General features: G+C 37.9%; 9 protein-coding genes and 4 long non-coding RNA genes across 22 annotated transcripts; 8 read left to right on the top strand and 5 right to left on the bottom strand.

The window, feature by feature from the left end:
- Positions 1-7,129: 7,129 nt before the first annotated feature.
- LOC134818625 (uncharacterized) lies at positions 7,130-11,418 on the top strand. Of its 2 annotated transcripts, none has more exons than XR_010160692.1 (3): positions 7,130-7,195; positions 10,720-10,805; positions 10,974-11,418. It is a non-coding gene; the product is annotated as an uncharacterized LOC134818625 (long non-coding RNA). The 2 variants fall into 2 exon arrangements; XR_010160691.1 differs by lacking the exon at positions 7,130-7,195 and adding an exon at positions 8,701-8,805.
- A 2,572-nt stretch (positions 11,419-13,990) lies between these two features.
- Positions 13,991-18,227, top strand: LOC134818028 (uncharacterized). The gene is made up of 2 exons (XM_063827439.1): positions 13,991-15,759; positions 16,458-18,227. The coding sequence occupies exons 1-2, from the start codon at positions 14,062-14,064 to the stop codon at positions 18,129-18,131; spliced, it is 3,372 nt and encodes a 1,123-aa protein (XP_063683509.1). The 5' UTR covers positions 13,991-14,061; the 3' UTR covers positions 18,132-18,227.
- Positions 18,228-18,802: 575 nt separating this feature from the next.
- On the top strand, positions 18,803-23,716 carry LOC134818456 (mitochondrial import inner membrane translocase subunit Tim22-like). Its single transcript, XM_063828024.1, has 2 exons — positions 18,803-18,962; positions 19,639-23,716. Exons 1-2 carry the CDS (start codon positions 18,822-18,824, stop codon positions 20,038-20,040), a joined length of 543 nt encoding a protein of 180 aa, XP_063684094.1. The 5' UTR covers positions 18,803-18,821; the 3' UTR covers positions 20,041-23,716.
- Positions 21,221-23,713, top strand: LOC134818439 (microtubule-associated protein 10-like). Its single transcript, XM_063828000.1, has one exon. It carries the CDS (start codon positions 21,221-21,223, stop codon positions 23,711-23,713), a length of 2,493 nt encoding a protein of 830 aa, XP_063684070.1.
- Positions 23,717-24,378: 662 nt separating the features above from the next.
- LOC134818960 (denticleless protein homolog) lies at positions 24,379-40,167 on the bottom strand. The gene is made up of 13 exons (XM_063828703.1): positions 39,970-40,167; positions 39,006-39,128; positions 35,837-35,957; positions 35,598-35,720; positions 35,255-35,396; positions 34,900-35,033; positions 33,521-33,674; positions 33,122-33,288; positions 30,984-31,215; positions 26,687-26,832; positions 26,454-26,537; positions 26,009-26,199; positions 24,379-25,885 (listed from the first exon to the last, which is right to left on the bottom strand). The coding sequence occupies exons 1-13, from the start codon at positions 40,081-40,083 to the stop codon at positions 24,698-24,700; spliced, it is 2,919 nt and encodes a 972-aa protein (XP_063684773.1). The 5' UTR covers positions 40,084-40,167; the 3' UTR covers positions 24,379-24,697.
- Positions 40,168-40,310: 143 nt separating this feature from the next.
- LOC134818219 (protein zntD-like) lies at positions 40,311-45,846 on the bottom strand. Its single transcript, XM_063827666.1, has 7 exons — positions 45,688-45,846; positions 43,115-43,286; positions 42,880-43,010; positions 42,646-42,746; positions 42,336-42,448; positions 42,050-42,144; positions 40,311-41,846 (listed from the first exon to the last, which is right to left on the bottom strand). Exons 1-7 carry the CDS (start codon positions 45,836-45,838, stop codon positions 41,713-41,715), a joined length of 897 nt encoding a protein of 298 aa, XP_063683736.1. The 5' UTR covers positions 45,839-45,846; the 3' UTR covers positions 40,311-41,712.
- Positions 45,847-55,012: 9,166 nt separating this feature from the next.
- On the bottom strand, positions 55,013-62,637 carry LOC134818450 (inositol-tetrakisphosphate 1-kinase-like). 2 transcript variants are annotated; one of them, XM_063828016.1, is made up of 8 exons: positions 62,572-62,637; positions 57,688-57,795; positions 57,361-57,491; positions 57,162-57,282; positions 56,748-56,969; positions 56,429-56,589; positions 56,142-56,240; positions 55,013-55,983 (listed from the first exon to the last, which is right to left on the bottom strand). In XM_063828016.1, exons 2-8 carry the CDS (start codon positions 57,785-57,787, stop codon positions 55,834-55,836), a joined length of 984 nt encoding a protein of 327 aa, XP_063684086.1. In that variant the 5' UTR covers positions 57,788-57,795; positions 62,572-62,637; the 3' UTR covers positions 55,013-55,833. The 2 variants fall into 2 exon arrangements, with proteins under 2 accessions (XP_063684086.1, XP_063684087.1); XM_063828017.1 differs by having other exon boundaries at positions 55,014-55,983; positions 56,142-56,231; positions 62,572-62,633.
- LOC134818437 (bromodomain testis-specific protein-like) lies at positions 56,973-137,968 on the top strand. 8 transcript variants are annotated; one of them, XM_063827991.1, is made up of 17 exons: positions 56,973-56,984; positions 117,945-118,020; positions 127,773-128,013; positions 128,154-128,315; positions 128,490-128,636; positions 128,896-128,967; positions 129,121-129,223; positions 129,767-129,864; positions 130,236-130,322; positions 130,584-130,763; positions 131,478-131,606; positions 131,726-132,004; positions 132,115-132,458; positions 132,605-132,776; positions 132,913-133,030; positions 135,745-135,858; positions 136,034-137,968. In XM_063827991.1, exons 3-17 carry the CDS (start codon positions 127,774-127,776, stop codon positions 136,108-136,110), a joined length of 2,322 nt encoding a protein of 773 aa, XP_063684061.1. In that variant the 5' UTR covers positions 56,973-56,984; positions 117,945-118,020; position 127,773; the 3' UTR covers positions 136,111-137,968. The 8 variants fall into 8 exon arrangements, with proteins under 8 accessions (XP_063684061.1, XP_063684060.1, XP_063684057.1 ...); XM_063827990.1 differs by having other exon boundaries at positions 127,773-128,025; XM_063827987.1 differs by having other exon boundaries at positions 129,121-129,307; positions 136,034-137,919.
- On the bottom strand, positions 75,187-77,073 carry LOC134818453 (uncharacterized). The gene is made up of 5 exons (XM_063828021.1): positions 76,698-77,073; positions 76,364-76,494; positions 75,849-76,050; positions 75,516-75,640; positions 75,187-75,302 (listed from the first exon to the last, which is right to left on the bottom strand). The coding sequence occupies exons 1-5, from the start codon at positions 76,885-76,887 to the stop codon at positions 75,258-75,260; spliced, it is 693 nt and encodes a 230-aa protein (XP_063684091.1). The 5' UTR covers positions 76,888-77,073; the 3' UTR covers positions 75,187-75,257.
- Positions 77,189-97,299, bottom strand: LOC134817757 (dynein axonemal assembly factor 10-like). The gene is made up of 10 exons (XM_063827052.1): positions 97,186-97,299; positions 96,983-97,070; positions 90,489-90,608; positions 79,253-79,364; positions 79,030-79,131; positions 78,760-78,875; positions 78,486-78,620; positions 78,095-78,192; positions 77,828-77,960; positions 77,189-77,679 (listed from the first exon to the last, which is right to left on the bottom strand). The coding sequence occupies exons 1-10, from the start codon at positions 97,284-97,286 to the stop codon at positions 77,605-77,607; spliced, it is 1,080 nt and encodes a 359-aa protein (XP_063683122.1). The 5' UTR covers positions 97,287-97,299; the 3' UTR covers positions 77,189-77,604.
- LOC134817739 (uncharacterized) lies at positions 88,998-89,997 on the top strand. The gene is made up of 3 exons (XR_010160561.1): positions 88,998-89,113; positions 89,387-89,567; positions 89,752-89,997. It is a non-coding gene; the product is annotated as an uncharacterized LOC134817739 (long non-coding RNA).
- On the top strand, positions 104,716-106,124 carry LOC134818821 (uncharacterized). The gene is made up of 3 exons (XR_010160696.1): positions 104,716-104,853; positions 105,131-105,248; positions 105,952-106,124. It is a non-coding gene; the product is annotated as an uncharacterized LOC134818821 (long non-coding RNA).
- Positions 137,969-139,021: 1,053 nt separating the features above from the next.
- LOC134818552 (uncharacterized) lies at positions 139,022-140,513 on the top strand. The gene is made up of 4 exons (XR_010160671.1): positions 139,022-139,638; positions 139,803-139,966; positions 140,085-140,169; positions 140,344-140,513. It is a non-coding gene; the product is annotated as an uncharacterized LOC134818552 (long non-coding RNA).
- The last annotated feature ends 3,666 nt before the right edge of the window (positions 140,514-144,179 follow it).

The raw sequence follows: 144,179 nt of genomic DNA, 5'->3' as shown, positions 1-144,179 counted from the left end.
TCATCTTTCCTGTATGTTCTATCTAATAGCTTCATGATGTTTTGTACTCCTTCCCCGTCAAGAACATCGATGTCTTTGTTTTTTACTGCTGAGTTGAGCTTTGATACGATATTATGATCAGTGTGTTGAGATACTAGGTTGAACAAGGCATACCCTTGCTCTGCGGGGTCTACTTTTCTGACTGCACATAATTTGTCCCACATCTCAACTTGTAGTCTCCATTCCTCATAACTCATAGATGCTTTCCATTGCGGTGGGGCTGTAAGGCGGGCTGCTGGCTGTTGGTACTGCACTTGTATTGGCTCTGGTTGCAGTACTGCTCCTTGAACATTTGATGATGTTGCTGTATCAGGTGGTGGATTACTTTCTTTTTCATCTTCACTGTTTACCATGTTTTATTGGTTAGACGGTGCAATGATAGGCAGTAATTGTAGTGTAAAAACAGCCCCACCACTCCTATGGAGATAGATGGTTAGTCATCTTAATAAATAAATAAATGAATATAAATACAAATACAATCCATAATAGAAATAGAAACACTGCAGCGATGTGGCCCTCGCAGCTCAGTGAGAATACTAACAATTCTGAAGTGGGAACCAGACCACTGCGGTATTATAGGAAATTAGCTAAATTAAACTGCGGCCAACAGATCTCAATCCAGGGATTACAGACCAATATTGGTCGAGGCAGCGAAATCAATCATAATTATAAAGTGGGGTACTGGTCAGCGGTCAAGCAACAATCTGACCCGGATCCAGTGCCGATTTATTTTAGGTCCGGTATTCTTAGTACATATATTATGGTTTCATGGCATGAATAAATAAAAAGTTTGAAGTTGAATTTTGGTCTGGCACGTCACACATTTTATTTAAATTGGTACCAAGGAAAAATTGTTGGAGTTTTCACAAATCATGCAGTACTAGTAGTTAAACTTATTTATTAATGACTCCTAAAGTGAGCGTTTTTGAGTATATGATGTGCATGAGTCGGCAATTGCGAACAATTTGCTGTTAGCAACTGACCCATTGACCTTTACTAAAGAAACCGTAATTTTGAAAAATTGCCATTTCGTAAGACCCAAATATGCTGCTGGCCTGGCCCATTAAGAGAGATGCCCAATAAAGTAGATCATTCTCCAATTTTTGTAGGTGTTTCTGGACACAAAGTGAGTCATCTTACATCTTGTGACAAATGCTGTGTTGCTCATGAGTCTTTAAGACCTTTCTAGTTAACATTCCAATAGCCCATTTGTGAATATTGTCATTGTTCGCTCGGCAAAAATCCGTTTTTCAGCCACATTTCCGAAAATAAGCCTTTTAGGGTATATGTTGCTTCATAAGTTGTATATAAATGTGGCCATTATGTACATTTTAGTGTATCAGAATAGTCTCTACGACCTTCCTAGGCGGAAATGCCAAAAATCATGGAAATTATGAACTGCGTCAAGCCAAAAACCGTTTTTTCGGCCATATTTCCGAAACGAAGCATTTTAAGGTATATGTTGCTTCATAAGTTGTATATAAATGTGGCTATTAGGCACATTTTGGTGTATCGAAATAGTCTTTAAGACCTTCCTGGGCTGAAATAGAAAAATTCGAGTGACCGCGAAACCCTGAAAAAGGGTGTGGCCGAAAACGCCCTCATTGCATTTATTTCAAAAATGCAATGAAGTCCAAATGTTTTAAGAATCATCTAGAGAGGTGATAACCGTTGAGAAATCGCTTTTAACACGAAAAGCTAACGAGATTCCGTTTCGTCTCTGACTAGTCGGATCCCAACCGTTCTAAAAGGCTATCTCGTTAGCTTTTCGTGTTAAAAGCGATTTCTCAACGGTTATCACCTCTCTAGATGATTCTTAAAACATTTGGACTTCATTGCATTTTTGAAATAAATGCAATGAGGGCGTTTTCGGCCACACCCTTTTTCAGGGTTTCGCGGTCACTCGAATTTTTCTATTTCAGCCCAGGAAGGTCTTAAAGACTATTTCGATACACCAAAATGTGCCTAATAGCCACATTTATATACAACTTATGAAGCAACATATACCTTAACATATACCTTTTTGCCTGAGGGGCTTTCCATAAATTATTTTTTTAAATAATTGGTCCTTTTATTGATGTTTCATATTTCACGGCAGTTTCCTTTTCAGAGTTTGAGTTTATATTTAGAAACTAACCATACTATCTTTTAGATTTATGTCACTTATGATGGCTCCGGCTGAAAGTACTATGACTCATTTTATCTAGAAGATTGTAGTTTCATTGCTTCTGAAGTAGCTATCAGTTCGCCGGTCAATGTTGGGTATAATACTCTTATACCTTAAAATGCTTCGTTTCGGAAATATGGCCGAAAAACGGTTTTTTGGCTTGACGCAGTTCATAATTTCCATGATTTTTGGCTTTTCCGCCTAGGAAGGTCGTAGAGACTATTCTGATACACTAAAATGTACATAATGGCCACATTTATATACAACTTATGAAGCAACATATACCCTAAAAGGCTTATTTTCGGAAATGTGGCTGAAAAACGGATTTTTGCCGAGCGAACAATGACAATATTCACAAATGGGCTATTGGAATGTTAACTAGAAAGGTCTTAAAGACTCATGAGCAACACAGCATTTGTCACAAGATGTAAGATGACTCACTTTGTGTCCAGAAACACCTACAAAAATTGGAGAATGATCTACTTTATTGGGCATCTCTCTTAATGGGCCAGGCCAGCAGCATATTTGGGTCTTACGAAATGGCAATTTTTCAAAATTACGGTTTCTTTAGTAAAGGTCAATGGGTCAGTTGCTAACAGCAAATTGTTCGCAATTGCCGACTCATGCACATCATATACTCAAAAACGCTCACTTTAGGAGTCATTAATAAATAAGTTTAACTACTAGTACTGCATGATTTGTGAAAACTCCAACAATTTTTCCTTGGTACCAATTTAAATAAAATGTGTGACGTGCCAGACCAAAATTCAACTTCAAACTTTTTATTTATTCATGCCATGAAACCATAATATATGTACCAAGAATACCGGACCTAAAATAAATCGGCACTGGATCCGGGCCAGATTGTCGCTTGACCACTGACCAGTACCCCACTTTATAATCATAATTGACTTCACTGCCACGACCAATATTGGTCTGTAATCCCTGGATTGAGATCTGTTGGCTGCAGTTTAATTTAGCTCATTTACCATAATAGTAATACCGCAGTGGTTTGGTTCGCATAGATTTTCCCATCGTATGATAATGTGTGTCATTCCCTCGTTTTTTAATCAAGTGGTTACTGGCTAGCTCTTTTTTATTACAGCTGCCACGAGATCTTATCTAGGGCACTAATACATTAGTACTAGAACATTAGAACTGTAATTCTAGAACTTCAGATTAAGATTACTTTGCCGAATGGCAGGGTTCGAGATTCGACTCTAAAACGCTCAGTTGCAGTTTAGGAGTGATTAGTTGATAACTACTGCATGATATGCGAAAACTCCAACTAGACAAGGATCATGCTTAATCAAAGTGTTCCTCGACTTGAACTTAAGTCTTGTAACCTACTGGAGTTTGGGCCACTGAATTGAATACGACCTGATATTAATTTTAGGATGTCGGGAAATTCATTAAGATTTTTATTCTTTGGTTTTTTAATTGTGCTACGAATCCGAGTTTGAGTTGATAACACCGAATTTCCTGTTTGACTCTCAAAGAGAGGAACCAAGGCTTACGTTCCTCTTTTTGGCTCTGAGATCCAACTTTAAGATCAGACTTCGGAGATCTTCGCGTCGGAGATCATGTAAGTGTAACATCAGTACATGAGATCAGACTTTTTTGCTTGATATTGAACCTATAAATCTAATTATATATTCGAAACAGCACGGGATGTAACCAAGGTTAATTTAGATAAGATATACCAGCTTTCGGGGTTACAAGACCCCACGAAAGGCTGCCAGAGCATCCTAAATCCTCATGCTATCCTCACGTTGACCATCTAGGTCCAAACTCCAGCCTTTCATTAAAAAACAAGTATTAGGCCCGAGATCCGTCCCTTGTCCCGTAGTGTCCCGTAAGTAAGAGATCGTTCAGATTTTGGTCATTTAGACCCCCTCCCCGCTCTAAAATCCACTTTACCCAAAGCTGGAAAAATTTCACATGTGAAACCTAAATAGCTAAATCAGCATCTCGAGACCTTCTATTATAAAAACCCCGTGATCCTACTATAAGCTTTTTTTTATCTCACACTTATTTTACTTCGGAGTATTCCAACAGCCACATTGTTACACAAGTGTAACTAGCCAATTACAGGAAGCCGAAGGATTTAATTAGGCCAGTGACGGTTAAGGTAGTGTGTACCAAACTTTCTTCGCCCGAGACTTCGCTGCAATGGACAGCTTCTCATTCAACCCTCACACACGATTTCTCGAATATTCGGCTGAGTAGACCGGGGGGCTGCATAGACCACTCAGGATCTTTAGCTGAATGTCGACGACACTCACCCCACGACTAGGCAGGCAGTGGGTTTCGAACTCGCAATCTCACGATTACAAATCCGATGATTAACCAACTACGCTACCTGGCCTTATAACTTGTAAGGCATAAAGGCATTGCATGCCGAAATTAAGATTCACTTCAACTGGTGATGTGAACCTGGTATGTTACCTGAATGCCCTCAGTCAAATCTCGAACCCTGCTAATGCTATTCTGCCAAGTAACCTTAATCTGAAGTTCTAGAATTACAGTTCTAATGTTCTAGTATTTGTGCCCATGCCCCAGATAAGATCTCGAGGCAGCTCACAGCTGTAATAACAGAAGAAATAGCCAGTCACCACTTGATTAAAAACGAGGGAATGACACACATTATCATACGATGGGAAAATCTATGCGACTGAAAAAAATAATATGGGGTCATTCTGAAGTGGGAACCAGACCACTGCGGTATTATAGGAAATTAGCTAAATTAAACTGCGGCCAACAGATCTCAATCCAGGGATTACAGACCAATATTGGTCGAGGCAGCGAAATCAATCATAATTATAAAGTGGGGTACTGGTCAGCGGTCAAGCAACAATCTGACCCGGATCCAGTGCCGATTTATTTTAGGTCCGGTATTCTTAGTACATATATTATGGTTTCATGGCATGAATAAATAAAAAGTTTGAAGTTGAATTTTGGTCTGGCACGTCACACATTTTATTTAAATTGGTACCAAGGAAAAATTGTTGGAGTTTTCACAAATCATGTAGTAGTTATTTACTAATGACTCCTAAAGTGAGCGTTTTTGAGTATATGATGTGCATGAGTCGGCAATTGCGAACAATTTGCTGTTAGCAACTGACCCATTGACCTTTACTAAAGAAACCGTAATTTTGAAAAATTGCCATTTCGTAAGACACAAATATGCTGCTGGCCTGGCCCATTAAGAGAGATGCCCAATAAAGTAGATCATTCTCCAATTTTTGTAGGTGTTTCTGGACACAAAGTGAGTCATCTTACATCTTGTGACAAATGCTGTGTTGCTCATGAGTCTTTAAGACCTTTCTAGTTAACAGTCCAATAGCCCATTTGTGAATATTGTCATTGTTCGCTCGGCAAAAATCCGTTTTTCAGCCACATTTCCGAAAATAAGCCTTTTAGGGTATATGTTGCTTCATAAGTTGTATATAAATGTGGCCATTATGTACATTTTAGTGTATCAGAATAGTCTCTACGACCTTCCTAGGCGGAAATGCCAAAAATCATGGAAATTATGAACTGCGTCAAGCCAAAAACCGTTTTTCGGCCATATTTCCGAAACGAAGCATTTTAAGGTATATGTTGCTTCATAAGTTGTATATAAATGTGGCTATTAGGCACATTTTGGTGTATCGAAATAGTCTTTAAGACCTTCCTGGGCTGAAATAGAAAAATTCGAGTGACCGCGAAACCCTGAAAAAGGGTGTGGCCGAAAACGCCCTCATTGCATTTATTTCAAAAATGCAATGAAGTCCAAATGTTTTAAGAATCATCTAGAGAGGTGATAACCGTTGAGAAATCGCTTTTAACACGAAAAGCTAACGAGATTCCGTTTCGTCTCTGACTACTGATATTTTTCCAGCTTTAAATTTGATATCGTCCACAAGTTTCGGGAAATGATGTTTGTAGACTTGAGACTGTATGCTCACGACCTTTTGTAAATACATATATGAAGAATAGAACATCATATCACCTATTCTTTGATATAAAGTGAAAAAGATATTCAAATCATTGGTAACATATTGATTGTTGTAGATCACAGGTCTATGAATTCTCACATACCATCTCCATGACGAAGTACACAATTTTTCTTACTTGAGGCCGTACAGTGAGTTCTAATGGCTTGTCCCAAATGCATCAATGTGCTTGACTTCTATAACTTAACATTATGAGCCTTTAATCTTATGTCCCAACTCCCATCGTATAGATGATTGATATTTCTTACAAGCACACAAGCAGAATTTCTTCTATAGGCTTCTTTTGAAAATTTCTTTGTTGTCTTTTTAAACCAAGAATATATTGCTCTATGAGATAATGCCATTTTCGAAAGATTTGAAGATGAATGTTTATTAGTGGGCTACAAAATCCTGCCACTCATCATTGCCTATTGTAAAGTAAAATTATTTCTTGGAGCACTTAAATCAACCACTTGCCACAATACAAATTCTCGCATTCCAATAAATGTTATTATATGTTTATTGTTTCTTTTTACCCATATTTTGACCAATTGTAAAAATATATATGCTCAAATGGATATTCTTTTAATTAAGTACCGGGGAAAGAAGGTGGACACCAAACATGAGATCCATCTATCAGAAGTCTCCTACAATCTCATCCCTGCCCCTTTAATGGAGTCTAAATAATGGAGCAGATCATGCGTTTTGAAACTTTTATATATTAGATTGTTAAAGATTTAAAATATTGTGCTCTGCCAATTGCAACACTAAAAATTTGATTGTGCTCTGCCAATCGCATCACTTGATTTAATTGAATGTATATTAAATACATTTTGACACATTTTTCCTTTTATTTACTATCGAAACTTCTATTAGGGAAAACGAAATCTTTGACATACTTATTCTAATCAATTCAATTTAGGTGCCTACAGTTCATGTATAATGATGAATCTACTGGTTAGTGGTGACGACGCAGTCTTAACATTGGAGTGAGCCAATCTAATCCAAGCAAGTGAGGGAAATAATTTTATTTTAAACCTGGCGTGCACCAAGTTGGAAATGCAGTATCCAAGACAACCCACCATTATTAAAGGCTAGTTAGACATTTAAATTGAGTACTCAACAGTTTGGTTAGGAATAAGGTTAAGATTCCTAAAGTCATAATAACTATCTGTAACCCCTACCCTTGCATTATTTTAAATTTGTTTCACTGAAAAGTTTGTTTCACCATTTCTCACTCTTATCCTAAAAGTAGTTTATTATGATCATAGTTCTATAATACATGGGAAGTATCTGTGAAGCCCCACAACCAAGTCTACTCTTGGTTTTAGGGCTGCACAGATACTGCACTGCCCCACTCAATTCCCAATCCAAAACTGGACACCTTTTAGGTTAAATAACTCAATGCACTCAATGATGGTAGCCATACAGCACATCACTCCATTTGTATCCTTTAACACACTATGATTTATTAAAACATTGTTACAGGCATTATTACTCAAATTTCTATTAAAATGAAACTGTGACCTTGCAGTGCAGAGTATGAATCAACCCCGAAATGTTGCTATTTAACAATTAACATAGCAATTAGAAAGATAGATTATTGTGTTTATCCTTAGAATTCTATTAGTTGTATAATGTAAAACCGGTATAGTGTTGGAATTGTTCTCTGAATTTTGTAAAATTGATCCAGAAGATCAGAAAGGGATGCACTTATGCATCAAAATGTTATGTATCCCAAATTTCTTGTTCCCAAGGTATTACATTTTTCACTCAGTGAGTGTTTCTGATTAAAGTATGAGTGTTGGGTGTTTGTCATGTAATGTAGGGCTGATCAGTGGTCAGTTATTTTGATTGATAATTAACTGGGACTGTTGAAAAGCACTGCGCTATTTCTATTCCGTTTGGCTCTGCTAGTTGCGCTTGACCACGCGCTACATGTACGTCATATCATTGATCATGTTTTTATTTGTTTAGATACAAGCTTGTCACGTTTGGCCATCATAATTAAAGTGAAGTAAATAATTCAGTATCTTAATTAGGTGGCTGCATTTTGTTTTGAGTTTAGTAGGTCCTAGTATTTATCCCTATGCAGTCACTCAGATAAGTTTTATACCAGGACACTTCAACAAAACACATATTCTGCCCACAATAAGGGGCCATCATTGTTTCAATTATGCAAATGTATAGGATTATTATTATCATTACCTTGATGCAGTTATCTGTGCACATATGAATAGTCCAAATATACATTTTTTTAAAAATTGTGCATAAAAAGCGGCCACTTTGTTGATTTTATTTGGATTCGATCTAAGTACCACTGATCTGATATTATTTTCATTGTCGGGCTGAAATAAAACTTGTGAAAATTCCAAGAATGCACTGAGCACATTTATGCGCATTGCTAAGCATCTGGCTAATTTAATACTGCAACTGGCTAATGTATAATTGAGATAATTAACATGACCTTTATTCAGATGACGGTAAGATGATTTCGATGATCTCAAAACCGTTGGAGAGATGGATGCCTCATCTACCCCTGGTTGGCTCACAATACATATGATTATTCTGTTTGATATTTTTTCCTCCTCTCCAATCATTGTTGGTCTTCAGCTGTATGAGGTAATTTATTTCAAACAACTAAGCCTGATGCAAATGATGTTAAATATTATTAAGATCTGTCTTTCTTGTGACTTGTATGATCACATAATTCCGTGTTCTTGATGGAAGGCCACATGCACTGTTTTCAAACTTTAAAACAACGACCAAGCACTGTGTTGTTTTTGTTCTTATCATGATCAGTTTATAGTTATCTTCTGATCTATTTAATTTGAGGCAAGCCACGCTTATAATACTTATTGTATCTTTACTAATAAGCTTGATCATATTCTCAGTAAATGAAGGTTTTTAAATGAGCATGTGCTTCGTTACTTTTAGGATAAACTTACTTGTCGCTAGCTGCTGTAATGGCTACATTGTTATTTGTTGTGCTAATGATACCAAAATCGTAGAATAGAGAGAGAGACTGAGAGAGAGAGAGAGATTGTGCTGACTGAAATAGTGGTGACTGGAGAACTCAGAAATACAAATCTGTGCAACATCTTAAAATTCCTAGTTTGATAGCCCTTACAACTCCCTCTGACACACATTGTTTAGTAAGTACTGTAATACTATTTTAAATACGTCCTTAGATAAATAAATATTGGTCATATTTTACCGGGGGAGGAGGGGGGACCCCGGGATCAGGTACTGAGTACTGTTAACTGTACGTGACGTTGGGGTGGTGTGTCATATATTCTTCCAAAACACAGTTAGTACTTTTGTACTAAGTGGTGGATCTGCTGCTCATTTCCCAGAAAAACAGTTTGTACTGTATGCTACTAAATAGTGAGTCTTAGGTCTAATTTGCCCAAAAACAGTTAGTAAATTAAGATATAATTTATTATACAGAGTGCGATTGATCTTTTGTATAATTTTAAAAAGTGGCCTTTGGCTTTGTTGACTTTTCCGTTTGAGAAGGTGCAGTGTTTAATTTATTTTAAAATGTATTTCAACTACTGGTTCTTAAATGATGTGTGATATGTATAGTACACATTACATACATGCCATGTGTGTAATTGTAATCTGTAAACATGTGGGCGTGTGTTAGTGTATGTTTTTAATTAAGCATAGATATCTCAACTGTTAGTTTCATTGTTTACATTCAATATCGGATCCTTTTAAAACTAAAAAGTCATATTTAATGAGCTGTTTAAAGCAATTTCTGGGTGGGTATCTTATTTTATAAACCAAGACATAGTACAGTGATTTCTCAACAGTTAGTACCACAAAAGACGGTAAAAGGGGGTGGGTGTCTTAATTATTATCCTAAAAACAGTTAATACATGATCCCTTACCCCCGGCCCCCCCCCCCCCCCCCCCCCCCCCCCCCCCCCCGATTTTACTGCTGCTAGGTAAAAATACTTTCATAGGTTCAATAGGTAGGTACTGCAATTGTATGGCATGAATATCTATAAAATTGTTTACACGTTTAGCGACAGTGAAAAGAAATCATAACAGCCACTTATTCTTGGAGATGGCAAAAAGATTAAATAAGCTAAAAGAAGCTTGTATTAATCCTCTGGATGTGGTATCTCCTCTATTTCAGAAGTCTTGGCCCAGATTTCTCTGGTCTACTAGACGTGGAGCACAGGTGTAAGTCTACTTCAAATGTTTGTTGAGAGTGTCGGTTGAGTGTTAGCAAATAACTCTTTCCAACGTAGATTGATGGCCATTGCAGAAATATTCTCCTGTACCGTAGCGAGTAGATCATCTTTTGCTTTCTTGGACCAAGACTGAGTGCTGTGTTGTGAGTGTGAGTAGAAATGGTGACCTTTCCTCTTCGGGGGCGGGGGAGGAGTGGTAGTGAAATGTTGATGGGGGAGCGGGAGAAGTAGAGAGGGAGTTGTGGAGTATTTTGTGGAGCGGTTTGAGGAACAAACTAAATAACCTTCGAATAGATTTCGTAATTCCTGCTAGCATTGTACAAAATTTCAGGGATTAAATCCTGAAAAGTAGCGAATAGTATTGCCGATCAGGCCAGGACCATGTAAAAGTGTAACATTCCTTCTCCGAGAACAAATGTAAGTTGAAGCAAAATTACTATTGCCAATTATTTGCCAATGCTGATGAAAAAATGTTATTAAGATTTAGAAAGTTCTGAGATTATTATCTATCATACAATTTTGACACAACTCACGACTTGCTGAGGTTATGTTTCAAATTCGTTTCACATTATTAATCTTTGACAGGGAGTTAATTCTGCCACAAAAGAAAAGAATGAACTGATGAACTCGTTCACACTACCCCTCGCTCTTCAACTGTTGGAGAAAACTTCCTTCTATCGCTGCTCGCAACACAGCAGAACTTGGTTTAATTCTGTGCGCTAAAATTTTGCAAACGAGGCCTAAAATACTGTTATGTAGGATAGACTGTTATGTAGGATAGACGGAATCGTTTCAGTAACTTTCTTGATCATCTTTAGAAACTCTTTCAACAACATTGATAAAGTCCAGTTTGCCTGCTGAAATTTCAGAATCTTGCTCTACTTTACGGAAGGCGCGAATGTAAAATCTATGAATTGTAAAAAAAGCAATAATTGTCAGTTAAGAGTTAAAATTTGAATATGCATGATATGGTCGGTCGAATATAATATAATGAATTGATCCAAAGCCAGCAGGCTTTTCGCACTGGCCAGTAATGCTTTTTGAAGGGAAACGCTACAATGCTCATCAAGGAGCAAATCCTGGTTCGCGTAACCAATATCAAACGCATCATGGAATCCATTTTCTGAGATAGGATTCACATCACTCTTTTTACTGTTTGTTTAACAGAATGATATTAAGTAGTGGTCGTTTTGAATTATTTTCAGACTTTCAATACCGATGGGGTTTGAGAATAATTAGGTCTTGGGAACATAGTTCTAATCCGGAGTTATGGCAAATAACGTGTTAGTAATAATGTCAATGATTATATCGGTGTTCGTGTTTTAATCTAACTACTGACTTTATTTGTTTATTTCAATAAGATATTGTATTTACCTTATATTTATAAATAATATAGATAGAGCAAAAGCATCCGGTCTAACTTTTACTAGTATCTGTTCTTTGGAGTAGTCCTCTGCTCTCATGATCAAGCCATTGTGGTAACTGATCATTTTGATACTATGTGTTATTATATTGTGCTACAATGCACTAATCGATCAAATTAATAATAGTTTCAATTCTTATATTGGTAGAATTGGCGTTAAAAATTGCACGCGAATGTATTAAAATTACACAGAAACATCGTCTTTGATCATCTCTATCTCAAAACGATCACAAAGTAGCATCCTGAAAATTTGCACACATACAGTTGAGATGATGTCTAATATCTTCTAAGTTTTCTTTGTAGCGCGATGCACTACTGGGTAGCGCGCGCATCAAATAATGCTTCTCGGTAGATCGGCGAGATGCACCACTGTGCCTCACCGAGCTGCGAAGGATTGACATCGTGAATCAAAGTTTTCTGGGAGCCTACTATGTAAGCTTCACTTGCAGTGGTCTGTCGAAAATTGGTTACTTTGCGCACATTTAATAGTCGACTTTATGAAAAAAGTTAACTAATCAAATTTATACTGGGATGCAGAACAAAGGATTCTCTTTAAAACTGAAACATGAACTAGTGATATGCTAAGTAAAGATAGGGCTGGTGGTCAATAGGAATCATGATGAAATATTTGCGTGGCAACACTCAGCGCGCGAAAAAATCTGTAGTGCAATGCGCTTCCAGTGGTCCCATCGTGGGAAGATCTTACCTGGGGACCTCAGGCTATCAAGTTCATAATAGAAATTCGGCGGCGCGGAATGACAGGCTGAGCGCGGCCCAGTAAGGAAGATCGAATGTAAAGTAATTTAGCACGCTCTATCTATCAGGACAAATAGGAAATAGTCATTCACTTGATTGACGTGTCAACTTCATCGAGATCGTTGTTCTGCGAAGCAGAGCTCAACGATTGACGATGCGATTGCTCTAACCAGAGCCCTCTCACTTGCAGTAGCGCGCGACCGCCGAAGAAACAAGCGCGTCACGCAGTACGCGTAGGCACATGGCTATGTGAAACGATGCGAAGCAAAAATTCTTTGATGCGAAGCAAGAATGCTTCGATGCGAAGCAAGAATGCTAGTTTGCGCGGCACGGCGAAGTCCTCCAAGTCATTCACCAAATTATTAATTGGGCATTATGTTTTAGTGGCAGTGCATTGTTGCAAATTTACCCATTTTGCTCTCCAAAAAAATTGTAGGCCCTACTAAATTTACTGCCACAGCAAAAGAAATCCATGCAATTCTCTTTGTGAATGAACAGCCTATGATGTAGAGTGTTTATAATATGATATTCTACTACGACGTAGAATTATAATAGCTAGATAAAGCTAAAGTAAAGTAAAGTAAAATTTATGACATCACATCATCACACATGTTTACAAAATATCATCGCACTATGTGAAAAAATATGTAATAAATATTTCCCCACCAACATTAATTATTTATCAAATACAATATATCTATAGATAGATGTGGCCTAAGCTATGTATGCACGTTCGAAGGACCATGATATGAACCTGTGAGTTCTTTTTATTTGTTAGTAGAGCATCTTGTGCTATACTGGTTCTAACAAATTTATCATCGGATGTTTACTTATATTTATTATGATATTATTATTCATTGTAATGGCAATCAAATTTAAATTTTGTTTTCCTAAAAATGTTGTTTTCCTTATTATAAGAGCCGAAATTTCCACTCAATTAATAGCCAGTGCATAATGCTATTAGCTCGTTAGCTTGTGCTCATAACTGCGTCTCGAATTACGTAATTATGTTCTTGTGCAAAGAGTTTCAAAAAGTTACTTATTAGAATTTGTATTCAATGCCTTTGCTACTGTGATAGTGGACAGCATTTTTTATGTGATAGGGCACGATTGTGTTTGAGAAGGATTGGTTTGTGCTACAGGAGAATATGTGATCTGATCTGAGCATACTAGTACAATATTGATATTTAGGTCTTGGTATGGTTTACAATATAATACAAAAATAAAGATATCGTTTTTATGGAATGCAGGCCTTAATTATCCAGTATCCACTCATTGCTGACCAATTTAGGACTCCAAAACCCCTGATTTACAACAAACCATATTTTACCACGGGTCTTCTCTTTCGCCAAAGTCCGCATTAAACCAGGGTTTTACTATACTGTATCAGTTAATTTCATTTTGTTAATCACTTTTTAGATTTGATCGAAATTCTAATTCCAATTCTGATTTAGGGTGGATTTTGTTAAAAGACTGTGTAGAGAGGGTATTGGTATGATGAGCTGTTATCCTAATCTGTGGATTCTTACAACAACTGTACTCCTATCATGTCTTTTTATATCGTCTGTTACTCAAACCATATCATCTGCTGATAACGGAGGAACATGTGATGCAAGTGGTTGTCCAACAGAAAGTGATAATGCAAAATTTTCTGATAATGCTGATGATTGGATTATGCCAAATGCTTTATTTGAATCAAACCTTGTGGAACTTGCAAATACCAATTTGGGAGTGATTTCTGGGAATATCCCATCCTGGCTTGATGGAACACTTTACAGAGTTGGGCCAGGGCTTTACGAACTTGGAAACAGAAGGGTTAATAATATGGTCGATGCATTAAGCAAAGTTTGCAGATGGTCATTTAATAATGGTGAGGCAACTTTTTCTACAAGCTTTCTGAAAAGCAGTATTTACAACAGAACAAAAGAAAATGAAGAGCTTGTTGCCATTCGCCATCTTGGGCAAATGCACCCTCCAGCTACTACTATGGAAAAGATTCAAATCATGTTTTATGACAGCTTGCCTGATAACAACAACATTGCTGCCTGGGAGTTAGGAAAGTCTGGGGTCACCATTACAGCTGAAAGCCATGTGTACATCGATGTGGACTTTAAGTCTTTGGAATTTCAAAAGAAATATAGTGCAAAATCTGATAACACTGGAATGTTTGAGCAAGAGTTTTTGTCAGCCAGTCACTTTTGGAGGCATCCTTCTTCTGGTGATAGTATCAACTATAAGATTGTCATACCTCTAGATAAAGGGTTTATCAGCAAAAATGAAGGTCCTGCTTATCATCTATACAGATACAAAGAAAATGAAGAAGGACAAATTGATGCTAAATTTGTGGGAAGAGTACCGATTGAAAAAGGGGATTTCAGGGTTGTTCACACTCTTGGGGCTACAGAAAACTTCATTGTTTTACCTCGCTTCAGCTTGTATGTCGATTTCAATGACCCTGTAGAACTTGGACAAAATATAAAGTTTAGCTCATCCAAGCCAGTCTTTATGGACGTTGTTTCTCTGAAAGATGGAAGCCGAAAGCAATTTACTTTCAAAGCACATGAGGCTCAACATATTTTCAATTCATATGAACGATACAATGATAAAAATGAACTTGAGATTGTTGTTGACTACCCTACTTTGGATAGCGTTGATAATGTTCCTGACAAGAACATATTCGAACTACTCAACATTGAAACGTTGACTGATCCCAACTTTCAATACAAAGAACACTGGGAAGCCTACACAACATTTAGGATCCGTCGATTTATTCTCAACATGGACACTGGAACTGGTCACATATATGACTACCCCCAAATGTGGTCACCCTTAAATCTGCAAGTGGAGTTTCCATACATCAATGATGCTTACAGGGGACTGCCATATTGCTATGTTTACCTTCAAACATGGAACCAAGATGCACATAATGCAATGGGAATCATGAAGGTCGACATGTGCAAGGAAAAAAGTATTGGCTGGCAGGAAGTAAATAAATTCCCTGTTGAACCTGTTTTTGCTGCTCGTCCTGGTGCAACTGATGAAGATGATGGAATCATCATGTCCCCTGTTCTTGACTCAACCACTAACTCAACTGCACTGTACATTTGGGATGCAAAGAATCTGGAAGTTCTGACGATTTTGAACACTCCAGTTACGGTACCTTTTACTCTACATGGTGTTTGGATCAATGGGGTATGAACTTGAAAATTTCAAATTACAGTATCAAACTTGTTCTTTGATTCAGAAATTTGAACAGGATCTTAACAAAATAGACAAATTACTTCGATATACCATACAGTACCATAATCTGTGTACCAAATAATCATGCACACATCAAACTTATTCGTGCTGTATGGTATAATGTTGTAAATGAATAAATTAGTTGAAATATTTTATCATCTTTTGATGCAGTTTACTGATTTTCTATGAAATGGAATCTATGTAATGGGATTTATTATGATTTTTAAGGATTTAATTTTGTATAATTCGCTAACAGATCCAGAAAATATAATTTCAGACAATTATTCTCATTGTTACTCGTTATTTTGCTCGATTTGCTGTAAATTAATCAACGAAATGGTGTTTCACGAAAGTGTGTTCTTGATACAAAGTTTGACCCGCTTTGATCTTGAATAATATGAAATTTTTCGAAATGTGCATGTTAAAATTTCAAGTACTTAATCATATTTTTCAGTTTTGTTTCTCTTTTTATACTTTTGTTATTTGTTCTTAAATTTAGAATGACTGATTTTTGATTGATGACTATTAAGAGTCAAATCATCACCCTTTCTTGAACATTTTTGTCTTCAATCAAATCATAATTAGCATGAGAACTGGTTTTATCTGGAGCCAGATGTCAACTTTTGATCTTATTGGAATTTTAACATGTGTTACAGTGTAGTATGGTTATGTTTCATCTCCTCCTCGTTTGTCTTGCTTCATTGACAAAAAGTGAGGAGACATGCTCAGCAGATTCGCCAGAAAGCAGCTGCCGCTCTAAATACGCTCAGTTTGACTTCAAAGGCTGGGAGCTTCCTCTGGCTCTATATTCTAACCAGCTTAATGAAGTTACTGATGTGGAGGTGACAGTAAAGTTTGGATCCCTGCCAGAATATCTTCATGGGTCCTTGTACCGGGTGGGACCTGCACTTTACTCTCTTGGTGGTGAAAGAAGGGTTAATAATCTCATTGACGGGCTGGCAAAGCTTCACAGATGGTCGTTTAACAAAGAGACAGGGAAAGTGAGGGTATCTTCTAAATTTGTGAGGAGTGATGTGTATAACAGAACTATTGCTGCCCAGGAACTACCTCCGATCCAATACATGGGTGAGATACATCCACCGCTTACCGAAAAGCTCAAAATTCTGTTCTATGATCCGCCCAATGACAACACCAATGTGGCAGTTTGGGACCTTGGCTCGTTAGGTGTGACAACAACAACAGAACAACCTCGGTACATTGATAATGACTACATTACATTGGACTTCTTGCGGGAATATGTTCCTCCTTCCTGGGACAAGAGTCTATTTGAAATGGAGTTCCTTTCAGCAAGCCATTTTAACAGACATCCAACAACTGATGCTAGTATCAACTACAAGATACACCTTCCTTTTGACATGGGCATTTTTAGTGGTAAAAACTCTCCGGCCTATCATTTCTACGAGTATGAAACTAATTCGGCTGGAGAGATTGTGACTAAATCATTGGGATATATCTCTGTTCCTTCAGATGACCTTAGAATTGTACACTCATTTGGTGTAACAGGGCATTATGTGATATTACCAAGATTTAACATGTTCCTTGACCGTAAAGATCCCATATCCATCGGAGCTAACATTTATTGGGATGCTACTAGACCAACAGTCTTTGACATCTTATCCCTGGAAACGAAGGAAACTTTGTCGTTTAAGTTCACCGCTTACGAAGCTCAGCACATTATAAACTCATTCGAACAGCAGAATAGCAAGGGAGAGCTGGAGATTGTCCTTGACTTTCCAACTAGAGTTTACCCAGTAAGTTTTCATGAGGAAACTGTATACGATATGCTCAATATCGACAAGATAAAAGACCCAAATTGGAAACAAAGTGAGGAAGAGATAAGGATCAACGACAGGGCTCGTATCACACGATTTATACTGAACACTGTGACTGGTGAGGGGAGAGACAAGGATTTCCCCGTCATGTGGAATGCTCCAAAATATTCAGGAATTGAATTTCCCACATTCAACCCTAACTTTAGAGGAGCCCCCTACTGTTTCACTTACTTGCAGGTCTCTAATCGGGATCTAGGAGGTGCTATGGGGATTATAAAACTGGACCTTTGTAAAGAAGAAAGTATTGGATGGGAAGAGAAGAACAAGTTTCCTGTTGAGCCGATTTTTGTTCCCCGACCAGATTCTACTGACGAAGATGACGGAGTTGTCATGTCACCTGTCCTAGATTCCACAGATAACTCCACCTCACTTTACATTTGGAATGCTAAGAATCTAGAGGTGGTTGCGATTGTGGACACTCCTGTTATTGTACCTTTTACGCTTCATGGGCTGTGGTTTGATGGAATATGAACCGTTTGGTTTTCAACCCTTTTCACTCTTGATGGTGTAACTTATTACAGCTTGTGAAGAAGTCAGAGGATAACCCCGATCTCAGACATTTCATCATGTTGAACTGAAGGACCCATGTAACACGCGACCATGTACACTGTACAGCGAAAGTAACCACATTTAGCCGAATATAAGTTAGATGGGAATAATTTTAAACTATTAATAGTGGCATGTTATTGATAGAGAGTTCAGAGTGTTGTGTGTGGATTATGGAGGTTATGATTAACTGTATGAATTTGACTGTATTATATACGATGCATCCCGATTTTTAGTGGTTTCAGACACTTCGAAATGTTATGATTAACTCAATTTTTAAATCAGAATATACATCGTCAAACGTATGAATATTGGTGACATTTTAATGATTAATTATGTTTCTAATTATAATATAATTTATTTCATGTTATCAATGACTTTTACTGTCTCAAATATTAATTTATTTCAAGAAAATAGACATCTACCATGGCCATGTACCGTGGGGAATCCTTTATCAATCTATCTTTGATATTTGAATTCTAAAAAACATTTGAAATCTTCGATATCAAACTCAAAACCATCGAACTTTAACTCTAACCATTTTAAAATAACAACGTCCGTCTTATAACAACACCTCTAATAATTCACCTATTGTAGCTTAGTTCGATATAGTGTATGTCTAAAGAAAAGGATGATGATTGGTCTGAAGTCTCGCCTGTGTACCTGATAGACCGAATGAAGGCTAGAGTTGGGTCACCGGAGAGTCTTAGTAAACCTGGACTACTTAGTAAACCTATCAGTATCAACCCTGCTGAGGTGAGATATATTTAGTAAACCTATCAGTATCAACCCTGCTGAGGTGAGATATATTTAGTAAACCTATCAGTATCAACCCTGCTGAGGTGAGATATACTTAGTAAACCTATCAGTATCAACCCTGCTGAGGTGAGATATACTTAGTTAACCTATCAGTATCAACCCTGCTGAGGTGAGATATACTTAGTAAACCTATCAGTATCAACCCTGCTGAGGTGAGATATATTTAGTAAACCTATCAGTATCAACCCTGCTGAGGTGAGATATATTTAGTAAACCTATCAGTATCAACCCTGCTGAGGTGAGATATATTTAGTAAACCTATCAGTATCAACCCTGCTGAGGTGAGATATATTTAGTAAACCTATCAGTATCAACCCTGCTGAGGTGAGATATATTTAGTAAACCTATCAGTATCAACCCTGCTGAGGTGAGATATATTTAGTAAACCTATCAGTATCAACCCTGCTGAGGTGAGATATATTTTGTATTTATTTTATTAAATATTTAAATTTAAAGGTGAGAATATTTTAGGCAGGCCCGATATTATTATGTATAGTGGCAGTTTTCTAATTGTGCATTTTTATTAATTAAATAACATTTAACGATTACTCTTTCAACCATTAAATTACATTTAATTTTTTGCTCTGAGTGTAACTTGATTTGAATTTTTCAGAAAAAGATAGAACAGATAGCAGAATCATGCGCATTCAAGGGTGGCATGGCAACCGTGATCGGAGGTGCAATGGGGGTATTTTTCGGACTTTTCACGGCAGCTATAGACCCCAATATGACATCTATATCGGACAAGCCTCAAACAGCGAGGGATGTTTACAAAGAAATGTTGTCCCGCAGTAAATCGTACGGCAAAAGTTTTGCATTCCTTGGACTAGCACTGTCTGGTTCCGAGTGTGTGATAGAGTCGTACCGTGCACGGAGTGATCTGAAGAACAGTTTGTATAGTGGCTGTTTGGTGGGCGGGGGGATGGGCCTGAGAGCTGGTGTCGTGCCAGGTTGTTTGGGTTGTGCTGGCTTTGCTGCCTTCTCTGCTGCTATTGACTTTTACATGAAGAGCTAGCAAGGTGCTGTTATAAAGTTTGTACAGTAAAGTTACCACGTGACTCGAAACCCATTTTAACGGCGGAGTAATTGCTATATGTGGGATTACGGATATAGACGGTCTTAAGCATGCGTTAAGAGTTGGACGTGGTCCAATTGATGCTTGCCGGCCATTACTAGTGATCAGTATGCATAGTTTAAATTTAATGCTTGACTATGACTCCTTCCATTCGTTTCATATCGAGCTTAAAATGTTGGCCGGGTTTTTAATTTAATGAGAGGCGAGAGCAATTTACAGATCATACTTCTCGGTTCAGTTTTATAGATATGCTTTATATTTTTCTCGTATTTATTCATTGATATTAATTTATTGAATACTGAATATTATTATTTTAGTTCAAGTCGTATTTTATTAATGGTTGAACATGAATAGTTGCTGTATAAGAAATTAGAAAAGTTTGCTAAACCTAGGTATCAATTTTAGAAATGTGGTATGAACTGTTTTTATCTTATACCGTTCCGTTTTATCCGTTTTATCCGATATCATATTTCTAATATTCAGAAACTTTCATAACCCGTGATAGCGACATCAACGCCAGATTTCATATCTCAACAATTTCAAATTTTTATTGCATTGCTCAAGATACTACTTATGCACAGATGTTCCCTTTTGTTCTCTAATCTTGTTCACATGATGACTGACATTTTTATCTCCCGAGAGTTGCGTAACTTGACACGGCTGACCGACTGGGGCTTCAAATGCGAAAACACGCCAGGCCTTTAAAATGCTAAAGCACGTCAGGCCCTAGAAATGGTGCATAGAAAACCATGAACTCAAGAATATTTCCCTTACAAACTATTTCGTAACCCACATGATGTTACTTTCTTATTGGATGACATTTACAAATCAGCTTTAAGCTCGCGGCAATTGACAGAGGACATGTTGGGCCTCTTTTATCGTCCCTGTGCAGATTTCTAGTCACAAGTCTTAAACACGATTTTTAGTGGTGTCAGCTAACTTCGCAAAATGCAGCCAACGGTTGTGATTCTTTTGGAACACGGGACGCTTATTTTGCTGAGAAAAGATTCTTATTTAATGTCGTTATCACTACCGAAATTCACGCCGGCACATAGCGCGCGCATGTAGATTTTACTAACCCCTCTCACTTTTACAGATTAGCATGCGATATTGATTTTGGATGGACGAACTGTTTTCATTAGAGGTTTTTGTGAGGAAGATCTACAGTATCGATGTAACCTGTCATCTCCCTTCGATTTCATTCCGATTGTTGGACTTTCCTTCGCAGACTATCCACATCACTGATAGCGAACGAATTGCTAAAATTCAAGGCAAAATCAGCGAAAACCCTGAATATGTCAAAGATTTGGGTAAATTGAAGAACTCTAAAGGGGACGTAATCTTTAACAAAGGGAAATCATGCTTGTTCCCACTATCCTTCGAGTCAGCACAATCCCAATTAACAGAGATCCCTTTATACGTTGTCTTAACAGAGAACATAGTAAAATCTCCCAAGTTCCTTGGCTCTATAGGAATTTCATTGGTCAAAATCATGGACAAATTAAAGGAGGAAATCACTCGGGATCCACAGACTATTTGTAACGAGTCACTTCGGGGTAGCTTCCCAATTAAAAACTTGATGGGTACAAGAATAGCTAAACTTGCTGTAGAAGTGAAACTATACTACTATGGCTCTAATCTTGTGAACCATATTCCAGCTTTAAACAATGTAGCTGAAAAGAAGCACGATGCATCTTTAGGTTCTTCAGATCACTTGGCATCAAACGAAGCCATAACCTCAGTAATGGCGGAGCTTACAGACTGTGTGGGGTCAGATCTTATCAATAAAACTTCAGACTTGTTCAGTCCAGAAGAGTCAGATTCTGATAAGGAGAAGGACGAATCTGAAACTAACCTAAATCCTCCACCGCTGTTTTACCAAGCCGTGCCGCCTCAAAAAGTCAACGAAAATGATTTGCAAAGAAAGAAAGTACAAATCAGCAAACCAAAGGATGATTCCCCGAAACGTCTTCGGTCAAAATCCGGCGACAGTGACGTCGGTAGTGCTACCCGTCTTGAAAAACTGATAAAATTCAGTAAAACAGGACAGCTTTCTCCTGACTCAGAGGTAAACGAAATGATTGAAGGAGGGTATGATCCGAAACGGTTTGATCTGATTCGAGCCGTCCTTACTGAGCTAACATACCTAACAGATTTCCTGGATCCGAACCTTGTCAACAATATAGACCCGGCAGAAAATGAGACTCCTAGACAAAACGAAAACAAAACTCCCCAGAAACCGCACCCGCCACGCCACCCGAGACCCTTATCCGTAAAAACACCAAAGTCCAAAGCTAGATACGGTCTCACGAACAGTTACATCCTCAGACTAAGTAAACTTGGTCCTGATAAAGCATTAGATGTCCTATCTAAACACATGGGTAAACAGTCAGCTTCCAACTTTGTTGATAATAGATTTAATGACCGCCCTAGCCCAGTGAGGAAACACCCCATAGACAGACCTGCACTAAAATTACAAACAAAACCCATCTTAATAAACTCAGAGTGTCAAACAGATAAAAACGAAGCACCTCTTCCTGTACCTAAAGTTGCTTGGCAAGATCAATCACCAATTGCAAGTCAACAGAGAATATGCGTTCATACCGGAGAAGCTTTGGCAGACGGATTCTCCCAGACTCTTGCAGGGACAGCCCCCTTCTCCGTGCCCCAAGATGGACTAACATATTCCACTCCATTTCAGAGTACTGGTAGTGCTACCATGGCTCAAGTTCTAGCAGCCATGCAAGCTCTAGGCCAGAACACTATGTCTCAAGAAAGAGAGCCTCACTCAAGAATCTCCAGACACAGTTCACTCCGCAGAGCTAACTCCAACTTGGACTACTCAGATAACTTCGAGGAGCCGTCTTGTATCAGCCTGACTCGGAGTGCTGGATCTCCTCGCAGTAGGCCAATTAGTCGAGCTGCAAATTCCCGTCTGTCATCGCGGTCTCCAGTTAAAACAGTACCGGAAGATGAGTTTTCAGAGGAAGATTCCTCAGAAGGAGAGGTTTTTAGAAGAAAACCAGCTTTTTTCAAAAAGTCTTCTTCTTCCCGGAACATGCGCTATCAAAGAAGAAGCAGCTCAATCAAGACGTCTTCTCTCCTCGAACAAGATGATTCTTCTTCTACTACCTCTACTGCAGCAAGTAACAGTATTCTTTTCCGCAGGTCCAAATCTTCTAAATCAACATCCAAAAAGTCCCAAACCTCCCTTGTTTCTCCTTCCACATCCCAACTCACCAGACGGTCACACAGCTCAAACTCCAACGTGTCAACTAGCAAAGCCTGCCAAACCCCAGCCCCACCACGTAGCCTCAGCACTCAGACAGACGCGGTCAGTGACAGCGAGTGCTCGGTTCAAACCGTGCTGCCATCACCCACACGTGACATGCACAGTGATCACGTGATCTCTTCTCACAGTAGTCTGGAGTCTGGGAGTATTTATATTGGGAGTGACACTGAGATAGAGGAAGAGGAGGACCCTTTAAAGTTGAGTTATCTGCTCAGCACGGAGTCAGTACAGTTCTCTGATGAGGACCAGCCCACTAGTTTGCTGAAACTCTGTAGTCCAAGTGAGGCTCGGGCTGTTAACAGGTTCATGTACACTTTCTAGCCATTTTCACGGATATTTTAAAACGAATATTTTATTCTATTTACCCTGTACCTCAAATGTTAAACTCTAGATTTAAGATGTTGTTGTAAATGAAAGGTTCAGAGTTTGAACAATGTAAATAGACAAATTTTTCAATGCACATAACTTAATTCATTATATAGCATGTTATTTATAAGTTTCTTTCAGATCTGCCTATATCAACATATTTTTCCAGCATTTAAATTAACCATAATATTTTTTGTAAAGTAAAGAAGTAATATTATCAATTATAAAATTTGCGTATAACAGCCTATTTATTTGTTATTGGTATGAAGTTTACTTCAGTGTTTGTATGATCAACTTTTGAAACTCCAATCGTTTTATTTGTTATCGTGTCAATATAACTGCTAGAAATGGCAAAAAGTCTTGTTATTCAGACCCACTAAATCACCTTGAAGGATTTTTATTTTTACATAACGGCATGTGAAATTAGCATTATTCGATGGATTTTGTATACTGATTCCGATATTCGAATATCATATCAATATACGAATTCGATTGTTTAACTTTAGGGCTCGGATTAGGGTTATGGTTAGCTTCGAGGTTATGGTTGGGGTTAGGGTTTCGGTGAGACCGTTTCTTTCGGTAACACTAACAAAACGGTAAAAACACAAATTTCAAGTCACGTGATACTGATACCGCGCTGGCGAGTGAATAATAGTAGAAGCCGAAATAATAAATCGTCAGCAGCTTGTTCAATAGATAATTTCATACGTGTGGAAATATTCATGTGTGTATTTTTTTAACGAATGTGTGGCCGAGTGACAGGCTGAGTGCCGCCCAGTATGATTAAGGACAAGTAATAATCTCCTTTTTAAAACTAAACGCTTCGTTATAAATTAATTTTAAAATAATCATGTCAACCTTTTCAAACTTAAAAACAATAACTATAAGATCCTTTAAAAAGTTAAAATAAATAATTAAAACTGAAATATCCCCAATCTGTCAAGATTTCTTAGTGAAATAAGACCGTATACAATGTAAAGTAGAACACTGACTGTGATCATGATCATAGTGTCCTGAAACTGTTCCGTTTTCTATGCCATCATTTTCACCCTGATCATGAGCTCCTTGTTCTATATCTTCCTCTCCTTCCTCAGTATCAAGTGGTCTAGCGTCCCCTATTTTGCCTCCAAGCCACCGCGTAACCGTGATGGCCTCATCACCCGCCTGTTTTTTCTCCTCACAGTCCGTTTTGCTGTCCAAGTACGGACTACAGCTTCTCATTGTGTGATCGGAGCCCACCTCCGAACCAGACCTGAACAACGACTTCCTTTTCTTAGGTACACTCTCAGCGCTGTACTCGTGGCTGAGCAGTCGTTTCCTGGGTCGGGATGGCATGTCAAGGATGGGCGAGTTTGAGAGCTCGGAAAACTCAGTCGCTGATGAGACACAGAACTTACACCGACAGTTACCGCGGTGGATTGGGGTTCCTGTTTTTGTAAACTTTCTCCTAACTCTTTGTTCGGAGTTCTCCTTATTTTCAGGAGAAGTTTGTTTTAAGACCTGAGCGTGACCCTTAGTGGGCGTGGTTGGTATGTCTGACTGAGCGTGTATTCTCTTGGGACGAGGTATTGAAGAGTTGGAGCAGCTGCGGGGGGTCAGATCTGTGGCAACAGTAGATGGAGTACACACACTGCCCCCCACTCCCACGGTACTTGCGGGTGTGTGAGATTTGGGGGCACAGTAGAGGGGAGGGAAGTTTCTACAGCAGCTCTTGCATAAGCTGGTACATTCCAGTGGAGATAAGGTCTGTGTTCCAACACTGCATCCCACCGTGGAACCGCTCTGAGTTGCCACACTTGTTCCCTTCAGATCAGGTAATAAGTCTTGATCGGTTCGGCTGCTGCAAGGAGAACTTATCTTTACCGGACTTTTTATTTGTTGTTTTGGCCCTGATGTAGACATTAGATCATCCTCAGGTTTACTTTTAGTTGGGGTTGCGATGAGTTCAGTTGAGTTTTTGTTGGTTTTTTCTTTTCTCTTCGGTTTTTTCTTAGGGCTGGGGACGTTTTGTACTTTAGGTGAGCTCGATAGCTCGTCAACATGTTTACTCTCGACCGTCTTCCAAGTCATGAGCTTGTTTGCAGATTCTAGTTCAAGAGTGCTGATTCGTCTTCCACCTCTTGAAACCTGAAGTGAAAATGCATTCACTTTCAGCAAATGTTAGATATTTTTCTAATGCTTTAAGAAATCATCATGACGAAATCAGAACTAATTAATTGTCAAGATACACTGAATCTTCAAGTTTGTTACTTTGGTCTTGTTCAGTCGAGGTGATTGTCTTAGAGGAGACTGATCGGTCTTTCTTTTCTCAGAAGATAGCAGACCGTTTGATCTGAAGTAAGCTGAGATCTTTCCTGGTGTTTTCTGTTGTGCTGTAGAGCTGGAACTAGGAATGAGGTTCCTCGGGGACTGGCGAACAGGGGACCTCACTGGGGTCTTATCTGTAATTAATTATTTATTAATTAGCTATCGAATCAATTAACATATTGATTAATTCAAAAAAATTCGTTTAGGGTTGTACGCCACAAGTGATTGACATGAAGACAAAATTACTTATATCAATGAACAATGTTCTGTCTACTCTAAATCAAATATCGCAAGTAATGTAAATAAGTTTAAATGTTGTGTATAAGTAAGATAACTAATATAACTAAGTTTAAATCTAGCGTTTAAGTGAAATTAGCCCTCTCCTCACCAATTGTCTTAGAACTGCTGCTGAGATCTTGACTTGAAGAGGGTGCTTCTTCATCCTCAACAATTGCTCGGAGACGACTCTTATCTGAACAAATTCCTTGTCAGCATCACCAATAAATCACAATAGCCGCATGAAGTGAAATACATTTTTATTGTTACGTTCTCATTCATGTCATTGTAATTTTCATTTTTAAACTGGAAGTTTTTCTTGAAAGAACTGAGTACATTCCTTACCTTGTCTGTTAGGAGTAGGAGTAAATTTGGAGTTAGGAGTAGCTCGTGAAGGGGTGAGAGTTGTATCGTTACCATGGTTATTATTATCCGGTCTTTTTGGGGTACTTTTATCTGTTCGTGGTGTTAATCTCGTTATTTTGGTCGTCCTGAAATAAATAGGTTAGTTTTATAAGCAGGTTAGTTTTATAAGCAGGTTAGTTTTATAAGCAGGTTAGTTTTATAAGCAGGTTAGTTTTATAAGCAGGTTAGTTTTATAAGCAGGTTAGTTTTATTAACTTGGAATATAACCTGAACAGATCTCAGCCAGGTACCAGACCCCACAAAATGGGAAATAGTATAAAACTCACGGACAGCCAGGAGTCACGTGACCTACTAATAGCAGGGAGACTTCTACATAGTCAGTGTAGAGTTTATCAGTGTAATTAGTTTAAGTATGTGTGGTTTACGTTTCCTTGCTTTGCTAGTCTACTTGTTTACACCAACAGGTAAATCATAAAGAACAGTTACATGTTCAATGGGCACACATGATACAACGGAAGTTTTTGCTCAACGATATTTAAATCCCCAATAATCTGATCCGGACAATGACTATATTCCCATCCATGGTTGAAGTAATAAATAACTATCCCCCCGGTTTTCTAGACTCCTCACAAAACACAATCACTTCATAAAGAGTAAAGAAGTAGAACGTTTCTGTAACAACTAAAATCTGCAGTTGAAGAGAAAGCTTGTCCTACAGACAGTCTCCGTACAGCTGCTAACTTCATCCGGAATAATGACGGAAGTATGTTGGATCTGGACAAGACCTGGATTGAAGGGAGCTATATCTTGAAGTGCAGGCAGGATATTATATCCATGGGATGGAGCAACAACATCAGAACGGTAATGGACAATTAGGTTTTGTAAGATGTATGTTAGGTATGTTTGGTATGTTTGGTATGTCTGTGTAACTGTAAGTGTGGTACTTGAAATAGTAGTTGTGTTAGTAAATGTAGTTCATCTAGGTTTCCTTACAATTACATATATATAATTGAGGGTAGCAGTATCTTGTTAACATCTACACTCTACAGGTGAAAGGAGTGGATCTGGAGACTATAGATCAGTACTCTGCCACGGCCAGAGGTCAGCAGGGAGAGGTCATCGTGGTGTGTAAGGACGGCAAGTTCACTCCTGACATCTTCAGGTATGTGACAGTGCAGTGGTATGTGACAGTGGTATGTGACACTGTCAATGAGTGGAGAATTCAAAAAGCCTAGAATATTGAGCACCACTACTCGTTATGGTTATTCATTTTTAGTTATCAATCACAAAAGCACTGAGCTCGTTTCCATCCCAGTTACGAAGTCTCCACGTGGTGCGCCCAAGGGTGTAACAAAGTCCCGGAGGACTTTAAGAAGTTCTGGACGGTAACCTACCCCAGCAGTTCAATAACCCGGCGACTGGACCAGGCTCCAGTCAACATAGAGATCAACAATCCTGTCATTGTACACTGTAGACGAGGTATATCCGGGGTTTTGGCAGTTTGATATATTTTGTAAATTGACGTCGTACTGGAACGTGTGTCATCAATAAGACCATTCCAAGAATTTTTACTGTGGCTAATTTGGAACTGACGATAAAACACAATCCATCCTAATATAAGACTAATACCATTCACCAAAACCACCACCTTTCAGGGTACGCCCAGGCGACTGCAGACGAAGGAACCTCAGAGGCGTACTGCACAAACGCTGGCTGGTCACCGGCCATGTTGTACTGGCCCAAGTGTGTGGCGGGTTGTAGTGACGTCACGAGTAGTGTGGATCACGGGTATACTCTATCTGCTCCCAGTACCACTGCTGGGAAACCACCATTCGTTACAGGTACTACTACAGCTTACTACTCTACTAGTCTTAAACCAGCAGTACTGCTAATCGTTATAGATCTCGTTACAGATCTCGTTATAGATCTCGTAATAGATCTCGTTACAGATCTCGTTATAGATCTCGTTATAGATCTCGTTACAGATCTCTCTCCTTCTAACCTGCTCCCTTGTATTACAGGAGATGTTGTGGAGTTTGTTTGTAAGGAAGGTTTTGAACTATCAGGACAAAACTCCGTGACCTGCACATCAGGCCAGTTCTGGGACCACGACCCTCCAAAGTGTAGCCCTAAACCGGGCTCTACAGCCATCAGTGGGGCTATTCCTCAGGTTAGTGATGTAGCGTTATGGAGTGTGACGTCGCGTGAGTGAGTGTGAGGTCACGTGAGGGAGTGTGACGTCGCGAGAAACATTCTCAAACTCTCGCACCAATGTCATTACATAACCCCATAAATTAGTGCTCTAGGTAATGTAAAAAATTGAAACATTATATTGACGTTTATATGAATATCAGACTATAATCTTTATTCACTTTCAGGTTGTTGCAAGTCGGACACTCCTTCTATTCTTGTTTCTATTTACTGTGTGGCACTTCTACAAAGATATCTTCAATTCACTTCTTGTTCCACTGCCCAATCAACATCAGAGGTTGACAGAGATTTTGCAAAAATTTGATTGAAGTTAATTAATATAACAGCCCCATGAAAGATAGATTGAACAAAGTATGAAATATCTGTTTTAGCATTCACGTTAAAAGTCTAACTCTGGAATCTGGATTGGGTATTAAAAACTGTATTCTGAAAATTTTCCATGAATATTTGCCCAGTTTCATTGGGGGGGGGGGGGAGATAATGTATATTTTGTTTTTTTTGTTTAGGTGGAATTAATTTTTTGGAAAAAACAAAAAACAAAAAAACAAAAAAAAGGAAAAAAAGGGAAAAAAAGGGAAAAAACCTAAAAAAACCTAAAAAAAACTAAAAAAAAAAAAAAAAACAAAAAAAACAAAAAAGGTTTGTGTCTTTTGTCCGTTTGGTACCCTATATTTTCAAAACAGACAAAAATTAGAACGGACATAACGGACAAAAACTGTTACGGAAATAACATTTAAATGCTTTCTCCTCCTCCTTCTTACCCTCCTCAGTCTTCCTACTCATCCTCCCCCTCATCCTCCTCTTTCTCAGTCCGCCTCCTCCTCCTCCTTAGTCCTCCTCCTCCTCCCCTCCTTCTCCTCCTCATCCTCCTCAGTCTTCCTACTCATCCTCCTCTTTCTCAGTCCGCCTCCTTCTCCTTCTCCAAACAAGAAATGATTAATGCATTGAACCAGGGAACCAGGGACTGCTTGGCGACATCAAAAAAGCAGGACTTTCCTTTTTTAATCACGATGTTTCCGACGCCCCACAGAGAAAACGGAGAAGAATCGAGGAGGAGGAGGAGGAGAATGACGAGGAGAAGGATGACGGGGAGGAGGATGACTTCAGTGAGGAAGAGGATATGTCTCATGACGACCCGGTGCATGAGGAAGATTCCACAACTACTGCTAATACCCCATTAGGCCAGCTGCCTTGGTCACAGGCTGATAGACTATATTTGAATGCTGGTGGAATCCGCTTCAATAATCAATCTAGAAAGGGTAGAGTTGCGACCAAATCAAGAAGGCGTCTTTTTGAAGATACTGCTTTTTCAGAATATTTGGACCCGACCGAATGCTGTAATGAGGCCCTCAATCGAGGAGATGTTACAGTCCTGAAGAAGTGCGTTAGAGGACGTGCGACAAATATCCGTGTACGAGGTACTGTCCGGTTTATGTCTAAGAATCTGACACCAGTTTCTTGTGCTTGCCGAATCCACAACAGTGAAGGTGTCACAGTGTGGATCTTCGATCTTAAAACCAAGCAATATGTACGGTGTTTGTTTTGAGGCATTAATGTGACCTTATTATAGTTGAATTGACTGTTCTGTGGATGCAGTAATTGAAATTATGTTCCGCCTTCTTATCTAAAATTTCAAAAACTGAAGAATCCTCATATTACTGAATTTGTATTTCGGAATTCGTGAAAACAACAGACCGTATTCTTTAATTGTTAATTTTACTGTCGCTTCAAGTTTCATTACTATCATCTATTTGTGTTACAGTGCTGTCAACCTTATCTAACCCTTATCTCATGTGAAATAGCCAAAAACAATTTTTTGTTTTTTTTGTTTTTTTTGTTTAGGTGGAATTGATTTTTTGAAAAAAACAAAAAACAAAAAAAACAAAAAATACTTTATCTCCCCCCCTTCATTATATTCTAGTAATTTATTGTCGTATTACATTTTGTTTGATTTTTAAAATTGCCAAACCTTAAAATGCGTTGTCTCTGATTCAAAATAAAGTCAACACGGTTCTTCAAGCACAACAACCATACTTAAATAACGAAATACCTCAATAAAACGAACCTGGTGGCAGGTCTAACAGGAGTTGTGTTGTGCTCCTTGTTATCAAGCAGATTAAGTGACGTCATCAACACAGGAGTGTGAGTAGCCAGCCTGTCGGCAGTTCCACACTTGAAACCGTCCTTACAAAGCGAGGTCTGATCGTTGAGTCTCCAGATCCTGACTGTATTGTCGTCTGAACAGGATACTATCTGACCCAGGTCACTTGAACTGCTTGCTACGCTCGTTACTTCTCCTGGGGCGAGAGGACACTGTTAGCAATTAGAATACAGGGTTAACCAGGAAGTTGTGAAGTAACTGGTGAAAAGGAAGGAGGTTACCAAGTCGGTTCGGAATAGATATAGTTTGAATAAATGTGTTACTGTTCTATTCAAACCGGCAGTAACATTATTGACTTGACTTAAGGCGGCTTCGGCGTCCGAGTATTGATGCGCTGTCTCCATAAAACTCTATCCGCCATAAGTCCGCCCATTTCTCCAGTGTCGTTGAGACCCGTGTCAGCTCGTAGGCTATCGACATAAGTCATGGCTGGTCTCCCCCTACTCCGCACCCCATGAGTTGGTTCCCAGAGTAGCAAGCGGTTTGCGACTAGTTCTGGGTGCCGGTGGATATGGCCTGCTAGTCGCATCCTGCGCTCTTGGATCTTCATGGTTGCTCTTGGTAGGTTGCCATAGACTTCTTTATTGGTTTTGCGCTGCTTCCAATCCACATTTAGTGCCATCCTTAGCATTCTGGTGTAGCAGCCATCAATGCGTTTCTTCAAATGCTCTGTCAACGTCCACGTTTCAGAACCATAAAGAAGTATTGACTCCACAGTAGCAACAAATAGACGGATCTTTAGTCCTCTTCTAAGGTCAGACTTCCACATCTTCTTTAACTTGTGGCAGGCTGCCCAAGCCTTAGCTTTTCTGACCCGCAGGTCCCTCTCAGTTGTTGCTATCCATGCTCCAAGGTAAACAAAGTCTGTCACCTTTTCCAGCTGGTTTCCACCACAACTATTGAGACTACTCGCCTCCTCTGTCATGTTCAGAGTCATGAACTTAGTTTTAGTGTCGTTCATGGCTAGCCCAACACTCAGTGCTGCTTTCTCAAGCCTGTCCAGGAGTAGTTTTGCCCCTTCAATGGTATCAGTGATAAGGGCAACATCATCTGCAAACTCGACGTCTGCGATCTTCTCGGCACCAATCCTTCTACTCCGTGCAGGCCTGAGAGTGAACCCAGAGTCCGAGTCATCATCGTCTATAGTCACTGTCATGATATAGTCAATCACGATAATGAACAAGTACGGGGCAAGAGTGTCTCCTTGCAGTACTCCAGCCAGGATATCAAAAATCTCTGTTATACCATCAGCTGTAACTACTTTAGCCTTTGTGCTTGTATATATACCCTCAATGAGCCGCACTATGGCTTCTGGTATGCCATATGCTTTCAGTATCTTCATGAGCAAGCCTCTATGCACACTATCGAACGCCTTCTTGAAATCAATGAAAACCATGGTGGCCTTTAGGTTCTTGGCTCTAGCACCCTCCATAATTCTTCGTAGAGCAAGAATGTGCGATGTTGTAGAGCGCCCAGGTCTAAAGCCATTCTGGTTGTCCCTTAAAACTTCCTCAAGACTTGGCTTCATCCTGTTCAGCAACATTTTGTTCAGAGTTTTACTGACTATCGATGTCAGAGATATTCCTCTGTAGTTGTCAGTCTTAGTGAGGTCCCCTTTCTTTGGCACAGGAACAATATTACTGAGCTTCCATTGATCGGGCATGAGACCATCACATAGTGCATCGTTGCAGAACTTCAGGATGACGTCATCAATGTCCACCCTCTTCATCACTTCAGGTGAGATACCATCATCACCATAAGCTTTACCTTCTACTATCTGCTTTTTGGCAAGACGTAGTTCCTCAATGGTGAACGGGCCATCCTCTATATTCAGTGGAGGGTGTATATTCCTGATCGGAATATTATTGTCAGGGACTGTGGGTGGCTGTCCAAGTAATCCAGAGAAGTGCTTCCTCCAGTTCTCGAGACGTTCTGTTGAGCTGCCCCCTATTAACATTATTGTTTCCTAACTAAAGTAGTTAGTGTTAGTAAACTAACTAACTTAATAACTATTTAAACTAAGTAATTGTAAGTAAACTGACCAGAATGTCCGTCCAGTTTGACGGGTGGTAGGAGCGGGTGTTTTATGTCCCACACGAACAGAGAATGAGAACTAGATCCACTAATCAGGAACTCGTTGTCACGTGTCACGCAGCTTTTAACGTAGAATGTGGAGATTGTGTGGCCTGAGAACACTGCCACGGGGTCCCTGTAATTTATTGTAATTGTAATTGTAATTGTAATTGTAATTGTAATTGTAATTGTAATTGTAATTGTAATTGTAATTTTAGTCTTCATACTGATTTAAATAAAAAAGGTTAAATTTTTAGGAATGATTGCAATTGAATAAAACTAAAATCGTTATTGGAATTTTGCAAATGGCATCATTTCAATCGAAATTATGGAATGTAAAAATATAATCACAATATCAAGACTCTAACCTGGTGTCCAGGTGAGTGTTGTACATGTAGATGTTATCGTCAGTACAACTCGAGAAGAGTCGGGACCCACAACTCGTCAGGGACAGGGCTGATATCCCGTGTTTCCGGGACGCTGATCCCACGTACGGGTACACGTGCCTCGGCTGCAGGACACCTGACAGCGGGATAGGAGTGGTGAGTTCCATCACGGGAGAGAGAAAGAACAACTCTGGTTTTAAAACAAACGTGGTTATTCTGAGGCCAGCTCACCTCTCCCCCTGAGGCCAGCTCCCCTCTCCCCCCTGAGGCTAGCTCCCCCCCCTGAAGCCAGCCCCCCCCCCCCCTGAGGCTAGCTCCCCCCCCCTGAGGCCAGCTCACCTCTCCCTCCTGAGGCCAGCTCCCCCCCCCCCTGAGGCCAGCTCACCTCTCCCCCCTGAGGCCAGCTCCCCCCCCTGAGGCCAGCTCACTCTCCCCCCTGAGGCCAGCTCCCCCCCCCCGGCCCCCCCTCCCCCCTGAGGCCAGCTCACCTCTCCCCCCTGAGGCCAGCTCCCCCCCCCCTGAAGCCAGCTCCCCCCCCCCCTGAGGCCAGCTCCCCCCCCCCCCTGAGGCCAGCTCCCCCCCCCCCCCTGAGGCCAGCTCACCTCTCCCCCTGAGGCCAGCTCCCCCCCCCCTGAGGCCAGCCCCCCCCCCCCCTGAGGCCAGCTCCCCCTCTCCCCTGAGGCCAGCTCCCCCCCCCTGAGGCCAGTCCCCCCCCCTGAGGCCAGCTCCCCCCCCCCCCTGAGGCCAGCTCCCCCCTCCCCCCCTGAGGCCAGCTCCCCCCCCCCCTGAGGCCAGCTCCCCTCTCCCCCCTGAGGCCAGCTCCCCCCCCCCCCCCCTGAGGCCAGCTCACCTCTCCCCCTGAGGCCAGCTCCCCCCCCCCCCCTGAGGCCAGCTCCCCCCCCCCCCCCTGAGGCCAGCTCCCCCCCCCCTAGGCCACCTCCCCCCCCCCCTGAGGCTAGCTCCCCCCCCCCCTGAGGCTAGCTCCCCCCCCCCTGAAGCCAGCCCCCCCCCCCCCCCCCCTAGGCCACCTCCCCCCCCCTGAGGCCAGCTCCCCCCCCCCCCCCCTGAGGCCAGCTCCCCTCTCCCCCCTGAGGCCAGCTCCCCCCCCCCCCCCTGAGGCCAGCTCACCTCTCCCCCCTGAGGCCAGCTCACCTCTCCCCCCTGAGGCCAGCTCCCCCCCCCCCCCCTGAGGCCAGCTCCCCTCTCCCCCTGAGGCCAGCTCACCTCTCCCCCCTGAGGCCAGCTCCTCTGTCCCCCCTGAGGCCAGCTCACCTCTCCCTCCCATCTACCCACATCGTTACCCCTCCTAGCCACACACCTTGTTCCCTCGACCCCAACAAATACTATACCAAATAGCCCACCTTTAGCTGTAGTGTAGTATCTGCGAATGTCCCACATTTTAATGGTACCGTCCGCAGCACCGCTCGAGTAGAGGTTGTTCTCATCTTTAAATAAAACAGTGGTCACTGACTGTTGTGCTTCTGTATTACGGGAGCTGGAAAAAGGGATGTGTATTATACATTATAAATTATACATTATACATTATATATAAGCAATACACTTACATCCTAAGGTATAATAAAGTTATTATCATTTAAAAAGGGATCAAGAATATGTTGATTTGGCCTTTGGAGTGGGGGATCGTTGCCAAATGTAACAATTGACCGACGACCCCCTCTCTTTGACTTTAGTAAGGAAGGTTTGCTTCCCACACACCTGTTAGATCGTCTGTTTTGAGCGGGACCAGTAGTAGGCAGGGTAGTGTGAACTGCGTGTAGAATGTTAACTGGTTTGTAGTGGCCAGCTTTTAGAGGCCGAGTCCTCGTGTCCCAGATCATAACGTTACCATCACGTGCTCCTGTAGTGTGACGCGCATTGTGGAGAGTGTAATTATTGTTAATCTATGATTTAAAGTTAATTTTCATCATCCTTCTTCTTCAAATGTTTAGTATAAGTGACGACAATTGGCAGTGGTAAATTACCATTATATATATAACATGTTCATTAGATTTATTGGTATTAAAAGATAAATTAAATGGCACAATGAACAGACACTAACCTGTAGCGAACACAGCAGAGTGGTTGTGCTTGAAGGAGATACTTCGCAGACTACATGTGTGTCCCTTGAACACTGATATACACTTAGAAGTGGGAACATCCCACAACTGAGCCGTCTGATCGCCTGAACAACATATATTAATCACATATTAATCACATGTTAATCACGTACTAATCACATATCAATCATAAATTAATTACATATTAATCCTATAATCCTGCTGATAATCCCAATAATACCTGATCCGGTGACCAGTTTATCCTCGGTAGGAACCCAAGCAATGTCAAACACAGCGTTAACGTGAGCTTGCCATGTCTTTATACTTCCTCCCTTTCTTCGTTCAGTGTTTATCAGGTGTACCTGACAAATTACAGTAATTAATATTACTATATATAAAGCGAGACGATAGTTTTCCGTGCCATTTTACTGACACCTCGGCATCAACTTTAACGCGACTTTCCGCAAAAACCGTAAAAGATATACAACTGATACTTTTTTGACTGGGTCAATTGCTTTAATGGCCTCCAAATCAGCATGAAAAAAAAAATTGGACAAGGAATAGTGATTTTAGAGCCCAAAATTTGAAACCCCAAGTGGTGTCAAAAACGCGAATTAAATAGGTAATAATTATTTTAGTCTCTTGAGTCTTGACACCGTTTAGGGTTATATTATACGGGTTCCTGCTAGTTAGTGTAATTACTTTCTAATTAGTTACAATAAGTGGTCAGCAGCTTAAGTTTAATAGAGGGAAAACAAGTTTAAGATCAATATACCCAACATAAAATGCCTGCCACATTTGACGAAATATTCTGTTATGTGGTGAGTGATTTGGAGAAGAAGTTTACTTTTGTGGTAGAATAATAGAAAGATAAGCAATGAATGGAGCTAAATTTGTTAAGGTGAAGATCCCTCTAGCTGTATTCTCTGGTACTTTCTAAAGCGTCAATCAGCAACTTTCAATTTAACTAAAAGCATTAAAAGCCATACTTAGCCTAATTACGTTAACTTATTATAAGTTTAGTAAAATACAATGGAGAATACTGCCCGCTTTATAAGACTTCGTTGCTCAGATATATACTTTAAACTTACCACGAGTATAGTTTAACTAAAAGTTACATTGACTTTTTATTTGGCAACTTTGCAGTAGGTTTTTGCTTGATAGATTTCATTATTTTTGTTACAACGATATTCAAAGTTTTCAGGTTATAAATTAAGATTTTATTAGCGTCCCATTATACATAAGGCATAAAGGTAAATCACACATTTGATCACGTCACGTGACTGTTTTAAAAGAGTAATTGGGTTTAGAACAAGTACCTAGTCCGATTATCTTTTATTTGTTTTGAATGTTAGTTTCATTAGTCTTTAAACCTGCTCTTCTTTGTTCATATCATCATTAGCCATTCTTTAAGTCTAGGAATTTTAATCTACCAACAATCCAACCAACAAATGTGCAGTCTTAGTGGTGTCCAAGCCAATTTAAAATAATGAGCAACATAATTAGACGAGGCATTCAAATAGCTGAGATGCCAGTATGAGTTATTATATTATGTCGACAACCTCTGTCCAGCACTAGAACTAGCTGTTCACTACATCGTTGCTTTTGTTACACAGTTGCAGCGGAAATCATAGCCTTCTGACCGGATTTATAATTTGATCTCAAAATAAAGGGATACTCGTTACTCAGTACATAATACTTACAACTTTCCTAGTAATTGGCCATAATTCTAGTGTTACCATGGCCAGTTAAATTCCCAGAACGGCCAAATCCCGGCCCCGAAGACAATCCTGCCCAAAACTTCTTTCGGTCGACTCAGCCGACTACGCAGAATTAAGTAGTGTTACCCTAGATAGGACTACAAGTCATATTCAATCTGCATAAAATCGGTCTTTTCTATTAGATAAATATAACTTAAACAATTTCAATCCAATAGGTCTACCTACTGTACCAGCCAAGATAGACAAATGTGCAGTCTGGTAGGTCTACCAAACAAGATGAAGAAGATAATCCAGTACTTGCCACAAAGCCCTCTAATACTAGCAGGACTCCTTGCTCAGTTAACTTACGACCGTTTGGTGGTGTATTACAAGTGTGGCACACCATTTGTGTGTCAAGGTGACAAATGCCACTTCATCTGGATCCCGTTCGTGGCTTTCTCCACTATTGTGACGCTCTTGGTTGTGCACAACACTGAACCTGGTCACAAAGCTGTTAGAGGAGCCCTTGCTTTCTTTGGTTCCCTCATCCTTAACACCAGTGCTCCTGACGCAACTATATTGATAGCGGTGAGATGTTTCGGTAATGTAAGAGCTCAGACCGCTTTCCCCCATGATTATATGGGGACTGTGATTCTTGTTCTGGCGGCTGTTTTCGTCACTGTGATCTTCTTTCTGAGGCCACCAGAAGATGATAGGCCAACTCCTGCCATTATATCCCACATGCCTGACGCGGAGGTTATACTTACAGGAGTCTGTCTGCTTAGAGCGTACGAGAGATACGAAATATCACCGTGGCAGGACGGTAAGAGATGCTATGGGATCCCCATAGAGCTAGTCATCCTCTCTGTCATCCTCGCTGGGATACAAGCAGTCAAATCTCCTGGTCTACAATACAAAGCATCCCGTGGGATCCTGGCGTTTTTCTTATCCTTCATTGTGAACCTTTGCTGTGGTTATCGGGGATACGAATATATCACAGAACTTCGCAGTGAGACCTGCGATCTTTTGGATGGAAAATCTGACAAATTGTACATGGCAATGTCCTCCACTATCACAAGCCTGGGAGCACTGTTTGCAGCAGTTATTTTCTCGATAAGGATGATTCTCCAGACCGGACACAAGAAGAGGTTGAGTTTAGTATTGTCAGCTTTTAAAGGGAAATCTAAATTCGGGGGTGCGCTATAAAGTAGTGCCCATTCGCCAAGAAAGTGAAAGTTAGAGACACACAATTGTCGACACACAGTTGCCTCAATTGACTTCAGGAACGAATTTCCATGTAGACTCTTTAAAAAAATCGTCAGTGACTTTATCGTAGATCTGTATCATTTGTCGAGACTCAAGTGACAAACAAAATACATCAACAACGGAGTAGCTGCAATCATCTTCAGATCAACGGGATTGTATATTGTTTATTACCTTTTTAAACTCCAATCTTACCACCTTACCCTTTTGCTCAAACGTTATTTTTTGTCTTCTCTGTAACGAGAACTTGTATTAAAATATTTACACCCTAAAGAAGAATAATGAGTGGGTTTAACCTGAAAATTTGCGACCTAGAGATAAATTATAAGCAAGTTTTACCTGAATATTTCTGACTTAGCAATGAATGATGTGTTATTTTACTTATTTCCGACTTAACGATGAATGAGGTGTTATTTTACCTGATTATTTGTAAACTAAAAATAATACCTTGCCGTCCTCATTGGCTACAGCTACAACATGCTGTGTGTTTGATTGGGAGGAGTAGGAGCAGGAAAAGGGAAGAGGAACCACCCCTCCCTCCTCTGCTGCTGTCATGTTGTGCTCATCCTCCTGAAACAGATCATTAATTAGATAATTCGGCAATTAACCGAAATTACGGTTTGGAGACGATCCAATGATTTATTGTGAATGCCAGAAAAAGATGATATTAACATTGAATCGGTCTGATCAAGTATAGTTGGTTGGGCTGTGATTGTATCGACCATGAGTACCAAGCAAGCAGATATTTGAATTGACTAGATTTCCACTGGTAAGCGATTCGGAAAATCATGGGCCGGCATAGTGCCGGGGCGGGTATGATCCGCCAACCTCCGAGTTACATGCCTGGTGCTCTACCAATTGAGCTACCGGCCCTATTCAGCTCAGGAATTTCTTGCACGCCTATCAGTAAGCAATCGTGTTGTTATCTCATATCTGCTGCTATTAGTACACTGCATTATATGCAGCTGGGATACTCACTGCCATATTTGTGAGTGTGCATACTGTGTGTAATGTTATTAATTTAAGAGATTTGGTTGGGGAGGCGGGTTATCGTTGTGAAGTACTGTACTGCTCACGAAGTACTGTACACGATGTTTTCAACCCACGAGTCAGAGAGCAAGCTCAACTGACGGCTCCCAGATGGCGTATGCACATGTAGGTGAATCGGTCTGATCAAGTATAGTTGGTTGGGCTGTGATTGTATCGACCATGAGTACCAAAATCGGTTTTTAGTGTCCTCAAACAGAAAATATATTTTGAGCCCTTTGAGGCCGGAGGAGCAAGTCAAATAGATTAAAATTCTAAAACGATCAGAGTCTGAGTCTGAGTCTAAGTCTGAGTCTAAGTCTGAGTCTAAGTCTGAGTCTAAGTCTGAGTCTGAGACATCTGTACAGGACCTATTCCCACCCACTTTGTAACAATTAAAGTTCTCGAATATTCTGTAAAGAGTGAGACGAGGCTTGACGGCCTCACTGTCCCAGGACCCATACACTTCACGTGACCTAACACTGGCTAGGTACGACATCACGTGATATCACACTGCATTTCTCATCTTCTAGGTCGCATCTTTCATCTGACTGTACGTTATCTTTTATACGGTGTACATGCTTGGAAAAGTATTAGATGTTAGTCAATCAGGTTTTATTAAATGATTAGGATGTTCGGAAGATAGAAGAGAAATTGTGAAATCAAAAATTAATTTTGTCATGTTTTTTTACTTATTTCGTAGCAAAGTAAAAAACAAACACGTTTGGAAAATTCGGGAAAATATTTACTCTTCTGATGTAAAGTAAACAAAAATGAAATATTAAATATGACATAACCAAGAAACGGAATATTAAATATCTTAATCATGCTAATGTAACCAAAATCATGTAATGTAACTAAAATCACTTTAATATCATGTTAAATATTATTGATCAGTAACTGCTATTTAAAGTTATCTATTAGTTAGCATAGAATCAAATTGAAATAACATCACAAAGTTGTATCATATAATGGAAAATAACATGAAAATGCAACCTAGTTATCGATAAGGATACAAATTCAAAAAGTGTCTAATATCAACTAAATGTTCTGCAACCGCACTTTTACAACCTTATATCTTACGCAAAATTTATTAACTCATCCAAACTCAAATCTGGAAGGCATACTGTATCCTTAAATTGTGTGACTTAGTATGATCAAATTATTTATGATTTAAACTAAATTTGTGATTCTCAGTTTATCGGCCCAGAAATATTGGATGCTATTTAAGGATATTACTGAAAATTGTCGGCCTGTTTCTGCATTATAATCCACATTTTTTTCGCTAAGAATTTTTGAAACAGTTAATAAGCATGTTTTAGATTGTGAAAACACGGTTACAGTTTTTATGAGCACTTAATTCCAAGTATCTTAAAATAAAATTAGGTAATAAACATAGCTCAAATAACTTAAATCATTCTTCAAATCAATAATGATCACAATAATCTTAATCTTAATATTTCAGAATAGCAGTTTAAATAAAACAAAACCATGCTCCGTGACCGTCGTAATAAAAGAAATTCATAATAATTCATCAATTTTCAAAATGTTCAATCATCGTTAATCATCATTAATCATCATTAAATCATGAAATAAAATAATGTTCAAATAGCTAAGGACGGTTTATTTTACTGATATATGAACGATGTAGCAAATAACAAATTTAAGTAAATGTAGATTAATCAATATTATCAATTTAAATTTCAGCCATATTAAATATTTTAATCACATGCACGGATACGACACGGGTCGCAAGTATTTTCCAATTCTTGAAAATAATCGAATAATTAGTTATACGATAATTGTTTTAAGTATAAAGCTAATAACCCTAACATATGTAAAACATATCCCCAATTAATATCATGTATAATGTATATAATATATCTTCACTCTAATGTAACCCCGGAAGTTAATCATTGTCCGTAATGTGTAGTAACTTGTCATATCTAACAGTAAATATTACCATTTAAATAATTGTAAAGCCGCTGTTCACAGCTACACGACAGGTCACACTCAACAATTATTTTATTCCTCCCAGCTTCACTATCAGTTCCACAAGGACCACCGTGGTGAATAAATCATCAAATATGTAATAATTATACCTATGATTCAATAACTAACATATTTATCAGATCCACAGAGCAAGAAGAGTCATGAGAATGAACCCCAGGACAAGAGAAAAGCATTTAGGAACCATTAGTTCTGTATCTCGTACTATCTCGTCAGGTATGATGTCGTTTATTGTGACAAATATAAACGTTCCTGCAGATAGAGAGTGAAACTAAATACTCTGTATCTCAGAGTCCCCATGACCTAGCTAGAGGGGGTAAACGTGAAACAGCTAGTGTTTGAAAAGCTTGCCATTTAAAATTCGAAATTGTAATAGAATTAAATGAAAACTTAAAAATTGAGAGGTCAGCTTTTCGCGGCTATGTCATGACTGATGAAAATAATTGAAGAGTAACCTGCAGCAATGGAGAGACAAATACCAGACCAGAGGGAGGATTTGACTTGAGAACTTACTATCATACCCAGTAATGTACCAGTGGGAGTACTGCAACTGTAACATATTCACTTTCACTTTCTCTTTCGCCGTATTTAAGAAGGACCGATCAATTAGTTTTGAGATTAAAAGATTCAGCTGTTTCAAAAGAACTATATCTGGTGCTGGTTAATTAGGGGCTTCGACAGTTTTAATAACAATCTCATGTTTAAAAAGAGTAATTAATAAAAATAATATAGTTTCCTCACCTAAAAATGAGCAGAAGTATAAACATGTTGAATTTCTTTATTTTTGCACCTCTGAAGGTAAGTGTTAGGGCCATGGCTGCCAGAGATTTGTGAGCAGATATCGGGATCATAATCTGCGGGTAATTGTTATCATAATCACGCTTATCAGACTCATTGATAGTCGATGTTTCACTGCCATCACGTGAAAAAGTTACAGAATAACGCAAATAACTTTTCAGCTAAGTTAGCTAAGACAATAAACAGAGGAATTGGCTTCCATGAGTAAATCAAATATTCATAATATTTATATCGCATCGTCATAGTCCCATACTTTAAATTCCTCAGCAGGATCGGGCTGACTCCCAAAAGCTACGCCCGCAAGGAAAGAATGTATACTGAGAACTCCCATCAGTAAAGCTGAAGATCTAAGACCTGCAATACAAAGAACCTCAAGATTGTAGATTAAAGGCTTCAAATAAAAAAAAACAAAAAAGTGAAAGTGAAATATGCTCAAATTAAATATGAAAGTGAAATATAGTGATAAACATAAGAAAAGCTTCCGGACCTGATTTCTGGAGTGAAGCGATGAAAATATCACCCTCGTCGGTATGCCTGTTTGTTTGTGAAGGCTCCGTGTTTTCATCTTCACTGTCATTATCTGGTATCAGTTGGATCTCATCTGTTTTCTTCTGCTTCCTGGTTACAGATATGATCGTAATAAAAGGATCCTAAAAATACACCGCACGAATGTCTAATATTCTAGAATATAATATCACACAAAGAGTGTAATTTAGAGGTACCTGTGCAGCTTCTCTCCAAAGTATCCGGTGACAGATACATGTAAGATGAACAGGAAGATGTAGGTAGTGCTAGTGAGGATCAGAGCCAGCAACTGGCCATGTTCTTCAGAGTGCCGTCGTAAGATTATCAGAGAGTCACTCAGCAAGTGGATCATCCCGCCGGCAAACAACACTGAAATCAGTACAGAACATTAATCAATCAGTGCAGATAATTAATCGATCAGGTAGGCTATTAAAACTAAATCACAGTCGTAAGTTGTTGAATGATGTGAGGAATTAGGGGACACGTGATAGTAAAAGTCATGTGGTGAGAAATTTACCGCGCATAAAATTGTAATTGCGCACAAAATCTATAAAACGCATTGAAGCGCGTTACATAAAAATATTGGGAAGACCCTTTCAGTGAGGGTTTTGAGCGTTACTCTGTATTACTTACTGTGTATATTATTTCTAAAGTTGTAAATATAAACGCATCAAACTATGGAGATTAATTTTCACACTGATGTTCATTTGTAATACAACCAACTCGTACATTAACACTAAGTTTCTATGCAGTGCGCAGAATGTAGTTGTAGTTACTAGTTGGTCGAGACACAGCTACACCTATCATAATACATACGTGAAGATCAACATCACGTTAGTTGTAAATGTGCCAAACAGTTGAGCGTGTGATAAATAAGTTTAAAAACTCGCTGGGCTAGTTTGTATCAGGTAATAATGCCAGTTATAACATGCAGATTGGTAGTGCGTCCTACAACCAATCTCAAAAACATTAAGGCTTTGGTTTTCTCATCGATGTATCAATGTTACGTCTTGCTAGCTGTAGCCAACCCAATTGTTGGATATATAATACATATAAACGTAAAACGTATAAATATGTTAAATTTATCGCATTAAGGGGGGGGGGGGGGGGTTCACCCTGATTTTTTTGTGAAACTTGGTTTCGAGATAGCAGTTGACCAACAAACAAGGACCGGTGACCGAACTTCTGAGGGGGTCCCGGACCCCAACCGCCAAACGGTGCCCGCGGGGCAGCTACGCCCATATTTGGTCCAAATTAGGCCCAATTTAGCCAAATACCCTCAACATGCCTAAAACCCAGATTTTAAGTGCTTTACTTGTAGCTAGTGGTCCCCTGAACTCGTATATGAATTTTCATCAAGATTGGACAAAAAATGACTGAGTTATGAGCCAAAAACCATATGCCCATATTTGGGTATACGCACCAAATTTGGTCGATTTTGGCCCATAAATTGGTCAAATATCAATATTTTTGAATGAAACCAACTTTATATGGAAGGTAAGCCTATACTACACATTATCTATGATTATCAGCTCAGTATCTACCTAACTGTGGATTCTGTGTTCAATTAATCGCAAAAAATGAACATAATCGCCCATATCTCAGTTCGCGATATTTGCGAAACTGATTTTGTTCAAAACAATAGAACTCAATAGGGTTTCCATATTTTTACATGAAATTTTCAGAATCAACGTAGAATCGCATTTCGACCTTAAGTTTTAATATGGAATTTTGAGTTAGGCCTTTAAAAAAATTTGGGGCATTTTTCAGAATTTGGCCGCCAAATTTGGACCAAATATGGGCGTGGCTGCCCCGCGGGCACCGTTTGGCGGTTGGGGTCCGGGACCCCCTCAAAAGTTCGGTCACCGGTCCTAGTTTGTTGGTCTGCTATCTCGAAACCAAGTTTCACAAAAAAATCAGGGTGAACCCCCCCTTAAGGACCTAATGTTGATATTAACACCTAATTGTAATAAGCATGATAAGTGTGATAAACGTTTGCTATAGAGTATCTATTGATAGACACTCTGATGCTGTACAATTATCAATAATTGTGTTTCAGAGAACAATTTTGATCATCCATGGGCTTTAAAATGGGAGGTGGCACCTGACACAGAGTTGCCCGTTTCATTGGTCGCTTCTTAAAGCTGATTGGTTAATCGCTGTCACATGCATTTAAAACTTCCCGCCATTTTTCAAGTACATTAACCACCACCGATCAATTACCACCACAAGATTGTTCATCAGAAACTAACGAGTTAATTACTGGGTGACTGATTACTAACGAGACTGATTGCTAATTAAGTTGTTAACCTACTGTCCATCACAGTATTATTATTAACTTACTTCATTACACTCTAGCTCACGATGTAAAATTACAACAACATAATTACAGGCTCGTTTTAAACAGTGGTAGATACCGAGTAGTGTGCTATGATGATTAGGCTATTACTGCGTGTAATCTTGAAATACTAACGTCATATCATGTACACTGCCACGAAGAATTACTTGCCTGGAAATACTGTGTGTAATTTGTGTGATCTTAAATTACAGTACTGAGGTCTGAAACCATTTCAATATAAATGTTAGAATTGGCAGGGAAAGATTTCTATAAAAATATTAATTGTTGCTGTTCCAAATTATGTTCATTAAGTGCTAGATGAAGGGCCTGAGTCAAAGTTAGCTGAATGAATGAGGCCAGGGATACTTTAATGACGACGAATGACGATTGGAATTTCTTGTGCCATATACAAATGTAAAATAATAAACTTACCTCCTCCGGCGAATAGATTCAGACAAGAGGTTGCTTTTGGACTGCATTTTTCAACTGTGATAGCAACGCAGATTCCAAGCCAGGCAAAGGAAAATGTTATCAGCATCCCTGCAAAATGATACCCCTGCTCTTCCCATTCTGGTAAGGTCATTATACCGCATTCCTAGAGAGATAAGACAGTTAAAGCCGACTACAGATCACTTGAGAGGCAACATATTAAAGTGCAGAACCACACTACTGAACTAACACCGCACTTTTTTGCACCATCTGCCGTTATTCGTTCTAATACTAGATTTGAATACTTCAACCCTGTGCCCATAACTATGGTTCTAGCCTCTAGGGTCACACGGAAAGTGTTACTTTTTAAAATCAGGAAAAACATTTACAGAAAGTATTATTATTATCAGATAGTAAGTTGCATTGATATTAATGCCAGATGCATCGATTTTTAATACTATCGATACAATGACTTAAGGCATCATGTAGCCTCCAGATTCGACAAACCCCGACAAACCCCGACAAGGGGTTTTGCCTCGGGCCCCGGCCTCGGGCCCACCGGCTACTTGAGGCCTTCTTGTGTAGTGTTTTTCCACGTAAAGCTTGATGACTCCGTCTCGGCTTTTTGTTGGGAGACTCCAGGCTCGACAAACCCCGACAAACCCCGACACACCCCGACAAACCCTGACAAACCCCGACGTGTCGAGATATGTCGTATCATGTCGGGCCCACCGGCTACATGATGCCTAACTTATCAATTTGGAGCGCAATCCCTCGACAGATTGAAATTATGTCACTTTATTTTAGTCGTGACGTAATTCGCTTATACACATTACACAATGTGTTGGAATCTTATACAAGGGTCGACCGAGGCCGAGGAAATTTTGCTTTGATAAAACCGAGGCCGAGGCAAACCGAGGAATTGTCCTCCTGACCGAGACCGAGGCCGAGGAAAAATCGCTATTCCTCGGTAAAACCGAGGCCGAGGACTCGGTCGACCCTTGATCTTATATTGTTGTCATAAAGTTGAAATATTGAATACTTCAATTTGGCTCATCACCAGCTCAACTAGCCCCAACTATCCTGCCCATTAAATTGTAAAACCTTCTATGAGGATAATTCTATAAGATTATACATCTTCAATTGTCAGGAAACTCAGTTTAAGACATTACGCAAGAGACCTTGTAAGTTAATTGTCGTCTTAAAAACAATTTCGTGTAAGACAACTTTATATACTACACTGTTGAATAATCCAAGCTGAAAGAACTTAAAGGCTGCAAATTTGCCGCACATAAAACGTTTGGGTACAGGGTCGTTCACATATTACGTAATCAACATTTTAGCAATTTTTACCCCCCCCCCCCCCCCCCTTCTGACAGCAAAATTACGTAATCATGACCTGACCCCTCCCCCCCCTTTTTGACTTTTTTCTCTACGTTTCATGCTACCCTGATCATTATGAGCCGAAATCATTGTTATGATATCCGGCCAAGCACCTTCCAAACTACTTACTTTAGCAGCCGGATACCCAATCCATTCCTAAAATTTATCACTATCAGAGTGAAATTGAGTGGAATTTGAGTTAAAATATTGTCAAATTGTTATTATTCTAGAGGGATTGTTATTATCCCCGTAATCATTTGGGAACCCCCTCCCCCCTCGGCTGATTACGTAATATGTGAACGACCTCTAAGTGCGGAATCGCACTATCCACAAAATATTATCACACCTACATGTTGCCTCTGGGATGAAATATAACATATTTTGTTCAATTAACAAAGCTTGTTGTCTTAATTCTTCATGAAAAGCTCACATTTTCGACTTGTACAAAACAAAAAATAACATCACGATTTATCACTAAGTTAGTATGTAACACAAAATGTACTGAATAAGTAAATTATTCATGACATAATAATACAGAATATTCTAATTTAACGTGCACGACACGATATAACTCAATAAAAATGGTGACTTTATAACAGTCAAACTTTAATTTAACTCTTTGCATATTTCTTTGTGAAATAGATCGAAGGACCAAATTATAACACACACAATACGAACACTACCAACTTGGAGAACGGTAAATGAATTAAAGAATATAATACTGCACAGAAAGTGAACGACCAAGTAAATAATAGCCCTCATCGGAATAAAAGGCTGACCGGGTATTAAATTTGTACATCCAATATTTGCTTTATTCTTTTGCTTAACTATCTAATAAAAACTTTACAACCCCACCATTTGATGAAAATAGAGGTACACATTGAATGGTAGGCTTCAAACAACTCAAGGTGAACAAGTCGATATTAACAAAGGGGGTTTCAACTCACAATAACTATTTACAATTTGACAGAGTTATAATTGTGTCATAATTTGTTATAATTGTGTGTCATAATTTGGTTCTTCATTTTATTTCACTCTATGCAAAAATAGATATTTCAACCCACAATAATTATTTACAATTTGGAATTACAAACCTTTTCAAAAAAATGTATGATAAAAAATATAAAATGTATGATAAATGTAACTTCATGCGATATTAAGATCTTCATCTGTCTATTCAAATGATACCTATAATGCAAATTAGAGGTAAGTTAAGATAAACGGTAACATCAGCATGCTCGAAAACCCTGGCCTGTGCAGTTAATTCAATGCCTATGTATCATGGACCATTTCTGAAATATCAATAAAAATCCTGGAATCAAAGATCAGAACCCCGGTGAATCTAGAATCTTTGCAAGATAAACAATAACCGATTTCTTTATAATACAACTGAGTCAAATCCATTTTATCTGTGAGAAGGAACCGGCTATTTAATTTAATCCACGAGCTTGGTGGATTAAGACAGGCAAACGTTGTTATGATTTTATTGTGTCTGTTTACCAACCGGGCAGAGAAAGTACAAGGATAGTCTTGGGTTCCTGATATCCAAACACTCCAAACTAAGTAAACATTACATTCTGTGATCAGCTTCTGAGTGATTGCTCCTTCATCAAAAAGAAGATGTTGCAATCTGAGGAACCTTTTGTTGCGAGTTTTGATGATCCCATCGGAGGAAACTTTATAAGAGCCAAGAGTTGTAGCCCAACAAGATACACCACTAGTAAAGAAATTGTTTTTAATAACATTTCCATCTTGTTTATCCAAGTGATAGCTTATACCAACTAAACTTTTCAAGCACCTATCAGGGAGAAAAAACAGTGATTTCATTGCTAAAGATGATTTCAAAATGACTTTTATCCTTAATTGCCAAAAATGCCGATTCCATATGATTATGTTCCACTTTTTGCATACAAGCCTGCATCTTGAAATTTCTGAAAAAGAAAGATTGGCTAATATGATAGAGATGACCTCAATAGGCAACATATCAATTAATGATATATTATACATGAATCTGTCTCATACTGTAAAGATGAACTAGGAAGATATCTGTCATGGGGAGTCCACCTTTCTCATATATTTTTAACTATTTTCTTCTTGTCTCATCAACCTAGACATGATAAGTTAATAATTATAAACAATCAAGTTTCCTGCAAATCATGTAAAACCTGAAAATCTTATGCAAACATATTGAAAATGGTTGAGTTATTTCACGTTAAAGCAAGAGGCTAGGGGGAGGGGGATATCACTTTTTTTGTTTTTACATAATATGTGATCGAACTGCTGGAGACAAACAAAGATAAAAATATGAACTCACTGAGATGTTCTGCGCCAGAAAAATCGACAGTAAATAAATCTAGAAAAGTGGTACATAGCAATTTAGTTTAAATTCGACTTGGTTCTTTAATTATGAAGTTAAACATTTCAAAAAAGGATAAATTCAGATTGAGGTACTGGAAGCTTTGATGTAAGGAAAATTATTGAAATTTCCTAATGGTAGGACATGTTCAGATTTCAGCTTTCCGCGACCCAAATTTCATTGTTTTGACTGAATTTTTCTTGAATGACCATCTTACAAGGTCACTGAGGATGGCACAAGACACCATTGAGGTACTCAAAGTTCTATTCCCAAAGAAAGCTTTGATAAACAGAACATCATCAGAATATGAAAAGAGATTATGTTTACTGATAATACTCCTGGCCATCGCTCAATTAAAGCCTTATCAGCACAACACGCACAATCACATATCATCAACGTAGTTGATCTCAACGCATCATAATAACAACCACGCGCACACACACCCACTTACCACTACACAGTACCACACAGAGCCCAGCAATCAATTCAAATAACGCCAAGCCGATTTTGATAGAATAACATCGTGATCCAGCGTGATCAATTGTTTTAATTTTAATTGAAGTTAAACGGCTGCACCCCTGACTTTTTAACTAAAGATAAGAGACGTATATATTAGGACATTTGTAGTCTGATAAAATTTAAAGTTTTGGTGTGAATTAAAGCTTGGTGTGAGAATTAGTGTGGAAATAAAAGAGATTCATTTTATTACATCATATATCTTAATTAAGTGACAGTAAGTATTATTATTTTAACTACAGATTATATTATTTCAGTTAGTATTGACATGAATGTTACGATTTCAGTTTATTTATATATTACATTGTCAATAAACCGGTTTCAAAGCCCTTAAGGGTGGCCCTCGGGTCTTTAAAACAAAGGGGGGGGGGGTACCACTGTCCATTTTGTCCATTTTGTCTTTGTCTTTTTTTACATTTTTTTGTGAAGGACAGTGTTTTGGGGACAAAATGGACAATACTAGGGACAAAAGGGACAAAAGGGACAAAAATTTTGGACAAATGAGACAAAAAATTAGACAAGCTCAAATGTAGAGAATGTATATATTCTACTCGACATCAACAATTTAGATTTTCATGTCAGTGTTTTGCTGTACTTAGAATCAACTGAAACCACTGAAGGGACTGAAATAAGCAGAATTCATCAACGGCATCACATAAATAAATGTGTACACGGTTCAGTCAATATTTCATTAATCCCATTAATCAAGTGGTGATATCAAAAAAGTCATCATCTTTTAATATCATAACGCTCATAGCGGCCAGAAGCAGATACCCAGACCCACACAATTACTTTTCCATTAACAATATGCCGACAATATCGAGCTAATGGGTATTCGCTTTTTCCTATGAAGTAGGAGAAAAAGCATGCCCGTCCTCTAATCAAGATTTTCTTATTCCTCCTCTTTTTCCTGAACATTTGTCTCGTTTGTCCCTGTCCTTTTTGTCCATTTTGTCCATTTTGTCCATTTTGTCCCTGTCTTTTTGTCTTTTTTGTCTTTTTTGTCCCTATTATCTTTTTTTGTCCCTTTTGTCCCTCTTGTCCCTTTTGTCCCTTTTGTCTTTGTCTTTTTTCAGTTTTTTTTGTGCAGGGATAAAATGGACAGTGGTACAACAAACAAACAAACAAGAGGAGCTATTCTGCCGTCCTCTTGACCAAAATTTCGCGGTTTTGACTGAAATTTTGACCATTGACCGGTGAGATGGACACAGGTCGCCATCAAGGTACTGGAAGCAGTATATCTGGAGAAAACTTTGATGCAATGAAAATTTTGAATATGTCCTACCAGTAGGACATATTTTAATTTCAGCTTTCCGTGACCCAAATTTCGCTCTTTTGACTGGATTTTTCTTGAATGACCATCTTACAAGGTCACTGAGGATGGCACAATACAATCTATTCCCAAATTTTGCGGTTTTGACTGAAATTTTGACCATTGACCAATCAATCAGGTTGGTGAGATGGACACAAGTCGCCATCAAGGTACTGGAAGCAGTATATCTGGAGAAAACTTTGATGCAATGAAAATTTTGAATATTATTTGACTTTTTTGAATAACGCAAAATCTACAAGGTCTCCAATTTCCCTCCTAGGGAGGAAACGCTATTTTTACAAGAAGGGCATTTTGCAAATACTGGTAGTCACTATCTCTTTTACTCTTGGAGATGACCCAAGCCGGTAAGGTTTCCTGGGGCTACCTGGAGAACATGCTGAAGTAAGTCGCGTGATAGTCGAGTGTTCAGCTCAGTAGTGTCAAGGCAGTAACACTGACTGTGAATGATTTTGAATTCAGCTGCTAATGTGTAACATAAACAATATAAATATATATATATATATATATTTCGTTGCTGTACTCCTACTACATATACAGGGTGGGCCAAAAGTCAGTACCCATACGTTGGCCTTAATAGCTCCACCGTGTTTTATATTTGAGAGCTGTTGCTTTGCAGATGGCATACTGTACTTACTGGTTCGAGGATTCCGTCGTCAAAATTTGAAAATACAAATATTTTAGATCACGCCCATTCAATATTAAAACACCTATATTGTTTTCTCTGAACATGCTGAACGCCTAATTTTTTCAGAGATGGTAGATTATCAAATGTTGCATATGATCTGAAAACATGAGGCAAAACGGATTAGAAATGACGAAGTTATCAAGCATTTTGTGTATCTCGTTAACAAAATTGACTGGGTGATTATGTGACACCGTGACACGACACCTTAATTGGGCACCCTTAACAATTCCCATAATGTTTAACGGGGTAGTTAACGGGGTCACCTTATCACATGATTAGGTAAACCAATCACCTGATCACACGTAATGAATAAACTCGTTATGCTTCATATCTCGGTCATCTGAGAAGCTACAGTTCTAATTCTTTCAGGACAAACGTAATTCGAATGGCCAAACACAATTCAATAACATTGAGCTTGATCCGACTATCCAAACTATCAAATAAATGTGAAAATGAACCTCCATTTGAAAAAAATGAACGCGAATATTTTTCGAGTTGACAAATTCCTCGAACCAGTGGTGGTACTAAGTCATACCAGAAAGAAGTATTTAAATTCGGCACTCAGTGACTGACCTATAAAGGCCAACGTATGGGTACTGACTTTTGGCCCACCCTGTATATATATACATTCAATTAAATCAAGTGATACAATTGGCAAAGCACAATTACAATACACAAGTAACAGAAATTGTCCACTGCTACAAATATTATATATGAAATATTAACAATCAAATATATACACGTCTACTCCATCATATTGGCAGGGATGAGGTTGTAAAAGACTTCTGATAAAGTGATAAAGTGTTGAGTGATTAATCGTCATCCTGAAATTTACAATCAAAAAGTACTACCTTACAAGACATATTTATGGCGGCCTAATTTGCGACGACCGAAATTTTGGCGGTCCGAAAATATGGCGAAATTGAACAAAAACCGTCAAATTTCGGACGTCACAGAAAATAAGGGTATTTTTCATCATTTTTTGTGACAGTAAGCAGTAAGGAAATTTCTGAAATTCGGTAAAATCATGTTCAAACTTAGTCTGTATTAAGACTGTAAGACTTTCATGTTAGCACATACATGTATTTTAATGCAAATTTAAACTGTATTGCTTGACATTCAATTGGTGATAATTTGTCCCAAGATGCCAGAATTTATTTATTTTACTCGATATTACTTTTTAGAAACAAAATAAAGCAGTGAAGGCAGAGTCATTGAAATAAGCTAAAAGATAATGCGACGGATTCTATTACGACGACCGAAATTTTGGCGGTCCAAAAATATGGCGAAATTTTCGGAAAACCGCCACATTTCGTACGTTATAATAATATAAATATGTCTTGTAAGGTAGTTAAAACAAACCAGTCATAATCTGATTGAGTCGTGTATTATTATATATTATTGGGTTTCATGATTTAATGTTTCTTCCATTCGAATTTATGATTGTTTCGATTCTGATACAAGGATACAAGGATGCAAGGATAAAATGATACAAAAGTGATAATTACTTTATTAATAATTGAGTACACAATATAAATAGTTGTAATTCTGAAATAATTTTAGTTAAACAATTTCAATTATTCAAAGATATGTTAAAATAATTTACTTGATTATGCTTTTTGAAAAATAAATTGAATTTGTAGAGTTCAATTTTATTTTGCATTTTGAGGTCCTATAGTATTATGGCTTATGTACTAAGGCCAGTAATATCTGAGTGGAAATATGGGCTCTTTATAAATTAGGCTGTCAGTTTAAACATAATTTTTTGTATGTTGTAGTGCGATGCAATATATTGTATATTGTACATTGTATATACTGTGCCGCGCCGCGCATTAGATAATGTTTCTCGCAACCAAAATCTTAACGGTTTATGATCGGCAAGCTGCACTATTGGGCCACGCCGAGCTACGAAGAATTGACACCGTGAATCAATTATCATCCGTGATATATATAATAATGATATTAACATTTAACGGGTGATAGTGATACCCGTAAAATATTTAGTCCAAACTAGGCTCCAAATTAAGCAAATATTACCTGGGGACGCCCGACGCCAGCCTGTAATGTTCATAGAATAGAGATTCGGCGGAATGAAAAGCTGAGCGCCGCCCGCGCCAAGCAGTCTGCAGCAAATCCAAATATTGACCATCAACGAGTTAAGTCTAGAGTCCAACTCAGCGCGCGTTCGTGTTTGTTTAGGTTATTATTATATTAATCTACAATTGTGATACAGCTAAAATTAGGGGTCGTTTATACTTGTATCACGTTGCGACCCCCACGGTCCCTTTATCGTCCTGACGATACAGGGGGAGCCGCGCACTTCGTGCGCGGCGGGTCATACAACGTATGACAAGTTTATACATATTACGTAATCAACGTAGGGGGGTTCCCAAATTGCAAATTATTTATACGCTTATAGATTTGACCATTGTTAATGATCTGGCCCGGCGCGCGCTACTTCGTAGCACTTGCCGTCGGGCCAACATTTCGAGAAGAAAGCGGCGCGCGTTACTAGTAGAATAAATTTAGACGAGTAACATCCGTACGTCAAGCTTATAGTGCAATTTGGACACAATATAGCTATATTATTATTGTTGTCATACGTTGTAGACCCGCCGCGCACGATTGCGCGCGGCTGTATATAATGTATCGTCGTCACGATACAGGTTAAACGACAATGGGGGTCACGACGTGATACAAGCTATACTGTATGTGTAAAACTGATTTCGATTACGGAGGGTGGGTTATACCTTGTACGTACCTTGTATCTTATCTGGGGACCTCAGGCTATTATGTTCAATATTAACATATAGAGGTTCGGCGGAATGACAGGCTGAGCGCGGCTCAGTAACTTGTATCACGTCGTGACCCTTATTGTTGTATCTGCATGTCACGCGTGCGCGGCAGGTCTACAACGTATGACAACTTGTACCTGGGGACCCCAGGCTATTATGTTACGTGACAGTCGAGTGTAGCCAGAGTGATTAATCATCATCCCTTAATTAAATGCTAGATCACGTCAATGTCGCGCAAAATGCAGAAGATTAATAAGTTTTCCGTAAAACACGTGTATTACTATTAAATTAAGCCATCTACAAAGTCATTTAATGATAATATATCAGTATTTAACCGAAAGAAAAATGATTCAATATCATTTTCATTCAATAACATTATCACACTGAACTTGAAATGTATTTAGAACGTTAATGGTTAAAGCTGCAAAGTTCAAAGTTTGCATAACTAATAACTTGAAACAAACATTACGTAAACCACTAATACCACAACTAAACTTTCAAAACACATTAAATTTAAATTCTGAGGCCTAAATTTTTAAAAGCGAAAATTCACTGCAACTGAGCATCGGAAAAGTTGATTTATATTTAGCAGACTTAACGTTAAGTTTTACCCAGTGTACGTAAAACTCTTTATCCGACACAGGAATTCATGATACTGTTAAAACAATATATTAGGTCTGTCAAGATTTTGGCTTTGCAAACAACCTCTTAAAACTGTATTTTTTAACAATTAACGGTACCCGCAATTAAAATCAACCTCATTTTTACAATTCACATTTCACAATACAAATCATCGCCATTCAAAAGCTTAACGTAAAGGTAAAAAAGTTATGCAGCGATTTGCTCTTTTACTGATTAACACAACTCATATCAAATGAAATCAACTGATTCAAAAATTTATCTGCAACTTTTGAAAAATAATCAACCCAAAATTGTTATACATAATTTATCTTTAAAATCATTATTAGACCCAGTACCAAAAATGGTGTAAAAAAGCTCCGACATTTAAATATAATTCAAACAATTCTATTATATTTATATAGATATCATATTGATAGTTTCTGCTGTTTTAGTTGATACACTAAGATATTGCTGCTTGATAAAGCATGTCTGATAAGATCTCGTGAAAGTTTTCGAAGCCATCATATCCAGGGAAGTAATTAATGTCGATGATTACAGGTTTTTTTGAGGCACTTTCCAGTATTACGTCAAATCCAAATAATGATAGATTCTGAAAATAAGGTTTATGTCAAACTCAAATGTCATGCTTGACATACCAAATGCAGAGAAAAGCTATTGGATTGGGCATAACATACGAATAAATAAACAGTAGCAAATAAACTCGAATAACGTGAAAGTTTTGACAATTTTAATTTTAATCAAACTTACAAGAACAGATCGCATTATTTTCACCCACTCGGGTATCAACGCCATGTGTTTCTCGCTCAGCGGTGACAAATCGTATGTTTTACATAAATCCTGTGAGTACTGTGAATAAGTTATAAAGTTAATTTATTTATTCTATGTAGCGAAGGACGCCCACTTTAAACGACAAATGGGATTTATCCAGTTACAGTTACAGCACAGCGATTTAAAAAATTACAAAAGCTACTAAATAAATTTCAATGATTGAATAAATTAAGTCAAAGGATAAAATTTGACCATCATCAACGAACCTCTTGAACCCGAGATGAGTCAGAAGTAACCTTAGAAACGTTATCACTGTGGAAATTGTAAACGTTTATCTGGGAGTTGTTGCTGAGTAGCTTGTTAAGAGTGATGGAGGGTCTCGTCACCACGTGGAACTTGTCTCCGCACACAAAAACTTTGTATAAAACTGAAAGATGACGTGTTTTGGCACTTCAGATAATCTGCAATTTGACATTCTGAATCACCCTTAACAGATCAAAGAGACAGTCCCGTGCACTACATAATATCATATGTAGCACAAAAGCGAACAAATAATTGCATTGAGGCAAAATTATGTGAACTTACCCGCATCATGGTCAATAAAAGGGACTATAACGTTGCTCGGTTTCACTTGTTTTAGCCCTCCTTCACTAAAAATAATACTCATATCATGCCCTAGAGCTCCTTGAGCTATCCTGGACTTGCAAATGACGGGAAACTGAAAGTTCTTCGCTACCAGAGCTTTATTAATACTGATAGGATCTTCTGATTCTACAAGGTGATATCCACAACTATAGAACTTTGTATCTGAAATAATTTGAAGTTTGTTACATTAAATACAGCAAAAAGCTTAAATTAACTTGGACTTACATAGTAAGGTTCAGAAGTTTCAGAAATATAAGAGCACAACTGAATTCAAATAATTTTAGATCGTGTCGAAACCAACTACAAAATAAATCAATAAACTTGTGATGGATCACGTGATCAAGTTCCACCCACCTATTGGACAAGTGTTGCTGCACTTCTGAACTGCCTCCATCATCAGCACTCTGTCTAGCAAGGTTTCTATGTTCGGGAGCGGGTCAAAAACTGGTAGTCCTTCGTGAGCTTTGAAATATTTCTGGGAAAACGGTTATAGTCAAAATTAGGTTTTGTAGTCTTGACCCCGTAGCACAAACAATTCGGCTCGACTGCTTACCATGAACTTCTCGAGCTGGTCGATTGCCGCCCTCTTCCCTTGCCTAGCGTCAAATATCAGGTCGCTCATTTTGTGAAACATGGCGTCAACTCGGGGCAGGTTGTCCTGCTCGCCGTCCATTGGAACCAAATCTGTGGGGTAGGGAGGGTTACTGGTGGGAAGAGTGTGAAGATGGAGTGGGGGCTAATATGAGAGGTTCTGGGTGTATGTGATTCTGGGGTGATGATACATATTACATAGCTGTTTAAAGTCGGCAGATTAGAGAGTATTGTGTGAGATAGGATGGCTTGACTAATGGTATCAAATGAAATGCAACAAAAGTCTTACCGCAATCATATTTCCGAGCTAGGATTTCTTCTATTTTGGAGATTTCTATTCGTTTAGCTTTTCCCTCCTTTAACCAGTACCCTATTTTCTTCTTTCCCATCCCACAACCTAAAGATTGAATCATGCTAACCATTTTGAAAAATACGTCGATTGAATAACTTCGCTGATCATAAAATACGGCAATAAAACACACAGCTACAGAGTACAACAACATATTCCTTATTTAACAAGATCCAGATGCAAGACTCAATTTTACTGTACAAGAACACCCTTTATTAGTAGCTATAGTATGCACAAAGCATGGATTCGTAATCTAATAAGATATCAGACGAAAACCACAGCCAAAAATAAGTCTGTTGTCCGTACAAACAACGTACATTATAAAGGAGCCAACTTTAAGAACGCCCTCCACGGCCTCCAGGTTCAAGCAGACAACTTGTATAATGTATAATGTATACCCATTCTAGACGACTAGACTGGCAATAGTACGGGTTATTACCAGGGTGGTAATCGGATGCTCCGTTTATTTCTAAACTGATAGTACAAGGGTATTACAATGAGTATCCACCTCATAATACCACGGTAAGGAGCTAGTACCTCTCTCTTTCTAGACTAGTTATATGTTACCAGCCTGCTGCTAGTACCTCTCTCTTTCTAGACTAGTTATATGTTACCAGCCTGCTGTTAGTACCTCTCTCTTTCTAGACTAGTTATATGTTACCAGCCTGCTGTTAGTACCTCTCTCTTTCTAGACTAGTTATATGTTACCAGCCTGCTGCTAGTACCTCTCTCTCTTTCTAGACTAGTTATATGTTACCAGCCTGCTGCTAGTACCTCTCTCTTTCTAGACTAGTTATATGTTACCAGCCTGCTGCTAGTACCTCTCTCTCTCTTTCTAGACTAGTTATATGTTACCAGCCTGCTGCTAGTACCTCTCTCTTTCTAGACTAGTTATATGTTACCAGCCTGCTGCTAGTACCTCTCTCTTTCTAGACTAGTTATATGTTACCAGCCTGCTGCTAGTACCTCTCTCTTTCTAGACTAGTTATATGTTACCAGCCTGCTGCTAGTACCTCTCTCTTTCTAGACTAGTTATATGTTACCAGCCTGCTGCTGCCTGCTAGTACCTCTCTCTTTCTAGACTAGTTATATGTTACCAGCCTGCTGTTAGTACCTCTCTCTTTCTAGACTAGTTATATGTTACCAGCCTGCTGCTAGTACCTCTCTCTTTCTAGACTAGTTATATGTTACCAGCCTGCTGCTAGTACCTCTCTCTTTCTAGACTAGTTATATGTTACCAGCCTGCTGCTAGTACCTCTCTCTTTCTAGACTAGTTATATGTTACCAGCCTGCTGCTAGTACCTCTCTCTTTCTAGACTAGTTATATGTTACCAGCCTGCTGCTAGTACCTCTCTCTTTCTAGACTAGTTATATGTTACCAGCCTGCTGCTAGTACCTCTCTCTTTCTAGACTAGTTATATGTTACCAGCCTGCTGCTAGTACCTCTCTCTTTCTAGACTAGTTATATGTTACCAGCCTGCTGCTAGTACCTCTCTCTTGCTAGACTAGTTATATGTTACCAGCCTGCTGCTAGTACCTCTCTCTTTCTAGACTAGTTATATGTTACCAGCCTGCTGCTAGTACCTCTCTCTTTCTAGACTAGTTATATGTTACCAGCCTGCTGCTAGTACCTCTCTCTTTCTAGACTAGTTATATGTTACCAGCCTGCTGCTAGTACCTCTCTCTTTCTAGACTAGTTATATGTTACCAGCCTGCTGCTAGTACCTCTCTCTTGCTAGACTAGTTATATGTTACCAGCCTGCTGCTAGTACCTCTCTCTTTCTAGACTAGTTATATGTTACCAGCCTGCTGCTAGTACCTCTCTCGGGGGGGGGGGGGGGGGGGGGGTCCAATGGCATAAAATGGCATAAAATGGAGACTTTTTCTATGGAGAAAATGGAAAAACCCATGAGTAATTCTCCATTTTCTCCATTTTATGCCATGAATTTTGTCTTCGAAATTTCATCTTTAACACCATTTAACACCTAAATTGGACATCCTAACATGTTTATTTACGCTTACTAGGGGCGTAACAAGCTTATGAAAGCTCATAGTAGGCTACTAGATGTTTATACTAGGTTAGTAGAGGCACACTTCAGGCAAACTCATAATTACTCAAGCCTAGTGTAAAGTTATTTCTACAGGCTACAGCAGGAGTGAGTAATAGGGGAGTAATAGGCACTGAGAAGTGAGACCTACATCCTCGAAAGTCGAAACAAGCTCGCACTGAGGGGAAGGCCTGCCTTCCGAGATCGCATTACCAGGGGGAAGCCTCGAGTCCAAATTTGTGTATCGAGGGGTAGGTGTAGACTTCGATAAACCGAAAAACCAAAAAATATTTTCGGCTAATAATGAAGAGGGTAGCATGAAACGTGGAGAAAAGTGGTTTTTAGAAAAAACTTTGAAAAATTTTGACTTAGAAAATTTTTGGCCCGAGTCATTCTCGATACGTACCTCTCGTATCGAGAGCTCCCGATTCCGAGCTCGTGTTGCAAAGGGGAGGCCTGCCTTCCGAGATCGCATTACCAGGGGGGAGCCTCGAGTCCAAAATTGTGTACCCGAGGGGTAATTTTCTAAGTCAAAATTTTTAAAAGTTTTTCTGAAAAACACTTTTCTCCACGTTTCATGCTACCTTGTTCATTATAAGCCGAAATTTTTCAAATTTCTGAAAATTTTTCAAATTTCTGAAAACCGCTTTTCTCCACGTTTCATGCTACCCTGTTCATTATTTGCCGAAAATATTTTTTCGGTTTTTCGAAGTCCACACCTTCCCCTCGATACACAATTTTGGACTCGAGGTAATGCGATCTCGGAAGGCAGGCCTCCCCTTTGCAACACGAGCTCGGAATCGGGAGCTCTCGATACGGGAGGTACGTATCGAAAATGACTCGGACCGAACATTTTCTAAGTCAACATTTTTCAAAATTTTTCAAAGTTTTTCTAAAAACCACTTTTCTCCATGTTTCATGTTACCCTGTTCATTATTGGCCGAAAATATCTTTTTTTGAAATAATTTTCCTCGAAATTCTAAATTTTTCAGGTTTTCAATGGCATAAAATGGCATAAAATGGCATAAAATGGCATAAAATGGAGACTATTTCTATGGAGAAAATGGAAAAACCTATGAGTAATTCTCCATTTTCTCCATTTATGCCATTGGCCCCCCCCCCCCCCTCTCTCTTTCTAGACTAGTTATATGTTACCAGCCTGCTGCTAGTACCTCTCTCTTTCTAGACTAGTTATATGTTACCAGCCTGCTGCTAGTACCTCTCTCTTTCTAGACTAGTTATATGTTACCAGCCTGCTGCTAGTACCTCTCTCTTTCTAGACTAGTTATATGTTACCAGCCTACCACCCCACGTGATAACCGCGTGCAAGAAACTAAGGGTGTAACAATCACTTTCAACGTATCACTCTGCATGCTCTAATTTGAATGCACAAAGAGGCAGGGTATTACCATGGTAAGCGTGTTTGTTCTAGACTATATAATTATATAGTAATACCCTGGTATTACCAAGGTGGTTATACCCAGGTAGGCCGATGTTGCCTTTCTAGACTAGTAATACTAGGTGCTACCACCCTGGCTATTACTAGTCTGGCTATAAATTACAGTCTACATGCAGTATACTTATGGTAGCCTAGTGGTGGATATTTTTAGTGCCAGAACAAAAGACCTATCCAAATAATTGTTACAGACAACTTGCATGAGACCAGCTGTTGTTGTACACATTTACAAGTCAACCAACAATGAAGTTATTACTAAAATAGCTCGCCTCTTGCTGCTAGATTAACTCTAACTGGCACAGTGTTGTTATGGCAACGTTAAATGAGGGGGAGCTCAAAATGTTGTGATAGAAATATACGGTATGTGTGAAGAGTTGATTTTGACGCAGCAATAACGAGTGTTATACAATAAATCATACTTTCGCTGAAAAATTACAAAATAAGGTTAAACAACAGATACTAAAATACAAGTGCAGAAATGGGGAACTACACACACGCACATATCCAGTACACGTACACACTATACAGATTTCATGATCTTTCTGTACTTTCCGACCCTAATCAATATGGCTTCCTAGAAAAATTTAACACCAAAAGCATGGACGAATATGATCGGAAATTGAACGGGAAGTTTTACTTTTAGGCGAATTCGTCAGACTAAGTGACAACGGAACCCACTGTGTGATATACTTTACAAATACAGAAAAGAGGACGCATAAAATCACAAAATCAAAAATCTTAAGTAATAATTATAATCCTATAATCTAATAACAATGATGAATAAGAATTGTTCATCAGATTATGGATTATGAATATACAAAGCTGGAATGTTATTCATGCTTTTCCTTATTAATTTGATTTATCTATCTGCCACAATGGTATGTAGGTTGTATGGAGGCACACAACTTCGGTGCAGTGACGTTACAAAGGGCCTGCAGGGGGAGATCAAAGGGGGGGGGGGGGGGGGCTTCCCCCCTCCCGAATTTTAGGACTTTTTTACGAAAGGTCTCACCTTTTCTTATTTTTTATTTTAGGACATACAAAATATTTGTAGGTGCGCCAGAACATTTCGACGAGGGACGCCAAGTGCCAAATGTAACGTTACGCCACTGCTTCGATGATAAAGAAGTAAATAAACAATCTTCATTTCAATACTGGAGAAAAATCTGATAAAAAACTAACTAAACACAGATGATAAAAGTAGAGGTCTGACGTTGAGGTCACAGTTAGCTCTCTCAATTTGATATTTTGGAAGTCACGTGATCAAATTCCTCAATACTTGTATACTTATTGGCTGATGAAAACTCCCTCTAAATCTACCTCGATATGAGGACCGTCACGTAAACGAGCAGCCACCTAATCAGAAAAGCTTTGGAGATTCCGTAGAACCAATTAGGACGCAGGAACTCTCCGAACAACAGCCCATGACCTCATTCCATTGCTATTAATAAACTTACTTAATTTGATTCCCCGTCTGAATAATATCTCGAAATATCTCGTATTTTAAGTAAGAAAAATCGGAATTGTTAAAATGGACAATGTTAGAGTACTTGAACAGTAATCAGTATTAATGGCTTTGCCCAATAGCTCCGAAATCTACTGTACACAAATCTACTATACATAAATCTACTATACACAAATCTACTATACACAAATCTACTATACACTTGCACACCAATTGTGAACCAAAGCCTACTTTAATCTGACTTCCATCTTCCAACAAATTTAGATTTACTTTTAGGCGCTTCAAAGTGAAACTTGGTATGTTCATTTTACTCAAATTGGCATTTCTCTCCATTTTCTTTTATTGTCTATGGACAAACACATGATCTAGAACTATTGCAATAAACACAGTTTATGTCAATCATCTGTTGAACTGGCGGACTATAGTTCACCAGGTCAACCAAAACAGATTACAGAAGATATTACAAAGTTATCCCAGTTATCACACATGGTCAACCAAAACAGATTACAGAAGATATTACAAAGTTATCCCAGGCTAAACACATGTTATTAGTACTGTCTCATGATGTTATTCATGATGGAAACATTCAAACGTTTTTACACTAACAGCCCTCAATTGAGCACGACTACAACAGGCACAGAAACTGAGTCATAGCTTATACTTAGCAACTTATAGCTGACAAAAGTGAAAAGTAAACAATCGGTAGGGCCGCCATATTGTCACATGTTGCTGCTTGTCGACTGTGTAGTACGTGTAAGTTGGACAAGCTCCGACCCACCTCATATTTATTGATTTGCATGTATACGCGTGTGTACAGTGTACACTGCATGTACATGTTGATCATGTATAGATCCCCCCGCAGCTGCTGCATGGTCAAATTAGACTCCAGATTTCACGACTATTACAAGGATTCGCCAGCCAGCGGACGAAATGAACTCGTAAAACAAAATCGAATTCGCTATAAATGTAAATTCTTTAACTACAAAATAGTAAAAGAGCCTTCAATTTGAAGACAAGAGACGTAAACAAACATCATAGCAAAATATCAGATTACATTTTAAGAACATGATAGCTGCTAATGAAGATTATAGGACAATGCCGAGAGATGATCCACGAGGAGGATAAGGGTGTACAATTTGGCAGCCAGCTAATACTAGGATTACTTTATAACCAAGACTTTGAGATGCATGACAATAATCTCAGTATGCTTTATAATAACATACATTTATTGATCGCTGTGCAGTTTAACGCCGAATAGATGGACTAGAGAACTATAAATTTAAAAATTGTGCATTATTCAATGACGGAGAGGGGGCACCCTTCAATATTGTCGACAGCTTTGATTATGCAACAAATAATTTTGTTAAATTATTAAAGCAGCGGTGAGCGGCGTAACGTAACCATTTGATCAATTGTGCAATTCAGCTGGGCTTATTTAGAATGAAATACATTTCTCACGCTCCCGTTCAGCTCAATTGTGTCCCTTCAACAAGTGGAACTTGGGAGACAAAGGACTTGAAACAAGCTCATCATGATAATTGGGACAATGTGATTCAAATGAATGAAACAAATTAAAGCAAGCATAATATCAAAATACCGTACAGTTGGAAGACCGGCCATTTGTGTTCTCAATATAATAAAACTTATCTAAATAATCGTCAAGAAGACGTCAGCTGGAAGAAGTTTCTGTACTTAGTCTTGACTTAAAGTTGTAGAGCGCTATGAAATAGTGCAAAAGTTGCACAAAGCACAAGAAATAGTAGGGCTACTGAAATTAAAATCAGCCATTTAAAAAAATCATTTGTCGAGACCCACCTCGCGTCATAGTACCACACCTAACTATTCAAATTATATTTTATAGTCACGACTGCGATGCGCTTCAAAAACGCAGAAAGATTAACTCAATATTAATTGGTTTCATGAAATCACTTAACCACCAACGAAGCTGAACTAACTAATTCAGCGCAAATTGGCCAAGTCAAAGATGATAATGAACATGATAATGAACAATGAACATGATAATCAACATGATAATGGACTATCAGTCACCACTAATGCTAGAAAAGCAGGAAACTCATCTCAGTAAACTAGGCTCAAATAGACTGGCAGGAAAAGATTGTCATTATCCTAATCTCTCTCTCTCTCTCTCTCTCTCTCTCTCTCTCTCTCTCTCTCTCTCTCTCTCTCTCTCTCTCTCTCTCTCTCTCTCTCTCTCTCTCTCTCTCTCTCTCTCTCTCTCTCTCTCTCTCTCTCTCTCTCTCTCTCTCTCTCTCTCTCTCTCTCTCTCACTCTCTCTCTCTCTCTCTCTCTCTCTCTCTCTCTCTCTCTCTCTCTCTCTCTCTCTCTCTCTCTCTCTCTCTCTCTCTCTCTCTCTCTCTCACTCTCTCTCCAAACTGGAGACAACTCGGCACAGAGTTGCAGAGTCGCGACTATGCTGGTTACCGCAATAACCGGTTACAAATTGCAGGTAGCTCATCTAAACGATATCACTATCAGTATAAATATAATAAGTAGTGAGTTAATTCCGTGTAGCTTTATAAGGAGGACCACCTGTCCGGCTGTGACTGGAGGATCTTTACCTACCCAGTAAGCTGATGTGAGATTTTGATTTGTCCGGTAAGTAGCAACCCATCAGTGATCACTCCGAGGTCAGATCAAAGGCAAGCGAATCGTGTCCGATTGTCAGGACTGACGGGACTATTAAAAACTCCTGCCTAGATGCCGTTTATAGCTGTAGCTGTCTAGGTCTATAAGTATGTAACTGGCACATCAGACTTATTTCCGTGTTGCTATGGTAGCAGTTCATTGTGGATAGTGAACTCGGTAGATAATAGATATCTATATCGTATAGAATTATATATACCTCGAAGAACAGCTAAACACGTGGTATTCTAGACGAAAGTACTTAATTAAAGCCAGGTCAGCCTAATTCCGGCTTCTGTCCATTGTAATTGCTTACTATATCGGACCATTCTCTTCTCAAGAATTTCGATTTCTTGGGATCAAACTAGAGATAGACGTTAAATGGCAGCATTTCGACTAAGTGAGAAAATGTATCGCGTCCGCAAAAGCAAAGATAATGCCACATTTGAACAAAAGATGAATAAAGTTAAAAGTTAAAAACAAAACTGAACCTTTAAACTTCTGTTTTTTAACGTGCAATTGTAATGAGCAAGACAATACAGAGTTTTTTAATGACATCATATTCTGCGAAAGATTTTTACAATTTTGGAAAGAAAATAAGTCTACAAACAATTGGTAATATTGCGAAATATCTACTTGAGTAAGCGGTTTTCTTATCTTCTATTGTCTCATGATGAACGACAAATTTAAAACCTTTTCTCCGTTGCATAAAAATTTAACAACATTCAGTGGGGATAACATGAATATTAACAACATGAAAAACATACGCTCAATTTGCCCCAATAAAGTGCAATTTTCGCCCACTTTATGCTTCTTATGCGTCCCACGTGCACTACCACGTGCACTACCACGTGCACTACCACGCTCAATAAAACCATGATAAAATATGAGCACCTGATCTGCATTCAAATTGCACTCATTTCGCTCGCATTAAACCGATAATACACTTATTTTGTGAAGTGGGTAAAAGATGACAGGATCGAGTACAATCAAGTCGACATTAACAATGATAAGCATTACCAGAACTCGGTGGAACTAATTTGATCCATGATATAACGACAGGCCCTACATTAAAATCAACAGATCAATTTCGTGCGCACAACCACACTCAGTAACAATATATGAAGCGCAGATTGAGATTATATTAGCGAAGTTGATAATTGAATAAAAGTTAACAACAAATACACGAAATGTACAATGTATAAAGCAAAACATGAACATACAACTGCAATACAATAAGTAAAATCCCCTGAACTGTGCCATGTTTAAAATGTATATTGTATATACATTATACATGGCACATAGAGACTAGAGAGTTATATGGTAGACGAACGTGAAAGTTCATTTGAATTATACGTCAAATACCTAGGTGCTTTGTATCTACATCACGCAGTGCACACTAAATGGTAACTTTAGAGTGTACATTGTTTACTGTATGTGACGGCAATATATAGTAATTTACAGTTTTATAGCGTGTATACACGGTGTAAACTATAAACTTGAGAAATAGGGACAACACGAAGAAATGTTTTACACGATAATACACATTAAATCAATCTTTAACGCATCAAAATTTAACGCTTGACAAACATAAAACCTTGGCTAAACACGAGAGAATAAAGAATTGTGAGAAAATGAAGGTATAAAACCTTGGCTAAACACGAGAGAATAAAGAATTGTGAGAAAAGTATGCGACGATCATGTGACAATTACACGGTATGATCTGGGAACTGTGACGAGTGTGACGTCATCACACTATCCTGTGTGATAAGCAGAGGGATTACACAGTTACAGGCGTGATTAACTGACTATTTCCCGGGAAATTTAAACATGTAATAAAATGATGAACTCAACTATTTAGTGTAGAGAGAATTGTCACATTACAGAAAAATGTTACACGATGTGACCTATCACCTAACAATAATATACACCAATAAAAGACAGTACCTCAAACTACTCGTTTATTACGCTAATAAAGCAATAACGAACACAAACAAGTTATAAGATAAAGCAACAATAATACTCGCCAGTACGGTAAGAGACATGAGATACACAACATATGCTAATATATAACAACTTAACGTCCAGTTAGTGTTACTCAATCCAGAGCTGCTTCCTGGAGTACAGAATAACAGGAGCAGTCCCCGTTACGATGAGACGAGAATGGGAGTGTATAATGTATAATGTACATTATGCAGAGTGTACATTATATTGGTGTGTACGTGGTGAACGCTGGTTAGAGGTACGGGGGTATCCGGTATACGGTATGTGTAAGGGTGTACCCTATACAAGTTGGGGTATCTGTATAGTACGGTACTGTATAGTACGGTACTGTATAGTACGGTTATATGCAATCTACATAGCGTGCGTGCGAAGACTTGTGAAAATACAAGGAATGAGCTAGGAGTAGGATAGGTACCATATAGGTACTCTATTGGTACCATGTAGGTACCCTGGCACGCCGCCGTCAATAAATATTTAACAATGATGATATGCCTGTTTTAACTTTCAGTGAACTCCAAAACGGACGATCCTACAGATATAGTAAATCAGGGTAAAACTTAATAAGCTTGTAATGACAAGAGTTGTACAGGTACTTGTATTATAATGTATAGAATTTGTACACAAGGACGGTAGGTAACAACTGATAAAGTTATAAGCGGAGCCGGCTCGTAATCAGGCAGTAAACTTTATAATTATGATGCACTCGTGGATCATGAACACAGCAATACTGAGGTGTTGTTAGGTAATCCCTATAGGTAAAATAAAACAATGTAATTCAACACTTTTTGCTAAAGTTGGCTGTTTTGCGAACTGAATCTGTACTAATAGTATCTGTGCTCCAGCACTAGTATAAATACTCGTGCTGACTGCTGGCCGCTGGGGCACAGATACTTAGATCATTAGCACACGTTGGAAGAGAGAGCGAACTGAGGAGTACTTCTAACAACTAAACAACAGCTGGAACGAATACCTCAAGAATACAATCTCTGTACAATCATCTGGCTGAGTGCCATCTAATCGTTCAGCAACTCAGTAGTGTCAAGAGGAGGAGCGAGATACAATTACCACACAATATGGGACCACCAGACTACTGAAACCTTACAATACCATTATCATCGTGCAGTGATTTAATGTTTTCACTGTTATTTTACCGGTGATCTAGCACCCAGGTGTTAGTATCAGAGCACATCTCATATCAAGTTCATGTAACAAGTTAAAAGCAGCTGCACTTGTCTACACTAGGTAAAGGTTACAGAGAAATAGATCACTGGAGTAATAGTTTATTAGGGAGGGGGGGGGGGGCCGGGAGGGGGGGGGCTGACCATATTAAAAGTATATTAAAATGTAGGGTTTTCTCCGATTTAGGGCTGGGGATATACTTTAATATATGTACTTTAATAAGGTCCCCCCCCCCCACTTTATTTTACTAAAACCCCGATTTACTATTTTCGGTTCCCTGAATTCAGATCTTGCGATTGCGCAGAAAATTGTGAAGTTCACAATGTGAACTATATTCTGAAACGTCGCGATCTGGTTTGAAATGGAAGATAAGTTGAGAAAGAAGACTTTGGGGTTGGGCTGATTTTTGGAGGCTTGCAGGAAAGCGCACCCAACAATCAAAATTGCGAACCAAAGTTACGTTTGAACATGACCATAGCACGAATTTGACATTTTGAGTGCCCTACAATTTGAGACAGAACACGTGGTCGACGTACACAGAACACGTGCTAATATATGATTTGATTCCAATCAAATAGTTGATTATTAGACTGTCAAGCACCATGCAATCTCAAGATAGGTTACAGTGTATGAGGGCTTCATACGTAAGCGACCTGAGCAGGACGTTGACTTAGAGTAGAAAGTCACTTGACGTCAACAATTCAACATTTTGATCTTGATAGTCTTGATTTTAATAAAGAAATAGATCTTAGACTCTCGAGATAACATATAGTCAGATAATGGACATAATAGTATTTTATTTGAATGAAGAAAATAAAAATGCTGACAGAAAATTAAGATATTTCTGTCAGCATTTTTTTATGAGATTGAAAGATGTTGTGACTGAGAAGACATAGAGAGCACTAGAGATATCTAGTAACCGCAAGTTAAATACAGGTTCCGACTATGCAGGTTGCAGGTTCCGACTATAGTCGGCAGTAAAATGAACCTGCATAGTCGGAAGTACTCGGAACCTGCAACCTGCATAGTCGACTATGCAGGTTGCAGGTTCCGACTATGCACCTGTTCATTTTACTGCCTGTGCCACCAATATCTGACCTTTGCAAGTAATTTATTCCCTTTATTCCTATTAGAGGAACCAAAAGAGTGAAGACAAGGTTTGAATTTGTCTCTAACTATAGTATGTATTATTTAGAAATATCATGTAATGTACATTGTACAATGTGCATGAAGAAAGAGAAACGTTAATCTGAGCTCCAAAGATACGACTCTTTCACTAGTTACTGGCAACATCAGTAAATTTCAAATATTAGCCAAAGAATAAATATGACCAATGACAATTAATATCAAGTCTAAGACACCGCTGAGCTGGTACAGCGTGTCAGTGTCTCGGGAAACAAAGAGATCACAATTCACAAAGTTCACCAACAAACACAACGAAATACAAAGAATATCTCCTCTCTCTCTTTATGAACGTGTAAGAAGAGAAGTAAAGAGCTAATCACTGTCTGTAACTGTTTTTTGTTATGACCAAGCACAGCATCTAACACTAACTGCAGACACACAGTACACACTAATTGGTAATTGGACCTGAATGTCATTATGACCTTATACAAAAACGTGTCATACGTGACCACATACATCTACATCTCAGGTCACACGCGTTACAAGGACAACTTGTTAATGAGATATGTGGATCAACTACACCTTAATCCTTATGAGCAGATAATGTAAGGGTACTGAGTGCTAAAGTGCTCGGAGGGATAACTGTAGCCAGATGGGAAGAGTGCCAACGCAAGAACATTCCTCGCACAAACTGAGAACAGGTAAAGTAACGGGTAAACTGTAAGGTCACCTGATAATTAACAAGATATAGCGCGGGTATCTATACTAATAATATTAGGTCAGTTCTTCATATTAGGGACTTGTTACCGGAGTTATGGATAGGATATGTTTTCAGTAGTGTATCAGTAAAGCACAGTCTGCAACTGAAATACAAAGAAAATTGGGACACAAATGGGCTGTCGTTACAGCGAAAGCTAATAAAAGAGAAAACCAATTTGCAGAGAATAAGGTGTTGAAAGTGTATTATACGTTGAACCGGTTACATGAGCAGGATAAAAAGTAAATATATCAATAATAAAACTCAGCAGTGCTAATGACGTCACAAATCAGAGAGAAATCTGACGTTAATGACGTCACAAATCAGAGAGAAATCTGACGTTAATGACGTCACAAATCAGAGAGAAATCTGACTGGAGCAGATCTCAAGCTAGTTAATTTCATGACGTAATATCCAGTTCGTTACAGAACAGGCTGAATCTTTTAATGTTGATTAAATAAGAATCCTTTGTATAATCTCTGAAATTTCCTGATTTGAATCGGTTGAGTGGTCCGTCTCGGCATTTAGCAATTGAAACGTTTCTCGTCCTATTAATTAATGTTCCAGGATCAGGTATGGAGAATCTAGAGTTCTTGGAAACATGTTTGTCGACATCATCGTCATTAAGCAAATCTTTACTGGAAAGCTTTGGTAATTTAAATCTCGTTTTTCCGGGTGAGATGTTAAAAACAAAATCATTGGGAACACTCATCCTTGCATAAGTTTTCCGAATTCCTTCTTTTATTTTTGTAATAGAAAACCGGGTGAGGCCCCATCCTTTGCTGAATGTTGTAGCTATTGATGCTTTTCATAAAAAGTTAAAACAAATTCTTCATGTCGTCCATCCTGGGTTTGGACAGGATATGCCCGCTTAAAATATTTCGGATTTCTATCACGTTACATTACATAATTCTGAAACATATATTATATTTACTATATTTACAATAAATTATGCAATGTCACAACATTACAATCAACAAAATAAATTTAATCGCAGAATCTCAAATACAAATAATCGTAAATTAAACTAAAAAAACAAATTAAACAAGCAATAAATTTTTTTTTGAAAACAAATAGAATAATATATATATTATTCTATTTGTTTTTTTTTTAAAGTTATATATAACAATATAATTTACAACAATGTATATCTACCAGATTTGAAACAACAATTAATTGAGTCCATAGGACTCATAATTAGCTAAGCTTTGATACAAAGCATGCGAACTCAAAGTCGTTTTCACAACTTTTGTCAACTGAATTGACAGAAGATCTGGTTCCTCTTATACACAGGAGAACCAGCTTCCTGATAATAAATGATAATTTACATCTTAAAAAATTTACAACATCTGAATAATTTTGTTGCGTCTTATAGGATATTTTCTCACACAATAACCTAAAAAATGTTCTCGCTTCTGGCCCGCTGCCACCCGTGACAGAGTACACCAGTGGACAGAAACTCCCATGTTCGACATTCAATATTCTCTCGTTGTATAACCTCCGCTTCTGAGTCTCAGCTCTCTCGTATATTTTTTCTGTTGATGATGAGAGATAAGACTCAGAATTAGGATTGAGAAACTTTATGTCGAAATAGGAGTTCTGTCCCGGACGATAGAATCCCCTGGCACGGACGTCAGGGTGGACATTGTCTCCTGTGTGGTACTTGTTGAGAAAGTCTCCCCGTCTAAAGTCTGTAGGTGGGGCTAAATGAATATATAAATTCGCATCCACTGACAACTTACTCCTTCATAAATAAACTTACTGTTGACAAATATTTAGATTTGTCTTTAAACGTTTTTTTCTTTAAACGTTTTTAATTCCCTGTAAACGTGGAATCTTGAGTTGTTCTCTTTATTGATCCCACTTTCTTTGTACACTGTGTATGTAGTCTGGAATGGAGAATTTCGCTGACGATTTTAATTCTGTGAAGGACAAAATTGTGGGAATATGATATTTACAACGATTTTTCAAATCGATATCTTCGAATGTTGGCACCGAAAATTTTGGTTGTTTGGCATCTACAGAGCTAGCATTCGGTGTTGCCAACGACATTGACTTTTTGAGGGACGGTATAATTCAGTCCGTCATTCATGCGGAAGTTGGTTGATTTGTTGTTGCAATTAAATTCAGACGTAACGTTGCTTGAAGCCCAGTTTAACTTACATAAAGCTCTAGAAAGGAAGCAAGTGTCAGCATTACTGCTTCTTGACTTTTCCAAGGCATTTGACATAGTAGACAGCGAGATACTGCTACATAAGCTGGAGCACTATGGCGTAAGAGGCCTTATCCTGGTTCGAGTCTTATCTAACTAACCGGAGTCAGTATGTTCACGTCAACGGTTGCAGTTCAGAAGAAATGGGGCTGGAATATGGAGTTCCTCAAGGGTCCATTCTTGATCCTATATTGTTCATTATTTACATAAACGACCTTGCAAATGTAAGCGATATAGCCCATTATATTTTCTTCGCTGATGATGCAAACATTATCGTTTCTGCCGACACGTACACATGCGTGCAAATAGAGTTTTGAATACTGTACAGACATGGGTTAAAAACAACGGCCTCAAACTTAATGTAGGCAAAACTAAATATATAATGATATTTACTAACAGATCACCAGAGGATATAAATATTAGTATAGAAGGACAGCGACTAGTGAAAAGTGAACATGAACGATTTTTAGGTGTCATAATTGACTCAAAACTTAGTTGGAGCCAGCACATTAAACAGTTAAGACTAAAATATCTAGAAATGCTGGCGTAATGATGAAACTTAAAAGTTCCATTCCGAATAAAGCTCAAAAAATGCTATACAATAGCTTAATTCAGTCTCACATGTATTATTGCGCTACTGTTTGGGGTACTAAATCTTTAAATCCCATTCAGTCTTTATTCTCTGCTTAAAAAAAAGCTATTCGCGCTACTGATTCAGAATATCATAACTATTTTTACGACAAAGAAAAACGTAAACTGCCATCTCACACAAAATCCATCTTCAACAAAATAGGAATTTTGGCTCTTCCTAATCCCATTGCTAAAAGCTGTCTCACTTTGATGTACAAGCTTTATATGGGAGTAGCACCATCAAATATCTGTAGTATATTTGAAAAGTCACCGCTTAGACAAACTGAAAGGAGAAATTCACAGTATTTTGAAATTAATTCAACAGATTACGTATCACCGATTATAGCATCTCTAACGTAGGACCACGATTATATAACAACACGATAAACGAAATAAAGAAAATTCTTCCCTTTAACGTACCTAAGTTACAAGATAAGTTCATTATAAATTCATTTAAGGACAACACTGTACGTTACTTAATCGATAAACAATTTAAACTTTGTTAATGTCAGTGGGGAGATAATATAGTTGATTTATATAATATAGATTATTTATTCTCTAGTGTAGATTAACTTTATTTTTATATTTACTTAGTGTGAACGATCAACTATAAGTTATTGATATTGTTGAATTTTTTAATGATAAATTGACATAATAAATGTTTGTAATATCCTATTGAGGCACATGCCACCCAATCGCGGGTTTACTACAAGTTGAACTTCGTAGAACCTTGAAGCAGATTCAGCTCAGATGTCACTTTAAATGAGGACTTTGGGTCAGAAAACTCGTTATCATCGAACACTTGGAACTTTCTTATCCTATTTACAAGAGTCGGATCTTGGGTAAGATCCAAGAATTTAGATTCGTTCTGATCATTGCACTCAAAATCATCACAAAGTCTCATGGTGTTAGTTTTATCAACTATTTTGAAATCAAGCGGAACATGAAAATTCTTAAAACGCGAAAAATCTGTTTCATTTCCTATACCACCAAAGACGGGCGAAACAGCTAAGTCGGCCTTATCTTTTTCGCATGTATTTTCCAATACAGTTGGAACTAAAATGTCGCTTCCATGATAGTCATTGTTATTGAACTTGCTTGAATTTATGTCATTTGAATTAAACTCGTTATTGACTTCGGCACGGCTTTCGTGATCTCGCCCTAAAATATTTTCATCAGCATTTTCTTGATTGATGTGGAAATTTTGCAAATTTTGACCCCCAATAAAATCCTCTGACACCATTTTGTTGTTTTCCTCTTGCAGCTCGAATACCAAAGGCTCCACGTGATGGGGCTTCCTGACGTGATATTGCTTCCCTGACTTCTAGGGGTGATGGTGGTATATGATTTGGTAGGTAGTGAGGCGGTCTTCTGTCATCTGTAAGGTCACTTTCATGGTAGTCTTCTATATTCACCTTGTCATTCAAATTCATTTTATGTGGGCGCTTTGAAATTTAAGCAAGTTGTTTGTAAATAAATATAAAGAGTTAAACGACAAGAATACGACGCATAAGGATTACATTTTTCAAGCACTTTGAGAAGTAGAACGGCAGCAGTCTACTCCTTCATAAACGTTTCATTTCGTAGTAGTTCATTTCGTAGTAGTTCAAAGGGTTATCACATCACACATGAGTCATGATGATTATTTTCTGAACGTGTAGCAAAACATAATGCAAACGTATTATTATTGGTGCTGGCTGTCGTTTAATTATCTTGTTGATAAATTTGATGATAATTGATAGATAAAAATAGTTATTTCTAAGACTGTTTCTCCGTATGCAGGACACAATTGTCAAATTTGTCAATATATGTAAAGATGATAATCAGCTGGGAGAGCGACTGAAGAATCTGCTGCTCTTATCCTAATATCCTTATTCTGTGATGAGTACTAGCGTCTAGCTACACAAATTAAAGACAAAATAACACAAATGTATTGACTGGAAGTAAGTGAAATATCTTACAAGGACACGTGATATCTTCTGCAGAACTTTCTAGCATCCCATGAATTGCTTCAGTTCTGTGTAACCACCGATCAGCTGAGACAGTTTCAGTATTATATTATTTCTAGTTTGATTTCGTCCCAATCTTCATCGCGTCCGAGTATAATGGCGTTTTGCAGACATGCAGCTTTTCAAAAGTCATGCTTTGCCTAATCAAAAAGTTGTGCTTTTCATCAAACATAAGTTATAATTTTAATGACGTCATCGACCATCGTACTACAATGATAATGAGATGACCATTACTCTGACCTTCTTGTTGAGCCAGATCCTAGGAGTGCTAGAAGCTCCGGTCAGTTCTCCAGCGTACTCCTTGATCTGATCGTGAGTGTCCCATTCCTTGATGTCGTGTACTCTCATTCTATTGGCTGGAATAACTGAGGAGTGAGGGAAGAGGGTTAATTTTACTTTCAATTCTACTAAGTGATACTATTTTCAAACGTTGTCATAGTATTCTCGTCACGCTAAAAATTACTTAGTAACTTCATAATAATAAGGTAAATGATATCAGATAAACAATAAATTCCAAAATTGAAGAATCACGTGATAAAGTCGGCGAGACAGATAAGTAGCCCTCAAACTTACGCATTCTTTTAAGACACATCTCAGCCATCACACAGAAAGGACAGCCCTTCTTGGAGATAAGAAGGTAGGTGTTATCTCCGCTCTTCTCCACCGCAGTGTCCACAAATTCCTTGGCAGCTCGTTTCAGTCTGGCCTCGTACGCCAGGGTGATTAACTTTCCAGAGTAGTATCCTTCTTTGGTGTTGTCAGCACCTCCGACTACCTGCAAATAGAGCATGAGATTAGAACTGTATCATAGTATGAAATTAGAACTGTATATCGTTATTCTGTGCGGGATAGCCCAGTGTTCAGTGTTGACCGAAAGAGAGGTCACGTGACAGGTGACACATCATCCCAGTCATATTTAGCAACAGGATTTTAGAGGCCAGGCCCAGGATAAGTACGATGCTTCCTCCCTCCCCTTAGTGCTTTAGCTGCTGCAACCCTTCATACTTCATAGTCCAGTCATGTTTGACAGATAAACTGACAGCGGTAAGTTACCTGTTTGTTTGTAAGCGTGTTCGTTTGTAAGTTACCTGTTTGTTTGCCCAGACGCGAGGGAATGTCCTTCCTCCTGTAACACACCAGTTATAATCCTGAATATCGCTCTTAAAATCTGCATCAAAGTCATCTAGTTCGACTATGTTCAGATCATCTTCGTGGAATCCTGAGAAAATGGACGTTGCAAAATAGGGAGAACGATTGAATGCAAACTATACCCTATATATTATATAACCAATTACTTCCAGTTTTCAGACAATTAAAAATTGCATTCGCCATTTGTTATTAGGCTTTTAAAAAAGAAGAAATATTGAAGAAAAAAAGATATTGACTAAAGAAAAATGAACTATTGGCAAAATAATAACTCACCGATGTCTTTCAGTGTCTGTTTAGCTCTGGTACAGTACGGGCAAGTTGTCTTGCTGATCATGAAAACAAGAGCTGAAGGGATTCCCTCATCGACAAACTTCTTAGCCTCCGGGTTGACATTGTCACAGTCAATATCGTAATCCTTGCCCGCTACAACACTCGATAACAGTAAAACGATGAAGACCTTCATGCTTTGGAAATTTCAGCTGAGTTCAAACTTTGACAATAGTTATGAAAGTGCGGGCGGTCTAGCTGGTTTTAAGTTGGCAACATCTGCTCAATCTGATTTGGAGACAAAGGGGGACAATAGAAAACGCTAGCCACAGAAAATCTTCTCGCAATTTTGTCAGGGCAAACTTATTTATCATGTTTTGCTGCGGAGATTATTGAATGATGCTAGACTTGTCAAAGTAGTTCTCGTTTCGAACAATTGTGAAATTAAGCATTTCGCATTGCACTGCCATGTGAATTGACAAGAGAAATGTGGACTGTTTCTGTTTAGAAAGTAAATCATATAAATAAATTAAGTTATGGAACAAAATATAATACAGTCAAGATCTTACGTTTCTGACAAAGATTGAATACGCGTTAAAAATTGAACCTTACAAGTTTTCTGGCCCAGCCATTGCATCTCAAGCATGTAACAAGGTACATATCAATAAAAATCTTCAAAATTTCCCTAAAGAACGACTATGTTTAAATTCCTAAGTAAGATCCCGAGACTTTAAAAAAAGTTTACATTCTCGAGTAAGATCTGAGAATTTCACATTCATTGCTGTTAACCTGCAGCAAAATATCAGTCCAAAGTTCAATCAAACCAAGGAATCACTTGACATTGTGAATGGCGATCAGAAAGGAAGTCTCCGTATTTGTTTGACTATCAAGTAAGCAGCTCGTTTCCATAGCTTCAGAGAGATTTGAGTCGAGTCACGATGCAAACTCTGACAGTTTGATCAAATCCAGAGCAAACACACAATCCCTCCTGATATAATAAACATTAGAGTAAAAGATGAATTGGCGAGAGCGATCGCTAATTTATTTTTGATATGCCCTTTGAGACATACGGTACTTCAATGTACCAAATTCGCACAAATTCTATAAAATTTAAATAAGATCTAGACGGATATTACCTTATCAGGGCTCCAATCAAATCCAGACAAGGGCTGTGTTCCAAGGATAACATTCTGTATCTGTTCCACAGTACCAGCCACTCCGTATTCTACACCATCACCATCTTGTTTAGTTCTCTCTTTAGGGTAATTGCTGGGAAGAAGGAGTGTTTGATGAAATGTGAGCTTGATTTGGTGTGCCATTCCATTGAAACCGTTTTGCAGGTTGTGGAAATACATTTTTTATCGGATTGCTATTTTAAATTTCATTTCCCTAAATGAACTTACTATTTCCATAGGCACAGAGATCCATTTCCACCGAGGGTCATGTAAACGTCTCTGTTTTGAGGCAAGTGTCTGACTCCCCATATCGTAGATTTGTGTGCCTGCGAAGCAATGATTGATCACAAGGTCAGATTTTAAACAATCTGATCACAAGATTACTCTTCCAGAAAGATCTGACAAAGCCATGCGTTCTTTCTACTCAACGAAAATAATTTTGTGCGCGCGTCTTGCGCAAATTAACTATGAAATAAATCACCGCGGTGGCGCTAAAGTACGTTTCCATAGTAACCATGACGTCACACCACCTACAGTTGGAAGCTAAGGGTTGTTGCCATGCAAGCGGTTCCTCACCAACCAATCCCACCATGCATGCTTGATATTACAACGGACTCACCTTTTCTATTACTGAAGGATAACTGCGTTTCGGATGATCAACCCGCACGTCGAAAGTGTGGAATTTCCCTTCCAAAGTTGTAGCCACAAGTTTATTCATGAGGATATCTTTACGATCGAACTGCAATCCACAAACCTGATATTATAAAAGTTGTCATATAAATATACCTGCTTCATCACACGATGAGAAGAATAAGGTATAAAGAGACATCTGAGACAGTCATTAAACCTTGAAGTGGAAACATTAAAAAATAAGAAAGTAAAAAAAAACAAACCCCGTTTTTTATGTTAGTTTCCCATCTAACAGCCATGTTCCTCAAATCAAACAGTTTGATGTCTCCGTTATCGTATCCAGCAGCCACCACTCTCTCCGCTTCAGTGTACGAGTTACCTAGACAGTTGTTCTAAAAATACTTTAAAACAACATTTTCCTAAAAGTAAACACAAATAGCTGCCGTTCAAACCATATTACTTTGAGTATCAGTTTGGCACTGCGCAAGAAGTAAGAGATAAGACAAATAAAGGCAACTAAAATAGTAAATTACCAAAAGCAACAGCCCAGCAGTCCCTCTTGGCTTCAGACTCTTTAGGTTGCATCATCGCAACAGGGTCGTTATCTTGCCTGACATCCCACACTTTGACTGTCCCTGTAAACAACAAACATTTATCAAATAATAATAACAAACTAGAGGGTAAGATTAAACAACAAACATGAAGCTACCATACCGCAGAGTTTGGAGAAAGCCATTAAAATACAAATTAACATACCATCGCGTGACCCAGTAACAATCTCGGGAGCACCAAGTCCAATACCTAAACCTCCAACACCGTCAATACAGTTGATTATCTCCGAGTGAGCCTTTACTGAGTAAACTGGTAGCTGATGGGGATATTTTAAGTTAAATTTGCAGACCGATTTTTATAGAAATTAGTTATTTAGTTTCCATAGAGTTCTGTCGATAGTGTGATAGCCATAGTTACTATAGTTACCATAATTTGCATTACCTTGTAATACCTATTAAAATTATTTTACACGATTCGATATTTGAGTTACACTTTTAAATTCGCGGCGAAGTTCCGGACTACGATGTATATCCGGCCGGATATCCTGCTTCAATATCCGGTTCCGCCTCCGGCTCCGGTTTCAAAAATTTTGCCGGATTTTTTGCCGGATATTTCATTTTTAAAATGTATTTCTAAAATCTTGAAATGCATATTTTTCGTCACATTTTAACTCTAATCCCTAAAAATCAAAACTTTTTTCACTTTACTTTGAAAAAAAAATTTTCGGCTTATAATGAACAGGGTAGCATGAAACGTGGATAAAAGTAGTTTTCAGAAAAACTTCGAAAACATTTTGACTTACAAAATTTTCGGCCTGAGTGATTTTCGATACGTACCTCCTGTATCGAGAGCTCCCGCTTCCGAGCTTGTGTTGCAAAGGGAAGGCTTACAACAGATTGTCGTGAAGTATATGGACACGTTCATTGAAGTTTGAGGATATTGGTAAATATTAGTGACCCTACTGAATGGCACGATGATGTAAAATGTGTCACACTATGACACTATATAAACCCTTCATGGTTAGGATAATCGTTTCATCCTCTAGATAAACTTTGTCGCATAACGATATCTTTATCAGACGATAAGATATCGCTTAAATGCGGCCGGCAGTGAGTTGTAAACTTTGTCACACTATAAAAACGTGACAGAGTTTATATGGACCCCTTGTTGCCGTGTTTGACCAAATTTTCGAATTTCCAATTTATAGGATAGTTGCATATGACTATTATCTACATATTTAGCGACTTTTTACGTTAAATGGTAGCATCATGTAAACTCCGTCACACATTTAAGAAATTTATATGAGGGATGTTTATGACATCCTGACAAAAAATGCCGAATAATCTAGCATTATTTTGTGAGCTGAATGTGTTTGGAATTGTTCACATATTTCATTGTTATAGGCAAATACAAATACAGAAGGCAGAAATAGGTAAATTTAGTCACATAAATTTGTATGATATCTCAACATGTGTGAAATTGAGTAAATATTAGTATACCAACTGAAACACCCTATATTACGTACTATGGATCAATTAACAATATTTCAACCATACGCCGGTCATATAAATTATTATATGGCAGTGATATGTTAAAATTGGACAAATTTCAACACCTGAACAGGGTAAAAATTTGTAAATTTCGTCACAAAAAAATATGATAACTTTATTTGCTATTTGTTGGCAAAATAACTAGTTTATCGACATAGGTAATATGGTGATAAAGTAACATTATATCATAATCGAGGTATGGTTCTTCAAAATAGGGGCAAGAAATGTAAATTTCGTCACATACGTCATTTTAAAATTTAGATAGATTTTCTTTCATATCAATAGTCCTTATTATAGTTGGAATGGATTTATACAAGAAATGTAGAAACCCATGCCAATTTTTCATCACATTGAAATTATTGTACTGTTGGGGCAGAAAAGGTGAATTCTGTCACATTTCAGTAACTTAGTAAAATTAAACTCAGCATCGTTAAACTTGAGTTCTAATTTGCTGAACAATAATCAACCAATAATTCCTGGAAGAACATCGAATTCTAACCGAGGTATGGTTCTTCAAAATAGGGTCAAGAAATGTAAATTTCGTCACATACGCGTACGTCATTGTAAAATTTAGATACAATTTCTTTCACGTGAACAGTCCTAATTACAGTCTGAAATGATTAATACAGAGGAAATTTAAAAACCCCTGCCCATTTTATAATGTACGTAATATTATGTTAATCACAGACTATTTCATTCTATAATCATTGTTTCCAAATTTAACCTATTTACGATGTCGTATCATTTTGTGACGATGTTTACATCAACTGCCCTATACTTGAATCAATTGTATCCGTGTATCGTCCTTATATAGAGATTCCCCGCAAAATGTAACCTATTTATGATGTCTTATCATTTTGTGACGATGTTTACATCAACTGCCCTATACTTGAATCAACTGTATCCGTGTATCGTCCTTATATAGAGATTCCCCGCAAAATGTGACCTATTTACGATGTCGTATCATTTTGTGACGATGTTTACATCAACTGCCCTATACTTGAATCAACTGTATCCGTGTATCGTCCTTATATAGAGTTTTCCCGCCTTCCGAACCAAAATCAGATATAAATGATTATATATCAAATTCCATGTAAATTCTGTCACATAATATATTATGTGACAGAATTTACATCATTTCCCAATTACCAAGTGTATATATTTGCTAACTTTTCAAAACAACATATTTTAGGGCTATGATTGGCAGAAGAACCATCAAATAATGAGTTGAAAGGGTTTTGAGGACACCTCACAGTAGAAAAGAGGTCTCGTATTCTGAGTGTGACAAAGTTTACGAAATATTGCCTTAAAGCCGTTCGATCACTGCCCTTTAACCAATGTTGAATCATAATTGTTATATTGACCTAATCTACTATATTTTAGACCAAAAAATGCTGATCGGGCAGCTATGGTAAACAATGTCACAAAAATGTGACATTTTTTACATTATAGTGCCTAAAAGCAATACATTTTATTTCTGAGCGGTGCATATGGGAGTATGGGTCACGTGGCTAATGTTCAGAACTTATGAACATGCTAGATTAATAGATTCTAAAATTAAGCCAATATCGTCGAGAACGCTATTTTAGAAATTTACCAATATCCTCAAACTTCAATGAAAGTGTCCATATGCTTATATACTGCCGTTCCCTGAGAAAAGGCATTAAGTCCATTTTTACGAAATTTTGAGATATTGGTACAGAATTTTCAGGAGAAGATTCTCTACAACTTAAGCTATGAATCAAGTTATGAAAATACTGTTTTAGCTGTCACGAAAGGCAGCTTAAGTCACAAAAAACTTGAATATTTAGCTCGTTATCCCAAAACCTTCCCTGAGAAAAGGCATTATGTCCACTTTATTTGCAGTTTTTGTATTTTTTGGCCTAGAACTTCCACAGCTTTAGTTATATCGAAAAGATTTGTATGTGGTCGTTATCAGCTCAGCAAGCAAAAAATTTTGGTACCAATATTTAAAAATTTAAATAAATATTATTTTCAACATTTTTTTTCACACCCTTGTGTGAATTAATGAAAAAATTTTTGAAAAATTTGGTGCTTTAAATATCAAGTATGTTCAAATTTTTTTAACCCAAATTAATGCGTCTGACTGAATGCGATGCTGTAAAAGTTATTTCAATATATTCGATATTTAAGAAGAAATTTATCCATTTTTCGTCAATATTACATACTTGCAATGCACAGGAGGCTCACATAATTATACTGCAAAGATATGATCAAAAATATAGAAATGTTGTATTTTCTGGGTTGACTTTATTTGAGGAAAAATGGACTTACTGCCTTTCTAGAGAGGAATCGGTTAAATTCAATTCTGATTAAAGGCAGTAAGTCCGCAATTCCCTCAGAAAAGGCATTAAGTCCAATTCGGATGGGAAAATAGTTTAGTTATTCTGGAGAAAAATGGTTTTTATAGATCAGTGTTGGTGAATTTATGCTTTTAATCATGTTTAGGACATATGTAATAAAGCTTATTGAATGGGTTAAGCGAGCGACCGATTTCATTCTCGGTATCAATTTGAATTTGCGGACGGTTATTCAAATTAATATCATTTAATTTTGTTTGGGTAAGAAAGACATATATAATTATATTACTTCATCTTGTTACATTTTTACACGGTAAGTTAAGAAAACCATCTCATTATTTAAAAGTAGCCGTGTTCCTCCAAACCTACGACTTTAAGGAACTAAAAGTAGCTGTATTTCGCCGTTAACCTACACCTTATACTGTATACTTCATGATTGGGTCGTAATTCAAAAGCTAATTTGACAAGAACTAGAAGTGGGGCTCATTGGGTCACTTAACGTCACTTGCGTCACACTCACAGCGAAGGTATGTGTTTTCTGATCTAGGAACATGTACCTTGCTCGGATATTAGATTATGAAAATATGTGGAATTCTAATAGTAATAATATCGATCCAGGATTGTTCCGCAGAAGCAATATGAAGAGGTGCAAGGAACTTTTAATAGAATTCAACAATCAAAAGGTCGTACTCGTATGTGATTTGCCTTTAGTCACAGCAAAGGTATGTGTTTATTGCCTTTACAATTAGGTTACCTGTCTGCAGGAGTAGGACTATATCAGTATATCTGTATTCTGTATAATATTATATAGTCCTATAGTCCTACAGACTGGTAATATAATTGTCCAGCCTTATTATCTGGGAGCCTTATTTTTAGGAGCCTTATTTTCTAAGGTCCGACAGTCGACTCATTCTCGATACTTACCTCCTGTATCGAAAGCTCCCGCTTCCGAGCTCGTGTTGCAAAGGGGAGGCCTGCCTTCCGAGATCGCATTACCAGGCCTGCATGACAAAAAGGGAACAACTGTGTTTCACATGGGCAATCGCGCTCAAGGGGTCTGGTAGGATATGCCAATTGCATGTCATTCTTGATAATAACTTGTCTACTCTTGTTACATCTAGTCTGCTCTCGTAATTCGTTACTACGTACTGCTTGTAGATCGTTGATTTGATATATTACCATTAGCTATAATGTCTACACTCTACTGCTAAACAGAAAACATCATCGGTCTGGTCATACTACTCAGAGGAATGCGGAACTCCGTATGCACGTTGCAACAAGTGCTCAGTCAACTTGCAGCTTGCTGCTTGCCTATCAGAATTTCAATTATGACTTTCATTTGGTTGAAAATTGTACGAAAATTAGCTAAAAATTATTCGAAAATTTAGGTGGGGCACGAGAACTGTTAGTTAGACTGTAAACACTATCTTATTGTGTGATTCCACATGATAATGACAAATATCTAAAAATAAGGATATAAATTTAAATTTTGCGGCAAGTTCCGGCTGCCTTATATTTTACCCTCCAAACACCGGTTTTGGTCCGGCAGAATCCGGCTAACCGGATAATAAATTGATATCCGGCAAGATCCGGTCCGGCAGCCAAAAGCCCATTCCGGTCGGTTCCTAATAGGAACCGACCGGATATCCGGCTGAATCCGGATCCGGCCAGATATCCAGCTTCAATATCCGGTTCCGGCTCCGGCTCCGGTTTCAAAAATTTTGCCGGATTTTTTGCCGGATATTTCATTTTTAAAATGTATTTCTAAAATCTTGAAATGCATATTTTTGATGCACATTTCCTAACTGAACATATTTTGGCTATAATGACAGGGTAGCATGAAACGTGGAGAAAAGTGGTTTTCAGAAAAAATTTTGCCTTACAAAATTTTCGGTCTGAGTGATTCTCGATACGTACCTCCTGTATCGAGAGCTCCCGCTTCCGAGCTTGTGTTGCAAAGGGACAGAGAAAAGGCATTAAGTCCATTTTTACGAAATTTTGAGATATTGGTACCAAAATTTTCAGGAGAAGATTCTCTACAACTTAAGCTATGAATCAAGTTATGAAAATACTGTTTTAGCTGTCACGAAAGGCAGCTTAAGTCACAAAAAACTTGAATATTTAGCTCGTTATCCAAAACCTTCCCTGAGAAAAGGCATTAAGTACGTTTGTAGAGCCTTCTCTGAGGGAACTTTTTCTGTTCCCTGAGATTCCCTGAGAAAAGGCATTAAGTCCACTTTATTTGCAGTTTTTGTAGTTTTTGGCCTATAACTTCCGCAGGTTTAGTTATATCGAAAAGATTTTATGTGGTCGTTATCAGCTCAGCAAGCAAAAAGTTTTGATACCAATATTTAAAAATTTAAATAAATATTACTTTCAACATTTTTGAACCTGAACACAAGGGTCCCCCCTTGTGTGAATTATTGAAACATTTTTTGAAAAATTTGGTGCTTTAAATATTGTTCAAATTTTTTTAACCCAAATTAATGCGTCTGACTGAATGCGATGCTGTAAAAATTATTTCAATATAATCGAGGAAAAATGGACTTACTGCCTTTCTAGAGAGGAATCGGTTAAATTCGATCCTGATTAAAGGCAGTAAGTCCGCAATTCCCTCAGAAAAGGCATTAAGTCCAATTCGGATGGGAAAATAGTTTAGTTATTCTGGAGAAAAATGGTTTTTATAGATCAGTGTTGGTGAATTTATGCTTTTAAGCATGTTTAGAACATATGTAATAAAGCTTATTGAATGGGAAAAGCGAGCGACCGATTTCATTCTCGATATCAATTTGCATTTGCGGACGGTTATTCAAATTAATATCATTTAATTTTGTTTGGGAAAGAAAGACATATATATAACTTCATCTTGTTACATTTTTACACGGTAAGTTAAGAAAACCATCTCATTATTTAAAAGTAGCCGTGTTCCTCCAAACCTACGACTTTAAGGAACTAAAAGTAGCTGTATTTCGCCGTTAACCTACACCTTATACTGTATACTTCATGATTGGGTCGTAATTCAAAAGCTAATTTGACAAGAACTAGAAGTGGGGCTCATTGGGTCACTTAACGTCACTTGCGTCACACTCACAGCGAAGGTATGTGTTTTCTGATCTAGGAACATGTACCTTGCTCGGATATTAGATTATGAAAATATGTGGAATTCTAATAGTAATAATATCGATCCAGGATTGTTCCGCAGAAGCAATATGAAGAGGTGCAAGGAACTTTTAATAGAATTCAACAATCAAAAGGTCGTACTCGTATGTGATTTGCCTTTAGTCACAGCAAAGGTATGTGTTTATTGCCTTTACAATTAGGTTACCTGTCTGCAGGAGTAGGACTATATCAGTATATCTGTATAATATATAGTCCTAGTCCTACAGACTGGTTATCTAATTGTCCAGCCTTATTATCTGGGAGCCTTATTTTTAGGAGCCTTATTTTCTAAGGTCCGACAGTCGACTCATTCTCGATACTTACCTCCTGTATTGAGAGCTCCCGCTTCCGAGCTCGTGTTGCAAAGCGGAGGCCTGCCTTCCGAGATTGCGTTACCAGGGGAAGCCTCGAGTCCCCTCGAGACTACGTACTGCTTGTAGATCGTTGATTTGATATATTACCCTTGGCGGCTTGGCTATAATGTCTGCTGCTAAACAGAAAACATCATCGGTCTGGTCATACTACTCAGAGGAATGCGGAACCCCGTATGCACGTTGCAAGAAGTGCTCAGTCAACTTGCAGCTTGCTGCTTACCTATCAGAATTTCAATTATGACTTTCATTTGGTTGAAAATTGTACGAAAATTAGCTAAAAATTATTCGAAAATTTAGATGGGGCACGAGAACTGTTAGTTAGACTGTAAACACTATCTTATTGTGTGATTCCACATGATAATGACAAATATCTAAAAATAAGGATATAAATTTAAATTTTGCGGCATGTTCCGGCTGCCTTATATTTTACCCTCCAAACACCGGTTTTGGTCCGGCAGAATCCGGCTAACCGGATAGTAAATTGATATCCGGCAAGATCCGGTCCGGCAGCCAAAAGCCCATTCCGGTCGGTTCCTAGTCTTTATCTCACATTGGAATCTAACGTCCGCCAAGATAATAATAATGAATATTATATTAATCGATAAGGATGTACTGTAATTAATTATGAAACTCTAATTTCCTGTGGTTAACGTTTTTCAGTTTCAGTCCTTTTATTTATTTCGATTTAGCAATTCCTGATTACTAAAATCTGCCGAGATTTACTGAACTCCAACTACAAATATTGGTGATTTTAGTATTCTTGAAACGAAAAATTCACGGAGTTTTTTGAAAAGCTCAAGAGAGTACAACACATCACGCGATAAGAATGATAATGGGCTTGCTAGGTATCTTGGGAAAATTGTTTTACGTGTGTTTTTTTATTTAAGTCTTTTATCTAACTACTTCTTAAAGTTCTTAATAAAGCACTACCACTTATTTATTTTGATAAATAAGTTATTTAAAATAACCCAGGAAAATATGTATCACAAAGAGATTGGGAGAGCAGCAAATGTTACAAAAATATATGTTCTACACAATACAACAACCACTGACTTCATGAGGAGGATAGCTAAAGAAAAGAATGAAAAACTGTTGACTGAACCATTCTCTGTCATGAACATCTCACCAATCATAGATCAGATAGATAACTGGAAGAAATGGTTCGGATCGATTGAACCATATTATGCACTGAAAGCCCAGAATAATCCAGTAACACGGAGGCTGTTCCACAGGATGGGATTGGGCTACGACTGTGCATCATTGCCGGAGATTAATGGTGTAATTTCAACTGGATGTGATCCAAAGAAGATCATAGTATCCCATCCGTTCAAAAGCTACCACTGTGTATCAGGTTAGACCTCCATCCACCTAGTATTACAGTATCGTTTTTATCTACAATCAGATGTAATCAGTAACACTGTAATGGGTGGTACAATAACATCATTTGTAAGTTGTACTTTCCTAATACCCGTGAATTATTTTACATCTTATCGCAGAAATTATCAAGCGCAATATGCTGACCGTGGTGGATTCTTTACAAGAATGCGACAAGATCAAGAGGGTTTATTGGAATTTGAAAAATGAAACGTTCCCGTCGACTACAAACAAACATGGAGATTTAACAGAAATCAAAACTCCCCCTATCCTAATTAGAATTAAACCCTGTCAATTGGCAGTGAACAAAGTACATGTAAGTTCAATTCAATTTTGTGAACAATTTCAATCTCATTTCATACCCCCAAGTCTCATTGTGAAATTTTCACTTCACATAACTTAAAGAATTTTTGTACTAGTTAAATGATTCGCAGAAAATTTCCCTAAAGCTGTTATTAATTAAAACTGTTGTATCATAATGTATCATCATGTATTATAAACTCGGACTTCATTGGCAGTGATACCTTAAATTTTTCAGGTTGATTTTTCCCGAAAATTCGGTGTTGGTTGGTGCCACTTTGAAGAGCTTGTCAAGCATTGCAGAAAATTAGAACTAGAAATAAAAGGTATTGGTTTATTGGACATTTGGTGATATAATACTTACATATTATATATTATATATTATATAATTAATAAATTTTTTAATTTGTCTTAGAAATTATGGCCATTTAAAATCCGAACATTCTTTTTGCATCACCCCGTATTTCGCTCTTTTTGCTGCACCAAATTTATCATAATATATTTTATTGATTAATAGACTCAAGGCTGGGCAATTTTAACTTATTTTGATTCTCTTTTAAAGGAATCTCCTTTCATCCTGGATTGAGAGCAGACGATGCTGAACCGTGGACACAGACGATCCAGTTTGCTACAAAATGCTGGGAAGTCTTGCATAAACAGGGCTACAATCCAAACATTCTAGGTTAGTAGATGTTAAAACTCTAGAGTCTAGTATAGATTATGTAGATGCAATGATTACACTCTTGATACTTCGATAAGTAATTGATATCGTAATATTTCCGTTATTTCCTCTACGTCTGCAATGTTGTTTTAAAACTTTCAATTAAAACTTGATAAAGTAACAACTCCAGATATTGGAGGTGGGTATAAAGGTCAAGATGGTGAAAACATGCCAACCGAAGAAATCGGCAATCTAATTCAGCGATCAGTACAGAATAACTTTCACTCGATTGGAGAGTACCCAACTGTAGTAGCAGAGCCTGGCGCGTAAGTTGCTCAACTTTTAGTATCCATTGTAATATTATAATGTACTGTTCTTATTAATAGATTAAAAATTCATATATCATTTTCATATATTAAAATTCATTTATAAATTAATTAATCCAATCTTCCGATACTGATTATATAGTCATAGACTAATTATCTAAATAGGCAAATTCGACACATTGACTTTTGTCCCCCCCCCCTTCTCCTCTCCCCTCCCTCCCCCGGCCCCCTCCGTATTTACCCAAACAGTGTCATTGACATTTTTAGTTTCAGGTTTATGGTAGGAAAAAGCCAAAGTACAGCAGCATGTGTTTTAGGGACCAGATTTGAGGACTCTTACCCAGAATACCACCTGTCTATTGGGTGCTACAATGGATTAATATGGCATCTCAACGACCCCAAATATCCTAATAAGATTGAACCTTTGATTCTACAAAACCCTTCTTCAGAAAAGGTTTGATTAGGAACCAATTAGGAACTTTCTACCGCCGATCCCTTTATTGACGATACTGATAGATTGAAATATTTTTGTATTGGTAATTATGTTATTTATAAGTAATATGATACTGGTAGTTATAAAATGCAATGACAGACGAATAACGTACTGTATTTTGCAATAAAACGATGTCACGTGACAGGTTGAGAAGTTGCAGAAGTCGCACATATGGGGCGTATCGTGTGATGGGGCAGACGATTTGGGAGAAAGAAGAGTTCCTAAACTAACAGAGGGAGACTGGGTTGTTTACTCTGAGATTGGTGACTACTGTAATGAGCAAAACACTGTTTCCTTCAATGGATTCTATCCACCGGAGATGATTTACTGCTGCGAAGAGAGACATTCACAGCAACTTCAGTATTTGTTGGCAGAACCGGAATTTGAATTTATTGATCCTATTGAATCTCAGCAAATTTCATACACACTCTCTGGCTCGTAGGACTAACCCCCGGCCCCCCCCCCCCCCCCCCCACAGCTAGTGTAGTGCCCCGGCACAGAGTGGCTTAGGGTTATTATTTTTATATCACACCTCTGTTGAGGTAATGCTCAAGTGACCCCTTAACGATTATGTGATAAGAGTGTGATACATATATAATATATGTTTTAAATTTATAGTACAGACCCGTAGTCCGTACCTTATGTTTTACATTTTATTTTAGTTACAATTGACACGATGAAGTATGTCAAACAAATTTAAAAAATGTTATTCTAGTTTCAGCCTTAAAAGTAAAACAGAATTTATCACTTAACTCGAATTGGAAAAATAAATGCAGTCAATGCTATGAGTTGAACGATAAATTAATTCAATAGATAAAATAATATTATCTAAATTAAAATAGTTTGTTTCTAGAAGCTAAAGAAAGCGCAATAAAAACTCACGTCTCCCTTCTCCAAGTCCCATGTTTCCATCTTGCCCTTAAAGTTTCCAGTAGCCAGGTGCCTGTCTTGCAGAGCTGTTGCTCCGAATGTACAACATTTTATCTCGTCCTTCTTCTCGTACTGAAATTATCTTTGATAAGCTTTTCGTACAATTCTAATTTCTATTGATATTTAAGTTTAGCTTACTTGTAATCACGTTTCAAAAGAAAGTGGCGCCTTCAGGTACACTGGGGGGCATAAAATGGCATAAAATGGAAAAACCCTTGAGTAATTCCCCATTTTATGCCATTGGCCCCCCTGTACACTGATACAGGCTTTACTACCACTTAATTACTACTTAATGATTAGTAACATGGTTAAATCGAATGTGTAACTATTATCAGTAGATTAGACACCATAAACAATTGAACAACTGAATGAATATAAATTACAGGTTGCCCAAGATTAATTCGAGACTTTTAGACATATCAACATTAAGCTCCATTGTGTAATCCAACTTTGATCCAAAGTTAATCAATTCAATGATGTTAGGACGTTAGATGGTAACGTCAACTAATGAAAACAGGAGATATTTTGAGTCTATTGAGTAAACGTTCAATTTTCCATCTGATTTATGGTATAAACGATGAACAAAACATGGGTTCACATTACCAGCATTTGTTTTAAAGATCCAATTTCACATCCTGCAGTACATATTGTGTAATCGTATTTATTCTCCTATGGAAATGCACATAGTGTAGTATCGTGTTTTACTATTTAAGTTACGTCATAGCTATGTGACGTCATAGTAGCTATGATAATTATTTCTTTTTTAAGCAGTTTCTTGCACAATGTCCAGATCATAAAAACGGTAAACTCGTCTCACTTTTCTTGAAAAATGACACGAATTTTTTCATTTTGGCAGTTAAACATATTTTCGGCAGTTAAGTTATAATGTTGTTCGATGTGTTGTTGGTTGCTGGTTAGCTAGATGTTTAAAAACGAACTCAGAGTGCCCTTAACCCGAACAGCATTGATCATTTGTAAATAATGGTTCTTTCACAATGTACAGTGTACAATGTACAAGGTACAGTGTACAATGTACAATGTACAATGTACGATGTACATATTGTACAATGTACAATGTACAATGTACAATGTACACCCCATTGGGCTACTTTTTAAACTGAACCACTTCGAATTTTACCAAATCTTTTATTCTTAGATCGTAACATATTATTAAATATATTTTTTGGTTATAATGTTATGATTGCATTATTTATTTTAGATTTATTGTATTTCAGTATTATTATGTTATAGGATGGAAGTGCTTTAAGCAGGTGTAGCCAGTCCACACCCTTGCTCCATGATATGAAGGACTTGTATTAATTCTAAAGTTCTAAATGAAAAGCTAGAATATGCAATTTTCATTCGGGTTTAAATGACGAATGGTTTTAATTGTTGCAAATTTCGTTTGCACAGAAAGTAACAAGGACAGAATAAATATTGTACGTAATTATTAATTAATCATAAAATTCCAAGAGTATTAAAATATCTCTCTCTCTCTCTCTCTCTCTTTCTCTCTCTGAATAATTTGGCCGGGCGTTGATTTTTGACATTCCATTCTTATATTATGAATTGTATCATGGTTGTATGCCCTGCCCGCTGATCATTTAAAATTGTTTCATAGTGAATTTGCTATTTTTGCCGATTTATAAGCAAACTGTTTCAGGAGTTCTGTTGTGTGCTTATGTTACGGCACAAGACTAAGACAACAGTCTTGGCAGCATTTTCCGACGTAAATTTGGTGCATTTTAAGAGTGTAAAATCGATCACAGGTAAGGACCCATTTTAATACTGGCCGGTGAGCTTCAATTGTACAATTGGAGCGTTTTTGTATGATACCCAGAACTCAAATGATAATTCTGTTGTACAGTGTGTAAAACATGTAAGTGGAATACAGGAATGTGGATGCTTGTAAATCTTTGTTTTTGGTTTAATAACACTTTAAGATCTTTAGCCATCATGGGATGTTGCGTGAGGAACAGCTACAGTAGACATAATGGAATTTATTTAACAATGGCGACAGCGTTGTTAGTATTCGGATTCCCAAAACGATACTTTTTACCGCATCAAAAAATACCAATCACAACCAAAGTTATGAATATAAGTCATAGCGTGAGCGTAAATGTGAGCTAGTTTTGAAGTTATGACGTTAAGATGTTCTTGCTCGAGCACGTGCATTTTTATCGTTGCTACGCAACAGCGCAGTAAACCTTTGCTAAAATAACGCCATTATTCTAACGATTATTTAACCTCACTTCCGACGTTAATTATAAAAAATCTAAAGCCTAAATCAAAATTCTAAGAATGCTATAGCCTATTCCTATCCTTTTTCTACAACCCTGCTAAAAATGGCGAGGTTTCAACTCCATTTGCGAGCTGGGTTTGGCTTCACCAGAGGATCATTTTGAGGTCGATTTTCGGTGTTTTTTCTTCTATGTCCCCGTTGCCGGGGAAATTTCGTCAAGTTTAAAATATTGTATAGATATATATAATATGACTATTTACTATTTTTCCATCACAGGCTTGGAACCATTTTAATAATGGCCGGTGCTTCTTTTCTATTCGATCTTTTCAATCTTTTATTTCACATTTAGAGACGAGCGTTTTGTTTGATACCCAGAATATTTAATAAACTCCAATGATAATTCTGTCGCCCAACTAAGCTGCTGATATTTGTTTGTGTTATAGATCACGTTTCGATTCATCATCATCATAAACAAATAGACTGTTGGGTATAACGAACCCCTGGCCCAGGGCCCTACAGCCAGTTGAATTGTTGTAAGTCTGCCACCCTGATAATATAGTGAGCTTAAAAGAAAAACACTTAAACTGTAATTATGTAACTTCCAAATAGCATATTAGCAATTTAAGATTTGAGGCTTCTTTTAAACACAAATGTCTATATTTAGACATTTAATATGAATAACAAAAAGCTACTCCATGACATATTCAGAGGAAAGAAAATCACTATAACTTAGCCAATCTTTGCTAGCATTATTTAAAACAACCATTTGGGTTCCTTTTTGCTGATTTTGTTGTTCAGGTGACTTAAGCTGTTGCGATAATTTCTTAAACTTCACTCCGCAGACTTCACATTAACAATCAGTTTTATATTACAGCAAATTGTAACGAGGAAACAATAGAAATGGTGGTAAACTTTTCCACGAAAGACAGAGAAGTTTTACTACCAGCACTAGCAACCTGCGCCAATGACTGTTACTTGTTTGATAAGACCTTGGACGTAGAACAATATGCTTATGAGCTAGAGGAGTACAGGTTATTTAATAATAGTTAAAATAGTTAAAATAGTTAATAATTAATAGTTAACAGTACTATGTTTACAGTATGCACTGAAGGGGTATCCTGGGAAGTTTTTTGAACTTTTAACAGGTACCCCTCCTCATTTAACCCTCCATTAAGTTTCCTATCATTCGGCTGAGTCGACCGAGAAGATTGCATATATCCAATGGATCCTTAGCTACTCCCTAGACTAGGTGACACATTTTTTCTACTCAGATATCTCATTTGTTGAAATATACACAAGTATTAAACCATGTTACATTTTTGGGAGGATACCAACATCAGCTCTGATGTTAAGATAAGGGAAAATGTTCAGTAGAGAATAGAGATGATATTTCTCGGTTCTCAATGCAAATGTCCAATACTCAAAATATTATGGAATCAGGGTAGAAGAGAAAGGAAATAACACAGGAATAGAAGCGCAGTATACTATGTACAAACTGAAGGTTGAGGGTGAACATCATGGTAAACTCCTCCTAGCGATCAGAGGAACATGGACTCTTCAAACACTCTTACAAGACCTCTCTTTGTTAGATTTCGGACAGGTGGGTTTTCATCGTCTAGTCAATGCTAATAAATAGTTATCAAGCCTGGTCCCTGTTGATATAATGGTCTGTATAAAACATGTCATCTAAATGATGTTGGTGGCTGTGAACTATCATCTAAACATCCAATAACAAGCAGTGCTATTTAATGGATTGTTGGACAATTTAGTGGACACTATAATTCCAATGTTCAGGTGCTGATACAGCTGAAATTAGGTAGAGCTGGAGAAACACTAGGCTGGGAGAGGATAAGGAAGGCATGTGATCACATGGTGGAAGTGGCAAAAGAGCTGAATCCTGACTTTATCACAGGACACTCACTAGGAGGTCTGATTGCAGAGGTGGTAGCTTCTCACACCAGAATACCAGGAATTGCCTTCAACAGTCCGGGACCAGTGGGATGCATTACCGAAACTCCTTTATACAACACAGACAAAACATTTTACGAGGGTCTACAATTCGAAGTGCATCTGAGAGAAAATGATCCTGTAAGTCAGTTGAACTACGAATGGCACATAAATAAGAGTCCTATATGGCATCCTGGATCAAACCATGGCAGTGATTTCATGGCAATAGACATCCAGAAAGACTATTCGACTGTTATAAAAGTTGAAGCATTTGTTGGAGTAGCAAAACCACTTCTCTCTTTCAACAAAAGAGAGGACTCAAACAAAAATTCAACCAGAGTTTTGAAATGGATTTTTAGAAATGAAAGTGGTTGCTGTGTAATTCAATAAAATTGTGATTATGATAGTGATGTTATTTGAGAACAAATAATCAATTTCCTTATTTTCCACCCAAAAAAGTCAAACTCTCAACAAGTCTGCCTATTTCAAAATGGTATGTTTGATACTTGATGAATTGTGCTAGGTTAACTATACTCTGTATCCTGATTCGGTGTTTATTAATTTAATTTGAAAAATTGAAATAAATTTAGACTAAAGTTGACTTAGTTAACTGTAAAGTTAACTATACTTTCACATGTTACAATTTAGGATAACAAATTTAAGTACCTAAAAATTAGTGCTCTCACCAACTAGTTACTTGAAATCAGAAGAAACTTTAATCATATTGTATAAATTCTAGGCCATCTCCCTTAGTTAATATACCTACATTCTTATGATGATCAAAATCTAAAATATATGGCTACAATGAGCATTTTAATAACAATATTAATTCAATCCTATAATGTGCCATGTAATAATATTAAAACCGTTGTATGTATCTACTTAAGGGGAGATACACCAAAAACGTTTTTACTCCGAACATCGATTTTATTTTATATTATGGTTAAATAGACAAAAAGAATAAGATTGCACACCTTCAAAATTTTCTAAAAATATTAAAATTTGGAGAAGTCTGTCACTGTAATATCGATAGTTCGGCCATTTTAAAAGTTTTTTGGCTGATTCTTTTACTGAAGATTACTTACACTCCGTACAAGACAACCCTTTAAAGGATTATTTCATTGAACAATAAATGATTAAGTTACAGACCGAACAAGGTGAAAAAAGAAAAATTGGGATTTTTACTTACCACCAAAGTTGTACATTTTACCACTCGCCCAGGTCATCAGATATCGCTTCAAAAATTCTTGTGAGTGTAGCTGATGATAATATCAAACTTTTTGGAACATGATTTCTCTCAGTTTTGAGTTTTAAGGTATGAAATGTGGCCTAAACGACTTAGTAAAATTCATCGTAAAAAAGGGCCAAACATGGCAGATTTAAGGCTTAAAATGCCTATAACTCAAAAAGTATCAGTTTTTTTTGAAATAATTTTTACAGGATCGTAATCAGCTTGGTAAGACAAATCTTTTAGTACCAAATTTATAATAGTTAAAGACACAAAATTTGTAAAAAAATGTGTACAATTTGTACAAAATTTATACAAGGGGGGACCCTTGTGTTCGAGCTAGAAAATTATTTAAGACAATTTGTCTTCTAAAATCACCTATTTGGTACTAAAAGATTCGTCTTTTCAAGCTGATTACGATTCTGTAAAAATTATTTCAAAAAAACTGATACTTTTTGAGTTATAGGCATTTTAAGCCTTAAATCTGCCATGTTTGGCCCTTTTTTACGATGAATTTTACTAAGTCGTTTGAGGCCACATTTCATACCTTAAAACTCAAAACTGAGAGAAATCCTGTTCCAAAAAGTTTGATATTATCATCAGCTACACTCACAAGAATTTTTGAAGCGATATCTGATGACCTGGGCGAGTGGTAAAATGTACAACTTTAGTGGTAGGCAAAGATCCCAATTTTTCTTTTTTCACCTTGTTCGGTCTGTAACTTGGTCATTTATTGTTCAATGAAATAATCCTTTAAAGGGTTGTCTTGTACGGAGTGTAAGTAATCTTTAGTAAAAAATCAGCCAAAAAAATTTTAAAATGGCCGAACTATCGGTATTGCAGTGACAGACTTCTCCAAATTTTAAAAATTTTCGAAAAAGAAAAATATTTTTTTTTCTCGATGAGGTAATATTTTTAGAAAATTTTGAAGGTGTGCAATCTTATTCTTTTTGTCTATTTAACCATAATATAAAATAAAATCGATGTTCGGAGCAAAAACGTTTTTGGTGTATCTCCCCTTGACTATACCTTCTTAGAGCAGATAAGTTCTTTTTGTCCCATCTCGAAAACTTGCATTGCTCCTGTGCCACGTGCATGACTTCCAACAACGACAAACCTGGGTACAATAATGTTATGTGGCAATTCTCAGCAAAGTTGATACTTGTATAATATTAAGTGATACAGGTCCAAATCTGATGAAATCCATTTTGAAACAAAAGCTTTAATCTTACCTGGCACTACAAGGTATCCATCTGACGTCAAAGATAGTATAATCAAGGCTTTTCTCAAGATGAGCAATGATTTGAGGATTTTCTAGACCACTTGCCATCATCCTACTAAAATAATGAATAACGGTAAGAAAATTATTGGAAAATTGTGAATTTGTCCTTTATATTCACTTAAATGATGAAACACGATTGAATGGTTCCTATTGGAGTTATAACACAGGATGAGATCAAGTTTACCACAAGAAAGATACAACTTTCCTTGGTCCAGGATATGTAGTTGGTCAGCTAGCTAATTCAGTGCTGATCAAACACGGAAAAGCACTAATCCGTGAAAACCCCCTGCAAAACAGTACTAAAGAAAAGAGCTGATGAGATGGTAAATGGGAAGAGCTCAACAACTAATGATGTAGCAGAGAAAAAAAGACCTCACCCAAAGGCAGAGGCTCACGATTCTCATAACATGAGAGCGATGGAGAGCACAGAACTCACACAAAGACAAAGACCCACTTCTCAGGAGCGGGTATGGTTCAGAAGAAGAAGAAGAAGAAGAGTCAACTCTTACTTCAGTTGTTAATATCTCGTCTACAGCAGACAAGAAGAGACCACTCTTTGCCCCTTCATCTCACCAGAATCGGAGAAGAGTTTTACCTAAAGTAAAGTAGATGATACAATACAAAAGTATTGATTTTGAGTGAAGGTTGAAACAGTGGACTGGTGGACAGTCAAGTTATAACTTACAAACAGACGGTGTTGATCAAGCTCAGGTTTAATACTTGACGAATAAAGAAGTAGAAAGATTGCTGTTCATGGAGTGTATCAAGAAGTAAAAGACATCGGACAGAGCACAGTTTAAATATGTTCTAGATGGATCATCACGAAGACTGATATGATAACTGGCTACAATGAGCATTTTATTGACAATAAATAGTAATTTTAAATATCCACCTTACAAATTATATTCCACTAAAACGTTATAAACCCTTAATAATTTAGTATAAAATTAAAGATCCTAACAATTACTACACTTCAATACACTAAAGTAAATGTTTGTATAGTAGCACAAAATAATTGACTTTACCAGTTACTTGACGTTTACAAATGAAACTGAGGTCGAAGATGCCACTGTATTGGTTCTCAATGGTTACTGAAACAAAATTTTTCCAAAATATCAATTTGAAGCAGTCCATATCTGCTTTTCTGTAAACTGAACAGCTCAAATAGAAAAACTATTCCCATGAAATTACGACAAAGACTGATGGTAATTAGTAAAGTAAAAGTAGAATTAGTAGTATGAGCATGTGGATTTGTTTTCCTAGTTGGATACTATTTATTCGGATATATATTAATTAATTGATTGTATAATAAATTGGTGATGAATAATAAAATTGCCTACGATTTTTTCAGCAATTGTCTTTTCTCAAGCATCTAATCATTAATCAAGTGTCAAGGTTTGGCAAATTTGTTTTCAGAGTAAAAGAACAAGAACAAGACAAGAAACAAACTATGCCATGCCACGCATTTCAGTAAAATCATTGCAAGAATGTTTTTCAGAATAAAACAAATATTAAAACAATATTGGTTTTTTGGTTTTGCAGCCGTACAAAACGGTTTTACATAAACTCTAATACCAACCCTAAACATAACCATAACCCCGAAGCTATCCATAATCTTAACCACAACCCTAACCCTAACCCGACTCCTAAATAATCGAATTCACGTTTTACTAGCCTGTCACGTGACCAAAACGGTTTTTTGCCAATTATAACTCTCCAGGGAAGCATTTTAACCCTATATGTCATGGGGGTGATTCGGAATCAGCGTCCAAAAATACACCGATCTAAATCACTTTCATGCCTAAAAGGCCTTTTCATCATTCATGTTCACAAGAATTTTCTTAAAATTTTAGCGAGCGATTTAGTAAGAGCGATGTTTTTGACGAATAATATAATACCATTTTTAATTTTCCCAATATTAGCGCGCTTTATTCCTTTTTAATGTATATAAGAATGATTTAAAAATCTAAATTGAAATGTAAATGATTGTTGTCTAATGCTAATGGACGAGCCCGGCGCGCGCTATTTCTTGTATCAAGTCGTAACCCCCATTGTCGTTTCACTATAGAGTCTTTACGATACAAGGGAGCCGTGCACTTGTGCGCGGCGGTCATACAACGTATGACAAGCTATTTCGTAGCACTTGCCTTTGTAGCACGATGCGTTACTGTGCCGCGCCGCGCACTCAATTATGCTTCTCGCGCGCAACGACGAGATGCGCTACTGTGCCTCGCCGAGCTACGATGAAATGACATCGTCAATTAACACTTGCCTTGGGCAATATTTCGAGAAGAAAGTTAAGCGGCGCGCTACTTTAAACAAATTTAGACGAGTAACATCCGTCAATTTAAAACGCAAACGAAAAGATTTAGTTTGCTTTAGCTTTTTTAAACGCAAAAAGATCACGCGACGTTCGCGTTGTAAACTTATAAATTACTAATATAATATAACTTGTTCTAACTTGTAGGTTTACAACCTACCAGGACGCGCGCCGAGTTGGACTCGTTGACGGTCCTGGTAGGTAGAAATACGACTCAATTACGGCAGAAAAGTGCCGTAGATGCTGATTGGCTGAGACGTGTGCGCCAATAGGAGAGCTTATATTGAGTCACGTGAGCTATGCGCGGCGTAAAATCACTCTGCAGTTCGAAATTCTGTGATAAAATCGAGCGCTCATCAATTTTGTCTGGCTCTGTAACTTCACTTCCTCACGCAGTTTATAATCGATTCATTGTTGTTTTGTTCGCTGTCTATGACCGTATTAAAATTAAGCTTAACATTTGATAACAGATTCTATTCACTTCCAGCTTTAATTTGATCACTTGCTGAGTTGCATGTCATTTGTTTGATTGTTTCCAGATTCAATCTGACCGGTGTATCATCAATCAATATTACGGTTCAGTCATTCAGTGGGCCATAATTAAGCTGCTACCTGCAAATGCAGATGAACAAACGAATATTGTGGTGCATGCCAATGTAAATGAAGGTTTTTGTCGCTTACCTTAATGTACAATTAATTTTGAAAATCAAACATATTTTTGCTTTTGGCATTGTTGATGCGACCTAACCCGATCGTTTTTGCTATAACTATATCCCTTGAACTATATATTCAAGACTAGAATTTCGAGTTCTTCTTATGCTGCAGTTACTCGAAATATCGTATGATAATGATAATCTAAATCATTGGCTAGAAATGACGTGACACACTTGTAATCCAGTGGCAGTAATGTTTATTAACGGCATTACATGGAGTCCCTGTTCATTTTACCAAATAATGAACTGTGACTAAACTTCCAAGTTGAATTCTTTAACTTGCCCCTCGGACGTTATTCCACAGTAACAGACCTGATACAACGTGAGGGACACCAGTTATATATCGGTTATTAAATATAATGCTGATGTGTTAAGTTATTAATTGTTTCTAAGGTGTGTCCCAATTCCCATACATCCGTTTACACTCAGTGTGTACTGAACGATTTGCTTATAATAACAAGAACCCATTTGTGTATTAAAACATAGACCTCAGTTTGTAAAGTAAATCTTTTGAGTTTGCAAAGTAAATCTTTTGAGTTTGAACACCTCCTATTTACCATGGTGATAATTCCAGAGATATCACGCGATTTGCTAACCAAGTAAATTGTTATAATTGAATGCGTAGAGTACACTAATCATTGGCTTTTACTTTTACTGGCAGTAATTTTTATTGAACTGTGACTAAACTTCCAAGTTGAATTCTTTAACTACCCCCTCGGACGTTTCCATAGTAACTAAGTAACAGACCTGATATAATAACGTGAGGGACACCAGTTATATATCGGTTATTAAATGTAAGGCTACTACGATTAGCTATTAATTGTTTCTAAGGTGTGTCCCAATTCCCATACATCCGTTTACACTCAGTGTGTACTGAACGATTTGCTTATAATAACAAGAACCCATTTGTGTATTAAAACATAGACCTCAGTTTGTAAAGTAAATCTTTTGAGTTTGTAAAGTAAATCTTTTGAGTTTGAACACCTCCTAGTTACCATGGTGATAATTCCAGAGATATCACGCGATTTGGTAACCAAGTAAATTGTTATAATTGAATGCGTAGAGTACACTAATCATTGGCTTTTACTTTTAGTGGCAGTAATTTTTATTGAACTGTGACTAAACTTCCAAGTTGAATTCTTTAACTAGCCCCTCGGACGTTTCCATAGTAACAGACCTGATATAATAACGTAAGGGACACCAGTTATATATCGGTTATTAAATGTAAGGCTACTACGATTAGCTATTAAGTGTTTCTAAGGTGTGTCCCAATTCCCATACATCCGTTTACACTCAGTGTGTACTGAACGATTTGCTTATAATAACAAGAACCCATTTGTGTATTAAAACATAGACCTCAGTTTGTAAAGTAAATCTTTTGAGTTTGTAAAGTAAATCTTTTGAGTTTGTAAAGTAAATCTTTTGAGTTTGAACACCTCCTAGTTACTATGGTGATAATTCCAGAGATATCACGCGATTTGGTAACCAATTAAATTGTTTTAATTGAATGCGTAGAGTACACTAATCATTGGCTTTTACTTTTAGTGGCAGTAATTTTTATTGAACTGTGACTAAACTTCCAAGTTGAATTCTTTAACTAGCCCCTCGGACGTTTCCATAGTAACAGACCTGATATAATAACGTAAGGGACACCAGTTATATATCGGTTATTAAATGTAAGGCTACTACGATTAGCTATTAAGTGTTTCTAAGGTGTGTCCCAATTCCCATACATCCGTTTAGACTCAGTGTGTACTGATCGATTTGCTTATAATAACAAGAACCCATTTGTGTATTAAAACATAGACCTCAGTTTGTAAAGTAAATCTTTTGAGTTTGCAAAGTAAATCTTTTGAGTTTGAACACCTCCTATTTACCATGGTGATAATTCCAGAGATATCACGCGATTTGCTAACCAAGTAAATTGTTATAATTGAATGCGTAGAGTACACTAATCATTGGCTTTTACTTTTAGTGGCAGTAATTTTTATTGAACTGTGACTAAACTTCCAAGTTGAATTCTTTAACTACCCCCTCGGACGTTTCCATAGTAACTAAGTAACAGACCTGATATAATAACGTGAGGGACACCAGTTATATATCGGTTATTAAATGTAAGGCTACTACGATTAGCTATTAATTGTTTCTAAGGTGTGCCCCAATTCCCATACATCCGTTTACACTCAGTGTGTACTGAACGATTTGCTTATAATAACAAGAACCCATTTGTGTATTAAAACATAGACCTCAGTTTGTAAAGTAAATCTTTTGAGTTTGTAAAGTAAATCTTTTGAGTTTAAACACCTCCTAGTTACCATGGTGATAATTCCAGAGGTATCACGCGATTTGCTAACCAAGTAAATTGTTATAATTGAATGCGTAGAGTACACTAATCATTGGCTTTTACTTTTAGTGGCAGTAATTTTTATTGAACTGTGACTAAACTTCCAAGTTGAATTCTTTAACTAGCCCCTCGGACGTTTCCATAGTAACAGACCTTGAATAATAACGTAAGGGACACCAGTTATATATCGGTTATTAAATGTAAGGCTACTACGATTAGCTATTAAGTGTTTCTAAGGTGTGTCCCAATTCCCATACATCCGTTTACACTCAGTGTGTACTGAACGATTTGCTTATAATAACAAGAACCCATTTGTGTATTAAAACATAGACCTCAGTTTGTAAAGTAAATCTTTTGAGCTTGTAAAGTAAATCTTTTGAGTTTGAACACCTCCTAGTTACCATGGTGATAATTCCAGAGATATCACGCGATTTGGTAACCAAGTAAATTGTTATAATTGAATGCGTAGAGTACACTAATCATTGGCTTTTACTTTTAGTGGCAGTAATTTTTATTGAACTGTGACTAAACTTCCAAGTTGAATTCTTTAACTAGCCCCTCGGACGTTTCCATAGTAACAGACCTGATATAATAACGTAAGGGACACCAGTTATATATCGGTTATTAAATGTACTAGGCTACTACGATTAGCTATTAAGTGTTTCTAAGGTGTGTCCCAATTCCCATACATCCGTTTACACTCAGTGTGTACTGAACGATTTGCTTATAACAACAAGAACCCATTTGTGTAAATATTACATTTTATCATACCTACTATTTAAGCTTCAATTGTCCGTTGAACATGGATATTAAAACATAGACCTCAGTTTTTAAAGTAAATCTTTTGAGTCTGAACACCTCCCAGTTACCATGGTGATAACCCAAGAGATATCACGCGTCTTTCTAACCCAGTATCGCTATAATTGTATAATCGAATCCTTAGAAAGTGCAATTATCATTGGCTATTAATGACGTGAGATAGTTGTAGTCTAGTGGTAATAATGTTTTTGGCTAGCTGACTGAACACGCCATTTTGGAACTAAATTGATCGTTTCCAGGTCCCCGGACAGTTTCATCTTTAAATATCTTAGTTAATTAGTTTAAATCAGACTTATAGACAATAGATTACAGAACCCTTGATTTCATCGCCTTTGTACACTGCAGTACAGGAGTAAAACTCCTACATACAATCGGAAAATGATCTGACGGTGTACACTCTTTAAATGTATGATAACCTCCTTTTAAAATAAAATATATATTTTTAACAAATTTGCTGTTAATTAATACTTGAGTATTTAGTATCCGTGTAAATAAGTCCTCTTTACTGGTTTTTGTCGTTGCTTAGTAACCTTAAAATGTGTGCTTTTAACGGTATAAATACGGTAAATATTTAACTCAGTGAGATTATCATGAACTAATACTCTTCAAAATTTCGTTAGCCAGGACTGATCTAGTGCAAGATGAAGTACTGTTAACTTTTAACGAGAACAAGCAGAGTTAAGTTTTCGTTATGGAGAATGGAAAATGTAAGCAAGTGATTTTTAAATATCATTTTCTACTGATAAGTTTTTAATTTATATTACAACAGGTAAAAACTGTCTTCTTCTCTGTTGGACGTTGGTAGGTTAAACATTTGTGTCATTGTAAACTAAAAGTTAAATTATTTAAACGTATTTAAATTGATACATCTCACTAATTCAATATATTTATCCAGGTGTTTGGGCAGAGTCGGACAGATTTTAGAAAATCGCTAGGGTACCATCCTGCAGAAGATGGTGAACATATTTATTAATAATAAGCACTGCTACATTTGACTAGAATATGATAGAGGAGGGAAAAATCCAACAGGTGAATTAAAAGCCCGAGCTATAATACCACTCTTTCTTAACTTTAACTATCTCATCAATCAAGGTTCTTCAAAACTGTCTTCTTCTCTGTTGGTAGGTTATACATTTGTGTCATTGTAAACTTAAAGTTAAATTATTTAAACGTAATTAAATTGATACATCTCACTAATTCAATATATTTATCCAGGTGTTTGGGCAGAGTTGGACAGATTTTAGAAAAGCGCTAGAGTACCATCCTGCAGAAGATGACGAACAAATTAGCACTGCTACATTTTACTAGAATATGATAGAGGAGTTATACTGTTATTCTCCCCTTTGCTTTTTCGCTGAAGCTCGTTTACGGACAACACTTCCCCTGGAACTGGATCACGATCACGAAAGATAAAACCCGAAGGTGACCTACTCTGATCTTGTTATCTCAGATTCTCACAAAGTAAATTTATCATAATTTTCGCATACCCCTCTAAGTAAGACAGTGCTAATTTAGTCGTTTACTATTATATGTTTCGATGAAATTTTCTAATTTTTTTAATAGACTCAGTTTCTAATGAAATTAAATCGTGAAACCATTTTCTAATGTCATTTATTGTTAACTTGAATGCAACTTGGTCGTGAAATAGTTTATTTTATTTCTGTGCAAATTTGTAGACTTATAAGTCAACTACTTGCAGGATAAGATTTTCAACAGAACCAAAACTCAAGAGCGGTACCCAAAACAAAGATGTGGTTTGCAAGGGAAGCAGTGGTCAAATATCCTGTTCAAACTAAACAGAATTCTCGTCAGATCCGGTAAAATTATAATGATTTGATAAAATTATCGATGCAAATGACAATCTTTTAGCTTACAAAATCAGTCAAGCAATCTTGACCATATTGTTGCAGATTTTGAACTATACCGCCGCAACCACATATAATGACTTAAAGGAATACTTAAACCAAGTTTGGGAATCACTTCATGTCTAGAACCGATGTAACAAATGTTCCACTTTTGTCCCAATAATCCTCCTGGGTATCCCATATTCAATTTGGCGACCAATTTGGTATTATATTTTCGTTAAAGCTCCTATCAAAATTATGTACAATTAGCACACGTACTTTACCTGAATTCTCTCCAAGAGAAGTGGGCAAATAAAATAATATATTGTTGTAATATTTCAACTTCATAGTTCATGACCGAAATGTTGTAACGAGATGTACACGATCGCTTACTTTGTCATTACTTTATTACAGTAATCTATAAATAATCATACTTTACAGACATCCCTTTACACGCTGTAGGGTGAACACTGCACATAGGCGTATCATTGCACTTAAAATTCAACATTAACCATGTACACGCACTAATTGCCCATTTTTGTCGAGAAATGGTACATGAAAATGTAACCATTTATCGACAGAAATACGAACGAATACCAACCTTCCCAATAACACCAGTTTGTATCTAAACATTTGCTCCTAATAGCAACACTGACGTAATTTGTTTTATTTTCAGTTACTGATGGACTGACCTGCCATTGTGTGATACTGATAGTGCGCCGAAGGACCTCTCTGACATGAAAACGGCTATTTCTGGAAGATAATGTACTGCTGGGAATAATTTATACTCTATGTTAAATTGTTAATGGTCTCCTTCTCCTTAAACTGTAAAACATACACTATATATAGGTGAGAACATATTAGAATTTTTGGAATATATGGCTTACAAATACAATTTAGTCACACTGCAGTAGGCTTAATATTCAATATTGTAAACAGTCATAATTGTAGGTAAAGTTTTGGTAGTAAAATCAGTAATGCATCATGTCCCAAACCATCTGATATTGATAAACCGAGTTTCAACATCTTTGATCAATTAAAATGAATTACTTTCAGTTACTGCCGAAATGTTCTTCTACAAATCCTCTACAATGATGCCGAAGGCTTGAACTTGAAGATTGAGTCTTAATAATAATATCGAAACAATTAATAGATGTTGCTCCTATCAAAGAAATTAAGATGATATTTCCAGTTCATAATGATACACTGTGTACTCACTGCACTGGATTTAGAAGGATAACCATTATATATTATAATCCGTTGTTTCAATATTTTGTTTTCTTTGTTGATATCACTAACTGATCGATCATGATGTAATTAGGTTTGATTTCTAACATAAACTGTGATCTGAGAGAAGCCTAATATCAGTGTGTAATGTATTTGCAGTACTGCGCCGTGACGTAATAGGACAAAAAGTACCTGCCACCAATGGTCAACACCAAAAGAGCGGCGTACTGCGCGCGACCAACTATTTCGCCCGTACAATATATGGAACAGATATTTTACGAGTATCACCCGTTAAGTTCTAACCAGAGCCCTCTCGCTTGCGCGTCACGCAGTACGCGTATACAATATACACATGGCTATGTGAATAATATAACCGTATGCCAATTTCAAAGTTAGACTCGTCGACGGTTTAATGATCATTGAAACAAATATTTTACTGCCAGTTTTACCCGTTTAAAAACTACGCCACTTTTTATCTTTGCTGGCAAAATCGTATACGCATGGCTAAAAATTAAAAAGGTTGGCATCGTCCGCGTTTTAACGGGTGATACTCGTAAAATATCTGTTCCATATATTAAATTTACAGGACCGTCGACGAGTCCAACTCGGCGCGCGTCCTGGTAGGACGGTAGGTTGTAAACCTACAATCCGCGTTATTTGACGCAAATTTGTATCGCATTGAGTTTTTCATAAAAAAAACTTAATGGTACAATTTACAAATTTGGTACATTACACTGCATAGCAGTGTATGGTGTTTCAAATATTATATTAGTGATTAGACCGTCGACGAATCCAGAATCCGACTTGACGCGCGTTTTAGTTGTAGGTTTACAACCTACCAGGACGCGCGCCGAGTTGGTCCAATATATGGAACAGATATTTTACGAGTATCACCCGTTAAGCGTTTTAGTAAATTATGAACCTACAACTGTAAAGCGGTACACTAATTGCAGGCAGAGCGCCAAGCCGCACATCAAAAATCTTTCCCACTACCACTCTAGCTGAAATTGTGGTGATGCACCAAATTGTTACAGAGGCTCTTACGGGCATTGTCTGCTCGATACACTAGGGACCCCAGATACACCTTACCAGACGTATTTTTGACCGTAGAATCGATTAAAAGTGGTTGTAAGATGATTGGACTGATTTTTCTGGGTTAAAATTGCAAAAAACCGATTTTTGGGCCAAAAATAGGCTAAAAAACCATGTTTTTTGATATTTTGAGCAAGTTAATTTTGTTAGCATGTCGGCAAAACTTGCATGGAGATAGCTGAAAAACAGCCGCACAAGATGGTATAAAAATAAAACAAATCCCTCTATTTTTTCTGGGGTAAAAATCCAAAAAAGTGGTAAAAATTATGACTTTTTTGCTTGAAGTTTGAATAATTTTTTGCAGTTGTATTAAATCAACCCAAAAATAGTTTCATCGTGTTTGCCTAAATTTTTCCTTTCGGAGAAGTACCCACTTCATATACTTTATCGAAGTTTGAATATCGTCACTCCGCAAGCGTTTTTGCCAAATTTTCGACGCGCACTACGCTCAAAAGCATTTAGTTGTTATCAATTGGCACCCGCGCGTTCATCATAAATTTCAAACAGCTATAACTCAGCGAGATTATGTCCGTTCTAGCTCATATTTTCACACCAAATAGAAAATAATGTGATCTTATTGCTGACAAAATATGAATATAATTACTCTATTTGCCTTAGAGTAATAGACTGTCAAAGTTTAAAACGCGCATTGGAATAGCATGTGACTAATAAGGCCAAATTTATACTTCTTAACATATTATCGATCCTTAGACATCATACTATTGTGTCCAATTAGCGGTTTTGTCTCTAAACTCGTAGCAGAAAACACGTCTTTTTGCCCGTAAGAGCCTCTACTATTTTAAAAATAAACTTTCTTATGCATCATTTGCATTTTATCCGGCTGATAAATCAATGAATTGCATTGTCGGTTGATGTGTCAGTGCTCTCCCTACTCATATTGTTTAATTGTAACTTTTCTTTCATCCTCATCTACGAGACTTCATCCTGCTCACCAATCACTAATCACCAATCACCATCAATCATCATTATCCTTAGTTTTGTTGACAATTTTCACCATCAATTTTGAGACTGTTTTTAGTTATTGAATTAAATTGTGCTAATTCCGTCACTGCATTAAACTACATTTAGAAAATTAGAATATTTGTAAAGCGTGTGTTAAATACTAGGAGTAAACCTAACATGCTACCTTTGTAATGGGTAAAATATAGTTTTTCAGGAACTACAAGTAATTCATAGCTCATAATAATAATTTTTTTTTGCTTGAGCTGTAAAATCCTCTGGTGTTGAGACTACTCCATCAGATCCCAAATTTGGGTCCACTACTGTTAAGGAGACTCGTATCCAGTAGGGGCTGACAGCGGTAAGCTTCAGTGTCTGCTGGTAACCGACTCGGCAACAGTAGTGGTTCCCATTTTTGGGTTGGAATGCCTGACACAAGAAAAATGGACACTAGGTCCAAAGTAGGAAAGCAAACTGGAAAGAAAGCTGATATCTGTGGATTTTGTTCAAAGGAGGTAATATGTGATTGTATTCAATGTGAAGGCAAATGTGGACGATGGTTCCATGCGGCATGTAGTGGACTGTCGGAGTTGCAGTTTAAAGACCTAGCAGAAAATGAGGATTCTGAGTGGTCATGTCAAAGATGTGGCAAGGAGGAGAAGAGCAACGAAGACGAAGACGAAAACCCCATAACTGAAGCTATCCGAAAGTTGAGGAGACAGGTCGAAGAAAGTGTACAACCATCTACTCCAATATCAAAGGACCCTCATATTGTGGAAGAAGAGGGAAAGGAGTGCTGTTTCCCAGGTTATGAAAATGTAAGGGATCCATCTCAATTGAAATTAGGATCATGGAATAGTTGGGAAGTTCTAACACAATGTGAGGGAATATATGGTGTTGTAGTCAAATGGAGAAGAAACATATTTCTGCTTCCCTCAGGGGCTGCAGGAAAAGCATTCATCGAGGAAATGACTAAAGTGGCCAACAATTTTTCAGCAGGCAGTACTATGGAATCAGTGACCATGACCCTTTTGATGATAATGCCATCACTACTGTTGCAGAAACCCTCAAAGAGATCCAAAGCAAAGGAACACACTGAAGTGTTGAAGAGAAGGCTTGTTTTGTGGCAGGCAGGTAAGTTAGAAGAGTTGCTGCGAGAAGGACAGGAGATTCAGAGAAGAATGGGAAAGGGGAAACATGAACATGGCCATGTTGAGAGAGTCTTCACTCGACTTATGATGAAAGGTAAAGTCAGTGCAGCAATGAGGTGGATTGGCGAAAATGCCACCGGGATTCTTGAACCCACTCCAGATGTGATAAAAGTACTGAAAGAGAAGCATCCCAAGGCATCACCTGCATCAAAGGGAAGCTGTCTGAGTGGACCAGTGAGGAGAGTAGAGCCGGTTATCTTTGACAGTATTGACGGGGAATCGATAAGACAAGCAGCAAAGAGAGTACAGGGTGCTGCAGGGCCTTCAGGAATGGATGCGGATGCGTGGAAGAGACTACTGTGTTCTAAACAGTTTGGTAAGACGTGTGAGGATCTATGCAATGCTATAGCAGGGATAGCAAGGAAACTATGTGTCAGGAATCTGGATCCAACGATGTTGACCTCATTGACAGCATGTCGACTTGTTCCCCTGGATAAAAAGCCTGGCGTCAGGCCTGTTGGCATTGGTGAAGTCTTACGAAGGATAATAGGGAAGACAGTGATGACCCTCCTACAGAAGGATCTGGTTGGTGCCACTGCTCCTATTCAAGTGTGTGCTGGTCTTCAGGGAGGAGTGGAAGCAGCTGTTCATGCTGCGAGGGACTGCTTTGAAGATCCTGAAACTGAAGCCATCATCTTAGTGGATGCAGAGAATGCATTCAACTTGCTGAACCGAGAGGCAGCTCTTAACAACATGTATATTGTATGTCCAGAAGTTGCTACCTACATTATGAACACCTACAGAATGCCTGCTAGACTGTTTATTGCAGGAGAAGATGAACATCTTTTTAGTGAAGAAGGGACAACACAAGGTGATCCACCTGCTATGGGATTTTATGCATGTGGTACAATACCATTGATTGATGCAGGAAACATTGAGAGAAAAGTGACTCAGATCTGGTATGCTGATGACTCTGCTGCTGGGGGAAAACTGGAAGAAATGAGGAAATGGTGGGATAACCTCTGCATTAAAGGACCACTTTTTGGTTACAACCCTAAATCTTCCAAGACATGGGTGATAGTCAAGCCTGAGCACGAAGAGAAGGCAAGAAACTTGTTCCCAGATGTCAATGTGACAAGTATTGGTCGACGATATCTGGGCAGCTTTATCGGAACTGATGAAGGAAAAGGGGCTTTCATCGAGGAAAAAGTTCAAGAATGGTGTCGTGATCTTAAACAATTAAGTGATATAGCATCAAGAGAACCTCAAATAGCATACAGTGCATACATGTATGGGCTTAGTAAAAGATGGAACTATGTGTGCAGAACTACCCCAGGAGTTGCAGATAGGCTCACTCCTCTGGAACAAGTAACACGCGATGAGTTTATCCCAGCTATCATCAACAGGCTGTTTAGCTGCACTGATGAACTAAGGAACATAATGGCTCTACCACCAAGATATGGAGGATTGGGTATACCAGTTATGATGGACATGGCAGACCGAGAGTACAAATTCTCATGTAGAGCCACAAAACCCCTTAAAGAAGCTATTCTCAAGCAGGTAGACAACTACACAGAGGACTGGAGAGTAAGCAAAGGAGTGAAAACTGAGATAACAACTGAACGAAATCTCTTCTATCGACAAAAACAAGCGGAAATACGCCAGGAGCTCGAGTCAACACCACTGGCAAAGTTGATGTTCCAACTAGCTGCTGAGAAAGGGGCAAGTGCTTGGTTAACAGCACTACCTTTAAAAGAGTATGGATATCTGATGAACAAACAACAGTTCTCAGACGCATTAGCTCTCAGGTACAACCTGAACTTAAAGGACAGCCCTAAGACATGTACGTGTGGCCAAAAGTACTCAGCAAACCATGCGCTCATCTGCAAACTCGGTGGATTTGTGTCACTGCGGCACAACTCGCTGAGAGACACCTTTGCTGAACTAATGAGAACTGTGAAATGCAAGGATGTGCAGACTGAGCCAGTTCTTCTTCCAGTTGATGGTCTGGAGTTGCCTAAGGGAACAGTACTTGGAGACCAAGCTAGGCTGGACATTTCTGCAAGATCGATTTGGAATGCTTCAGAGAGGGCATATTTTGATGTAAGGGTATTTCATGCCCCAGCCCCCTCCAATGCAAGCAAATCGATCCCAGCAATGTACCAGTCCCATGAAAATGAGAAAAAGCGATGTTACAACGCAAGGGTTCTTGAAGTGGAGAAAGGAAGCTTCACACCTTTAGTGTTCTCGACTTCTGGTGGAATGGGTAGTGAAGCTGAAAGACTGGTAAAAAAGCTGGCCAGTAAGATGGAGTACCACACTGGCCAGAGGTACTCGGATGCTGTAGGTTACATCAGAAAGCGCCTTCGCTTTGAAATCCTAAGAACAACAGTGATTTCTCTCCGTGGAGACAGAGGTGCGAGGAAAAACATTGTCAATATAAACAGTCTAGATCTTAACTTGGAGCCACAAGGCCAAGGGTAATTTTTGAGTGTTTAGGGAATTTTTTATATTCTTAAAGGTTTGATTTTATATAGGGTCATTGCTATATTATGTGTATATTGTTTGAATAATTTTATAAAAATTTTTTAAAAAAAAAAGTTAAATACTAGGAAGCTACAAATCATGCTTTAGGTGGGGTCCTTGTTTAAAGATAATGTTTCAACATGCAACTTTACGCCACTGCCTTGCCTGGCCTTGTAAGGGCACCTTTCAGTATAAATTTAATTTAACATTGAAATAGTTCAATGTTAATTTTAGGAGTTACATTGGAGCCTTCTGAAAAATCTATTGAATTATTAATATATTATTATCGATGTGGCAGTGACTAGTGAGCCTCGTCGCTTTACCAGCATTCGTCCTCAAAGTGATGATCCGCATTCTCAATTCTGCTTGGGAGAGATATATGTCAGTGAAGTCTATCCTTCTCTGAAAACCATGATCTTTACTCTTTAAGCTAATGTTTCCTTTTGTTAAACCCGGTTGGAGAGATCTTGCTTTAAAATCTGCTAAAGTTTGAATCTGTCGACTTCTAGGGCAGGAGCTTGTTTCTGGGTGTTAAGTTATTTTAGTTATATTGTGTTGCAAGATTTTTTAATAATGGGGGGGTGCCACTGTCCATTTTATCCCTGCACAAAAAAAACTGAAAAAAGACAAAGACAAAAGGGACAAAATGGACAAGAGGGACAAAATGGACAAAAAAGATAATAGGGACAAAAAAGACAAAAAAGACAAAAAAAGGCGGGGACAAAATGGACAAAATGGACAAAAAGGACAGAGACAAACGAGTTGACGGATGTTACTCGTCTAAATTTCTTCGAAGTAGCGCGCGCCGATTTCTTCTCGAAACGGCAAGTGCTACGAAGTAGCGCGCGCCGGGCCAGACCATTAACAATGGTCAACAAACGAGACAAATTGACATAACAGGGACAAAATGGACAGTAAAGAGAAGTCGCTGATTTCCGATAGGGTACAGGTTGTCGATTCTTTATGCTTCTTGTGTCTGAGGAAGCGTTCCTTCTTGTTCCACAGTTGTTTACATTTAGCTTCTTTTGTCGTACTCAAAAAGTTTCGCGGTTGCGAATGCCGGCCCATCGAGGAAAATCTTTCTACTTGGCTTGGTTTTTTAACCATTGTAAAGTATGATTAGTCGGATATAGTACTGAGTTCAAACAGTTCCCGAAACGAAAAAGCAAACGTTTGATTTTTGTTTCGGCGACTAAATCGTCGATGGGCCGGCAAATATTTGTTGTCGAGTAGTGTTGAATACTCATATTAACATGATTATTGATTTAATTTAGGAACTGTATATAAATATGTTTGACCAAGTTTAATTGTTAATGAGAATGCACCCCAGCACTGGGCGCGCGCGGCGGCTTTTATGTTAGCGGCTACAAGCTATTGTAGTCATTGGAAGTCAGTGGATTCTTTTTACCTAATTTTACCTCATCCCATTAAGGAACGCGCGCTGGGTAAAAAGAAATCTAGCCAGAGTGGAAGTCGGCGCCCACATTAAATTTTTGGAGAAAATCGCTCGCCGCAGCTCATTGCGCGGCGCGTCGCAACGAGCTTCGTTGTTCGTCGACGTGCGACGAGCAACGAGAAAAATTGCGTGGCGCGTCGGGTGGCACATCTTAATTATGATGGGTGATACGCGTATAAATTTCGATCGCTGACGTACAGCGAGCAGCACAGCTGCGAGTGGTGTCAGCTAGTAGGATTTCATTTTACAAGGCACATCGCGTTCACCTAGCTAACCAAGTGCTTTCGCGCCGCTGCGGGCGCGCTTGTTCCACAAGTCATTTCCGCCTCCGTCGGTCGCGCGCTACTACAAGCAAGAGGGCTGTAGTTAGAGCAACACATCGCGCCACAAGCCAAATATTTATCAACATCTTGACTAGCTACGCGATCCTTTTCCGCATGCGCTCGCGCTTTGCTCAAGTTGCGCTTTGCTCAAGTTGCGCTCACGTTAACTGCGTTAACGACCGAAATTTTCCCAATATGCAATAATTATTTTGCTTCTAAAATTCTTTGATAATTAATAATATATAATAATATATCGTAACATGTAATTGTAAGATAAAAAACCTCGCGCGCGCGGCGCTTACATCTGCACCTGAGAATTTCTGAGCAATGTGTGGCTGTGTGCGCGGCGGGCTGTGTATTGAGTATATAGCTGAATTTAGATTTATATTTATTTATAAATGTATAATAATATTAAATATGTATTGGTTGTTTTGTGGTAAATAAAAATTTTGTTTTACTAAATTTTGTTTTACTCTACATTTGAGCTTGTTTAATTTTTTGTCTCATTTGTCCAAAATTTTTGTCCCTTTTGTCCCTTTTGTCCCTACATTGTCCATTTTGTCCACAAAACACTGTCCTTCACAAAAAAATGTAAAAAAAGACAAAGACAAAATGGACAAAATGGACAGTAATACCCCCCCCCCAATAATACTGGAAACTTCTTCAATTGCCTAAGTGATATGTATAGAAACTCAATAGCTCATATAAAAATCTCCAAACTCTTGTCCCCTAATATTGACATTGGAAAAGGAACAGAGCAGGGACACCCCCTATCACCGGACCTTTTTAAAATCTATATCAACGACTTGTCATCTCTCCTGAAATCTGTTGGTGATTATCCTATTCTAGCTGACGTCCTAAATATCACATCTGCTCTGGGCTGACGATCTTGTCCTACTTGCCCTAAGTCCCAAAAACAGATAGCAAAGCCAACCCCCAGCATACTCTCAGGTACATCTCACAAGACCACTATGAAAGATTCCACCTTAAGTTTATCAAGTGGTCCTTGTGGTTCCTTGTCTGTCCATTCAAAAGCATCAAATATAGGCTGCTGGGGTGAAAGTGGGCGCCACCCCCTCTTCTTTGAAGCCTGCAAACTTGCAATAGATTTCTATAGTCGTCTTGAAAGCACTGAAAATGAACTTCTCTCCGCTGCATTTCACGAGCAGATTATGCTGGGCCTTCCTTGGTACACCAACATCTCTAATCTTCTCACCAAATATAACTTCCCCCACTCATCCTCTTCAAAATCCAAGCTCTCTACCCAAATCAGTCACAACATGAGGGAAGAATTTGTGGATACCTGGAAATCTGCCAAGGCATCCTCATCTAAATTAGAATTCTACAATCAAATTAAACATGATTTTGAACCAGAAACATACTTAGGAGTGGTTAAGATCCCCGATGCTCGGAAAAGCTTAACAAGGTTTCGTATTAGCTGCCACAATCTTTACATTGAGAGGGGCCGTTACGAAACCCCCCTAGTACCAAGAGAACATCGATGGTGCACTTTTTGCTTTTTCAGCAAGGGGCTTAAGCCTATTGAGGACGAAATTCATGTTCTAACTGACTGTTTACTCTACTCCTCAGTTAGAGAAAAATTTAACTTCCATCCCAACAAGAATTGCGCCGGTTAGTGGACGCTAGATTTCCATCGCCGTAATTAATTACAATTAACAATCGTTTCATATTGGTTAAATTACCAAATTTCTTTGGGGCGTTACAAAGAACAAAATGGAGGGGTTGCCGTTGTCAATTATTTGAATCGAAAGTTAAACGACCTGACACCGTAGCGCAGCCTGTGCGGTGATATGCATGATGCAGTTAAAAGGACATCTGTCCGACAGCGACTCTTGTCCGACTCAATATGTTACCAGAAAAAAAAGACATCTGTCCGAAATTGTGATCTAATTGCAATACGACACATTTCCATTTTCCAATTAGAGACATGATCTGAACTGAGATATGACCTGAGCTGAACTCTGCCATAGTTTATTTTCATTTGATGTCAAAAATTGGACAATAGTTTAAATGTTATATAAATAACTGATCTCCAAGTCCATACCGCTCTCCTGTGTGTAATGTAGGCTGTGATGTGATTGGCAGCTTGTTACAGCTTGTTAGTGTACGGCTAGCATGATCCTGTCCTCAAATAGTCAATCACGTATCGATGGATCAGATCTCAATGGATCAAATCAGCATTATATTAGGACTGTGGGAGCAACGTCACAAGATTACACGTGAGCTTGTGAAATACGAACGTGATCTGAAATTGCAAATTTGATCCGAAAGTTGGACAGATGTCGCCAAAAACGACTCCTATCTGACAGCGACTCTTGTCGGAAACCGGTAATTCGACTGTCGGACAGATGTCACCCAATCAAATCTGTGGTAGTTAATACAATGTGAATCATAATAAAATGTATCGTTCATTTCGTCTAAATATAATGAATCAATCTATGGGCAATCATGTTCAACATGATAGTCATAACATCATAATTTATACAACAACATAACGGATTACTAATATCGGGTTGCACCAAGCACCCACAACAAAATGAGAAGTTTGTATCGCATGAAGTTAACGAAAGCTTAAACGACAAATATCAATGCGAATCAAAATGTATAATAGCGAAAAGAGATATACATATATATGGTATATGCATATAGGGCCATGCACAAGCCAATAGCATGTATGGTCCTGCAGTGGGGTCTCCTTGTCCTTGGATCTGTGTTTTGATCCGTCCTTTCTTAAAATTTTCCATTTGTGTCACTTAGACTCACCTATTAAATGTTAATCGACACCACTGGTCCTAGTTAGATTTAGCCATGGCACGACTACTCAAACGTAACAGTTAAATAGGTGTGACATACTATTATATTCTTATAATTATATCATATGAATTGATTGCACTGCTAATAAATAAAATACTTTGTTTTACTAAATAAAATACTTTGTTTTACTACATGCGCGCCGTACACGATTTATTAGCTCGATTCTTGGTATAGAGTACACCTTGACATAAAAGCATTGTAAAATGCGCGCGCGACCATCGAAAGATAATTTGTAAAGGAGCACGTGTTTGCGGAGGTTAATGCATGTTTTGCTTTGTGACACGACGAAAAACCTATACCCACTATACCCATTCTCAAATCCTACCACTTCTAACCATCTATTGCCTTTTTAGGCGATGGAAAAAATATTACTGACCTAGCCGGTTTGCTATCCGATAAAACACTAGACCCTACAAAATTTACTGCCACAGCAAGAGCAATCCATTCAATTCTCTCTGTGAACGAAAATTTTACAGCCTACTATAAGAGCCCAGATTTCCACTCAAATACTGGCCAATGCATAATGCTATAGGACCTCAAAAATAGTATTATAAAGGGATTATAAAACATTTCTATTTTATCCCTACACATTTGTAAATAACTAGAATTGTGTAACCTTAAATTATTTCAGAATTATAACTATTGTGAATTCAATAAAATAATTATCACTTTTGTATCCTTGTATCCTTGTATCCTACAATAAGAGTCTATTACGTCACCCAGGCCTAGGGCCATATTATAATGTTCTCTTTACTCCTCTTTGTTCATCTTTACTGCTTTTGGACTGATTGTGTTCAGAAAATGTGTATTTCCCAAAGCAGCTTCGTCAGGAACGGGCAGAGCAATTGCATTTAGTTGAAACTGGTGTAAAAGCTGAGGATAGAATTTGCATCCTCTTTCTTCGAGTAGACAAATAAAAGTTGTGAAGGGAGGGTAGTAAACCATATTTGATAGTTTAATTAAAGGTTTATTCTTTTTATCCTGAAATGGATTTTCACGTTTCCCCCAAGAGGCCCAGTAGATAAAGGTTTTACTGTATATTACAGTTAAATAGAAATAATGATATATGAAGTAAATAACCCTATATATCTTCTCCCAGGATGCTGTATTATTGTGCTATTGATGTATGTAACCTGAAGATGTGGTACTCTAAAAGCTAATTGACTTTATATCAGGTACATTTATACTTATTATTGATTTTTATATCCTTATTTTGACGGTTGCAAATCCAAGGCTTGGGTTGATAATCCTCAGAATCAGACTCAAAGGGAGATTCAATAATCATAGATCTGATTCAAATTCAATTAAATTTGATTATATAATTCTAACAGCCTGAAATGATTAGTATCTCTATTTTCTATTTTATTGCCCCATTTTCATTACAGTAATCTGAGACATCAACCATAATTTTGTTATAGAATCATGTAGAATCATCGCTTATATGCCTAAGAATGGAAAATATGAACTGATATTAAAGGATTTTATTGTAGAACTCTATGATTAGATGGCTGATAGAAAAAATGCACTCCAAAAGATTTTGATCATTCGATTTGTGTAGAGAATTACAAAATAGGGTACCATCTTGTTTCGTATCCTTTTATCAGCAAAGTGTTTTAAAAATTAAGATAAATGGACACGTTCATTCGAGTTTGAGGTTATTGGTAAATATTAGTTACCCTTTTAAAAAGTACGTTGTAGTTGACTTTGTCACACTATGAAATTATTTAAACCCTTGGCCTTAATGGTAAGGATAATCGTCTCATCCTCTAGGCAAACTTTGTCTCACAACGATATCTTTATCAGGTGATAAGATATCGCCTAAATACACTATAAACATGTGACAGTGTCCAGTTGATAGGATGGGTACACAATACATATGACCATTACCTACATATTTGACGACTTTTTTCGTTAAATGGTGCTCCCAGGTTTACTCCGTCACACATGTAAGAAAATATATGAGGAATGTTTAGGGCACCCTGATAAGGAATGCTGAGTAGTGTAAGATTACTTTATGACCTGTAAGTGCTGGGAATTGTTATAATATCAGATAGTCGCAAGCAAAGAGCAAGTTTACTTTGTCACATACTCTTGATGATATCTACACATCACAGTGGGGCAATCTAATAGGGCATTATGACTTTTGGGTTTTTTGCCTTTTTATGCCTCTGGCCACATCTTGGTGGTGTCAATTTGGGTTAAATCGTCAATTATAACTTATTTCAGTGAAATAGGACAACTTTCACTACTTTTTTGGGCAAAACATCAATTTTTTTTAAAATTTGGCACTTTCTGTCACACAAAAAGCATCTTTTTTGACTAGCAATTTTAAGATTTCATCCAATTTCAAGCGGTTTCCGTCCCATTTTTCTGCTTTTTCGTATGGAAATAGTCATCAATCATGCTGATGTGATTGTTTAATGGTATTTCAGAAAGGAGAACCAGAAAAACTTTGCAATATGACCAAAACATAAGAAAAATCCTATGAAATCAGAGTTGCCCCGGCCCTGGAATTTCCGAGCTCAAATTGCCAGATTTTGGCTATTTTTGGCTCATCCGCATTATTTTTCCATCCAAATATTACTTATTCCTATTGAACTTTGCTGGTATTAGCATAAAAGATCGAAGTGTGCCCCAAAAAGCTATGAAATAGATGAAAAAAATCAGTTTTTAGTCTATCAGTGAGCTTTTCAAGGCTGAGAAATAGCGTGAGGCTGGACCCAAAAAAAAATTTTTTCCTCAAAATGTCGGAACTTGTCGGAACTCAGGGGGCTTTTATATGGTTGCAGGCATGTTGGGACACCTTCTAAGGTACTCTACATATGCGGCTATTAGCGGCTATGGTTTATCAGCAAATTTAAATGGATAAATTCCAAAAATTTACTCTCAAAAATGAGCTTATTTTCAGATATATCATCCAGAAGGCTGGCAAAAATCCATTTTCATCAGAAAGACAAATATTTTGGCCAGAATCGTTCCTCAGTGATCATCCCAGTATGAGGAAAGTTGATTAGAATGGCAGAATCGTGGATTAAAAGCACCATGATGGTTTATTTGGCATGCTTATGCATGCCATGAAACTCTAATTTTCACTGCCAAAATTTGAAATATTGCCAGCGCCCAACTTTGAGGGTCCATAACTCGGCTTAGGATTGAGATAGAAACATAATTCAAAAAGTTTTGAACTCAGTTACAACCTGGCTACAAGATAAAACCATTTTAAAAAGATTTTAAAGACATGAATTTTTGGCTTAATGTCACCATGCTGCCCCACTGTGCACATGTTTGAAATTGAGCAAATATTGATATACCATCTTAAACACCCTATATTACGTACTGGATCAATTAACACTACTAGCAGGAACCCGTATAACCCTAAAATGGTGTCAAGACTCAAGAGACTAAAATAATTATTACCTATTTTATCGGCCAGGTAGCGCAGTTGGTTAGAACGCCTGTCTTACAATCGTTAGGTTGCGAGTTCGAAACCCACTGACTGCCTGGTCGTGGGGTGAGCGTCGTCGACGTTCAGCTAAGGATCATGAGTGGTCTATGCAGCCCCCCGGTCTACTCAGCCGAATACTCGAGAAATCGGGTGTGAGGGTTAAATGAGGAGCTGCACATTGCAGCAAAGTCTCGGACGAAGAAAGTATGGTACACACTACCTTAACCGTCACTGGCCAAAAAGATCCTTCGGCTTCCTGTAATTGGCTGGTTGCACTTGTGTAACATTGTGGCTGTTGGAATACACCGAAGTAAAATAAGTGTCTAGATAAAAAAATTCGCGTTTTTGACACCACTTTGGGGTTCAAATTTTGGGCTCTAAAACTCCTATTCCTTGGCCAATTTTTTATTTTTTCATGCTGTCTTGAAAAGCATAAAAGCATTCAACCCAGTCAAAAATGTTTCAGTTGTATATCTTTTACGGTTTTTGCGGAAAGTCGCGTTAAAGATGATGCCGTGGTGTCAGTAAAATGGCACGATAAATATATATATATATATATATATATATATATCGTCTCGCTTTATATATAGTAAGATTACAACCACGCACCAGTCACATAAATTATTCTGTGGTAGTAATATGTTTACAGTGTCACAATTGAAACATCGCAACATGGTAAAAAAATAGGTTAATTTTGTCACAAAAACTATTATACCTCTGTTTGCTCCTTGCTGGCAGATAACTAGTTTATCGAAATTTGTATGATGATAAAGTTATATTGAATTCTAATAGAGATAATATGATGAACTTCAAAATAGGGCAAGCAATGTTAATTTCGTCACATAATTTGTCGTAAATGTTTGATAATTTGTTGTTCACATCGACAGTTCTTATTATGGTTGAAATTGATTAACACAAGAAATATAGTAGCCCACACAGTTTTCCACATTAAATTTATATTGTCGGGGCACAACATTTTAATACTGTCACATTTTGAGTGACTTAGCCAAATTTAACTTAACATCGTTAAACTACCAATTATTTCTAAAAGAATATTGAATTCTAATAGACGTATAATTCTTCAAAATAGGGACAATAAAAGTTGACTTCGTCGCATCATTTTTGTGAAAATGTTAACTTCAACTGCCTTCTTTTGAATCAACTGTATCATTCAAACTCCTTATATGGAGTTTTCCCGCTTTTCAAACCAAAATCGAAAAAAAATGATTTCGGCAATGCACCCAAAATTGAAAATTCTATAAAATGTGACAGAATTAACCTCATTTCCCAAAAACCAAGTGCGTGCATAGGTGCAGATCTGCAGGGGTGAGCGCGTGTATTAGGCAACCATTCAACACAGCATATAATAGGGCTGCAATCGATAGAAGAACCATCACATAATAAGTTTTTTGAAGGTTTTGAGGACACCTCACAGTAAAAAAGAGGCATCGTATTATGAGTGTGACAAAGTTATCTAAATATTGCCGTATAACCATTGCCCATTGGATCCGTGCCCTTAAACTAATACATACATACATGCTACATGAAGAGGTCTCCTCCTAGTTGTTGCAGTGGCCTGCATCACACACATCTCTTCTACGGTGTATCATGTTCCTCCATTCCACTCGTTGTAGAGCTAACTGTTTTACTGCGTCTCTGCTGATGTTATCGACACCTGTAAAGTCAGCCGCATCCTCGAGTACACAGGCCATCCAGCCTTTGCTGGGTCGTCCTCTCAATCTCTTTCCATAGTTTGATTTCCAATCCAGTAGAAAATTGGGAAACCGTGTCTCTGGCATTCTGACAACGTGTCCGTACCACCTTAGTCTAGCCGAACCGATGAAAGTTTCAATAGACTTTATTCCAGCACGCCTGAGAACTTCTTCATTGGAGACATGGAAGAACCACTTTATCTTCAAGATTCTTCTCAGGGAGGTCAGATGGAAGACCTCGAACCGTTTCATCTGCTTCTTTGTTGTGTTCCACACTTGAGCTCCATATAACAGAATAGTAAAAACAGCAGCCTTGTAGATACGGATCTTGGTGGGCGTTCTTATAGTTCTACTGTTCCATATATATATATATAAAATGAAACAGTAAGTAGTATACTTACATACTTGCCAAAAAGTTACACGTAGCATTTTAAGGTCATTCAAATTCCTGTTACAATTTAATTAACCCTCTCTAAGGAATTACGGTTTAATTCTTATCTTCTCAATTTTTAAGGGCATTTAACCGCTTCATTTATTAGTTACTATTGGAAGCGGAAGCTGTTTAAATACTGTATATTTATCTTAAGTAATCTTGCTCGACTATTTCTTTAAGCTCTCTTTTAAGTGAAATTCCGAACAAAATCTAGCAAAAAACTGTTAGATTATAATATTCAGGGGCACTTTCAAAAACTATGTTAACGAATCTGTCACGGGAAAAATTTCAACTTCTAGAAGCTCTCATTTGGTGGATAAACTCAATATTTTGATTAAACTTTTTTTCAGCATAGGATTTGCGATAGTTCATTATATTTATTATTATATAACTTTATTCAAATCAAAAATAGAACATAAAGAACATCTTGATGACCTGATAAGTCACCAAGAGAAAAATAACACAGAATAAACTAAATCATGCTTAACTCTCTCCATGCTTTTCTATCTGTTGCAAAAAGTCTTAAATGGTATAAATCATCTGTATTTACAAGTCTAAAGTTTCTGTCACTTAAATCGTTCAAAATAGTTTTTAACAAGTTTGACTGGTGTCGTCCGACTCTACCTCTCATCAAACTCTGACTCTCTACAGCAAAATGTAAGGCAAGCTGGGCAGGTGAGTTATTATCACTGCGGAGGATGTGACCGAGCATTCTCCACCGTGCACGAGCAACACGCTCACTAAGTGGAACAACTTCGCAGCGTTTGTATAGAGTCACATTTCGTATGACATTAGGGTAGGTCATGCCGATGATCGTACGGAGATGATTCCTGTGGCAGACATCAAGTTTTTGAAGGAGTTGTTTAGATGTTGCCCAACTGTTGCAATTATACATCAGTATTGAAACAACTTGTGCTTCATATATCTTGAGTCGAATCTTCAAGGGTATACGTCTACCTTGTTCCCAGACTTTTTTGTAGTTCTGAAAAGCAATGTTAGCAAGTATACATCGTCTCTTGACATCTTCGATGCTACACAACTTAGAGCCTAAAGAGATAGATGACCTCCAAGGTTCTCTACCTCTGAGTGGCTCTCCTTTGTCATCAACCTCGTTCTTGCCGGCCAGATAGAAGTGGGTGAACTCGGTTTTTGACTCATTGACAAAAAGATTCCACTCTTCCAATATCTCTTTACATATTGGCAACAAAGACTCCAAGTTGCTTTTATCCTCATCAGTAAAATCAGCATCATCTGCATACTCCCACTCGAGGGGTAACAGATTCTCAGCTATGGGAGGGTTAGGTCTTAGATAGGACATAACAGCACGCAGGTGGTAAAGTGCTGCTGCCAGATATAGAGTGAACAAGTTTCCAGACAAACTGTCGCCTTGAAAAGCTCCAATCGTGACAATTAACTCTCCCGATATTGTTGAGTTCACTTTGATCTTCAGTTTAGTATTTGCGAGCAAATACCTTACCAGTCGAATGTCGTCCTCACTACAACCAGCATCAGCTAAAATGTCAAGTAATACCGACCTCTTTATGGTATCAAAAGCAGAGGACATGTCAATGCCCATCTTATGAAGAGACCAGCGTTTTTCTTTGACAACTGACACTAGTATTCGCTGGGTCCAAACGATATTTGCACAACTATGGCCAGGTTTATAGGCATTCTGCCAAGGACCAGTGTATTGAGATACTTGCCTTTGGATGCGCTTCAAGACTATCATGGACAATATCTTTCTAGTACCGTTTAGTAGGCAAAGTGGGCGCAAAAAACGATAGTTCAACTTTTACAAAAAGAATAAAATGTCTACTATGTCTATGAGCAGAGATACACGCATTTAAATCAGGGCTAATAATGGTGGATATACTTTTCAGAGGGGTTTGGTGGATATATCATTTGTTGGCCTGTAACTTTACGTGTGGTTAATTTATGGTGATTATTTAAAGATAGAATTGTAGCAAATCGATATGCCTCTATGATAAAAGGCGAAAATAAAGAAAGATTTCAATTTTAAGGCTAGATATGGTGGATAATAAAACGATGAAATAAAATTCAATACCGAAAATTTTCAACTGAAAAAATTATATTGGTCAACAAGTTCACCAGCTTTACTCAGTGAACGGATCAGGTTGGAAATCGTTTCAAGTTTATGATAGCATAGAAGATTTAATTTTTAGGCCATTTTTGGTGGATATATTGGAGCTTCAAGATTGATTTAATTTTAAGTCAATTTCTGAGTCAATAATGCAGGTTATCCATTGTTAGACCCCAATTATCTCGTCTAGAAGCTGAAAATGTATACAATTATTGCTCTAGGGCCATAATGAATGGATATAGTTTCATACGAACTTAACAAACTGTTTCCTTTCAGCCTTTAGAGCTGTTTTTGGTGGATAAAAGTACCAAAACGGGAAAATTTGCTTTTGTATCCACTATTTTTGGCCCTAGATGTGTTCTATCATGAAACTACAACTGTTTCTAGATAGAAAATCCCCTTTGCTAATTCAGTTCAAAAGAATTTTCAGTCCAAGACGACTTTTAAGGTTAAAATTGGTGGATATTAAATGTGAATAACCTACCTCAGTGATTGAAATAACGATTTCTTGACTGATAACGTATGTGATCCACTTTCAACGCCCAATAATTATATCTTAAGGTCGAAAGAGCTGAAAATCATTGCTCTGAGATCGAAAAGAAGGGCTATAGTTTCAAGTAAACGTTCCAAACATTCTCCATTTAGGGCCGTTTTTGGTGGATAAATGCCTAAGAAATTAGCTTAAAAACGGTTAAATTTGCTTTTTTATCCACTATTTCTGGCCTTAGATTTGCTCGATTATGAAATCATACACTGATATTGGTTTGTTTAGACCTTTTTCTTGTTCAGCACAAAATGTGATAAGCTCAAGCCGAGTTTTAAGGCCAAAATTGATGGATATCAAAATATCCAGGTCGATATTTTAAGTATTTTTGAGTTAATTATCCACCAAATTGGCCCTGAATGCTTAAAATGCCATAGTACCTTATGCATAAATGTTCAACATCTTATATTTCATCTTTTTCAACTGTTTCTAATCATGATGATGTCTTATTTATTGATATTTTGGTAACATTTACGTGTTTAACTAATTAATATTGACTTATATCCACCAAAAATAGCCTTTTAACTTGAATCTTGTACTTCATAGTTGATGCCATAGATTTAACATTGCCTTTGCATCATTTTAAGACCAGTAAATTGATGTTAGCTAACAAATAACAGTCTTAAAAAAGAGGTAAAAAAATATATCCACCAAATTTGGCCCTTAAGAAAAATCCCGGCCCTACTTATGAAATTATGAAGTTATAACGATTATTGTTAAGTCTCAATCATATTTTAGGAGTTTAGATGGAATTAAATATTTTTAAAGGCCACCTGAAGTGGATTGGTCTGTTTCACTTTTATCCACCAGATTTAGCCCTAAATCGAAACAAAAAGTGGCAGATAGTAAAGGTTAGGGTATAGCACACCATATTCTGGAGTTTCATCCCGTTCCAAAAATTATCCACCAAATTATGCCACAAAAACTGATTTTTGGCAAATTTTAACATTTTTTCCGTGACAGATGTTTTTGAAAGTGCCCTCAGTAGATTATCTTTTCGTCTTGCCTTAGTTTTATTTTGTTCACTACGTATCAGTTAGCAGAAACTGAATGATAGTTCTGGTTTTGATATTTTCATAGATATCGATGAAGTCAAATAGCGATATGTTTTGTACGAGTTCCCATTATTTTAGCTATCTATGAAATGAAGTACAGGTGTATTCATTTAATCACCGTATGCACTATCTTGGTCCAGATTGTTAATATCTATTAGTATAGGTAAAACAGCTGATTTCGCGCTATTTAGTTTTGATCCAGTTTCACCAAAACCCCCAATATGGGTTTATAATAGAAGATAAGGAACATTTAAACTAGACCGACCTTTTTCTGTGCACCAAGGTTCTTGAAACCACTCAAATGTGAAATTTGGGTGTCCGTTACAATATTATGAATCAAAATTCCGTCACATTACTTTATGTCACTATTATGTATGAAAAATCAAAATTATCAGATGTTTCTGACCCACCGTACCTACTACCTTGTTTGATGGCTTCATTAGTTGCAAGGTAGAAACATACATGATAGTAGAATAAAAAGAGATCTAATTGCTTGAGTTTCAGGTTTAGTGGATTTTATTCATCCTTGACAGAGCAAATGTTAACGACAAAGTACAGTTCTAAGATTTGAACAATATTTAAGATTTCTATTTCGCCTATTAGTTACTTCTTGTATAGCTAATCAACGCCAATTACATGTGATTGATTGTATTTGCTTATCGTAGGTAATGTAACCTACTTATTGCTTGCTACTCACTATACGATTTTAAATATTCACCATGAAATTGAAAAGCAGGGCTCGCAAAAATAAACATACACGTTAATCCATATTTACTGATTTTTACACCAACTCATAATTAATGTGTACACGCTGAATCTGCCATGATGTGCTCCAGTTCAATTGAGATTAAGAATTGTGTGCTTGCTCTGCATAGCTTCTGATTAAAACTTTTTATCTTCTCTAAAAAATATGCGAATATTTGGATAATTCTTAGTCATAGCCTCAACTTTCATTATGTGTACATGTATTCTCCTGGATTTGTACAACATTATTTGTATTATTTGATACATCTCTTCTATCTCGGCACAGTGATAATTTGACATTGTCCAGTATCGCCAATTTGTGACATTTCACTCGTATGTTTAGCCATAATTGTAGTTCTGAAAAAGGAATGTTTTTCAACAATTCTTGAGACCCTAAAATTCCATAATACATTCGTAAACAAACGGTTTGGATAGAAATATCATTAACTTGAATAAATCAAAGCATGCACCTTTGAGTAATAACACTACTATTGATCTACACGCACTGTCTTGAGCAATCAACTCAGCTTTGAAGTTGAGTACTCTTCCACATTACAAAACATACACATATGACAAACTCCTGAATTATTAGCATATCTTTAGAACATTTTGCCCGCCTGTCTAGGGGGTCTACACTTGGCGGGTAATGTAAGGCGCGAAATTCTTGTCCAAAATACACATCTTTTCTATTGCGCTAAAATTGTAGTTAGCACATTTTTTACGCGCACTGAACGTACACGCGTTGTCTCCATTTTATCGCCTCGACGAAGAGAAAACATCTTTGACAGTGAAATTGATCGACAGATCACTGCCCAAATCAGAAAATAGTTTACAAGAATTCTACGATCATATCATTTACGGATGGTCCTCATCTCAAACTCCTCAATTTTCAGTATGGGGACGGTAGTTGAGGAGTCTCAAACGGTTGATGTTACGACAGGAACTACCCACATCAACTCGAGTGAATCACCAGTCAAACAGGTTGACTCCCCAGCCAAAGAAGCAGTTGAAATTGTTGTGGAACAAACAAGTGCTCCTGCAGTTGTGGAGAATATTGAGGAGACGAGCCCGCTAGGGAAGAGAATCCGGCGAGCTTCTTCGAAATATGAGGATGTTGAAAGTAAAACTCTACTGGTGGGTGAAATGGTTCGTCTTATGCTTCAGATATTGACTTTGTCCGAATTTTTTCATCAGGAAACTAAATTTATTGATCCCCGAAATTCATTTGTTGTTTTATATGTTCGAACAGGTTAAAACAAAAACATTTTGTCCAGGTGAAAGATGAAGTGCCGCCAAACCCAGACGGTTCAGAAAACCTAGGCTTCACCACCACTCGCCTTCAGTTCCTTCTTAATAAGATAGTAAAACCTCTATGGAGGAACCGATATTGCTGGCCATTTCAGAAACCAGTCGATCCAGTCGCTCTCAATATACCGGTAAATCGAACTTAAGGAATCCTCCTAATTAGTTCAGATAACTTAAACTGTTTTGATAGCTTCGACTGCTAGAGAAATGGCAGTGTTCTCAAATTAATGAATGGTATGACTTGCTTCTCGTGTTTTGTTAAGTTGTTTACTTCCAGTAAGTTAAAATTGTTGTTTGTGTTACAGGATTATTTAACGGTTGTTAAGAAACCAATGGATTTCGGCACAATCAAGAAGAATATTGAGGATCACGTCTATACTGACGCTGAAGAGGCATTGGCCGACTGCCAACAAGTCTTTGACAACTGCTTTCTCTACAACAAGCCGCAAGATGTTTGTGCTAAATTTTATTTCATAATCCTCCAATTCTGTTCATCATGTTTTGTCTTATCTTACTGTGGGCAATAAACGACGATTTCATCGTAGCACATAATTTTCAGGACAATTGAAAACAATCAAATTGGCGGGCAAACGATTCGTTTCATGATATGTGTAAAACAAAACAAATCATCAGTGATTTCAATTGTTCGAAATATAATGTTCCTGCTTAACTCTTTGGGAAACCAAACAAAAACTATTTATTAATTTTCAGGACATATATTTCATGGCAAAGCAACTGGAGGCAGTATACCAGGAGAAACTGAAAGCTTTCCCGGATCACGAGGTGAGGGACGACAAGGTACCATGTCCACGTATTGCTGCGGTGGTTTAACGTATTGCTGAACATGTGGTGGTTTAACTTTAAGATCTTAACTACAGATTTTAGCTGACAAGTAGCAACTAAATGATGATAAAATTTAAATCATTCCCCATTCAGCCCGAAGTACGTGTTACAAAGACCACAAAGCCTGCTGTGGCACCAAAGTCTGCACCTGTGACGTCATCCTCAGCTTCAACTCCCATTACCCCCACCACAAAAAGTAATTACCCTATCCCGGCTTTTCCTGGTGCCCCCATCAGAACCGTTGCCACTCAAAAACACTCCCCCATGCCATTCAGTTTAGGTAAAATGTCAACTAAACAAGGTACATTGTGCTGTTAAGATTTTGATTCACATAGCATAGTCATGTTATAAGTGGTTTAGTGGTTGTGACCAAAATGGTTACAATTAACCTGTGCTGTGCTGACTATAGGGGGCACAGCTGGAATTTTACGTTGTCCAGTTTTTCACATTGTTATGTTTGGGAACATAGTTTGTCAGGTCTGCGGACTGAAATGTAAATAATAGATGTGCTGGAGAGGTTGTCTCAATGTTTGTTATTCTAAATCTGATTCCAGCATCTTACACGTTCACAAGACTATTTCTGTTATTTTTGACCTTGGTTTATTTTACATATTCTGTTCGATGGGGTACCTTATTTTTTTCAAATCACCACCAATCAATAGTTTATATAATTACTTTTCTTTTCTAATAATCTAACCAAATTCTGTGAAATTTTCAAATCTGATCAAATTTGTATCAGAGTCCAAAGAGGACGTGAGTAGTACCTCAGTTCAAGTGACTGTAAAGAAAGGGGTGAAAAGGAAAGCGGATACAACCACCCCTCTCTCGAGTGACCAGGTTTGTGACCAGTTTTCCAGTGACCAAATTTACTTCAGACAACTTATAACTTTCCAAATTTACTGAATCAGAATGCAGAATGTAAGCTAAGCAAGTTGGCTGGTTTTCTCAAACATGAACCTCATAGAACAGCTCCCATATTTGGTGTCTGCCAACAATTTGAACAATGAACTAAATGTCATTGTATAAACTTGTAAGGATGGTTATCAAACCCAGATTTTATGGGAAAGTGTGCTGAAATTGAGTATTGACCCTAAGAATTTGAGTAAATACTTTAAAACGAAACATGTGATTCATACTGATTACTGAATCTACTATTCTCATAGTAATTTCTCAAAACAAACCTTCCATTTAAAACATTATCTGTTCAGGTCAGCACGACTACTCTTTCCCCCGTCGTTCCTAAAACTAAAGCTGTTCGTAACAGACATCCCAAAAAAGTCGTATCACCATCATCAGTAAGTGCTTCTCAGTTAAAATTCACTCTATACTATAACAGTTATAACAAATTAGTTATGACAAACTTTTAAAACAAACTTTTAAAACAATTCGAACAAATAGTTTCGCTATTGCATGCTCTTGAGCAAGTGCCAACTGCCAAGACGTGTACGTCCGTTATTAAACTCACAAGTCTTCATCCGTAAATGTTAAAAAACACAAGTTCCTGGTTTAAACCCTCTAATTGTATCATTATTTTGTAATCCAAACCCCTCCAACAGTTTGAGAAACCAAAACAAAGCACCGAGTTACGGCAGTGTCACACGTTACTTAAGGAATTGATGGGTCGTAAACACAAGTCAAGTGCCTGGCCTTTCTACCAACCTGTTGACCATGCCAGTCTGGGACTACACGACTACCTCACTATCATTAAGAAACCCATGGACCTCGGTACTATCAGGGTGAGTGATTAAGGGCCTTTTTAATGTTTAACATACAAGTCATGATTACTTTCCTTATTGCAGTTGGTTGTTTTATCCAGCCTGTCAGCTTATATTTTGAAACAGACAGATGCGTTCCAGTTACTTTCAGCTTTTTTTTCTACTTGAAAGTTTGCCATCATATTAATCTAACAAGTTACACGTCATGGTTTACAACAGTCTGCATCAATGCATCTAACACCTAATTGTCTATATAATTCACGAACACAACCTAACAGAATATATTGTTATTTACTAATTACAACTCACACGGTTTCCGTTCTGTTGTCCTACCTCATTTATTACTCTTCTAACCATATCCAGTAGTCACTGCCAAGACAGATATAATATATTAAAACAATGAGTAACGCGTCTAGACTCTAGACTTGGTAACAGTCCGTACATTGCAATGATGCCCTCTGAATACCTTCATGCTAGCTCTTATGGTCCATAATGGCCAGTTTCCAGCACTAATCATGTGTTATTAAAATGAACATAATGATGTATAAATTATAAACGGTGGAGATGCGGCTTTTCCACTCCTTTTGGCGCGTTTTTCTTTTCATCGTTCAACGGTTCAACATCATAACATTCACACAGCAACTCATCCCTTAGTGTCTTAACAAATATATCCACGTGTTGCATAATCACACTTAACGTACAGAGCGAGGTGGTAACACCATGGTATCACCTCAGGCTAAGATGGAGAAGGGAGAGTACACTGATGATAAGGAGTTTGCGGGAGATATGAGACTGATATTTAGTAACTGTTATCGGTACAACCCTCCTGGACATGATGTTGTTCTCATGGCTAAGGAACTAGAGGTTAGGAACTGTTGTGTTACATGATTTTATCGCCCTGAGCTGCGTGTCTTGTTGAGATAGGTGAAATGAATTTAAGTGAGAAATTTGAAACTGTTATTGATGTTCAATTTTGTTTTCAGATCTCATTTGAGTCACGCTTCAAGAAAATCGTGGAACAAGCTCAAGTAAGACAGACCAAGAAGAGCTCCGAATCCGTCAAAACTCCTTCCAAACCCACACCACCAATAGCCAGATCAACGCCCCTTCCTGCTAAAATGACGTTGAAGTCCCCTCCCTCTGCCCCTCCCCCAGAGAAGATTGTTGTAGTTGATCAGGTTGTGGATACCTCCAGTGAGGCTGAATCCGAGTCAGAACTGGACCTGTCATACGACAACGCTATCGATGACTTGAAGGGACAGGTAAATGAAAAACTTCTAACAAATTGCTTTCAAAAATATTTAAGAAACGTTGTGAATAACGATATACGTTTTATTTGATAAGATTATATTTAGCCGAGCCCACTTTGCAGATAAAGATATTCGAACAACAGATAGCTCTGCTAACGAAACTGAAAGCAAAGCAAAAGAAGGCCAAGATGGCCAAAACATCCCACAGCGTGCCACCCAGCCCTGTAACCAGTCCGGTCCTTGCCAGTCCTCCACCCCGACCAGTTCAGCCTCTTCCACCGCCTACTCCGCCTCCTCCACCTCCCCCTCAACCTGCAGCACTTCCTCCACCACCTATCAAATCTCCTAAACCTAAGCCTCCCCGAAAACCAAGGGAGCCTAAACCTCCTAAAGAACCCAAGAAACCTCGGGCACCTAAAGCTCCAAGAGTTAACAAACGTCAATCCAAAAAGGCAGAACATTCTGAGTAAGTGATTTTAATGTTTTACCTTTTGTCCAATGAATTTTAACATATTCTGATCTGGCCTTTGTTCTATACTCTACTATGACAAATTTGTTAGCTCCGGTTAAACCTAGAATCAATCCCCAAGTTTTAACACTGTCTTGTGACAGGAGGATAACGATGGCCACAGCCACGTCTACCACCCCCACACTCCGAGAAGAGGACTGTAAACCCATGACATACGACGAGAAGAGACAACTCTCACAGAACATCAACCAGCTGCCCGGAGACAAGCTGGGCAAGGTCGTCCTTATCATTCAGAGCAGAGAACCCAACTTACAGGTATTTTACTGGAAATTTGTGAAAATTTGTGAAAATTTAGGAAAATGAAACATCGTTCCAGCACTTTTGTTTAGTATCCTAATAAATCCTGAAAGAGGTTGATCTTTATTTTTAATTCAATGTCCTTCAATTTCAGGGTCAAGATACGAACCCAGAAGAAATTGAAATCGATTTCGATACCCTCAAACCATCCACTCTCCGAGAACTTCAGAAGTACACCGATGACTGCCTTAAAGAACAGAAAAAGATTCCCCGTAAGCCTTACGATTTATTGCTCTTAAATGTTGTATCCAGTCAATCTCAAATGAACGAAGATTTTAGATTTGATTCATTATTTCGGGAGGCGAAGTAAAATCAATCAAATAAAGGCGTAAAATGCTCAATAATCTGTCAGAAATAAATTACAATCAAAACTGGGTCATCATGCAAAAATGTTCGAATAAATGAATTAGTTCCTAATCATGATATTGCTGGATCAGGGATATTGTAGATCTCATATCACGTGGTTGATGTTCTGTTTCAGTGTCTGGATCGTGACCTGTAAAGTTGAATATTATTGGAACTTCAATAAAACATATTATGATAAAGGCGGAAAAGTTGTTAACCAAAAATGTCCCTTTTATTGTAGCTGGTTATATCGAATTTAAACTAATTTACGAAAATGGTAAGTTTAAACGGTCACCTGTTATCGAGAAATCTTTCCTCTCACTGCCAGTAATTTGGTAATAATCGGGATTACTAGAATACTCTTAAATCATTCAAATATTTTCAATGAAATTTTGGGTCTAAATATCTAATGTAATTAACTATAACATTTTGCACAGGGCCGTGGTCAAATATTTTAAGCGCACAATACCGAAAAGCAGCCCTACTGCTTTTCGATTTTGCTGCCTTGCAATCATCGTAGTTAATTACATAGTCATACAAACTATTATAAACTTGACTCTTAAAAGACTATGTTCCATACCGCATTTTCTGCACTCTGGCACTGCTGACCATTCCCCATCTTTGCACGTGACCTCCTTCTCACCAATCAGAGCGTAACGTTTAGAGCATGTGACTGTGGCGAGTGAGTCCTCACTCTGCAAAACTGTAGCGTGGCCCACATTTAGATCCTCGCATTTCGCTGAAATTGTAATTTATTAAGAAGATTTCATGTCTCGAAAAGCTATCACGAGAACTTGATATGTTTTGAAAGTTTGAACTGTCCCCCTTTAAAATCTGACCCAGATATGTTATAGAACAATTATTTTGAATCTATATAGTCACCTGCTGTTGCTGGAATGTAGAAGAATGAGTTACTGTTAGCGGCTGCTCCCCAAGCGTTGAATCGTATCGTTGTCACATCTCTATTCCAAACCTCTTGTTCCTCACAATTATATGATATCGGGATGTCAGCCACTTTTATATCATTAAATTGGATTGTAACACGCGGTTCTGTAGTTTTGGTTATCACCCATTCATTGGTCGTCTCGCTCGGGAAGTTGGACGGAAGCTCAATGAATCCTCTTATACACGCGTCTTGTACTTTATATTTCAGAGGCTTAAACATAAGTCGGATTTGTCCCGCTTCTTCATAATCTTTGTCAAAGAAATACAAATTTAATTGTTTGCTAGTTTCGGTGATCTTGAGTTGAAGAGGGTACTTCTCTAAATCGTATTCTATGTCCTCGTCTCCTATTGGTACCCAACCTGTAATTTTATTTGTTGAATGCTACAGTTCCAACTACGATTAATATGAACTATGGAACAGCAATGATCAGAGAGAAACCTCTCATATAAATTATGTGTTTCCAGGAGCCCTCATACCTAATAATATTGTAGTTGTATAGATTATAATAATGTCCTATTAGTTAGAAGCTAGTTAGAAGCTCCCTACTGGACCGGCACCTTATCACTATCTCTGGTTATAATAACTTACCGTCAGCATCAGTAGCAATCGTAGCCGCCCAAAGGAAGGTGAAGAAGATAATCATCTTCTCTTTATCCCAGCTGGTTTTCAAGAGATAATGCAGTGGTTTATTTATCGCGATACTTTAGCAAGTTTTAGTAGTTTCACAAACAAAAATAAACTGTTGAAGCTTGTACTGTGGCTACAAGGAGAGCATGCTCACTCTTTGCTGACCTTATATCACGTGGTGTGTCACGTGTGAGGATGTGAGGGTATCTATTGGCTGCTCATAAGGTGCTACCCACTAATGACTTAACTTTCCATATTCTGAGTAGGATGAGTGTGTATCTTTGTTGTTGACAATGCCATTGAACTTTAAAGTGGGCTAGAGCCATAAAATTAGGTCCGTTTTAACCGCATTGTTGGTGGGGCTTGTAACATAAGTTATACCAATGCAAATGAGCTCTATATAATATATATGATATATGTCTATCTAAATAAAACGGCGGTTCTATTTGTACAACGCCTCCCTAGTCCCTACCGGGCAGAGTACTCTTGAAACTGGATTTCTCCAAAGATAAGGTAACAGTTACGGGACTGATTTTTTTCGGTACATTTCTGGCACAACTCTGACGAAGCCTAACAGGTTAAGTTTTTTTAAATCGGCCGGTGATAAGTGGTTTAATTGATGGTTTTGTACCACAAATGTGACATAATATCCCACTGACCCGGTCTCTCATCCTCCTCGCACTGACCCTGTCTCGTTTAAAGCGCTCTATCCCATTGTGAAAAACTCATAGTTCGGGTCTTTATCTTTCGCACAAAGTGAGCTACAATTAGTGTAGGCACTGATAAGAGAGCCTCCATATCTACGCGGGATTCCAGGAGAGAGCTTTTAGGCTCACTCCACAGCAGGGACCATATCACACTTTACAGTGGCCACTTTGTTCACCTGAACTAGGACGGTATTCAGTCGATATTCATCGGCAGTGGGGCCCCAATTGAGTTGGGGTTCTGAAATATGTATTTTAGTTAAAATAAACAAATTTAAAGTGACGTCACCTGACCCATCCGCAGCTTTGAAGAAGACAGTGGGATTGCGGCCAGAAGAGAAGCTGAAGAGAAGGGAAGAGCTGGAACAGAGATTGAAGGACACCAGTACCAGCTCCAAATGTGGGAAGCGACAAAAATGTGAGTTATTGTTGATTAGTAGACTAGGGATCTCTCTCGTAGTCAATCAGGATGAAAAAATTGGCACTTTTTTGACAATTTATGCAATCAATTTGCGAGTTAATTAGTCATTTTCAAAGTTAGTAATTCAGTTTCGAAGACCTTGGTTAAATTATTAAAATACTCCAAATTCCAGCTGTCCAGAACATGTCCCGGTTAAGTTCCAGTTCGAGCTCAGAAACAGACAGCGACTCCTCGGACGACGAACTGTGATGACGGGTGTTATTGAAACAGATCGCGCGTTGTCATGTCAACGACCCAATCATAACCTTGTCGCGACAACGCAAATTTTCCTCGATTGTCGATCTACTATTTACTGCTTCAGTTCCTAACCAATTAGGAAGAAAACTTGAGAATTTGTACAGATGAATATATCAATACATAATATATTAATTATATCTGATCTTGATCTGGGTTATAATGTAGCCTAAAGCGCTGCGACCATCGGATAAGATTTAATTATCAATTATTAACGTGTTTAATTGATTAGATTTAAAGTTCAAGCAAGAACAGAAGAATTAGATTTTTATAAGTTGTATTCTGTGGTTTTTAGAGGACAAACTTTTCTGTCCATTTTCCTGTTTTCTCGATGATTTGCACACGCTATGTTAAGAATAATTTTAAACTGAATAGAATTCTCAAAACTTAAACTAACCATTTCACAACACTGTTTTTCTCTCGGAGCGGCTGGTGAATGAGGAAAAGTTGTGCTGATACGCCTGTTTTTCATTTTCCTGTTTTAAAGGTCGAGTATGCTTTCAGCGTTCACTTTTTAAAGAGATTATGATGGGATGAGGATACATTTGAAATCAATTATTCTATATTAATAATCCATGCAACAAGATGCAAGTTAATTTATTCAGGGTTTATATATTTTTCTTGCGAAGTATATATACGATCAGTATAAAAGTAAAACTTAATGAGACTTTCAAATGAATATATTATTTCAATCATTGATCAAAACAAGCTTAGCCCCCCTGTTTATGCGCTTGACGTACAATTTCTGCAATTAATTATTGTTCTGTGGTTATATATGGCCATATTATAACATAACCATATGGACGTCTCGATCCAATGGAAATGTGCTATAATAGGCGTCCTTTTCATTGTATTAAATTGCATTTTAAATCGCCAGATGAAATATTTCGGAACTAACTTGCCCAAACCGATGCGGATTTTTCAGTATGTCAAATTAACGGGGTGCTAAGCAAAATGCTGAAAATTTATTATTCTGAATATGATACCTGCTATAACACATTTTATAAATTTACATATAAGTATATCGTTACTACGTAGCAACATAAGAATCAGTTAATAATTTCAGCAATTAAGTCCTATAGTTTCAAAAATCTTACCTGTAACGTGATTCATCAATGCAAGGCTTCACCTGAAGAACAGTTTACAGTTGTAATTATGAGAGATAAGAGATAAGATATAAACTCTTTAAAGTAGTATTAAGTATACCGTGTAATTGTTAATAAATATTCTAGGTGTATTTGTAACTTTTTATTCATTTCCCCTATTCCGAATATATCGCATATAATATATTAAAACTACTCTAGCTTCGTTCCATGTGTTGCTAAATCGTTTTTAAATACCTACAGTTTACTTGTGTAAAGCTTTGCGTATGTTTAAGGGTGGAACAATTTTACGGGGCCCCCGCCCGCGAATGTGTTGATTTTCAGACCGGCTCGAGGATACACAGTTTTCAGATAAAATGTCGGGCTCTGGTCACTATTTTTTTACTGAAGATCATGATCCATCCAAGGAGTTCATGGTACTGACTTAGCTTTCTATCTTTAAAATATTGGGAATTTGATGTAAGTTTGAGGCAGGAAATTTAGGAGTATGACCTCTAAAATTTTTACGATCTCTATTGTTATCGAGCATTCTAGAAGAGCTATGTTGGCTATAAGAGAAGTCGGTATCATGATAAACTTCAAGTCAACTTTCTTGGCCTGGTGTTATATTTGTTAAAATTTGAATTGGAAATTTGTAGTAATTTTATCCAATGTTATTGTTAACAAAATGTTTTGTTTCCTTTGCTACCATCAATGTTATCACAATCATGATTGAACATCGAATCTAACCAAAAATTGTAACAACCTGAAAATCTGACTCATTTTTTTGCTCTGACCATATCAATGTGATACGTATGCGTACAGCGTAGTCGCAGAATTAACGGATGATACTACTAGTACTACTAGTCTAAATTTCTTCGAAGTTTTACCCCCCCCCCCCCCCCCCCTCCGTAATCAACCGTAATGATCAAGACCGAACCCCCCCTCCCCCTATATTACGTAATCAAGGTTTGACCCCCCCCCCCCCCCCCCCCCCCCCCCCCCCCCCCCCCCCCGTAATCAAGACCCAACCCCCTCCTATATTACGTAATCAAGATTAGACACAATTTTCGTTTAGTATTAGTAATTGGTTAATACTAAACGGAAATTGGTTAAAAACGAAAATTTTGATTACATAATTAACGAAAATTGTCCAATTGGTATTTCGAAAATCGGTTCTTTTGCGATAGTCAAAACGCGACAACTTGAACTAGCGCTGGATGGCGACAACTAGCGCTGGATATGGGATAGCGCTAGTTATCGCCATCTGCAGCGCTAGTTGTCGCTATCCAGCGCAAAATCAAAAATATCAATGTTCGATGATTGTCGCTATCCAGCGCTAGTTGTCGCCATCCAGCGCTAATTGTCGCTATCCAGCGCTAGTTGTCGCTGGCTATGCGACACTGTCGCACACAATAGTTTGTGATGGCCAGCGTAACTGTTGTCATACGTTGTATGACCCGCCGCGCACGAAGTGCGCGGCTCCCCCTGTAGCGTCGAAGACGCTACTAGTACTATAGTGAAACGACCGTAGGGGTCACCACGTGATACAACGTAACTGGCCATCGCAGAAAACAGTTCGATAACTAGCGCTGGATAGCGACAACTAGCGCTGGATAGCGACAATTCTAGCGCTGGATAGCGACAACTAGCGCTGGATAGCGACAACTAGCGCTGGCCAGCGTTGGCCGGCGCAAAATATAAAAATCAAATATTAGAAAATTTTCGGTCCGAGTCATTCTCGATACGTACCTCTGAAAGCAGAGATCCCGCTGTAAGGAACCTCGAAATTCTCTCTAATTCCGATATTCCTTTTAAAAGATAGTTAAATGATTTAGATTTATAGTTAACACATTTCCATTGAAGATAGTAATGAACAATTCCAGTCATTTTGAGCTTGAATAATTTTATGTTTAAGATAGGTATCGTTAAGTTTAGAAGATCATTGAAATAAGATGTGTATTTAAATTAGAGAAGAGATTACGTTTGATTAACAAAATGAAGCGTTTTGTGTTTAACTAATAGACAATTCGACACGGTTGATGACATTCCATGGAGGTGTACAATCAGAACACCACAGAAGATCACCTGATAGCAGACTAGCCTATCGCAGTTTCAGACGAAGATCTATGAATTGTGAGAATGGATGATTAGCAGAGCATAGCAGAGTTTAAACCGTGATGAGCAATAACGATCTTGATGAACAATTACTGATTTTGATGAACCAGACTGATAGACTCTGGGAAAGTCGGAGGGAGTTAAGAGGGAGAGAGATCGGAGATCCGATGTCTTTCTCGGGTCAGTGCAGTCTTATAAGTTTGTTTCATAGCAGTGCTTATAACAGAGTCCAGTATGCCGGTTCCATCCGGATGCTTTAATCTTTCCAGTCATAAGTATTCCAGTAAGTTCCTTGCCTTGATTTAATGTGAGCCTTTCATATTAGTATTTTGTTTCGTATAAAATAGTTTGACGTGATTTTTATATCTATATTGTTTATAGTGTCTATTCCCGTTTCCAATATCCACTTAAATTCTATACGACACACTGAAGGTTAATTCTATTCAGGTTGCTCTGAACCGACACATCGTGTAGTTTACCGGGCAAGTCTTCCATTCCATAATCTAAAGAACCGTGACTAAGTTTCCGGGTAGAAGTAAGCTAACGACGATAAGATTCCCGATCTCCCTCTCACTTGAAGGACCATTATACGGATTGAAGTTGTTCTTGAGGTAAAATCCTTTTCCATTAGTTTTTACATATGAAGTAGGTTTAAGAATATAGTTGGTAATTGTAGTTTCGTGCTCTCAAAATTATATACTTTGTACAAACTTCCGTTTCCGTTCCCAGGTCAATAGACCCGAATCTTCCTACTCAGAACGTGCTGCCTTTGCCGATACCTGCTAGATTAATTGATTCTCCGTCGTCAACCGAGGTAATTAGTTCAGTTATAACGTCCGCATAAAATAAGTAGTTGTCTTAAATAGTAAATTTATTAAGTATTATATTATTGTTTATCGAGTAAGACGTGTGCAGGTTTAAAGTAGATTTCCTGTTGGTTACGTAATAAATTGTTTCTATTGCCATAGTTAAAAGATATTGCTTTCAGACCATTCGTGACAGTCAAACTGTTGACGGTGAGACTCAGTCAAAGACGCGTGATATTCCAGCCCTCCTACACTATTTCTTAGAGAGAGACATATCAAAAGGTGATTGCACCAACATATACTTAGAGTTCCTTTAAATAGGTTATGAGAAGAATTTCTACCGTTTCAATTAATTAGTATAGTATCAAAAGGTTACTTCCATTGTTATATAACCATTTTTCAATTTAAGAAGGTTTTTCTCTCATTAATTATACTACCATTAGTCGTTCTATATTTTGTTCTATATTGTCGTTTCAATTTGTGTTAACCCACCAAAATTGAAAGTCTGAATTATAATCACTAACCGCACTAAATTAAATAAGAAGTAACATGAAACTCTGAATTCTAGCAAAATTATAATTTCCCTAAAACAAAAGTTTTAAGACGCTCAATCGTGGGTTCAGAACCTTCCGAGACGGACTCTCTTGATATAACCGGGGCCTCCCATGTATAGTTCTAGCCAAGTCAAAAGGAGCTCTAAATAAATAATTTCTTGGAGGAAATAAAGTACTACATATCATGGACATGGGAGAGGTGATTATTACCCGGTGCTAGCAACTAATACCTGTCTAATTTGGTACCGTGGTTAATAACACCCGCTTCCCGGCTTTTAACGGGTGATACTCGTAAAATATCTGCTCCATATATTGGACGGTGGACCGTCGACGAGTCCAACTCGGCGCGCGTCCTGGTAGGTTGTAAACTTGGAGGACTTCGCCGCTTCGACGCGCCGCGCAAACTAGCATTCTTGCTTCGCATCGAAGGGAGGGAATAATTATTTTTTCTACTACCAAATTTTGGTTGTAAATTCAATATGGACGATTTGCTGCGCCGCGCGCCGATTTACTTGACATATCACTGTTGCATCGTTTTAAATTAGATAAATGACATCCAATTTACTATAATTAGTATGTAAAATGTAATTAAATGCTAGTATTAAATTACGATCGACGATCGTTGCTCTGCTTCGCAGAGCAACGATCTCGACGGATTGACATCGTCAATCAAGTTGTAAACCTACAACCCGGCTTCCGAGCTCGTATTGTGTATTGGCATTGCGAAGAGAGGAGGCCTGAGCTTCCGAGATCGCATTACAAAGTAAAGGGAAACCCTCGAGTCCAAAATCGTATATCGAAAGGTAGGTGCGGACTTCAAAAACCGAAAAAAAAAAATGTTCGGCTCAAAATGATCAGGGTAGCATGAAACATGAAAAAAAGTAGTTTCCAGAAAAACTTTGAAAATTTTTGACTTTGTCCGAGTCATTCTCGATACGTACTTCTGAAAGCCGAGCTCCCGCTAAATTAACAATTAAGCCTAAATTAAAAAGGGCCCTTTTTGGCTTAAATTGCCCGAATTTCACGGGGCCCGGGGGGCGATGGCCCCCTGCCCCCCCGCTTCCTACACCCCTGGCTGGCTAGCGGCAGCGCTGACTAGCGCTGGCCAGCACTATATACTAGCTGACGAGTAATATCGCAACTATATTGCGCTGGCGGACGAGTAATACTAATATTGCAAATATTTGATTTTTATATTTTGCGCTGGCCATGCAGCGCTAGTCATGTCGCTATCCAGCGCTAGTTGTCGCTATCCAGCGCTAGTTATCGAACTGTTTTCTGCGATGGCCAGTTGCGCTGTTGACGGATGTTACTCGTCTAAATTTCTTCGAAGTAGTGCGCGCCGCTTTCTTCTCGAAATGTTGGCCCGACGGCACGAGCTACGAAGTAGCGCGCGCCGGGCCAAATCATTAACAATGGTCAAGTTGCGCTGGCCATCACAAACTATCGGGTGCGACAGTGTCGCATAGCCAGCGACAACTAGCGCTGGATAGCGACAACTAGCGCTGGATGGCGACAGCCGACAACTAAAATCGGTAAAAAATTAAAATTTTGATTACGTAATCAACGACCAAAACCCCCTCCCGTAATCAACCGTAAGCATTTGAAACCCCCCCCCCCCTCGGCTGATTACGTAATATGCGAACGACCCCTTATGCTGTCGCCCAAGAAACCGTAAACTGTTAAATTTGCTTGGTAGTCTAATTTCGATGGCATAAAATGGAGAATTACCCCAATATAAGGTTTTTCCATTTTCTCCATAGAAAAAGTCTCCGTTTTATGACATTGGCCTAAATAAAAATGGCGTAAAATGTCCGGTCCTATAGTTATACTTATACCCATTGGCCATTGGTATTACCCATAATTGTAAAGAGAGCCAGATCAAACGCAAATAATTATTAATTAGGTTAATTAAACATAATATAAGTTTATTGATAAGTGCGACCGTTAATCGTCTCCAAGTCTGATGAGTTATGAAATATGAGCCAACGTAGTATTAGCAAACGTGTGATCGAATATAACATTAACATCCGTCAACCTTCGCCCTCGGCCCTCCTCGTGTCCTATTATGATTATATACCGTACCCATTACCCGTATTGTAATTGTAGAGAGAGCCAGATGACAGATCGAACGCAGATAATTATAGATTTAAGGTAAATTAAAAGTAAAACGTTAGTTCAGCCGTAAATTTTCTCAAAGTCATGTGCCAACTCTAGTAGTAGTACCATGTGCTAACTAATAGTAAACGTTACCTGGAGACCCCAGGCTATAATGTTCGTAAACGAATATAAGAGATCACAGATTAGGCGGAATGACAGGCCGCCCAGTCACCAGTAAAGTCTCAATTATATAACCGCTGCACGCTGGTACTCAGGTAGTTTACGTTACTAAGGATAACGAATATTAATAGACTCAAAGTCAAGATGAGTGCTCATGACCATGTGTCATGTGGACAACTAAACTAAGGCAGGTGTTTTATGTTTAATAATCTTCTTATCATTTTTCTTCTAATATCTTTTTTTCTCATTCTTTTTTCGTACTCTCGTGTTTGGTCGGAGTTACGCAATCATTTTGCTGCTCTGCATGGACTTATTTTTCTACAAGTACAAGTACAAGTATAACTATAAGTATATAAGTAGTACAATTGAGTTGTAAAATGGAATACATAATTTTTTTGAATCTTTCCTCTAAGTCTATAACTATAAGAATAACTATAAGCATAAGGCTGCCATGCCACGGAGAATTACTGACTACACCGCTTGGCGCTTTCACCCCAAACTGGCAGATTCATAAAATTCATTGTTCATATTGCTTCTCTTTTGCTTTTTTGGCTTTTAATTTTATTGTCATGTTTTATCACAGTTAACTTATGTGTTATGCTAAGTTGTATGAGTGTCTCCGGTCTTTACGTTTCTCAAAAATTTTGTTAGCAAGCTAGGTAACAGGGTAACTGTTTGTCGGGCTGAGAACGTACTCCACGAGATGTTTTGACAAATATAATATCATAGGAAATAAGAAGCCCATGAAAACTAACAAGTTTCCACTTGTCAAAGATTTTTGCACAAACTATGACTTATGACTAATAGTAATAGTTAGAATGATACTCTTTGATATAATTTTGAAATAACGCTAACGCGAGGCTACACAAACATACAACGTCAACAGGATTAAGTTATATGAGAGTTGGTGGGACACAATCAACAAACATGTTACAGCTTCTCATTCTCAAGCTCTTTGGAGTTCTCCTAGTCTTGAGGATAACAACTTTTGTTGGTATGTACATGTTATTGTAGTCATGCACTCCCTAGTCACTCATAACAGCTTATTTTATATTTCTACCTTTAAAACAGCTTGCAGTAATCCGGTATAATCATTCTTATAATGATTTCTTCGGCTATTTCTCCTTATGTTACAAAGAGAATGTTTGCTGTTGCATAAATAATAAAGGTTGATGTTTTTATTA

The sequence above is a fragment of the Bolinopsis microptera genome, chromosome 7, assembly GCF_026151205.1.
Source record: "Bolinopsis microptera isolate Bmic1 chromosome 7, MBARI_Bmic_1.0, whole genome shotgun sequence".
Taxonomy (NCBI): Eukaryota; Metazoa; Ctenophora; class Tentaculata; order Lobata; family Bolinopsidae; genus Bolinopsis; species Bolinopsis microptera.
This window is presented reverse-complemented; position numbering and strand designations above follow the sequence as displayed.

What these genes read in the sequence shown, in the direction of transcription:
- LOC134818028 (XM_063827439.1), top strand. Translation starts at nt 14,062, where the DNA reads ATGATGAGCTGTTATCCTAATCTGTGGATTCTTACAACAACTGTACTC. An exon ending in ATGGTGTTTGGATCAATGGG is followed by an intron (nt 15,760 to 16,457) that starts GTATGAACTTGA and finishes TTTTAACATGTG; the next exon opens with TTACAGTGTAGTATGGTTAT.
- LOC134818456 (XM_063828024.1), top strand. Translation starts at nt 18,822, where the DNA reads ATGTCTAAAGAAAAGGATGATGATTGGTCTGAAGTCTCGCCTGTGTAC. An exon ending in TCAGTATCAACCCTGCTGAG is followed by an intron (nt 18,963 to 19,638) that starts GTGAGATATATT and finishes TGAATTTTTCAG; the next exon opens with AAAAAGATAGAACAGATAGC.
- LOC134818439 (XM_063828000.1), top strand. Translation starts at nt 21,221, where the DNA reads ATGGACGAACTGTTTTCATTAGAGGTTTTTGTGAGGAAGATCTACAGT.
- LOC134818960 (XM_063828703.1), bottom strand. Translation starts at nt 40,083, where the DNA reads ATGTCGTACCTAGCCAGTGTTAGGTCACGTGAAGTGTATGGGTCCTGG. An exon ending in CAAAACAGACGATCTAACAG is followed by an intron (nt 35,034 to 35,254) that starts GTGTGTGGGAAG and finishes CCCTTTTTCCAG; the next exon opens with CTCCCGTAATACAGAAGCAC. An exon ending in CTCGACTGAACAAGACCAAA is followed by an intron (nt 25,886 to 26,008) that starts GTAACAAACTTG and finishes TTTTCACTTCAG; the next exon opens with GTTTCAAGAGGTGGAAGACG.
- LOC134818219 (XM_063827666.1), bottom strand. Translation starts at nt 45,838, where the DNA reads ATGACCTTACCAGAATGGGAAGAGCAGGGGTATCATTTTGCAGGGATG. An exon ending in GAATCTATTCGCCGGAGGAG is followed by an intron (nt 43,287 to 45,687) that starts GTAAGTTTATTA and finishes TACTGATTTCAG; the next exon opens with TGTTGTTTGCCGGCGGGATG. An exon ending in TTTGGAGAGAAGCTGCACAG is followed by an intron (nt 43,011 to 43,114) that starts GTACCTCTAAAT and finishes ATCTGTAACCAG; the next exon opens with GAAGCAGAAGAAAACAGATG.
- LOC134818450 (XM_063828016.1), bottom strand. Translation starts at nt 57,787, where the DNA reads ATGGGAAAGAAGAAAATAGGGTACTGGTTAAAGGAGGGAAAAGCTAAA. An exon ending in ACCAGCTCGAGAAGTTCATG is followed by an intron (nt 57,283 to 57,360) that starts GTAAGCAGTCGA and finishes CCGTTTTCCCAG; the next exon opens with AAATATTTCAAAGCTCACGA. An exon ending in CAGCAACACTTGTCCAATAG is followed by an intron (nt 56,970 to 57,161) that starts GTGGGTGGAACT and finishes AAATTATTTCAG; the next exon opens with ATACAAAGTTCTATAGTTGT.
- LOC134818453 (XM_063828021.1), bottom strand. Translation starts at nt 76,887, where the DNA reads ATGAAGGTCTTCATCGTTTTACTGTTATCGAGTGTTGTAGCGGGCAAG. An exon ending in GATGTGTCTTAAAAGAATGC is followed by an intron (nt 75,641 to 75,848) that starts GTAAGTTTGAGG and finishes CTCACTCCTCAG; the next exon opens with TTATTCCAGCCAATAGAATG. An exon ending in GGATCTGGCTCAACAAGAAG is followed by an intron (nt 75,303 to 75,515) that starts GTCAGAGTAATG and finishes AAACTGTCTCAG; the next exon opens with CTGATCGGTGGTTACACAGA.
- LOC134817757 (XM_063827052.1), bottom strand. Translation starts at nt 97,286, where the DNA reads ATGATGGCAAGTGGTCTAGAAAATCCTCAAATCATTGCTCATCTTGAG. An exon ending in TGGATACCTTGTAGTGCCAG is followed by an intron (nt 97,071 to 97,185) that starts GTAAGATTAAAG and finishes TATTGTACCCAG; the next exon opens with GTTTGTCGTTGTTGGAAGTC. An exon ending in TTGATTGGAGCCCTGATAAG is followed by an intron (nt 77,680 to 77,827) that starts GTAATATCCGTC and finishes TTATTATATCAG; the next exon opens with GAGGGATTGTGTGTTTGCTC.
- LOC134818437 (XM_063827984.1), top strand. Translation starts at nt 127,774, where the DNA reads ATGGGGACGGTAGTTGAGGAGTCTCAAACGGTTGATGTTACGACAGGA. An exon ending in AAAAAGGCAGAACATTCTGA is followed by an intron (nt 132,459 to 132,604) that starts GTAAGTGATTTT and finishes GTCTTGTGACAG; the next exon opens with GAGGATAACGATGGCCACAG. An exon ending in GCAGAGAACCCAACTTACAG is followed by an intron (nt 132,777 to 132,912) that starts GTATTTTACTGG and finishes CTTCAATTTCAG; the next exon opens with GGTCAAGATACGAACCCAGA.